The 144,179-nt window shown below is 35.3% G+C and overlaps 2 protein-coding genes across 2 annotated transcripts in view; both read right to left on the minus strand.

Moving 5' to 3' along the window:
• Positions 1 to 19,965: 19,965 nt before the first annotated feature.
• LOC138707538 (vitellogenin-1) lies at positions 19,966 to 86,423 on the minus strand. Its single transcript, XM_069837080.1, has 20 exons — positions 86,299 to 86,423; positions 82,408 to 82,431; positions 80,473 to 80,618; positions 77,093 to 77,224; positions 74,586 to 74,753; positions 66,497 to 66,727; positions 65,514 to 66,346; positions 65,222 to 65,390; positions 63,700 to 64,304; positions 62,132 to 62,348; positions 52,715 to 52,949; positions 48,931 to 49,180; positions 45,566 to 45,860; positions 43,626 to 43,857; positions 38,052 to 38,237; positions 35,833 to 35,999; positions 32,284 to 32,427; positions 28,709 to 29,177; positions 22,598 to 22,794; positions 19,966 to 21,060 (listed from the first exon to the last, which is right to left on the minus strand). The coding sequence occupies exons 1-20, from the start codon at positions 86,327 to 86,329 to the stop codon at positions 20,101 to 20,103; spliced, it is 5,691 nt and encodes a 1,896-aa protein (XP_069693181.1). The 5' UTR covers positions 86,330 to 86,423; the 3' UTR covers positions 19,966 to 20,100.
• Positions 86,424 to 115,669: 29,246 nt separating this feature from the next.
• The window catches only part of LOC138707536 (vitellogenin-1-like), a 62,241-nt gene continuing 33,731 nt past the window's right edge, over positions 115,670 to 144,179 (minus strand). The window contains exons 13-20 of the mRNA XM_069837079.1: positions 142,259 to 142,553; positions 138,477 to 138,708; positions 134,342 to 134,542; positions 130,330 to 130,499; positions 124,493 to 124,636; positions 122,567 to 123,035; positions 121,049 to 121,254; positions 115,670 to 116,717 (exon numbers count right to left, since the gene is read on the minus strand). Of these exons, the coding sequence (XP_069693180.1) occupies positions 115,767 to 116,717; positions 121,049 to 121,254; positions 122,567 to 123,035; positions 124,493 to 124,636; positions 130,330 to 130,499; positions 134,342 to 134,542; positions 138,477 to 138,708; positions 142,259 to 142,553 (2,668 nt within the window). The 3' untranslated portion in view covers positions 115,670 to 115,766. The remainder of the gene's footprint in view (positions 116,718 to 121,048; positions 121,255 to 122,566; positions 123,036 to 124,492; positions 124,637 to 130,329; positions 130,500 to 134,341; positions 134,543 to 138,476; positions 138,709 to 142,258; positions 142,554 to 144,179) is intronic.

Below are 144,179 nucleotides of genomic sequence, written 5' to 3' on the forward strand. Positions count from 1 at the left end.
TACGGGTATCCGCCAATGCATATTGCAGACCGTTGTTCAATCAAGAGAAAATGATGACTGCAGTGAATACACACACACAAACACACATACATAGAATGACCCGTAACTAATGTCATTAATTTCAGACAGTTATTCTTTGAGTTATTTGAAATAAAAAAGTTTAGGAATATGTATGATAAGAACTTTCTTTTGGTAAATTTTAACGTACCTTGTTAACATGTTTCGACCTATTTTGGGTCATCTTCAGAACTGGTCGTTGTTGGTCTTGGCGCCTCTTGTTTCCTGTGAGGGTGTGTTCGTAGTGTAGAGTCAAAGAGTGTATGTGTTTTGAAATTGAGTTATGTGTTGAGAATATCGTAGGGGTGTGTTTTCGTATGTCTGTATATTTCATATTGTTCTAGTGTATTGAATTTCTGGCTTTTTGGTTGGATGTGCAGTATTTCCATGTCTGTGTTGATGTCAGAAGCCAGAAACTCAACACACTAGAACAATATGAAATATACAGACACACGAAAACACACCCCAACGATATTCTGAACACATAACTCAATTTCAAAACACACACACTCTTTGACTCTGCACTACGAACACACCCTCACAGGAAACAAGAGGCGCCAAGACCAACAACGACCAGTTCTGAAGATGACCCAAAATAGGTCGAAACATGTTAACAAGGTACGTTAAAATTTAACACAAGAAAGTTCTTATCATACATATTCCGAAGTGATACAGTGTTAAAAGTTGTGTAATCAAGATGTATAAAAAAAGTTTAACACACAATTTTCCTCGTTTTTGCTTCCTTTCCGAGATAATTGTTTTATATGAAACATTTCATAGCGTGTTTTGGGAAAGTCATTGATTGAATTCCCAATATGCTCAATCAATTTAAGCGAGCAGGGTATTATAATAAATTGCTGAAAAAAATTTAGTTTTGTCCTTTAAACGTACAGAAATTTGATCCGAACAAATGTAACTTTTCATTCTGCAAAGTGGGGTTTTCGTACGCGGCAGATAATGGTACGCACCTAAATTTAAGGATATGGCAGTACTCTGAAAACAGTTCTTCACTAAATCCTCCATGTAGATGTTGAACATCCTTGACGTACTCCTCTCTCAATTTCACTTCCTTCTAATATTTCTTCTCCTATCCTGACTTTGACTCGTTTCATATAAAGATTACTGAACAGTCTTCTCTCTTTCCAATCCACTCCAATTTTCTTTAGGATCTCCATCAGTTTATTCCAATCCACTCTGTCAAAAGCCTTTTCTAAGTCCACACATATTACATACACATCTTTATTCTTCTCGCCGATTGTCCGTAGCAGTCCAATTGCATATCTAGTACCTTTTCGCTTCCAGAAGCCAAACTGCTCTTCTTCCAACTGTTCTTCTATCTTAGAATATACGAGTAAACGTCGATTCAGTATTCGCAAGAGAATCTTCGCCAAGTACGATATTAGGCTGGTAGTCCTGAACTCCTTACATTTCTTGGCATTATTTTTCTTCGGTACTGGTGTCAACACTGTCTCCATAAAATCTTCAGGCCTTTCGCCTTTCTCATATATTTCGTTGCATAATGGTAGAATTTGCTTCTAGTCTTCACCCAAACATTTCACTAATTCAATGGGGATTCTATCAAATCATGTTGCTTTCCCATTCTTCATTTGATTAAGAGCTAGTTCAACTTCTTCGCTTAAAATAGAAAATCCTTTTTCGTATTTTGATACGGCCACTGGTTACATACAAACTCTGCTCGATGATCACAAGTCATAATACGTCACCGTGTTTGGCGGGTTATCGCAAACTCTGTGAAAGGCGTAACTGGAAGCCGTTCCAGTGTAGTTAAGATAGATAGATGGATTTATTGAGTAATATTATACATACAGATTTTATATTATCATAATTTTCTCTAAAATCCAATGCACGGGTCTTCTGACCGTACGTGCTTTGTACCTAAAACAAGTCCTACTTTGTAGGTTTCACCCCCCTCACCTATGATTATATCCAACTACTCTCTAAAAGAACACACATATTAAAATGAAAATGGCACAACAAAACACATTATATAATATATCCTAACCTAGGACAGACATAAAAGTGTACAGTTGGGTAGATACTATTATCCCTTCCTCAGTTCGTGTCAGAAACTTCAACAGCTGAAGTTCTAATCTTTCTCGCCCTCAAGAGGAACAAGCCAATCTTTTGTTCGTATTCTCTATTCCCCATGAGGTTGCATGGCCTGGTCATCTCGCGCAGATCACGTGAGCGGCAGCACATGGAAATCTTACGAAGTGGACGAATGTTTGTCCAGAGAGCATGCCAGGTCATGCTTCAACCACCGTGGAACGGCTCCTGCAAATCTGAGAACAGCTGTCCTAAAGGAATGGCTTTCTAAACATGATGAAATAACTGAATGCTTCGCGAAGCTTTTAAAAGGTATTGGAAAATGTGTGTCAACTTGACGACACAGATTTCTCATGACATTGTATCGACACAGAGGTCAGGTAGGACTAATATTTAATTTACTTTTGGTACCAAGCACAATTTATTATATTATTGGGGGCGCCTTAATTGAAAACCTCCCAAGGAAAAAGGATATAATACCAAATTAATGAAATACGTGACTTTGGAGGAAAAGGTAATTTTGAAGTATTAATTTATAACAATGAATGATTGCATCCAATAGCTGAATAAACTTGTATTTATCCTTGATTAACCAAATGGCTCTACTAGTAAATATAGGCAGGAGAACGCGAATTCGATTATGCGCACTGTTCAAAACATACAGAGGTGAGCCTGCCTGGAGAGAAATAAAAAATAGGTTGCAGCCGCCAAATTACTCTTCAAGGAACGACCACTCATATAAATTGAGGGAAAGAAGACAGAGGACGGACACTGGAAAGTTTTCTTTTCTCAATCGTACTATCAGGGACTGGAATGCTTTACCTGCAGACTTACTAAAGACTTTACCAACAACCAAAAATGTATTTAAAATAGGCTTAAGGACTTTACTAATAGGCGGTAATTATACACAGTATTTAAAGGGTGTAAATGATATTTTGTCATTGAAGTGTTGTATCAGTGAAGAATTATGTTGTGTCAGTGAAGTGTGTTGTGTAAGTGAAACGTGTTCCTGTCAGTGAAGCTTTATAATTTATAGTGGCAGTGCAAAGTAATTGAACAGTGAAATGTTTTTGATGTGTTAGTGAAATCATGATAGAATCAGTTAAATATGTCGTAGTTCCAGTTCAGTGAGTGAGTTGACAGCGAAATGAGTGTAATGTTGAAAGGTACTTGTGCAGATATGAACATATCATACTCGTGGGTTTTAGTTCGAACTTAGGTTTAAGATACAAATTAGATTTATTTTAAATGTTATTTTAAGTGATCGTGCTTCATTTAATTTAGGATATTCCCTGTTATTATTATTATTATTATTATTATTATTATTATTATTATTATTAAAAATTATTGTTAGTATTAATTATTAGCATTATTATTAATTGTATTTTTAATTAATAAGTTTATTATTGTCATTATTGAGTGTAATTAGTTACCACTGCCACCGGGTATATACCCATTGCAGTGTGAATAAATACATACATACATAGGCGTAACGAAATATGCAGGTGAAATTAATTTATTTTCTTCTGTAACGTATTATAGATTTGTTGGTTACACTCTTATTCCAGGGAGGTCTTCAATTGGCAATGGACATTCTGCGACATGCTGTCTCATGTAGTATCAATGTTGCACTCTAAGGCCTACTGCATCGGACAGTCTGTCTCACACAGGACAGTTTTGTCTCGGACTGTCGCGATGCAGAATGCTGCAGCCTCAACAATACGTGTAATCACCGCCGCATAGAATGGTCCGAGACAAAACCGAACTGCCCGATGCAGTACGCTGGCGGCCTAACTATTGTGCACACCATGGCCTGTAACTTCCTAATTGTGTCAGTCAAAAACTGATAACTTGATACAAAATACTGCTTATAAGTAATAATTTGCTCTTCTGTTCTATAAATGTGCACCCTGGGTTAGGGGTCCCTTGCGGCAGCTGATCTGTATGATTTCATTGAAGATAACCCTCGGCATGCTTCAAGGTCAACTTACTGCAAAGCATAACATTTAAACATCCGGTTAACATTAAATCACAGACCAATGGACATTATGGACATGGAAGAAATCTGATGAGCTGTCATAGCGTTTTAATTGATAAGTTTCATTGCAGTACTCGCTATATTAATTGAGATATATACAGTACTTCAGTATTGAGCCCTAAACGAACCAGATCCTACTGGGTAAACTGTTATAACAATTCGTTATCACCTTTTATTTTGATATGTTTGAGTTTATTTATACTGAATTATATACAATATAAAGAATCAGAAACATTCGTATGAGCAAAGCTCTGTTTGGGGAAATGTAAATTCATCCGAAACTGGGAAACACATCGAATCTCGAAGGTGTGACATTTTAATCGAACATGTAAACTCGTCCGCATAGGGTTTTCTTGTTTACATTGGTAAAATGTAAACTCGTCTGCCATGCGTTTATTTATTAGCGTTTGCCACACAACTAACGCATGTGAATCTCGTCATGCAAATTTCAACAAGAATTTTAATATTGCTCAACTAAACATTTACGATTTTAGGTTTTAAAAGAATTTCAGACAGAAACGTGCATCAAGCTGCAAAGTGTAAATACACAGAGAATAATAAAATTAAACGAGCTACCAAGAATAAGCAACTGCGTATATGCAAAGTTCTAGAAAATTTTAAAGCAGGGAAGTTTTCCATGGTATATTTAATTAAAATTACTTCATATCATTTTAATCCTGGCCTGGGTGGCGCAGATAGTTAAGAAACCTGGTCTCTGTGCTCGAGGTTTTTTTAATATTCGTTCATGGTAGATTTTATTAAAAGTAGGTCTACTTCTTTTCATGAGAAACATTTTTAACCATGGCACTTGTCTGTCCTAAGCCTGGATAAAATGGGAAGGAAAATGTTCTCTTTAGCATTCGGTATGCGGACGAGTTTACACTTCCATGATACCGATATTTAGTAGGAATGCGGACGAGTCTACATGTCAGATTATAGGTAATTATTTCCATCAGGCGAATTTACAGTTTCCCAAAATAATGATGATGATAGCCCACCGGCTGAAACTAGTCAACAAGTTAGCCTAGTTAATTAACACGTGAGAGCATATATACACCTTATATTCCGAAGAAAAAAAAAGTTAATATACAGAAATGTAAAAAACAAGAACATAAAATACTTAATACAATCTCTTAACCCGTTCAGAAACTTCCTCCCGACAAAATTAAAACAGACTTTACTGCAAACCCTCGCATTACCAATATTTCACTATTGCGAAGAAATACTTACAACTGAACTTTGGAACAAGCTGCGTTTGCACAATGTGTGTGTCAGACTCATCAACAGATTCGACCATATTACACCCTCGTTCAAATGTTCATCCTGGCTGCGACTCAATAACCGTAGGACTCTTCATTCCCTGTCTCTTCTGTTCCGAGTTCTCCACACTTTTACTCCAAATTATCTACGTTCCTGTTTAACTATTTATCCTCCAATCACAATCTAAACACCAGATCACAGGAGAGCCAAATCCTAGCAATTCCTCCCCACAGAACATCCCACTTTTCATCCTCTTCTACTGTCTTAGTCCTCCGTGAATGGAATTCTCTACCGTAAAAGATTAGGGGCTGCCAGACAATAACTATTTTCAAGAACAGGCTGAGCGATTTCTTATGGACGCAGTAAAATTGAAGTTATAATTCTGTAGTGCTCGGGAAAAGTGGCACAAGTCAAAAATGTTAATTTTACAGGGGAAGGAAAGAAACCGTCTTCACACTGGTTTATGTCGTTTTGATTTTCTTCTGTATGAATTATTGTAATGGAAGAAATACTTATGCCTCTTTTCCCAAGCGAGCAGATGTTCCGTAAGCTGTGAATAAATTATTAAATAATGTTTGTGGAAACTGATTTATGCCACTTTTCCCAAGCACTGCTGAATTATAGGGGAGAGTCAGGTAGTATCGGACATCGGGTAATATCGGACAGTGCGTTTCTTTCATCTACAACCATATGGTAATACCTGAATGACATGGTTACGTTTCTCTATGCGACATCACAGAAACGAAACCATGTCAATCAGGTACTATAATCGTGTGGTAGATGAAAGAAACTCACTGTCCGATATTACCCGACGTCTGATACTACCCGACTCTCCCCTAATCATGATTGAGTTTGATAATTTCATATTTCGGTTTTATTATTATTATTATTATTATTATTATTATTATTATTATTATTATTATTATTATTATTATTATTGTTGTTATTACTCTCACCATTATTTTCATTATTAATATTATTATAATTATTATTACACAATTATTTTACTGGTGTGTTGGGAAGATAAAAGGAAATGTTATTGTATTATATTAATTATGTATTGTATTATATTATGTAATTTTCTATTATACTGGTTGAGTGGAAGAGAAGACCGAATTGCCTTAACTCTGCCATTTAAAGTAAAACATTATTATTATTATTATTATTATTATTATTATTATTATTATTATTACTAGTACTACTATTATATTTTATAGAATTAATTTAAATATTATTTATAAGCAAATTTTTATAATCGATTTATATAATTTTGGTCGTAGACTTAATACTGTTTTAAACTTGTATTTGTAAAATATTTTCCTCTCTTAATGGTGAATTAACGTTCCGCCTATTATTGTAAACAAATGAATGGCATATTATCTATAATTTTTTATGGTAATACTTCAATAATGTATATTTATTTAATTCTTCAATCTAATAGATTTTAAATTCAGAAAAGAATAGGCTTAGGAGTGTAATCAATAGGTTTTTAAGCAGACTTTTATTATTCACTTATTGTCACCGGCGTAGCTCAGTCGGTAGGGGCGCTTGCCTTCCGATCCAGAACTGAACTCGGGCGTGGATTCGATTCCCGCTTGGGCTGAGTATCTGGTTGGATTTTTTCCGAGGTTTTCCCCAACCGTAAGGCGAATCCCAAGTAGTCCATGGCGAATCCTCTGCCTCATCTTGCCAAATACCATCTCGCTATCACCAATAACCTAGTATTTGATATAACGTCATTAAGTAGCTAACTGAAAAAATGTCCACTTATGTAAAATATATAGAAAATCTAAAGACATTTTGAACTTCTACAGCAAGCACTAATGCCTTATTGGATGTTGGACTGAAAAAGAGCTCAATAAATTCTACGTAAAACACTGCTGGATAAAATACGACGAAGAATGACGAATTGATAAATTGTTTTACGTAATCTTCTGCATAGATAAGAAATATGATAATACCATTTCAATGTCCATCAATAACGAATCCCAGATATTTCACAACTGCGGCTACTTTCAAAGGGAAACATTCACAGTTAAAAACAGAAGAAATGCAATATTATGTTTGGCTAAACTTAAATTACGATGATCCAAATACTTTTTATCAATAGGTGTTAAGGAGTAAGGGATTAATGAAGATTATATTATATTTAAAGATAGAAAGTTAAAATCAGGCATTCTCTAATTATATTATATTTAAGTCTATTGCTAGTATGTATCCTTAGGAATAACCACAAAATATCACCAGAGTACCATCTGCACTTTAATAAATGGAGCCTTCACCATGTATGAAATTTAGATTTAACAAATCGTTAATGTGTATTAAAAAGAGGGAAAAATATTTTATGCTCGAGCATGCCGAAATGTAGTAATTATACACCTGGTAGCAGTCCTTTAATGCATGTCATTAAAGTACACCTACTCATTAAAGTACAGGTGTTCAGCCAATGACAAGTCAGCTTTGTACCGTTATAAAACCGCAAGTATCGATTATTCTCGGATATGCAATCGAAAGAGAATTAGCGAAAAGTCACGGAGGCTGGAAATCCAATACTGTCGCAGAAGGTTATGTTCTGTTACTATAATAATTAGCGTTAATTGTAAATAATATTCAAATAAATTCAATTTGTCATCTCGTTTTTCAATGTCGAATTCAATAATCAAGGTTATATCAAGTTTAACGGGATTACATCAAGGTCAATGACATTATTGTTCCTCGGAAAAAATCAATACTTTCGCGTCTGCGCACATCTCACAATTCACGACCTAGAACAAGGTCACTTCCGATCTTGTCAGATACAAATAAAATGTATACATCTGAATAATTTCAAGTTAAAAATATGGTCGAGCATAAAAAGTAGTATGAAACTTGCCTATAATGGTAATTAAGACGCTCGTATGAATATTATGAAACTCGCTTGCGCTCGTTTAATAAATATCCATACTTGCGTCTTAATTACTATCATTATAGGCTCGTTGCATAATGTACTATTATATAACTTCTATGGATATAATTTAATATAAAGTTATCAGTGATGATTACTCTGTCAGTAATATTTCATTTAGATTAAAAAGAATGCTTTACTTTTACTAGTACCGCATGTGGGGTCTCATTTTAAACACGTATTCACGTCAAAAATATTCTAGGAAAATTTGTTTAGTAGATTACTTACTTATGGCTTTTAAGGAACCCGAAGGTTCATAGTCGCCCTCACATAAGCCCTCCATCGGTCCCTGTACTGAGCAAGATTAATCCAGTCTCTACCATCATATCCCACATCCCTCAAATCCATTTTACTATTATCTTCTCATCTATGTCTCGGCCTCCCAAAGGTCTTTTTCCATCCGGCCTCCCAACTAACACTCTATATGTATTTCTGGATTCGCCCATACGTGCTACATGCCTTTCCCATATCAAAAGTCTGGATTTAATGTTCCTCATTATGTCAGGTGAAGAATACAATGCGTGGAGTTCAGCGTTGTGTAACTTTCTCCATTTTCCTGTAACTTCATCCCTCTTAGCTCAAAATATTCTCCTAAGCACCTTATTCTCAAACACCCTTAACTTCTGTTGCTCTCTTAAAGTGAGAGTTCAAATTTCACAACCATAAAGTACAACCGGTAACATAACTGTTTTATAAATTCTAACTTTAAACTTTTTTGAGAGCAGATTGGATGACAAAAGCTTCTCAGCGGAATAATGACAGCATTTGGCATATTTATTCTACGTTTAATTTCCTCCCAATTGTAATTTGTTTTTGTTACTGTTATTCCAAGGTATTTGAATTTTCTTACTTCTCTATAGGATACTTTTAGAAAATTTATATTAATTAAATATTAAGTATAAATATTTAAGAAAACATAATTAGGAATAATATTTTAGGAAAATGTCCATTAGGGAGTAAAATTTAGGTAAAATGGCCGAAAAACACGTTTATTAATCAAATATTGCGTATAGAGGAGCCCATCTGTCTTCCTGTCGCAGTACTTTGCGGACTGTAACTCGAATCATTACACTCTAATAAAATTATTTTAACCTGCAGTACAGTGTCCCAGCTCATTTAACGTTACCCAGAGTGCACCGGAGTACACGAAGAGGTTTGCACCCAAAAGATATTAAGCGCTTTCTTAATGTTGTGTCATGGTGACTAAATATTGAAATTTCTTGGGCCTAGTGTTAAATTTCTTGAGGTGGAACGTCATTAAGTTTACGAAGTGAAACCCTCAAGCTTCTCATCCTTGAACATCTTAATGCTTGTCTCAATGAAAGCAACCCTATTTGCACAACATGCCGGGCTTTCTATGCCATTTTCTTAGAGTTATTTATACAGTAGATATCATTATGTCTTCTTCTTCTTCTTCTTCTTCATCAGGCTCTACAACTCTCAGGTGAAAGGTTTGGCCTTCTCAACGACTTTCTTCCATTCCTTACGGCTTCCAACTATCTTTGCCCAGTTTTACACCTTCATCAATTTCAAATCATTCAGGACATCATCCTCCCATCTATTTTTTGGTCTACCCTGCTTTCTGTTAACTATTGGTTTCCATTTGTATATTTGTTTGACCAGTCTATTTTTCTCCATTCTATTTATATGACCAAACCATCCTAATCTTAGCGATTTTATATGATTTATTATGTTCCTATTCTTTATCAGCTCATTCAGTTCACTGTTATATTTCATTCTCCATGTACCATCATTCATTTTAGTTGGACCAAAAATTTTTCTTAGTATTGCTCTTTCAAAAATTAGTAGTCTGTGTTTTATGGAGTTTTTAAGGACCCATGTTTCGCTGGCATAATTTACTACAGGTCTTATTGTAGTACATTATAGCTTAAATTTAGACTTTTTAGATATCAATCTACTTCTAAATAACTGCAGGTTAGCATGGTATACTTTGTTTCCCATTAAAATTCTTTCTCTTATTTCTTTCTCAGTGGTGTTGTTATTAACAGTTGATCCAAGATATTTGAAATTTGGAACTTGTTGGATCATTATATATTTTATTTTAAAATCTCCTAAAGTTTCTCTTTTTCTGCTACATTTTAAGAGTTTTGTTTTCTTCTCATTAATTATCAATCCAAATTTCATTGGCTGTTCTTTTAAACTGTTAAATGTTTCTATCAAAGCCGGTTTTGTTCTTGCAGTTATTATTATGTCATCGGCATAAGCTATACATTGCCTTAATTTTGTTGTAATGTTTCCCCTCATCTCCAGTTTCTTCAATATAAAGACTACTAGTGGCTTGTGCAGCAAATACTGCCGCAAACTAAGTTCGTTAGACGTTCAAATAAACATTTTTCAGATTTATTTTCAATGAAGAATACTTGTCTTTTTGATAGTTATTTGCTTCCATAATAATGAAACATACTCCCTCTGAGTGGATTTTTTAGGCCAAATACTTTTTCTTGAACCTATCCAACTTCAGTTTTTGAGTTTCAACGCGAAAACGCAAGTATCAATGTCAGGACGATAGCAGTAGCTATTTCAGGTCATTGTAGGCAAAAGTTAAAAAAATGTCAGGTTTGCTAAGCTTTCGAACAATAGCATTTTAATAGCTGCTGCATGCAGAACTTGAAATGTAGAGCGTAAAATCATTTTATCTTACTAAGAGATCTTGCTGAAATGATCTGGAGACTACAAAATTTTCTAGGCCTCTTATTTTATCAGTAAGTAATACCTTATGATCTTTCCTTAGGAACTGCATTTTTTGCGCTCTCTCGAGTCAATACTGAAGACAATGACACATATCAATATCTACACTACACCGTCATTAAGTATATGGAATGACCCAACCCCACTGGGTTAATAAGTATAAAAATATTTTATTTTTAATAACAATATTATTATCTTACTTAAGTTTTGTAGTTATATATAGCAGCCACTCAGTAAATTATAGAACTGAAGATCTAAATTAAAATATTCTCTACATTTACTTACATAACCACAAAACGTTTCACTTTCATGTCATCAATATAGCATCAGTATTATGTACAATTAATGAAAAATAGATGCATCATGATATTAACTATAATAATATTTAATTTCTAATGGTAATAATGTCATCAAACGACCTCAAGTTTCGTAGATTTGAATATCCAATACACAACTGTACTCAGAAAATTATGCACTGCAGAATCAGTTTTTAATAACAAATAGAATTGAGCTTTAAATATGTCGGTAATCCTGCAGGTCATGGCCTTCGTGTAATAGCCTATTGTTTATTGTAGTGTGTGTTTTGTTCTGAAATTCAATCAAGTCGGCCGTGATTGAATAAAATTAGTTCTCAAAACTGACAACAGATGGATTTTGGAAAATAGGAAAATTATGTAGGAAAATTGACATTTCACTGAAAACTACTACTTTTCCGAAAAACTTTGGATGCCAGGCATGAAAATGAGGGGTCACTCATTAAAATCCGTTCAGCTGTTTTCCCGTAATTTCCATTACCAGCTCAAATTATATATATATATATATATATATATATATATATATATATATATATATATATATATATATATATAGTTAACCAAACTAAATAATGTGGCTGAAAGTGGATCACCTTGTTTAACACCGTTTCGTATACTGGACTTTTCACTTATCTTATTGGTCACCTTTACTTTTACCACAGTGTGTCTTAATCTTAGGGCTATTAATCGTATCATTTTATTAGGTACTTCATAAAATTTTAAACACTCAATAATTCTATTTCTACATATTGCATCAAAAGCATTACTAAAGTCAATGAAGAATATCATTATGTCAGTCTCTAATATTCTTTAAATGTTAAAGGCTCTGTGACCAAGAAATTATTCCTTCCCAATGTACAAGACAGACTATGTTGCAGTCAGTTCTCAACCGATCTCTTTTTCACTCAATTTATGACCGGCCATGGAAAATTCGGTTCCTACTTTGAAAGATTTAGGATCAAAAGTGTAGAAGAATCTCTGTGCATATGCGAAGAGAATCAGACTGTTGAACATTTCATTTTTCACTGTCCAGTGTTCGAAAGGAAAAGACACTTTTTAAGATATCATATCTCGGACTGCAATTTAAATTACTGCACACCCCTTTACCATTTTCTTAGGAAAAAATGTTGTTACAAATAATTCACAGAGTTTATACACCATATACACTCAAGACTGTAGCTATTAATTGTATGTAAATTAATGATGACATAAAATCCTAATGCACTATCTAAAACAAGGTGTCTCTCTTTGGGACATAACAATAGTAATAACAACATTAACTATGTTTGTATTATAGATTTTACTATTGTTCAGTATTTAATGACAGGTATATAGTTTGTAACCATAAGTAATTTTGTTTTTATTTTTTTACTATCGCAAACCAACTATATAATAGGTGTTTTATTTGTAACTAAGCCAATTCTGTGCATTATCTCATTACTATTGCTTAAAATTATGTATAAAATCACAAATTAATGTAATAATCTTGCAATTTCTCTACACCTTTGATTATAATTTCTAATTTTATTTCATTTTGTTTTAACTGAAAGTAATTATTGCATAACGTATTTAGTATTGTTTACTGTCTCTTAATTAGTGTATTTATATTGTAGGGGAGAGTCGGGTAGTATCGGACATCGGGTAGTATCGGACAGTGAGTTTTTTTCACCTACCACCATATGGTAGTACCTGAATGACATGGTTACGTTTCTCTATGCGACATCATAGAAACGTAACCATGTCAATCAGGTACTATCATCGTGTGGTAGATGAAAGAAACTCACTGTCCGATATTACCCGATGTCCGATACTACCCGACTCTCCCCTAACTATGGCTCAGACCTACTATTAATTCTTTAAAATTGTGTATTATCACTACATAATGTATTTCACATGTAACAAACTACAACCCTAATATACCAGAGGTAAAATAGGGTTTCAATATTTGGATAACAATAATAATAATAATAATAATAATAATAATAATAATAATAATAATAATAATAATAATAATAATAATATTCTTTAAGACAGAGGTAAAATAGGGTTTCAATATTTGGATAACAATAATAATAATAATAATAATAATAATAATAATAATAATATTCTTTAAGAATATCTAATCGAGTAAAAATGCTTGGATGCGTAAAATAGAACGATAGGTTGAATCGTGAATAAGAGCGTTCGTATTGTCGTTGCTAGAGCTTGTCATTTCGGTCCCAATTTATGAAGGGCATGTTGATTTACATTAGGTGAAATTTTGTATTAGGTCAGGTAGTGTACATATTTCTCTGTAGATTATCATCCTGCAACTTGTAACATAGCCGATACGAGGTCTTCTACAAAGCAGACCTGTACATTTTTATTCAGTATTGATAAACAAAATAGGCCTATATATGTAAACAAGTGACCCATTTTCAAATCACTATGATATTGGTTGCAAAAGGGAAAATGTAATTACGTTCTTATCTTTATTATTAATTGGGTCATTCTCTGAGTTCGCAGCAGTCGAGAAGATCAGAAATGGAAAATTATAAATTCCTCAGGGTACTTGGAACACTTCAGTTTAACCCTTTGAAGCGCAGTGGTTACAGTACATAACCACCTTTTAAATTTGAGTTTCCCGCCTACTTACAGTGTGATTTTTATTTCAAAACTATTTCGCTGCGTTCACTGATCCCTAGTAATTGTAGAAGAATTTACACGTCAAAAAAATGACTTTCATACTCCATCGGCAAGTCTATCGTGCTATCAAAAAGGAGTGCGTTATATGGCAGTAAAAATTTTTAATAGCCTCCCTATCGATATAAAAAATGAAACTCAAAACATAAAATTATTTAGGGCCAAATTAAAGAAGTACCTAATTTCTCACGCCTTCTATTCTGTAGGTGAATTCATGACATTCAATAACACTTCATGAAATTGATACTAAAACTATGTGTTGTACTAGTAGACTATATTGTAAATCTCGTCTGTATATACGTATTTCATCTAGACTGTGACTATAAATTAAGATTTTATAATAGTATTAAGTTTTTTGACTTGTTTCATATTCTAGCTGTAAGCATGTATGAATACCATGGAATGTTAATAAATACAATACAATACAATACAATACAATTTTCCCTATATTTGTGTTGCTCCACTAAGATGGCCGATGTTGTTGTGTATAGTTGGGGTGTTGAAGACTTTCTACGTGTTTTTATTTCAATTGTATGCTAAAATGTCACAGTTACGTAAGTTTCTATTTAGTATTAGAACATATTTCAGTAACAAGATTGTAATTTCTTCGACACATGTGTCGTCGATATAGAAATAATGGTCCACACCTGTGGAGTAACGGTCAGCGCGTCTGTCCGCGAAACCAGGTGGCCCGGGTTCGATTCCCGGTCGGGGCAAGTTACCTGGTTGAGGTTTTTTCCGGGGTTTTACCTCAACCCAATATGAGCAAATGCTGGGTAACTTTCGGTGCTGGACCCCGGACTCATTTCACCGGCGTTATCACCTTCATTTCATTCAGACGCTAAATAACCAAAGATGTTGATAAAGCGTCGTAAAATAACCTACAAAAAATAGAAATAATGTGGTGGTTTCAAAACGTAACCACTACGCAAACAGGGCAGTTATGCTTACCATATCCAACAAAATGTGTCAGGTTATTCATCATGGCTATAAGGAAGAGATGGTTGGTGACAATTACAAAGTGTTTTTGACAACTTTTTCACAAGTTTGAATCTGATGATCTCTTAGGGAGCAAAATATCTATGCATGTGGTACAGTTAGACATGGGCGTTTTGGTTTACCACACGACGAAAGAAGAGACCGCGGCATGAAACGTAGTGAGAGTGATAGCCGTACGTCATATGCTGGAGTGTCCTGGCTCAAGTGGAAAGATAGAAGGTCCATTCTTTTCCTTACTAATTACCACGCAACACATGTGAAGTGGCATTTTGCCTTAATGAAACCAGAAATTGTTTCCTTTTGTATCATTCGCAATACGTCCGAAGACATTGTGTTCTGCAGTATTGCATAGTGGTTTTACCATGAAACCACCCATTTTATGTGTAAAAAATGGAAGTTTTTAAAACTTTTAAAATTTGAGGCACTTCTCTTAGACAAATAAAACTTTAATTTCATTGCAAACACAATTTTTTATTTCCCTCCTAAATGCGTGCATCAAAGGGTTAAGTGAACTGGTTTATTGCACACACTTCTTATACTTATCAAAGCAGTTAATTGAAATGTTAATGTGATTGGTGTTACCCAGTCCTTTTGGTTCCTATTTTATGGTAACAAAAAGACAATAACTCAGGGAACAGATGATTATGTTTAGATTTTTTGTAATTTAAGAATACCTGTATCAAATTGAGGTTATGTTATATAAACAAAGGAACAAGTCGCACATTTACTAACAAATAATTGACATTTCAGTATTATTATTACTGTCAAAATATTAAGTAGCTCAAGGGACACATAATTAACATAACCTACCTTTATATACACAACACTTGAAGCACAATTACACACTGTAAAGAAATTATTCTTCTTTCCACCTATAAGTTACTATATGGGAGGAATATGCTGATAACAGCACACTCTATAGTAGAATCCGGAAACAAATTGCAAATATATAAATTACCATAGATATAATTAGGTAACACCAAGGGCATCAATATTCCATTACTTATTTGAAAATTACTTTCTAAGATAAGTTTCATAGAGTGAGCCCAGCGAATAGGGATTATAAAGAATGGACACTGAGCGAATTTTCCTGTGTTTTGTTTCTCTGTGCGCCAGCGGCTAGTTTCACTTTCAAGCGCTAGAGGTAGTGTAATCGAGCATACGCTAAGATAATAATTGAGAATAGAATTACGGCACAGGATCCAAACATCGCCTACCTTATTGCATAATCCAGTAACGCTTTGCTTCAAATAAATTCAAGTTAACAGCTTTTCCTTATTTCTCAGTGACAAACTAGTTGTAATAATAATATTTTATATTTCAGATATCATAAATTATATTATAAAATAATATAATACATTATATAATTAAGTAACGAATTCGTTTAATATTTGTATATAATATAATATAATATAGGTATATGGTTTTACTTCTCGTAAGAGTTTTCTTTTTCCATTTTCAGCGCTATCAAATCATTATATATTTTAATTGTTGTTGGGGTCAACGTCTCAACTCTCATTATAAAGGAACTCTAGAGTCTAGACATTACAGTTAATGAAGGATTTATTATTTTATGGATCCAATTTATTTTATTTGAGTACATAATGTACCTAGATGTATTAATTGCATGTGTCATATTTCCGCTGTGTCGACTGCTAGTTGGTGTGATGTCAGCGCCAACTCTAGGGAGAAAGCAGAATCTGACGCTCTAGCTGGCTTGAAGGTCATTGAAATCGGTCCGGATACATCAAAGGTACCGACGCGAAGTGTCCATTCTTTATATTCCCTATTCGCTGGCGAGCCTATAAAGTTCCTAGGTTTGGTACTAATTTAGTAGGAGTTTTCAAACAAGAGTATCTTAATCTTCCCACTATCTGTGAAGTAATAAAGCAATATTATTTCAATTGTGTGGTTGTGGAGAATTCTTATTCACAAGTGTGTGAACTAGCTTATGAAAATAATAAATACAGGGACATCATTTTATTTTTACTTCAATTTTTATTGTACCTCAGTTTTTGAATGTACTTCACTCCCACCCCTTCTAATAATGAAGTTCAACCTTCCTCCACACAGGTCCAAGACCGCATATACAATCATAGTAACCTTACGGTTGTAGTAAACAGTACATTCCAAAAATTTGTTCGCGTTTTCCAGTAACGAAAGAGTTTTCAATATTGAATCATTTTCGCACAAATACTGCCATCCATTTGCTTACGTCGCATCCCGGTTTCCCCCACCTGCTTCTATTCGCTTCTCTGTAAAGGCTAGTGGCTGGACTGTCTTAGCTCTTTTATGAGAACAATAATTTCTGTTTGGATTTGGATGTTTACGCAATATTACACCCATACAACTGTTTAAAAGAACTTATATAAAAGGGCCTCGTTAAGTAATTAACTGTCACGTGACTTCCTCCCTTTCTACGACCCAGCGACATAACCACTTGGACGGACAGTAGATAACATGTCTGAGTAATTTTATCTTTTCGGATAGGGCAGAAGTGAAGATTGAATTTACAGTTCATAAGGTACTCTTTAATAGAGTAGGTAGAGAATTATTTCAACATGAGTTATAGGTACGAAGGACGAAACTGGTATAGACAATAGTCTATAGTGCGATAATATGCACATTAGAACTGAAGCCTGTATCGAAATGAACGGCCACCATTTTAAAAAAATGTGTTTAAATATATATATATATATATATATTTTATGGTTATTTTTCAATTTAACTTCATTCTCTATATTGTACGCTAATGTGCTATAGACAGTATAATATACACTGCATAATGAATACGTCCGCATGGATAGCTCAGTTCGTGAGTAAAAACACTCATTGTTAATACTATACTATATTTTGAGTAAACAAAAACCTAATGAAAATTATCAAACTCAAAGGCGTGATATTTCCTAGTTTACGTAAATGGATGAACTACTTTTCTTCTCTCCTATACCTAGTAAATTGATTTGTTTGTATATTACGCCAGTATCATCGAACTCCAGTCTTGGAAAGGGGGTAGCAAACGGTGTTTCCGATTCTCTAACGTTGTTCCAAAGGTATAGCCAGGTTAATATTAGAAATGTTAGTAAAAATAAAATGATGTCCCTGTATATGTAATATTTTGAAACACAATTAAAATACTGTTCCGATTGTTCTGTGTTCTACTGATTACTGTATTTTAAAATTTAATCTATATAGTAAATATATCTTCTGATTGAGTTTCTGGCTGATATGTACATCTATTATCGGACAGTGCATCTCACTTGACATGTGTCAGAGGAATAACAATTATTTGTATGCATCTGCTGTCTGACTAGTGTAATATGTAGCTAGACGGCGATGAATGCAATCCAGGGGGAAAGAAACTGGCCATCCTACACCATTACAGTATCTTCTGAGCTAGTTACCTTATAAGTGGTATATTCTTGATATAATTTGTGAGGTTCAGACCTGTCTTCGGACAGTTGATTTAACAACATAGTAAACATGAAACATAGTAGTGATATTTGCCGTGGACAGGAATTGCTGCGAAATTCGTGAATGACTAATGTGAGCTGTTCGCCATCTTGTACCTTCTCCTAGATTAGACATCGTCAACTCACGATTTTATGTGCCGGTGCCTACATTGAAGAGTTCAGTGCCTAGAGTCACTCTACGGACGAGATTACTCCTTTCATTTCAGTGATGCAACGCAATGCAAATTGATTATATGTATATGTCACAAGGTTCTGAATCTAGTAAGGATGTTTAATCTTCGTTGCATTATTGACACAACTAAAGGAAAAGTCAGAAGTACGATTTCAAGATGTAGCTAAATTGGAAAAGAGTTTGAAGTATTCGCAACACTATTATCTGTGGATTATCAGGACGTTAAAAATAAACTAGTCAGAACAGATTGATTTGCAAAATGACATTGGATTAAGAGATCAGTTTCAAAGCAGACTTAATAAATTGCACTACATTAATTACATACTTAACCGGTTAACTACATAGATTGACTGTATCCCATCTCTCACACTTTCGAAGTTAAATATCTAAGAATATCATTCTTCCATGCTGCTGAGATCACTGAAATCTAATGGTCTAGACTGTTTCCTGAACTGTTGAGGGATGCCAATTGAGATATTAAATTTGGCAGCATATGAATTTAAGCGTTCGCAGTTGAACTTATAGGTATCGTACAAGCTCGAACTTCTCGTGGGGCGCATGCTATACCGCTCTTAACCCTCTGCAATAGGCTTGAGAGCATGCTGGGAACGGGAGCATACGTCATCTGCGCAAGACAGCCACGCCCGCTGGTTTTTGGGCACTGAGTTTTGCTTGTTGGATGCCTATAAACATATAATATCACCGAAAATGTTCCATGTGGATTATTCATAACTATTATCTGTGCATTTCGAACTGGCGTCTGAAGGTCAAGTAATGGACTGCATTTGGCACATGTGCTTACTCCAATTCTGGACCATTCTCAACTAAAGTCAGCTGGGACAGCTGGAATTATCAATGCTTCAGTTCAGTGACTCGTACGTGGTTTGCACTTTTGAACTTTGTATGTGACCTTGATCAGCTAGTTCGAAATGAACAGATAATAGTTCGAAACCATTCATTATTTTCATTGTTCATAAGTGAAAGTTTTTTTATTTAATTAAGAATGGATATATAGTTTACAACCCAGGAGAAATTTTCAATTTCTGGCGTCGCGTGAGTGGAAATTAAAGGGGATAAAACACATTTATTTTGAGAGGTTGGGATTTTAAGATCCGAGAAGTATAAAGTAAAACGGGATGTGGACTTTGGAGATATTCTTTATTTTAGAACGGAATTAGTTTTTATTTTTCAATTCACCGTCTTGAATAAGTAACTTCATTATACTCACTTTAATAAAAGTAATAAGACTGTTTTAAATTGCACTTAATTTATTACATATAAATAAGCCTTTAACACAACTACATGGGTCTGCTCTAAATAGAGAGATGGAAAACAATCCATCCCAAATTCGATTATTTTAAATAAACAACGAAGAACTACAACGTTCAATGACGAACGCACTTAGCTGGGATATCAACCTCCAGCTGTTTGTGCTCTCTTTTCTTGCTGAAGTCAGGGTTCACTCCTTTCTTCACCATTTTCAACCAGTGGCTGGCAGTTGGTCCCTTGGTCAGACAGTGGAACTTAATTTTCTTCTTCAACGTGTCGGCGGGTTTGAAGCGTGGGGCACACTCTGGCAGGGGTCGCATACTGAAGCAAATTTCTGTAACCTCTTCGACAACCATGGTGCGATGTAAAGTGGAGGTTTGAGGAGGGCTTGTCTTTCTTGAAGATTTCTCAGGAGCGCCTTCCGCAGATTCGGAGCTGGAACTGGAGCTGGAGCTGGAACTGGATGTGGAATTATTATGCAAATCAGAATTAGAAGCAGATTCAGATGACGAAGATGATGAGGAAGAAGACGACTCCGATGACGAAGAAGAGGAAGATGACGTATCATTTACCGGGTGCGGCAATTCGAATCCTCTGGACGCAGGGTTCCTCGGCATGTGCTTGCCGATGATATCGGTAGAAGTAAAGTTCCTGCTGACACATGGTTGTGCACGGTAATTCAACATCCAGGCATTATCTTCTCTGTCTCCACCAAGTCTGTACGAGTTGATAAAAGCTTTTGGATCGTTTAATATGCAGTTACTAGGTGTTGTGAAATCTGTAGTGGGCTCTCCATCAAATGTTCCACAGAGTCCTCTGACTTCGTCGCGGTAACCGTTGCTGGCCTGAAGCAGAACTCTCTTGCCATCATGGATCATGAGAAGTTTATGTTGAGGGGCCACCATGTATACAGCTCTACTTGGTAGTCTGTGTGCTTGAAGTACCAAATTTCCTTCTGCCATGATGTCCGTTGTTCTTGATTCCTCAATAATTATTATTCTGCCATTCACTTCCACATTAACCTCTGATGTAGGTTTGAAGGCCACAATAGTATTGTCCAGATTCATTAATATTTCCTGTGAAAAGTAAATTATTGAAAATTTAATGTTACAATACACATTTACTCACTTTAATATAAATTTAAAAAAAATTACTACTTCCCTCTCTGATGTATAAATTGTTCCATCAATTTAGTAGAAAGGCAATGTTCACCTACTTTAATAAAACACGCGGAACAATTCCCCTGCAATCGGCAAGCATCATCTTTTAGTACTGCAGTGGTATTAAATCTATGCTACGCGTACCTCCACGGGTGTTGTCTGAAGGGGTACGCATCCCACCGATTATTTACGTAAAATTGCTGACATTTATTTTATTATATTTGTTGATAATTATTGTATTACATTACAGTTTCTATTGCAATATCAACGCTTGTTCTTCCTTGCTTGAATACTATTTTACATAAATCATTACTATTATTATTCTATGAATAATTACTTTATAATAATAATAATAATAATAATAATAATAATAATAATAATAATAAAAATAATTTATTTATAGTACAACATCAATCATAGTCTTTTGTTAATTCTTATATAATTTCAATGCAGTTTGGAGGTACAAATATATTTTGGGGGACGTTAGCACAAAAAATTGAATACCACTGAGGCAGAATATGGAAGTCAAGGAATATTACGGACAGTAAAATAATCGATCATACGGGAATGGGTATTTAAGAGTTCTTAATTCAGTGTAAAAGCGAATATGATACAATGTTAATACAAATTAATTTTATTTTTTGGAAAAAAATATATATAAGAAAATAAATAAATAAATGAATAAATAAATAAATAAATAAATAAATAAATAAATAAATAAATAAATAAATAATTAAATAAATACATAAGTAAATAAATAAATACATAAGTAAATAAGTAAATAAATAGATAAATAAATGAGTAGAGAAAAAAAATATTAGGTCTACCTTACTGTCTCCAGCAATAACCTTAACATTTGTGCCGTTTTCAAGGCGTTAAATACCATTTGAAGAGTCCACTGCAAGAATGATGGACGTCACTTTCTTGTCGAAAATGAACCAAGACTGTCAATGCATAGCTTAAGACATATATAGAATCTGCATAGAGAGTTATATGGCATTAACACTGATAGTCATTGTCCAGTAATGATCGGAAAATCACAGGTAAGCTTTGAGCGATAAGCATTTCGAACTTTCAATTGCTTCTCCTGCAAAATGTATTCCAAATGACATCCATCATTCTTGCAGTGGACTCTTCATTTACTTTGCCATAAATACTCGGACTTGAAAGTGTTCGTGATATGATGCCTTACCGGTATGCGGGGGCTTGCATTCTCGTCACAACAGTTTTCAGCTTTCTTTACACTCAAAATCATTCTACTAAATCGACGGAGAAGTGTATTTTGTTGTCACTGCTTTTTTAACGAGATTATTTTCATTTTAACTTTCCTTTTATTAATGCAATACAAAACATGCTAAGTCATTGTTGAGTTCTTTGCTTTGAAGTATTGCAGGGGTAATTGTTGAAAACAAATCATATACGTATACTGTATAAGCATATTAAAAGAACATACCTTACGGCGATTGGATGTTTCACGTGCCAGTATTGCTACTGGAGGTCTGATAATGTCTGGAACGTCATCCAAGTTTTCGTCATCCTGCGATCTTTTGGGTTGATACTGTAACATCATATGCCACGCACTCGAAAGAGTGAGCGGGTACGTAGTGTTGTCAAACGTAGCGGCTTGACTGACATCAAGAACGCAAGTTGCTGTAAACAGATACATGAAATGAAGGTTAAGCACTTCAATAATGAGTATGAAAATATATACATGAATATGGAGATTTTAATCAATTTTGTGCTTATTTTCCTGTGTAAAAGTACACACATGGATGCACGGAAGTAGAGATCTGTGTTTTCATGTTGTCAGTACTGGGAAGCAGCGGCGTTGCATGAAGTTTTGAGCAGGGGAAGCTAACTCAAGTTGTCTTTCATGCAATATGAGAAAACGTATTACAAAAATACAGTCTTAAAATAAATAGTAGTCAATTTCAATTCAGCAGTCGAAGATTGGTTGGAACATCGTAAGTAACACCAATAAGGCATGACCTCAAATGGTACGTAGTAAAATTCACGGTTTACACATATCTCTTAACAAATAGACACGTATACGTATAACATTAGCTCACTCCCTGTCATACTTAGAGAAATCACAATATTAATACCATGACGTAAGTACGCGTCTGTCTTTTGGTTGTGTCCTTCATTGTCAGCAAGGGAGTCGGTCATTTGTTTTTTAAATCACACTTTAGTTCGTAAGTCAGTCTTGATAATACAATTGTCCTAAAAAAATTCAAGTAAATTAGTGTCAGGAACTGTTATTTCGCTCATTATTTATTATATCAGCCACAATGCACAAAACACTTCAACTGAACACAACTGACGAAAAGGGATAACTCGGAAACTACTTATTTTAAATGTTAAAGCTAGCTTCTTGCGAGCCTTGCGACTAGGGTAGTTTAGTTAGAAAGGGATGGAAAATCTGCGGGGTGGATTACACAGAAGAAACCAGTCTGCTTGGAAGCTGGTGTGTGCAGGCTTCTTGTTTACTGCTACATCACAAATCATCCTGAGCTGCCGTATCACAATATTTAAAGCTTAAATATATATTCTATTAAAATTAATAAATAATTTTCTCCATAAACTGCAGGTTTATTATGAAATTATTATTAACTGGGGAAGCTAAGCTTTTCAGCTTACATTGACGTTACGCCACTGCTGGGAAGAGATGGTGTACTTGGAAACACCAAAGTTATTCTAATTGGGATAATCTTATTATTATGGAAATGTATATTTCATTTTGGTTTCATATACGAAATTATAAAACTTGAATAACAAATTCGAATATAATAGTGCAGTAACCATCAACTCGATGCCCTGTGACGTCATCTCAGTTTGGCTTGCCGCTCGCTGCACTCTTGTTTCGCTTCAGTGGGCAAAAAGATTGTCGGAGGTTTGCAGTGGCAGATCCTTTTTATGATAATTCTTTCTCATATTGATCAAATTAGACTTAAAATAATATGAATGTTTAACACTGATATTTTGGTGTATGAAACCAATTGATTGAAAGATTAAGGAAGAAATGAATAAATCTGAATACTGCATTTTAGAATTCTACTTTTCCCTTTCATTTTGTTATGTTATAAAATATAATGTAACTTAACTTTAGTTAATGTACTTATACACGTGTGCCTCATTGCAAAATATGTAACAGAAAAAGTTACATAACATGAAAGCTGAAAGCTCGTCCCTCTACTGATACTATTGAACTCTGTACATATACATAACACCAGAAGAAATGTCCAAACTCTTCTGGCAGAACCCAAATGCTTCACTACAGCTGGATTAAGACACAGTAGGAATTATGGACCAAGACTACACAATTCAGTATTGAAAAATAATCCAGACCTACGCAGTCTACACATTCTTAAGTTTAAAAATAAAGTGAAAATATCTGTATGATATTTGATAAATTTTATTATTATTTTAAGTGTTACTAGCATTATATGTTACTAATATTTATTGCATTTATCTGATACATGTAACCTATAAGATAAAACATTGTAATAAATATATATAGAACATGCATATCTCCAATAAATGTTTTCTTAGCATCGCCACAGATACTCTTGACTGTACTTGTCACTATCTCTGTCACTAGAGAGTTATTGAAATTTATATTTTCCCCGCCATTCATAAAATATTTTGATATGATACCTCTTGCACAAAAGGGGAGATCTATGACTGAAACTTGATTAATATATTTCAATATTATTTGTATTTATCCTAGTAATAATAAACAGTTTGACTCGTAGACATTTTGTTTTTCAGCATTAACTCCCCATGATTGTATGAGAAGATTCGAACAGAACGGCAGTTACGTAGACCTTCGGCTCCCCCCTACTACCAATAATACATAATACAATGTCAATACGGCGGCTGCTGTCGTCTGCAACACAACGAACTTTTCTGTTGATTTTCGAGTTCATTTCTTTTTCTGGTTATTATAATGCTTATTTAAGTTGTGTTAACTCCCGCTAAGTGGTTTTATATTTTATTTTATCCGTCTTACTATTTATTTTATTATTGTAAATGTTTTTGTTTTATTACTGTTATTATTATTATTATTATTATTATTATTATTATTATTATTATTATTATTATTATTATTTCTAACATCAACATTATTATTGATCTCTGTAAAATTTATGTAGACTACTGAACTGTACCCGAGCACGAGCATATCCTCATTTCGGGTATAGTAGGTTATTTTACGACGCTTTATCAACAGCTTTGGTTATTTAGCGTCTGAATGAGATGAAGGTGATAATGCCGGTGAAATGAGTCCGGGGTCCAACACCAAAAGTTACCCAGCATTTGCTCATATTGGGTTGAGGGAAAACCCCGGAAAAAACCTCAACCAGGTAACTTGTCCCGACCGGGAATCGAACCCGGGCCACCTGGTTTCGCGGCTAGACGTGCCAACCGTTACTCCACAGGCGTGGACTTTCGGGTATATATTCATATGTATCATTTCAAATGTAAATTGTGAATAAATTTGAATTTGAATTAGAATTTTGTTACAGTGAATTGTACTCCGTGTTTCATTAAATTATATTTACGTAGTACTTAAAATAAAACAGACTCGAAATAATTAACCATTAGTGAAAATATTTAATGATCTCCTGTAATGCTATTTTTACGGGATTTTTTGCCTCTTTCTTGCGTACTACTTGCCCAATATTATACACAATGACCTGTGCAGTTAATGAACTGGGGAAACTTAGAGACAAATTGAATGCCTCACATTCATGCATTTGACCTGGAAAGAGTTTCGCAGCTCTTATAATGAAACACTCTTTGTCACTATATGGACGCAATTTGTTTGCAATCTGTAGCGAAAGTCTGAAGCTCAAGCGCATGCTGATTCACTGACAGAATTCTCGCTGCACGCATAGACAATGCTTGCCCTGACGTCCATTCCGTTTCGTAATGACGGACGCTGTAATAGTGTAATGGTATTAGTGATAAAGTTACTATTAACGAAGTTGTGAAATTTATTTCGCTCCGACGTCCTTCCATCCCCTAATTTACTGAAAAGTCTAATGTAAATGTTCACAGACAAAATGCCTAATTTACAGTAACGTCTAATGTAAATTAAGTCAAGTAAAATGTCTGAAAAATTGTTGCAATTATTACAATTTGTTATACAAGGTATATTTGAATACTAGCCGTACCCGTGCGCTCCGCTGCACCTGTTAGAAATAAATATAACGTAATTACATAATTAAAATAGGACATTTGATCCAGGGAACATTCGTGTTTCATAGAAGGATAAATCGTTTAATATGTTACTTAATTTAAATTGTATTTAAATAATTAAAATGCGATCATTTTGGTCCAGAGAGCACTCAGAAGTTACGGTAATAACATTATAGCATTATGTCCATCTAGAGAAACAACATTTCCAATGGTGAAATAATAATTAATTATACAAATCGGTTAATTTAGCTTTCTATATTACTTCATACAAATACAGAACCATTCTCTGTAGGCTATGTTTCATAGCTTCCGATTGTTGTTGTCCAAGGCACCTTACAGACGTAGTCATTTGTTTTCATTTCATTATACTGCCTTAGATGGCATTGCATTTTAATTTTAAAACTCATTTATCTCATTAAATATCAGTCCTATCAAAATTTTGCAAAGAGTAAAACTTATCGAAAATCATTTTTAAAGAAACTTTTGTTATGTAACATATTTCACAAAAATCAATAATAAGCGAGATATTTCGATTTATTTAATTCAGGCCCCCTCATAACCTCCATTTTAAATAACGTATTTTGAATGTCATATAGCCTAAAATCTAAGTTACATCGAATTTAATTTATATTACAATTTTCATATTAATCGGTTCAGCCGTTATCGCGTGAAAAGGTAACAAACATCCAGACAGACAGACAGACACAAAAATTTCAAAAAAGCGATTTTCGGTTTCAGAGTGGTTAATTATATATGTTAGGACCAATTATTTTTGGAAAATCGAAAATTACCACAAAAATTTCGGCTACAGGTTTATTATTATTATTAGTAGAGATAAGTGATACCGTTGAGCTAGTCGCCAACTACACTGAAAAAGTAAGTAATTGTAAGAGGAACACCTAGAAGAGGAAGGCGCAAGACTGTACCATCAAAATTCTAACCAAATGTTTGGAATGTTTTTGATTTAGTACATAATAGACATCAGCGCACAATAAACAGACTTGAGGGCTGGCATAGCAAATTCCAAAAGATGATTGTTACCCATCATGCGTCCATCTGAAAGTTTATCGAACACTTAAAAAAAAGATCAGCAAAACAACGAAGTAGCCTCCTCAGTACACAATTTTTGGCTGGCCATTTAAGAGTTAAGCATCGGTAAAGAAATCTTATCAAATTAACAAACAACAGGTAGAAAGGAGGGTTGCCATTTACCAGGCGTACAAAGGTAGAGGTGAAATTCGAACATATTTAAGAAATCTGAGTTACACGCTTTTATTGCAACAAGAACCCGTCCCTGAAGATGAAAATGTAAATTAGTGATTATATCTACATTTCATGTCAAAGCAGTGAAATAAACAAAAAATTTTGTCGGTATTTTGATATTTTTGTTATTAGACCTAATATCTTTATGCATAAGGCAGTGGATATTATATTGGTAGACTTTTCTGGTAGACCATGCTGTAAAGTAGACTTTATTTTCGTAGCCATATTTGTAGGCCTTCTGCAATTAGACAAAAAAAAAGCGGACCTCATGTCTTTGGACCAATTTTCTGTGGACCTACTGTCTGTGTTCCAACACAAAATATGATAAATGGTCGATGGGAAGTTTTGGTAGTTATATTTTATGAAAGCACCTGATTACACTCCATTTATATTATTTCTCTCATTGAAAATATTGTTTTCTGGAATTACGAGGTCTTGGAATAACGGAGAAGAAATGCGTGCATTAAATATCAGCTAACAATACTTATAAATTGTCGGTCTTACTAATAAACCGAGTATAGTTTTTATACGAGACAGAAAACGTTACTAATAAACCATGAATGTATAAACAATCTGTAACTATACAATGGGAATTGCTTTGCAGTAGCTATATATACGAAACTCCTTGTTTAAGCGTTGTATATAGAGAAAAAATGGCCGCTCCTCTAACAACTGTTCGTATCGACTGTCATTTTATGATGATGGATGCCTTGTAACCACAGAAAAACACACCAAAGAGCACAGAATAAGTAGAATATTATTGCTATAGCTTGTACTCTTTGACCAAAATATAGTGTGGTAATCGATCAGAGCCAGTTGTACTATCGATTCTTAACACGGCACACTAGAGCGCAATAGAGAATCTCAGATATTCTATTACCTTTCGTAATGACGAAAATATGACGTAGCTGTGTAACAGTTATACTGTTATATACGACGTATGTAGTGATTATTAGTAAGGAATTTACACACGACTTATAAACGAGCTACTCATTGTATAAGTATAAGAGAGTTAACCGTCTGTATACAGAGTTTTTATTAGTAAGACCGTGTATGTATAGGTGATATATTTAGAAAAAAATGTGTCAAGCTCACTTACGCTCGTAGTAAAGTGGTAAGGCCTCCCTAGCAAGACGGTCCAGTGCGGTATCTTGCGGGCTGGTTTCAACCAAAGATCTTGTCCACCGATTCAGACGAATGTTCGTCCATGTGGTGCTCATAAGCGGTGTATCTACGGACGCATTTAGAGCAGTGCCATAATTATTCACATCCACGTTAATGTTCAATCTTCCTGGGTTTTGTTCCTGCGCAATATTCTCCGTGACGTATGGTTGTGTAAAATAACGAATCCAGGTGTACGCTTTGTAAGTATTGTTGATCATGTCATCGGAAAGGTTTTCAAACTTCGCTTGTAATCGAATGCGATCCAGTCTGTTAGCCATTTCTGTGGCGTTGCGGCAAGATGGCAGAAGGTTATTATTGCCATTTGCCATTTCTCTCATGCACGCAAGAGCTGCAGGAGTTGACCTAATGGCGTTTCTTCGTTCTTCGCTCTGTTGCAGTTCGCCCTGGAATGTAAAGAGCAATTGATTTAAAGTTTACCGGACTACCAAGGGTGATTTCTGCAAGTCAAAGATTCAGTGCAAGATTATTTTCGAGGTGTTAACGTGTAATAGTAATAGATATTGGACAATACAGAACACCACACAGTAACGAATAAACAACAAGAGATTCACGCCATCGATCAAAGCACTCATACTGAGTTGCGTATGCATTTATACAAGCAGAAAAATATTATTTCGTAAATTTATATGAATATTTCTGCATAAAATGACTACTATGCAAGTGAAGATGACGCCCACTTCTTTATTATTTGACAATGCTTCCCGCAAAAATGAAATTACTTTTTTGTCTCCAATGATATTCTCGTTTAGAGTTAATTTTCTTGAAATATCGCTCATTAGATAGTAGGCCTATAAACTAATTTAATTACAACACATCATTCTGCATTACGCACACAAGATATCATTTAAGGTAGTAGTACACCTTTCACTAGTATAATTTTATTACAGTTAAACATTTTTTCCCAGAATCTATACGTCCACTGGAAAGAAAATTCGGCATATTTAATATAAACTTTCTGTATATCAATCTTTCATGTTTTTGAAAATCTAATAGTAATTTCTTTTAATGAAAATTTATGGAGTGCTTTGCCCAGGCGGAAAGCTTTTACATGGTAATTCAGAAAGTACTTAAAGTATTTTAGTGAAACTTTGCTGGCATCTTTAATCCTTCCATGTGAACAACATACTCAACATACTAAAACACTTTTAATGTATAATGCATAGTGTATTTTTAAAATAATATTGATTTCGTACTCAATTTTAGAAATGACTAATATTATTTAAAAAAATAATTATGCGTTCTACATTAAAGATTTTAGAGTATGTTGTTCATCTGGGATAGCTATACACGCATGCAAAGTTTCATTATATACCTTAAATTTTATTATTTTTGAGTTGTCAGGTAAAAGCTGTTTGGTTGAAAAGAATACTCCATAAAATATTATACAAAAACTATATATGAATATATACATATAGGTTGGAAGTGAAATAACCCTGCAGATTGAAAGGGACGATATGCTACACTGAAATGAAGAGCAAACCTATATTTCGTTTTGTGATTAAATTCACGGTTAATTAGAAAATTAAGTTTGAAGTTTCAGCAGTGCGGTAACATCGCCGCTAACACACTCTACTCGTGATACAGATGTAAGAGGTCAACGAACCCTGTGTGTATCGGCTGGTGAGCTACTCTCTGCCGCGACGTTGTAACTTGTTCGCACGTCCAGTGGCTTCAAATTAGAAGTTTCTAAATTTAAATTTACACGAAAACCGTCCAGGCTATTGAAATACGCCAGAGGGATAAATTATTCTTTATTAGATTTCCTATCGATATGGACAAAAATCGCGATCCTACTCGCAATTGTTACCGAATAAGAGGTTGTTACACATTTGGAAAAAAAAAATAGAAACTTTCCACCATTATGACATAGTTTTCTGTTACATACAACATGAGCTATTCTTTCTGAAAATCTGCAAACCTATTTCATTTCCACTATATTATATAAATTAGGTTTTTAAAAACGTTGAACGTGCTTAGTGATTTACAGAGAATGTATATTGAACATATAAATTTTTATTTCCAACAGACCCATAATTTCTGAGAAAAAATGTAGAATTGGAATTAAATTACACTAGGGAAAGGTGTGCTTACCTCTTAAACACACAGTAATACATATATCGCTTCATTTATTAGTTATACGGTATAAGTAAACTTTGTTAATATCGTACGAATTCCCGTGAAATAGTTTTCGATTATTGTAACCATTTTAATAATTTTCTATTTACAAACTTCTGTATTTATAAATGGCGTTAAAAAAAAGAGCTCGGTTATGGAATTATAGATATAACATTTTGTGGAATAACCTGCAGTGTTGTAAAATCCGGACGTTAAAAATTAAGTCTTAAAACTAATCGCTTCTCTTCATATAGTATTTTAAAATGAGTATGTAACGGTGTTACGACAACTGCTGCTCTATCGAGTGCTGATGGAGTAGTCCAAGGATTCGCTATGGGATTACGTGACATTCGTATTACAGTTTGGTGAAGTCTAGGAAAGAACCAACCAGGCAGTCCGCCTAAGCGGGATTGGAGCTCCGTATAGGAGACGGGTTCGCTACCCCTCTACAACGTCGGTCGCCTCTACATTCAAATTGGCTCGCACACAACAACGTAAGAATAGAACTGGTGACTTCTAATCTTTTGGAAGAGCGACCAGGAATTGTTCTTTCCTACTGGTTGCATATCCCATATTCTTTTTTAATGATCTTGTGTCCTTCAAAATTAAGAAAACTCTGTAGACAATAAATAATTTTCCTGTACAAATAATTTTCTCTCTTAGTTGCCTACAAATTAAACGATTTCATTCGTCATTTTATGTAATAATAAACCTATCTGCTACGAACTGAACAAATAATTAATTAATTCCAAGGCACAACAGCCCATTAAGAGTCAGAACCGATTAGCTGGCCGCTGGCCTCACGTCCACATGCTTCCACAGAGGTGAACGATCATCCAACCAGAACGTCGGTATCGTGTGGTTAGCAAGATGATTCCCACAGACTTATGACTGACTGTCTTAACCGGATTACACTACCTATTGCAGCTCCCCAAATTCATAACGGTGCTGGATGGGCACCGGTCCCATACAATGGCCGAAATTCATGAGAAAATTTATTTCCCCATGAGAACTCGAACCAATGTGCATTTCGTAATGTAAGTCCTAGGCAAAATAACTAAACAATACTACCATGCTTAATTTATTTAAAACAAGTAACCGTTAATTTTTTCACTTAAATGATTATATTTCAAGAACATGTTTACAACGTAAATTAGTTCATAAATAATGAACATGAATAAAGTCCAATGAATAGTTTACAAGAAATCTCTATAGGCCTATACAGAAAAACAGGTAGACTGAATGTTCTGGATTACATTTGAGTGTAAAAAATAATGAAAATATGTATTTATATCAAAATATCGAAATCTATTTTACAGTATTAAAATACTCCACATTAGAAAGTGAAAGGGTATTAGCATAGAAAAAACCTACCTTAATACGAAGGTTTCCGGAAGGCTTATCATTTGTGAATATCGAAAGACCAGCATCCAGATTAGAGTCTGGGTTAAATTCCAATGCTTGGTTGAAATTAATGATTGGCGGTGCAGGCATGGATAAAGCGGCGAACAAATCGTACTGGAAGAAAGACAAATGCAAGTTATATATTTAAACTATGACATAATATTAAGATTGAAGATTTGTATCATATGGTGTACTCTATTATATTTGAATTTGATGTACAACATTCTGGGCTACATAGCATTATTGAGTTTCCCTCAACTAAAACCAGTCTGTAGATTCAAGAATGCAAAACTTCAATTCGACACAGGAAAGGCACTAGCTAATATAGAGGGAATTTTAATAGTACATTATGCAACGAGCTATAATGGTAGTAATTAAGACGCGAGTAAGTTTGTTTATGAAACGAGCGCAAGCGAGTTTCATAATTTTCATACGAGAGTCTTAATTACCATTATAGGCAAGTTTCATACGACTTTTTATGCTCGACCATATTTCTAACTTGAAATTATTCATAAGTATTCATGTTACGGTTATGTAAGTGAGGAGCGGAACTGACCTGAATTGTGAGATGTGCGCAGACGCGAAAGTATTGATCTTTTCCTAGGCACGAATGTCACTGACCTTGATATAATCTAGAGAATAACATGAACATTAGGCTTGATATAACCTGGAAATTGATTTAGAATTGAAAAACGAGACGACAAATTGAATTTATTTGAATATTAGTTACTATTAATGCTAATTATTATAGTAGCAGAACATAACCTTCTGCGACAGTATTGGATTTCTAGCCTCCGTGACTTTTCGCTAATTGTCTTTCGATTGCATATCCGAGAATATTCGATACTTGTGGTTTTATAATGGTACAATGGTGATTTCTCATTGGCTGAATAACTGAATAATAATGAATAGTTGTACTTTAATGAGGTGCATTAAAGGGCTACTACCAGGTGTATAATTACTACATTTCGGCATGGTCGAGCATAAAATATGTTAACAGGAGAACACTACTTTCTTGCGACATCTTGCCATTCCTAGTATAAAATGCTCCAATACTTGAAACGGTACGTCTTTGTCCTGGAGAAGAGTGATTTGTAATGTACAACATTCAAAGTTAAGCTGTAGGTGTAGTTATCTATACTACGTGTCTGAAATCTGTAGAGTATAGGACACGAAACAAGTCCTCTGCGTAAGGTGTGAGTGGATGATGCCAGTCCAATGACCGCTCTGGAGGGAAGGGAGCGAACGACTGCAGAGAGGGGATCATTTCTATCTGAACTTAACTGTAGTTAAGATGCCACACTATCTATCACTTTCTGTCATGTGCATCTTACCCCTTAGCGGCCGCGAGCCGATGCTACCCGCAACACATTGCCACACTGTAAGCTCCGCCCATTCGCTTCTCTACAGATTCCAGACTCGAAGTAAAAGTGATCGAAATTCTCGAGGGATCTTCTGCTCTGGATGAGGTTGACACTAAATCTTGCAGCAGTATATGAACTTACACGCAACAGAAAAAAATATATCCTAGTTACCTCTCAGACTGCCGATATGGGCACTTACAATTCAAAATGTTATCAACTATCGAAAATTAGATGTTGCCAAAAGTAAATCAGAGCACCAATCATAAAAGATCGAAGTGTTTTTACCTATGAATCTCAAGTTATTTTGCTATATTAGAAACTAAATATATCCTCCCCTTCACAAATAGCCTACTTAATTTTAACTAAGTAGGTATAAGTGATGGTCTAGAAGTATGTTCATCGGATATTGAAGGATGATCATAAAGAATTCTAAATTGAAACACAAATTAAACACAGTAAGTCCGTTGGTGACATATTAATTTTAAGTTGAGCTCATTAGATGAAGGCTCATACACAGGGTCTTTAAATTCTGAAAGTGGAGAAATATCCGAGAATAAGATTATGTTTGACAGTGGTGGAGAATAAATAATTTCCTAGAATATTTAAATCACTATATATTACAGAAAAAAATAATATAGTTTGTATTTGTTCGCCAAATGGAAGGTCTGCATTACAGAAAATAACATTCACGTTCTTCATTTTCACCAACTTTCACCTCTAACGCTTAATAATCTTGTGTTAAGGAGGCGAGATAGTGCTCCCATCAGTCATTGACATTTGTGGCCCTGAAATTAATTTGAGATAGTGGCATTTTGAACTCAATAGTCCACTTTTGTCATGGAATAAAGAATGCTTCCACTCTATCACCATTAGGGTTGTCAGATTTTTTCAGGAAAAAATTAAGATTTTCACGAAAGTAAGGAAAATGTATTCGCATTTCTCAGGAATTTAGTATATATAATAGATTTATCGTTTATAGTTTAAAGTGTAAGGTCACTACCATATGGGAAAAAATTCTGCCATATCCTAGTTTCTGCCTACATTATTTGTATAGTGTCAGATTACTACGACTATTACACTCTTACTACGTCATACTACTTTTGACCAATAAAACGGTACGAAAGGACGTATTTCAACCAATCATGGCTGCTTATCGCACAATTTTATCGCGTCCCTAGCATTTGTTTAATTTTATCGCGTCCCTAGCATTTGTTTCTTTGTTTGCCAACATTTGAAACTGCGCTGGTCTGGACGTCAAAAATATATATAAAATTACAAACCACTCCAGTCGATGCACAGCAGTTTCAAATATGACTCGCATTGGCATTCAAGAACAAGAATTAATAAAAATCACTGATCATACCTATGCATCTTCTGAAATCCGATTTACAAATAAATGAAGAGCACCATTCGGAAATCCTGAATAAGTTGAATACACCATGTAGGCCTAAATCAACGAGTTCCACTTCTATTATGCACACGTCCAATATAACATCAATTGAACCACCAACCACATTCAAATTTGAAAATTGTACATTCAATAATTATTCCTTTTAAAATTATTCATTCGGAAATTCTGAATAAGTTGAATACACCATGTAGGCCTAAATCAACGAGTTCCACTTCTATTACGCACACGTCCAATATAACATCAATTGAACCACCAACCACATTCAAATTTGAAAATTGTACATTCAATAATTATTCCTTTTAAAATTATTCATGTTTATTTTTTATGTCATCGTCGTTAATTAAAACTTTTCTAACACTTGTGTATATTAGTTAGGTTATGTTATAGCTTCTGCTATATGATATTATGGATAGTCACGTATCAGAGATTGTTTAATATTAAGATTTATTGAATAGTAATCATTACAGTGTCTGTATAAAGACACTACTGCCATCTAGCATGCATCTAGCGTAATATTTGTAATGTTGAGATGGTACAGTAATACATTTGAAGACAGTTGTATTTTCGTAAGTCAATTAATATTTTATTGTATTGGAGTACTTCGTTACTTCTAATCTTTATATACTTTCTTCTAATCGTGTAATGGTCAATTAAATCCCACTCGAGTTTTGATTTTCTCTAGATAAATCAAAACGTCTAGTGAGATTACTGTTGATAAAGTTCCTTGCAACTTTCCTTAGTTACCTCCGTTTTTCTTGGCATAACATCAGCTGGATGGGCTGGTTGTGAGATATAGGAAACCAAAGCACGGGCGCTACCGTTGACGTTGGAAAGACCCAGTGCGGCAGTTAAGTAGAATGTTGCATCGCTTGAACCAGTGAAAGCTACCCGAACTGCAAGTCCATGCACACCTGAGACAAATTTCCAACAATAGAGTTTTTCTTGGTTAGCAAAAGGAATAAGGAAAAAGGGGAAATGTGACCTAGGGCTTCAAACCACAACTCCAAGTAGATGAAGAGAGGTGCAATGATTTCCGAATCGATGAATCTGCGATTAAAAATGAACGCAATGCTTAATTTTTCACAAAACAAAAGACAAATAAATCTAGGTTCCTTTCCGCTTTTCAAAAATAATTAGTTGGAATACAAAATTTTTATCATGACTTTGTGACAATCTACTTATCCATCTATCGAAGCTATAACGCATTACGAGTAGGGGAAAACTCGGCTAATTCCGCAGTACGGATAATTCCGCAGTAGTGGATATATGATTTTACTGCGTCTTTACAACTGCGTGAACGTAAGTTTTGAGAGGCTGTCAACAGGAGGCATGTCCTCTGCAGTACTATAGAAAAAATGAAGGATATTGGTCGACACCTCTGTCGGCAATACAGTGAAAGATCGAAAGTTGGCTGTTTTTCGTGTTTTGCTACACAGCTGTGAAGAAAGTGAGCATTGTTACATATAAATTGTTACTTTTATGTTACTTTCATAATGTATTTCATAATTGTTTACGACTGCGGAATTAGCCAAGTCCTATTGCGGATTTATCCGCACTGTTGCGGAATTACTCGAGTTGTACTTTTTCAACTGTAATGTATGTACAACTAAATGTATTTGCATTTTAATAGGTCTCTTTATCTCATTTGGTAATGAAAGGTTTCGTCCATGTCTACATACCTTGATAATATTTTTCAATAAACATTTTGATAAAAATATGATAGATTTACTTCTTAATATTGCGGAATTAGCCGAGTCTCCCCTACTGTTAAGGACAACACATTTTGTGCGAGATCGTGCGTATTTGCTTGTTTTCCGCACAAAACCAATCCACGGTAAGTCTAAAATTCCACATTCAGCATTCCCAACCTAACACACATAACAATTTCCCTCTTCTTACCGCTTAAGTGACATATTGATTTTATTGCTTTAGGCTTCTAACATATTATTTTTTGAGACGTTCAATATAGTAATAATTATAAATTGGAAACTTACCACTGAAATTTCGCCTAAATTGCACTTTTAATTATAGTTTTTAAATATTTGGAAAAATTAAGTAAACTCTACAACTCCACTAAAGTTACTGGATTCGTGATGCAAGTAACATTAAGGAAGCCGTGAAAAAATCAACAAGATTCCAGATGCCGATGTTATTATTGCAATATGTTATATAAATAATATTGTTAAAATATTAAAATGAAAAATAAATCATTACATAACCTTACCGTTTGTTTTAAGTTCGCATTTATGGACTGGGGGAAAAAAGACATACGTATATCACGGCTTGCTGGAGTATAGTATACACAGAAAACATTTTAAAGCAACAATGTTGAAGATAGATATTTTTGTTTTACAAATTTGCCGTCATTGAACAGAAACCAAGATGGAGATTTCATTGCAACTAATTAGAAATTCCTCTTTCAGGTATGTGATAAACGATCTTCGCACAAAATAATGTACGATACACGAGCGGTATGTTTTCTTTCAATTCTCGGAAATTAAAAAAGCTCAACTACGTTTCGCTTTTTCAAACTTTTCCTCGAACATGAAAACTTCAACATACCGCTTTTGTAACGCATATTACTATTAGCGTAACTTCTTCGGAAAATAAAACTGAAAGACGGCTCTCATATATCAACAGCACTCAAAATGAACAACTTTTGTCCACATTTAGGCACAGTGCAATGGATCCATGTGGTTGGCCTAACAATGTGGTCAGACGTCCCGGGACAATCCAATCTTTAGATATTCTGTGCCGGTATCTCTATAGTTTTTCTCAGAAATTGTTTCGTAATAGCTCTCCTAAGCAATCACTCTCGTTGAGTTTACCTGGGAATTAATCTTGGTCCACGATTTCGCTAAGCGACGGTCGTAGAGTTGTTCAAAATTTTCAGTCGGAATTTAATGATATTACGCGACATTAAATCCTCGGGTAAAAAATTAGTGTTAGTATCGAATACTTACGGTTACCGCTGGCCCTGTTGAGGAATTCTTCTAGTTTATCAGCGCGATCTACAATGGCAGGATTGGCGCTGCTATCGTACTCCTGGGCCTCGGGCCTTGGCCGATGATGACGTTTAGCACTGCGCTCAACCCTGCTGCTTCTCCACTCAGTCCAAGTACCGGGGTCAACGTCGTTCGTTTTGGACGCTATCAACCAAAATAATATTATAAATTCCAATGAACACTACAAGACAACTGACGCCTCGTATATTACCATGGACGTACACATAGTAGACGTCGGATCTCGGGTCTTCACAATGACGTCTGTACTTAAAATTACCTCGCATTCGTTTTGTATAAGAAAGTCCTCAATCGAGAGAATACAATGAAAATATAAGGTGATTCACGAGGAGTTATCGCCAGGTAAATTCCTTAGAAAGAATCCAGTATAGGGCAGCTAAATTTGTTAAAGGTAAAAGAGAAGATGGAAACGATACGATAAAAGAACTTAAATGGGGAACTTTGGAAAGCACACGTGGGAAAACTAGAATAACATCATTGTATAGAGCACATCTAGGTCAGAAAGCATGGGTAGACATAACGGCTCGGTTAGAAAAGCCAACGTACTATGGTAGGAACGATCATGATTTGAAAATCAAATGAAGGAAACAGAAAACGGATGTAGGTAAATTCTCATTTTTTAATATGAACTATAAATGATTGGAATGACCTACCTGCAGCGGTCTTTGAGGGCTGTCCTTCCTTAAGAGAAAGAATCAAGTATAGAGCAGCTAAATTTGTTAAAGGTAAAAGAGAATATGGAAACGATACGATAAAAGAACTTAAATGGGAAACTTTGGAAAGCAGACGTAGGAAAACTAGAATAATATCATTGTATAGAGCACATCTAGGTCAGAAAGCATGGGTAGACACAACGGCTCGGTTAGAAAAGCCAACGTACTATGGTAGGAACGATCATGATTTTAAAATCAAATGTAGGAAACAGAAAACGGATGTAGGTAAATTCTCATTTTAAATAGAACTATAAATGATTGGAATGACCTACCTGCAGCGGTCTTTGAGGGCTGTCCTTCCTTAAGGAGATTCCAGAATAACTTAAAAAATGGTGTATGAAGTGCAAATTAAAATTAAGGTGACATTTAACATTTCATTTTTTAAGGTGACATGTATTTTATTTAGCCTGACGAGTTACTCCCTTGGTTTGAATTGTAAATTATTTAAAAATAGCGTGTAAGAGGGCCTTAGACTAGAAATGTTTAGCTTAAATGTAGTTCTGTTTATAAGTATGCATAAGGGTGTAATTATTTGTATTATTTGAACTGTTTTATCAGTGAAGCGAGGTGAGTCAGTGAAGTTATGGTTTTACAGTGCAGTGAATAGTTCCGATCAGTGATAATTTATAGCGTCAATGAAATGTGTTCTATAGTGTGAGTGAAATGCGTCCTAAGGTGTCAGTGAAATGCATCATAGTGCCACTACAGTGAGTGAAATGAGAGTGAAGTGAAAGACTATTGAAACTTATGTAGGGCCTATACATATGTAAAATTAGGTTATTTTATGTTACATTATTAATTGTAATTATTGTGTTAAATTGTATTGTGTATTGTATAATTTTATTGTGTATTGTATAACAGTCTTACTAATAAACCGTGTGTAGTTTTTATACGAGACTTATGCAGAGTTGAGATAGAAAACGTTAACTAATAAACCGTGAATAAGCTATGGACGTATAAACAGGCTGTAACTATACAATGGGAATTGCTTTGCAGTAGTTATATATACGAAAACCCTTGTTTAAGCGTTGTATATAGGGAAAAAATGGCAGTCCCTCTAATAGCTGTTCGTATCGACTGTCATTTTATGATGATGTTTACCTTGTAACCACAGAAGAACAAACCAAACATCATAGAATTATTAGAATAATATTGCTGTAGCTTATACTCTTTGACCAATTTGTAGTGTGGTAATCGATTAGAGCCAGTTGTACTATCGATATTTAACACGCCACACTAGAGCGCTCTACCGGATGCAGTAGAGAACCCCAGATATTCTATTACCTTTCGTAACGAAGTAATGACGAAACTATGACGTAGCTGTGTAACAGTTATACTGTTATACACGATATATGTAGTGATTATTAGTAAGGAATTTACACACGACTTATAAACGAGCTACTCATTGTATAAGTATAAGACAGTTAAACGTCTGTATATAGAGTTTTTATTAGTAAGACCGTAAGTGTATTGTGTATTGTAATTTTATTGTGTATTGTTTATATTGTGTATACCACTGCCACCGGTTGCTTGCCCACTTGCAGTGTAAATAAATACATACACTTACGGAGCTTATTTCTGAAGATATAATTAGCAAAAACTATCATATAAACGTGTATCCAATTCTCAATATTTTCAGAGTTACACTAATTTGAAGTTGTTAAAAAAAACTTTTTTCTTTAGCTTTAAAAGTAAAAGAACGTTACAAATATAGAATGAACTATTCAGAAGTATACTTTATTTAATTGGCTAGTATTCTGACGCTACGAATGTGTTGTTAATTTCTTAGTTGATTTGTACAGATTTTTTTCCCCACCAATTGTTAAATAAAAATTACATTATTCTTACGCACTTTTCACGGCAATTGTTACAGATCACACGACTTCCAGCAACTTGATTCTTTACAGTTCAATTCTGCTTCCTAATGTACAGCCTTAAAGAGTTTACAAGAATGACATCTTCGGGATTAAGCTCCGTAAATGGCGGTAATTCCTCATGAATCACCCTGTATTTTTCTTTCCATTCTGTCGGAAGAATCCATATACTCGTAACAAAATATCCCGCTAGACTCGCAACTGTACTGAAATGAATGAAAGTTCGCTATACAAGTTAACAGTACAATACATTCACTGTCTCTTCTATTTAGAATCATGCATACTTCTACTCCGAATTATCTGCTATTGGGCTTTCAATTTCATACAACTCTTCGAAACCGCATCAAGCACTTCTTTCTATTCTCTAACACAAAGTCTTTAATAATAATAATAATAATAATAATAATAATAATAATAATAATAATAATAATAATAATAATAATAATTTATTTTAGATGGCAGAGTCAAGGCCGTAAGGCCTTCTCTTCCACTCAACCAGCAAAAAGTGTATATACATATGCATGAACTTACAAAGAATTCAACAATTTGATTAAGTGAGAGTTGCATGTATACAAGAGTTATATACGAATTAAACAACAAAATACTATGAACTATTAATTAAACACTGAAGTAAACTGTGTAGCAGAATTAAGCTAAAATACATAGAATGTTAATATATTTCAAATAATATTAGATAACAGGAAGAGATTATGAGACAATTTTGAAAATACAGCACTATCAGGATGATGTCTAAAGAATGAAGTAACAATGTAGTCAGTGATAGTTTAAATCAGTAAGATTGGAGTGAAATGCTAAGAAGATTATCTTTTAAGCTGTTTTTAAAGGTGTTTATTGTCTTGCAGCCCCTAATACTTTGTGGCAAGGAATTCCATTGACGCGAGGTGGATACTGTAAAAGATGATGAATAACAAGATGTTCTATGAACAGGTATACTTAGCGTGTCACAGATAAATGATCTGGTATTTACGACGTGGTTAGAGTATAGATAGGAGAAACGAGACGAAAGGTAATTTGGTGTTGAGGTGTGCAGAATTCGATAGAGTAAAGACAAAGAGTGTAAAGTTCTGCGTTCTTTAAGTCGGAGCCACGAAAGACTTGCGGAGGACGGTGATATGTGATCATATCGTCGGATGTTGCACACGTATCTGACGCACATATTCTGAGCTCGCTGTAACTTGACTGACAATTCAGAACTTAGGTCACTTAACAAAACGTCACAATAATCGAAGTGCGGCGTTACTAGGGTAAGTTTTAGTTGCTGGGGCAAGAAGTTTCTCAAGCGACTCATCCTCCTACACTGTAGAAATACCTCGCCTCTGGAATTCGTTACCTAATGACGTCAGGAACTGCCGGACTTTATCAAAATTCAAAATTAAATTATAAAATTTTGTCTTACTTAATTATTTGTAGGTATTGCTGGAAGTGTCAATTTGTGTTTTTTTACTCTAAATTAAAAGTGCATGTATGTTGTATATGTTCGTTAATTAATTAGGATATAATTAATTATGATGCTTAATCACTCATTTAAAGTTTGTGTGACCGGAACCTGTGTGTATTTTTGTGTGGCTTTCCTTTGTTTATAGTGTGATTTTTATTTTTGTATATTGTTGTTTTTGTAATTCTGGTGTTGTAGAAGAGAAGGCCTGATGGCCTTAACTTCACCAGAATAAATAAATACAGTACGTAAATAAATAAATAAATAAATTAATAAATAAATTAATTAATTAATAAAATGCATTACTTGCTTGAGCCATGTTAATTTCAATAGAATGTTCTAAATTCTAACTGCACCAGAATAAATAATGCACATATAAATAATAGACAGTATTTTGAAATATTTTTGGACTGTTATTAGCGATATTGTGTCAACAACTAGGCTATGTAATGTTGAAGGATTGGGCGTGAGATCATATTTATCAAAATTACGCCGAGAATTGATAATGTGATTACCTGATATTCGCCTTCAGATTAGGGAAAACGTTGGACAGAACTCAAATAAGTAATCAGCCCAAGCGGGAATCGAACCCTCGCCCGAGTCCAGCCCCGGGTTAGCAGCCAATCAAGCCTACCGCCTGAACTACGCCGGTAGCTTTTGAAATGTTACATTATGGCAAATTCACTTGACCAAAGAAATCATTTCAAACCTGAATAAATAGGATAGATCTGGCCGATCTTATACATATTAGACATAACCAGTAGCGGCTGGTGGTCAAAATAATGAATGTGCTACAATTTCTATATTGGCCTACTGTACACACTTATATGTATTTATCTTAATTTGAGACTCGCCTAGTGACGAAATATGAAATCCATACGACGTTCCTTCCTACTGCAGAACCTGTCAATTACCCTGGTGTTAAACCCTTCAACTTGGATATCATAGTCTTTTCTATTGACAGTGTTACTTCACAGAATGGATCCTGTGAATTGTTGGAGGCTATGTATCGTAACAATTGAACAGCTCTATCTATATTCCGGAAGGCAGGTGTTCCGTATAGAACTCAAAGTTGTGTCTTTAACACTCTTTTGTTCAGTACAGTATAGCTGGGAAATTGTCGAATGGCAGATCAAATACTATGGTATTGCAAATACATTATTTGAGCAAAAATTATCATTGTGCTGTAGCACTGTAGCACATATGGACGGGCCGCCCCTGGACATAACTCAGTGTACAGAAGCGAAGTGCTACGACAGTCTCTTGTTACTTAAGTATCACACTAATGTAGTAATTCAAGTTGGCTGAAGTCGAAGTATATTTCGTCTGATACGTGAACTACATGCAACGAGAAATTAATTACATATTTAATCCTTCTTTTAAAGATGGAGTCGACAAAGAACAAGAAATTGTGAGAACGGAACTTGTGTACACAGTTATAGTATGTTGCAACATTTGGTATGTATCTTACCGTATTTTCCTTCAATTCTTACAGCATTGGCAGTACTTTGATGTTCGTCGATGGACAGAGTAACGTTGTGGTTATTGATAGTCCGTCGAGCCCAAATAAAAGCGAGAGCAGATGTGAAGTCGCGGCCCTGAAGCTCCTGGCGAAGCAACTCCATATCCAAAAATTCGTCTTCAGTTTCTATTTCTAAATTAAGGGCAATTCCAGTCTGAAGTTTGCCAAACGTGTCTCTCATCTAAATAAAAATTCAAAGTAAGTCTTGTTATTAAAACTAATCTAGTGATAGATATTCGCAACAATTTTCTTGCAAATCTAATTTACTGTACGTAAAATTATAAATATTGTATTAGCCCTAATCTGTGGCACTTCAGAACTTCAAAGGCAACTCTGAGTCGGAAAACTGATGAAAACAGATAAAATATAATGTACAAAATCTCTAAAATCTAGTCACTGAAATTGTAAATCATGCTATTATAGCTCACAGAATTGAGGTTATGTTATACTGCTACAATAAACAATGCTCTGTTCAGTATATAAGCATAGTCTACTATATACAGTCACGAAGCTTGAGTTTTGAGGGTGCTAGAAACAATAGACTGTGACTTTTCTATTTTGCATTGCCTGTAATGAGGCGATATTAGCGATCCTAGTGGTGAGCAACTACCTAATGTTTGCATATTTACTACGTATTGAGCTTCGCGACTGTATATACTAGACTGTGATATAAGTAAAAGATAAAGATTATCCATGAAACATTATATCAAAGCACAATTGTTGTTGAAACGCAGATCTATTTATCTTATCGACCACACTCCTTGAACTGACTAAACCGGAAGAAAAGTGCTGTCACAGCTGAGACGTTCTGGACCTTAAAGCTGTCAACGATATATTTAAAGTAGAAATTTTACGGACAATTTCGATATTAATTTAGCAAAACACTAAGGGTCGTATTCATAGACATTTTAGCGCGGGCTTCCGGTGGATTTATTTATTTTATTTTATTGGGTTATTTTACGACGCTGTATCAACATCTAGGTTATTTAGCGTCTGAATGAAATGAAGGTGAATATGCCGGTGAAATGAGTCCGGGGTCCAGCACCGAAAGTTACACAGATTTTGCTCGTATTGGGTTGAAAAAACCTCAATCAGGTAACTTGCCCCGACCGGGATTCGAACCCGGGCCACCTGGTTTCGCGGCCAGACGCGCTGACCGTTAGTCCACAGGTGTGGACTTCCGGTGGATGATCAGCGTTTTTCGTATTCATAAACCAGTGTTAGCGATAGGATATGATTTGAATTCTGTACTAGTAACCAGTTGATTGCCGGGGCTAGCTTAGTACGCTCGTAGCGCGTGCTGCGAAATGTCTATGAATAGCACCCTAACTAATTTCAGAAGCATAAAGCGACATTTATCTCTAGTGGTCTAACAAGATATGACTTGCTATACAGTATCCGAGAATATGTTGTCAACTTATCACCATTACACGACATTTTGCAAAATGGTAAATCTATGAGAAATTTTTCCTTGACCCTCAGTGTAATAATGCTGTATTCGTTACCCCTCTAAACTTTAGTTTCCTCTCGTTCGTAGGTCTACGTCAGTAGTGTCAGAGTTGTAAGCTCCAAAACCAGTTGTGGAGCTAGATCGGATCTTGAACTTGCTTATGTCTGTGGAAACACAGGAGCACGCAGCGAGTCTAGTGGAGCGCTCCGCTCCGTTTAGTCTCTGTTTGACAACGCGGGTCCACGTCTCCTACTTGATTTGAAGGTTTTAAAACTTGACACTAACGCAGATGGCGATGAATGTTACACTCTGCGTTCAAGGGCCAAATATTTAAAGGCTTAGCCAGATGCTCTATTAACATTAACATCACGGCCGCTATGAAGGTGAAATTTCCTCGTCTTTATGTCGAAATAAAATGTATTAAATCAAATTTACTCACCATCCGTGCTGGGCGGACGTGAATTTGCTTCGCTTCCTCATCTTGTATAGCCGGTTTAATGATGGTGATCTTGTGATTGGTAGTATATGTGTTTGTGCTCAATTGTGCTAATCTTGGATTAGAGTCTTCCCCAATCAGCTTCATATTTAGAGCAATATTTTGTGCCTCCAGATCGAAATCAACGTCTAATTTTATAGGTATATTAATCAATATATTTCTTTCCAGAGCAGCCATGTGTTCCATCGAGTTGAATGGAGTCACGATTGCGATTTTGCTCATTTCTTTAACGGAGTACCTAAAAAAAATAAACATTCAATATTGTCATGAAGTGAACTATACTCATGTAAAACAATAACAATCAAGCAACTACATAAAAAGGTAAAGGTATCCCCGTCACATGCCATGAAGGCACTTGGAGGGCATGGAGGTAGAGCTCCATGCTTTCCATGACCTCGGCACTAGAATGAGGTGGTGTGGTCGGCACCACGCTCTGACCGCCTTTTACCCCCGGGAAAGACCCGGTACTCAATTTTATAGGAGGCTGAATGAACCTCGGGGCCGTTCTGAAAGCTTGGCAACGAGAAAAAATCCCGTCACCACCCGGGATCGAACCGCGGACCTTCCAGTCCGTAGTCAGCTGCTCTACCAACTGAGCTACCCGGCCGCCCAAGCATCTACGTACTGTACAAATTTCACGGGAGGATCGTTCTGAAGATAGTATGGTCTTTGAGGGGTAAGACAAGAGAGGATAAGTAACTCAGCGCCTCTGAAGGAGTAGGCGGATGAGGTTATGTCATTGGCTGATGGGACAAACAAGACTCAGTCATTGGCCGGCTGGTTTCGTGTCGGAAGTTGGCTATAAGAGTGGGAGAAAAACTCACATTCCTTGCTCAGATCTCCTCCAGAAAAGCGAACAGTAGTTTCGAGCGCTTCTGCTACAGTATCTTATGGTCTTGTAAACTAATTAGATTTGTCGATTGCTGAATGTTACAGAAATGACAACTAAAACTATTTACTTTTTAGATGAAAGACCATCAGCTGCAATGGGTTTTATTATTGGTGAATATGCTCCTTTTAATTCGTATTAATTTTATTTAGTCTATATAATACAATTAAATCTCTGAAACAGGAACATTAACGACAGAATGTAAAAAAAAAAGTCCTTACGTACAGTTTAAAAGTTGTAGGCCTAGATATTTCAGTTTTTTTTTACAGCTTATTAAATCAGATTCACTTTCCAGATCACATGGTTGTTAAGCGTTCTGAATTTTGATCGGTTCCCTAAATTACAACGAGAATAGTTGTACAATCACTTTCTAGTTCTTTAAACACACTTCACATTGCATTTGGGACCGTTTACATGAGTATTCAGGACAAAGCTTCCCATCTTTCTTTGTCCACCTTAAGTCTCAAATGTTTCATTGGAGACAATCCCCGATTTTAATGATAAAATACAATGATTTTAGAGTCTGGGAGGTCATAATTGTACCCATGACAAGACTCGGGAGTAGGTTACAGCAGATAAAACCAAGTCCTAGAGGAATATATCTCTCAATTTGAGTTTAGACTTGCAGGAATATGACGTGTTGTAATATTCCCAGCTACTCGTAAATTCTGACAAACAAGACGACAAATAAATGTATTAGCGATATTCGGAAATTATTTAGTTGTTAATGTTTGCCTTTCGTCTTTTTCCAGGATCTAGAATTTGGTCATTTTGATCATTTTAAACTCACGAGCAGAGACTCAATGACAACTTGTTAGCATGAAGTTTTAGCATCACACAAACAAGTTATTGTCATCCATAACTTACTCCAATTGCGATTTTTCTAAAGTCTTCCAGTAAGAGTGTCCTACATTTAACATATAGCAGCTGACGTGTTTATGAAGCCAAAGCAGCCATATTTTCCTCATGGTTACATCTGTTGACATATAATAGTAGAATGTTACACCGTTCCAAAACGCGTAGAAATCGTTAAAATTTATTATCAAAATGGGTCATTCGTTCGCCAAGCATTCCGTGCATTACGTGAAGTGTCCTGTTTCAGCAAGATGCTGCCACTTGTTATACTGCTCACGAAACAGTCGACGTTTTGAGAGAGAAGATCATAGGGTTCATCATTTCGCGTGACGGTGATGTTAACTGGGCTCCCGAGATCATGCGACTTAACGTCGCTGGATTCTTCTTATGGGATTATGTTAAATCACGCGCGTTATTCGTGAAATTGAGCCTGGTTTACGTTTATCTGTAATTGAAAATTGGAAGACCCGTGTACGGGCATCCCAACGAAGACGCGGTGGCCATTTAACCGACTTCCTTTTCCATAAGTAATGACATTAAGTGTGCTTCAAAATAATAATAATAATAATAATAATAATAATAATAATAATAATAATAATAAATAAATCTCTTTCACTTATACAATTTGTTTCATTTTAAATGTTTGACACTCTTATGGCCAGTTTGTCCAAGTAATGTTTAATTTTGCTTAACGAATGTTAAATTAACAGTCTGTTTATTTTTAGCGCTTTGTTAATGCACTTTCCATTTGTTCAACATAATTTTGTTTAAGATAACCAACACTTAACTATAACGTCTGTTAGCACTATTTTAACTACTCAACAGCAGTTGGTAATGATTCTACACATGTAAGACAATTTTTGATTGGCTAAAATTAATCTTTAAATTATATATTATAGAGTGAGTCATGAAACTTGCATAAAATGATAACCTGTTATAGTAGGCCACGCTCCATAAACAAACATTGGAGAAATGAAAGTTGTAGGTGACGTGCTGAATAATAATTACAAAGTAAGGTTATATTTCCTCATTGCTATTATGGATACGAAATACGAAAGAAATAAAATAACACTCATGTATTTAAACAGTCCAAAGTATTATTTAAATGTTATATTACCAGTCATATGCTAAACATTCCCTACAGAGAGACGCAAAATATTAATTTCGCAACTTCTGTCCGAACAGCTGTGGAGACATCGGCCATATTTAACTAACTGTTAAACGAGTTAACTGCCCGAAATCCTACATTTAAAATTAACAAACTGTTAACAATCTGTTAAATCAAACTGGTGTTGAAAATATACAATTTTATTAATTAACAAACTGTTTAGGGCTTAACAGTCGTTAAATTTTCTAACAATACTTGGAAAAACCGGCCATTATTTTAAGATTCTTTATTAAAGTTTCAAATAACTTCAATCTTACTTTGTACACCTCGTGTAGCCACTGCGAATACTGTCTAGATTATTTCAGCTGTAGTGTTCTCAGCAATGGGTTACAAATATTTTAACTAAATAATATTTTTATGTGTTCGAACATGGGTATGAATGAAGCCCACACTTACGTGAGGCTAGTTTCAATTCTGGCGCCTAGTTTCCATGGCAAAACTTCTATGGAGGAGGATTCACTGGAAGTGTTGTTTAGAAGCAGACGAAGAGTGCTGTTTGCTCTCAGCACGGTCGGCACATCTATCGTGAAGAGGGATGGGAGACCCAATGCATTGGGAAAAGCAATGGCCAGCGACTTCTGATTGTATACCTTCATATCATCAAGCATGTGCATATCAGCCAAAGGAAGAGCAGCAGCATTGTAGTCTGAAATTTGAAACACCATATTTGTCAGTTTTGAAAGTACTTCACCATTACAAACGTAAGTCTCTCTCGCTCTAACAATTTAACAAGTACAGTTATATTATCAGAAACGCATATTTATGAGTCTTAAATTTTATTACAGTTTGAATTATTGCCGCTGCACTAACCATTCATTCATAGTGCCTTCCTAGTATGCAGACAACTCCCCATTACCCGGGAGTGGGTTATCCTTAATCCAGCAACCAAAAATAGTCGCCATCAGCTTCCATATGTACAGGACTTATTGTGCCTAAGGCCCGATTGTATAAACCATTTAATCTTACATCAGAGGTTAAATTGATCCTTGTTTCAGCTGAACTTGGAATTTTGTGTTGTATAAAGTCTAATCTGAGATTAATTTGTCTCAAACTAAAGTCAACTTTGACTGAAGAAATTTCTTCGATTAAGTTAGATGATCCAAGTTCAGTTATTTCTTTTCTGTTCGAAATATACGAGTGACAGATTGTGCAAATAAAATATCCATTATTATTAATATTAATAGATATGTTAGGTACATTTATATATATTTCTTTCAATTTCTTGCCTTAATACACAAACATTCTTATATTTTATAAGGCTCTATCGTGTTCAGCAGTATCAAATAACATAACCTATAATTATATTATGTTTGTAACAACCATTAATTATTAATAGATATGATAGGTACATTCATAAATGTTCAATTAACTGTATTACTAAACGAAAATTGTCGTTTTATAAAGCTTTATTATGTTTAGCAGTATCAAACACCATAACATGATAACAACTTAGAGAACAATCAACCTTCTTCTTATTGTCCGCCATTATTTACATTGCACACAAAAAAACCAGTGTCTCCAACAGAGTGTACGGAAAGTCGCCAAAAAGTAGTTTTAAAGTCGCTAGATTTCTCATTATCAACAAAGAAAGATTAAATTTTATCACTGTGAGGTGCTAAAAAGGTCACTAAATCCGTATTTAAGCAATATAAAAGTTAAAAGAAATTGTTGTTGAAAAAGAGTTAAAGTCGCTAGATTGGCAACACTGAACAAACCTGTATAACATGGTCCGCGCATCACGTATTTCACCTGTTTATGCGATGTTGCCAAATCCTTTTCACGTGAAATTATATTGCATTTGAACCAAGGTAATTTGATCGAAGAAAAGTTTTATACAATAGAAGAAGTGTCTGAACTCGGTTCACTTTTCGATCTTCGATCAAAGTTGATCTTTAGTCAGGGAGTTTTATACAATTGGGCCTTAAAGACATAAATACCCTAACTCAGCTTCCATATACAACCCGTTACATGAGCGAGGTTACTCGTCTCTACCCGCACTGCGAAAGGACAGAGTTCCTTTCAATGTGCAGACTTACACCTTCCGCCATTTCTTTCTCCATCCAGCACTCAGCTTTCAGAGCGCATCCCCCTTCCCAACTTAAGTAGTTACGTCCATTTTCAGCTTTTCCCCTTCAAAAATTTCTAGTGCTCTTTCAGCGGAGCAGCGTAATCCGGAGTGAGACAAGTGGCCAATAGGCTTGGATCTCACATACTCAGTTCTCTCAGTCCCGAACTCTATTTGCAAGGAAGGACGCGTTTTGCGTACCTTTTAAATTTCTCCTCCCACTCCCCGTCTCTTTCAATTCTGTAGTGCTCGGGAAAAGTGACACAAGTCAATTTCTACAAACCTTTTTTGATAATTTATTGACAACTTACGGAATATTTGTTCGCTTGGAAAAAAATACATAGGTATTCCTCCCATTACAATAATTCATACAGAAAAAAAGCAAATCGACATAAACCAGTGTAAGTTGTCAATAAATTATTAAAAAAGGTTTGTGAAAACTGACTTATGTCACTTTTCTCAAGCACTGCAGAATTCAATTCACGTTTTTTAATATCACGAAGAGCAGGACAACAGTTATTTCAGTTTACCGTGCTTTTACGCCTTTCTGTGATATAAATGTGCGTGCATGTCGTAGTAAAAGCAATTAAAATGTCAAAATATCCCTGCAATGTGCTTATTTGAATAATTTTAACTCGTAAAATAGATAATTGAGGACCGTTTTTGCAAAACTTGCTAACTGAAAGAAACAAAAACAAAATTTTACAGGAGACACAAAAAACTGAATGGAAACAAGTAGGTTATAGGTGCAACGATCACACTTTGACACACTACAATGAAGAGAGACAATTCAATCTTACTAAGATGCCTTTAACATCGTGTAGAGGTCTGTCTTATGTTAACGAATCCACCAAAATCTCAATTTTGCAAATTTTGCAGTTAGCAAGTTTTGCAAAAACGGTCCTCAATTGTAATATTTTTATTAATTAATCGTGATATTCTTCAAATCCCTTTGGTGGCATTGCTATGGGCAATAGAATGTTGAATGTATTATCTTCTCTTCCTTTAAGAAGATGTGACATAGAAAATATTCAATCAATACTTGATCTTCCATTAACAAATCAGAGAGCAATGAAATCTTTCGAAATTACAAGCAAGCGACTCCTAATTGTTTTACCTACTTTCTCTCTTATGATGAGGAAAAATCATAAATATATGTGAAGTCTTAGAAAAAGTTTTGTCGCACAGATAATTTGTAAGTCCCAGAAAGAAGGCAGTGCGCATGATCAGACATACAACGAAACAAAACTAATTTTATTATCTCAACTAGTCCTTCTCTTGTGCACCAGATTAGTTTTCCGGTCTAACAATTTTGAAAGGATTCGTTTACAGATATGTTCCAATCATCATAGCGAGAAAAAAAATATGTATATATATGTATATATGTATGTGTGTATATATTCTGCCGTTTAGATTCCAAAATAAAAATTTTCTTTCAGCAGCTTGTAGCCCTATTGGCTGACACACTCACATACATCAAAGTGAAATGTGTCCTATGTACTGTTAATAATACCAAAATAGTACATTATGCAACGAGCCTATAATGATAGTAATTAAGACGCGAGTATGTTTGTTTATGAAACGAGGCAAGTTTCATACGACTTTTTATGCTCGACCATATTTCTAACTTGAAATTATTCAGAAGTATTCATTTTATTCGTATCTAACTGAAGAGTGGAAGTGACCTTGTGCATAGCTCGTGAATTGTGAGATGTGCGCAGACGCGAAAGTATTGATTTTTTCCGAGGAACAATAATGTCATTGACCTTGTTATAATCTACAGAATAACATGAACTAATTTTGATATAACCTGGAAATTGATTTAGAATTGAAAAACGAGGTGACAAATTGAATTTATTTGAATATTATTTACAACTAACGCTAATTATTATAGTAACAGAACATAACCTTCTGCGACAGTATTGGATTTCCAGCCTCCATGACGTTTCCCTCGTCTTTCGATTGCATATCCGAGAATAATAGAAAACCTGAACTTTAGTGAATAGGTGTACTTTAATGACATGCATTAAAGGACTGCTACCAGGTGTGTAATTACTACATTTCGGCATGGTCGAGCATAAATTATATTATTTTAAATTACTAAATGTTACTTACTTCTGAAGAGTTGTTTAATGTCATTTTTGTCATATGAAAAGAATCTATCGTTTCCGAACCATCTCAGCATCATATTTCCTTCAAGTGGAGGTGCTGTATCAATAATAATTGGGGGAATATTGAATTCCCTGCGATCAGCAACGGGTTCTCTCCTCAGCAACGGGTCCTCACGTTGCTTTAATGGGTTTCTCAAAGCTTTCAATAATTGTTTTACACTGGAGACCATTTCTGAAAACTGGAAGAACAAACAAAGGATTAAATATAAAATTAAAAATATGGAGATGTTTTAAAAACTTTTGAGCTTAGACTTATGAAAGAGTATACCCTGCAAAATTTTAATACACTCATAGGTATCGAACCGATGTATTTTAAGAGCATCTCAATCCTTTGAAGCATTAGACTCATTCAGGTAGAAAGAAACAGCAATTTGATCTTACCTGAAATAGATTTAACATACTGAATGCTAGATTATCATGTCTCAGACATCGACGGTAATAGGGATATCCTGAACTAGCACCAACAGATAGCGCACGTGTACTTTGAGGGATGCGCTTTGCGTGTGCATTTGTTTTTCGGTATATAAACATTGAGGATATACGTAGTGTATTAATATATTAAATACTTTTAAAAACAACTAAAAATGGCAAATTTTTGTTACGTTCCTATATAAAAACACCAGGGAAAGCTTTTTGTCTTCATTCAAGTCCCGAAATATTCTGAATATATGCTTTAAATCTTTAAAAATATAAGTAAATAAATTGCTCCTCGAAAGTGCTAGCTATTAAATAAAAGTAACTACTTCAAGTAAGGAATTGTTGACTACAGTTTCATTTTGTAAGAGGAAAAAGAAAAATTAATAAAAACATATGCAACCTCGACAACAAGCTATGTTAGCTTAGATTAGTTATGCAGTAGTTATAGGAGTCTCTGAAGTTTACGCCTGCAGTAAACTCTCGATAAACTGGGATGTTTATTATCTAGGACGATCCGTAGTGGAACCCATTTCGTGAATAATGTATTTAATGTACTGTACCCTAATTATTAAAACCATATTTGAACTTCAAATTTTCAAACTCATCCTACATAGTATTCAAAACTGCATGACCTTAACCTACAAAACGCACGACTAATCGTGATACTGCTGCGATCATATTTTATCATTCTATTAAAAATTGCATTTCATCTTTCTGCAACTACAGAAAAAAATACAAGGAATTCAATCTCGACAGTCACTTCCCTATAAAAAGAAATACATTGGTGGCTGCATATCTCATTTTTAGCGTACGGTTCTTAAATACTAATGATTAAAGAGGGCAATATTCACCTTCGACATAGTTCCTATTTTTTTATTCGTGCACCTCGTTCTCAAAGTTCTCGTTTAGGTTCATGAACATTCAATTTACTCGTATCTATATTCTGCATATTGCAGATTTCCCCACCCATCTCGGGGAATCGCTCAATATTATACCGGTACAGGTTTACATTAGTATTTATTGTAAATTAAATTAAATTACGAGGTAAGAAAGTATTGAATTATATTAAATAATACTAGGTTATACAAAATAATTGTAAATATAATTTTGACACACACAGAAAACCAACAAGCGGGAAAATGTAATCAACTGTAGTATATGACATAACATAGCCCTACAACATGTTGCGCCGCATGGAACGCTCCTGCCATCTAGAGGTAAAACTTCGCATAAGATATCCCTATAGTAACAACTCCTAAGGTAACGTTCTTAGTCGAAAGTTAGTCATGGGAAGAGTGATGACTAGGGCTCGGTCACGGGTCTCCCAGACTTCGGATTGAAGTTAGTTACATGCAGTGCATATTCAAGACGCCAAGGGGGCAGGACAAGTAGTACAGTCGGGTCAATAAAAGAGTTGCATTATTCGGTATTACTGACTCGTGTGCTTAGTTCCTTTCCATTACGATACACGGCTAAAATATAATAATAATAATAATAATAATAATAATAATAATAATAATAATAATAATAACAATAATAATTTATTTATTTAATCTAGCAGAGCTAAGGCCAGTAGGCTTTCTCTTCCGCCCAGTCAGACTAATTCTAATTGAATACAGTTGGTTACACCCGTTAGCAGCTATGAGAGCACTATAGTGCACTGCGTTTTCCGCGGGTAAGAGAGGCTAGCCCCAGCGTGCTCTGTGCTGACGACCCCTGATCTAGACCATAAAACAACATGAAAATAAATAATGAAAGTTGGATAAGTAATGTTAGTATGACAATAATAAACATTGGTAAGAAATAATAATAATAATAATAACAATAACAATAATAATAATAATGAGATAATTTAAATATTTATTCTGTGATATATGTAACCATTAAACATTGAGAAACCTGAAAGAGCTATTATTGTTAACAAGAATTGTTAGAAAAATATTTTGTTACTGTATTCTTAAACTGGTTTGATGTCTGACAATCGCTGACATCACTCGGTAGGGAATTCCAAAGTCGAGGAACAGCCACAGTGAAAGAAGATGAATATGAGGATGTTCGGTGGGAGGGAATGGATAATATTGAGGAGTGTTGTGATCGTGTGTCTAGGTTATGATGGGTGGATAAATTTTGAAATCGAGACGCAAGATAGACAGGAGTGGAGAAATGTAATATGTGAAAGAGAAGGGAAAGACAGTGGATTTTCCTACGATCTTTTAGACGGAGCCAGGACAACATTTCGAGGGATGGTGTTACGTGATCAGCCCGCCGAATATTGCAGACAAAACGGACGCACATATTATGAACACGTTGTAGTCTCTGCGCCTACTAGTAAGGACAATTAGCTGTCTTCCTTAACCAAATAACTTAGCACACCAGTTTTACATTTTTTAAAATACTTTTCGCATAAATTAATCGGTTGACTGCAATTCCTACTTGCAAAGCGAACTTCCGAAAAAATGGATTGTAAAACTTTCTACGCTCAGTACATTTGTACAATTATTCGTGAAGGAGTATTTTTCTATAAAACAGATAAAATTTGTATTTTATCAAGTAGACCATGTGAACAAAGGATGAGTAAACGATTTTCAGTTTACAAACACTGTTAACAATAACACAGAATGGCATAATTAATTCCAATAGGAATAAATAAGTTATGCCCACAACTTCCGGATGACACTCAGTCAAACTGAATTTTTTTTTTTTTTGCGACTTGCGTTTAATAATAGTACATACCAATTAACAAATAGAAAATAAGTATGTCAAAGAGTTTGTTGAAAAATATACGCACAGAAAAGTTCACCAAGAGTCAATCCTAAAGAAATACTGGGTGTTCATTTCAAAGTGTGTCATGACGTCACTGTTGTTGGGTCACCGATTTGAAGCGAGTTTCAGCTTATATGTTAGAGAAGTTGCCTATTATTTAAGGCGGTCTTCAATCTGAACTTGAGAAAGTGTACGGTATAACTTGAACGTCGTAGCAACAGATGGCGGTCTGTACGGTCTGTGTGCTACCATAACCTCTTTCGAACTGTGTTTTGCGCCGGCAAGTCGTACGCAGGATATTTGTTATCATCGGTTGCGTACGGTAACATTTCACAAGACAAATCAAATGCTCCGTGTCTATGTTGACCGTCGAAGTTAATGTCAACAAATACGTAAGTAATCGTCTTAACCCTCTCCCCATATCCCGACAGTACGTATTTCCAAACGGTTCACATTCCTGCCACTACCGGCGTTACCGTACGTATCGGTACGTACTCTTCAGAATGAACGCCGTACTTGCTAGGTAACTTCTCTGCCTCATAGGTTATACACCTCTGCGGAATTGTAGGAAGATTGAATTCTCTAGGCTCATCGGCTAGCCACATGACGGCATATAACGAGCCATGACACACTTTGAACTGAACACCCAGTATTACTTCCTAATAATATACGGAATACGACAAAGAAAAGCTGTGTAAGACGAAAAAAAATACGAGTTTCGCTGGATTAAACCACAAATGCTAGTGGCCGTTACGTGCAAATGTTATAGTGGAAATGTGTGTCTGATTTTATTGTTGTTAGTAATACATTGTTGTTAACTTTTAATGTGCTGAACTAAAGCGAACCTCATAAATAAAAGATGCAATAACTAAAATTAATGACGATCTGGACTCAATCTGCACATGGACACGGGAATTCCGACTTAAACCAAATCCAGTAAAATCACAGTCAATCATTGTGGGCCATTCACGTTTGTTAAGCACTATTACCATACCAAATTTGTCCCCGATTAAAATATACGGCACCGAAATTCGGTTCAGTGAATCAGTAAATAATCTAGGTATTTATATGGATAAAAGTTTAAATTGTAACATTCAAGTTGCAGAAATCTGCAAAAAAGTATTCTCATTAATCCATTCGTTTAGGCGATTGAAGAATTTTCTACCCTTTTCCATCAAAAAAAAATGTTAGTGCAAACACTCGTGATGCCCCACTTCGATTACTGTGATATTCTGCTTACTGACCTAACCTTTACTTCGGCGCAGAGACTACAACGTGTTCATAATATGTGCGTCCGTTTCGTCTGCAATATTCGCCGGGCTGATCACGTAACACCATCCCTCGAAATGTTGTCCTGGCTCCGTCTAAAAGATCGTAGGAAAATCCACTGGCTTTCTCTTCTCTTTCACATATTGCATTTCTCCACTCCTGTCTATCTTGCGTCTCGTTTTCAAAATTTATCCACCCATCATAACCTAGACACACGATCACAACACTCCTCAATTTTATCCATTCCCTCCCACCGAACATCCTCATATTCATCTTCTTTCACTGTGGCTGTTCCTCGGCTTTGGAATTCCCTACCGAGTAATATCAGGGACTGTCAGACATCAAACCAATTTAAGAATAGATTAACGAAATATTTTTCTAACAATTCTTGTTAACAATAATAGCTGTTTCAGGTTTCTCAATGTTTCATTGTTATATATTTCACAGATAAATATCTAAATTATCTCACTATTATTATTATTGTTATTGTTATTATTATTATTATTATCACTATTTCTTACCAATGTTTATTATTGTCACACTAACATTACTTATCCAACTTTCATTATTTACTTTCATGTTGTTTTATGATCTAGATATTAATATAATAATAATAATAATAATAATAATAATAATAATAATAATAATAATAATGTAAGCAATTGTATTCAATTAGAATTAGACTCTGGCTGGGCGGAAGAGAAGGCCTACTGGCCTTAGCTCTGCCAGATTAAATAAATAAATTGTTAATAATTATTAAAAATTATAAGCATTAAAAGCATTCCTGAATACGCTATGAATTATTATATGGCCAAATAATATCACACGGAAGAACACACATCGAATTTTAACAATGCTGCGTTTCGATATAATTACAATGTATATTTCGTAATTCAGTACAAGAATTTAAAAGGAAGTCTGAATGTATAAAATATAACGTACTTCTTCCATTTGTAATTTCTATATTTTATGTTTTCTTTTACAAGTATACACAAACGTGTAGAACACTGCAATTTATCTATACTATATAAATATACGAAACTAACATTTTTGTAAAAAAAAAAAAAAAAAAAGAATTTTTCTGCCGTAATATGTTCTTATATTTGTAAATTTAAATATTATATTTTTTACCCGACTACACTTACGAACAGTGTGTTTGTAGCAAGAGTATAGGTTCTACTTCTCCACCCACTCCTCCTTACTATAGAACAGAAAGTCAGTGTTCAGTTAACTTAGTGAAGCAGTTTACTCGTGTCCGAGATTTAATTTTAATAATGTGAAAAATATTGTGCGCATTATTTAATATACTAGTTAAAAATAACTTCAAGATGAACTGTAACAAAATATAAAACCTAAACAACAAACGTGAGGGAAATGTTCCCACTTTTGGACAATGAAAATCTGTGAATTTACGGAGACAGAATGCCCATGCTTTCGTAATCTTGGCAATAAAAAGATATAGTAGTCAGAATAAAGTTGTTGCCGTTTTACTGTACTTTCAGGACAGCACTCAAATAAATCTCACAAGTGGCTTAGTGATATTCACAGCCGATCAGTAATGTAAGTCAATATGAAGCAAGAGGAGAGACCCTTTCTTTCTGTACAACATCTAACCCAGGTATGCTCATTCTTTGACTCCCGATTACGTTCTGTAATCACAACCTTCGAATGTAGAGCGTGCTGTTCCTCGTTCGAAGCTCGACGGATGACTGCGGAAGGCAGTTCAAGTACTTAGTAAACGCACGAACAGTGCGGGACAATGGTAGTCAAAACCTTTCTTAAGCAAAAGATCATTCCGTACAGTGTGGGAGGAAGACTGTTTTTGTTGTGCGTTATGTGAAAATGTAAAGTGTTCAATTTGTTGTAAGGTACTGTCAGGAATACTACTGAGCAACATAAAACGACATTATAGGCTCTGCCATCCAGAATATCCCGAAGTGACAGGGAAGTTGTTTTCTGTAATATGTATTCATATACCAACGTTATTATTACTATTATTATTACTATTATTATTATTACTATTACTATTATTATTATTATTATTACTATTATTATTATTATTATTATTATTATTATTGCTACTACTACTACTACTACTGTGGTGATTTTATTCCAACAGAAATACATGTTATGATGAAATAATTTTTCAGAAGCACTACAGTTTCAAGAACTGAAAGCACTTCATGAAAGGCTAAACATTGAAGAGAGTCGAACAATTCAGAGTCTATGTTTAGGAGCAAGTTCTGTAATTTGTTGGAAATTAGCTAAGGCACTAAAATCCTTCACGGATGGTGAACTTGTGAAGAGATGTATGGTGCCTGAACAAAATATGGTTAATTTTATCTCTGTACTGGAACGACTCAAATGTGAATTCACAAAACACAGATTTAGTGATTTTAGACGTATGGAGAGTGATATTAATCTTTTTGTTAATCCTTTCATAGTAAATTTAGTACAATCAGTGATAGTACAGTTCCAGGACGAGTTAATTGATTTACAATGTGACGTAGAATTCTGGACTAAATGCAGAGAATAATAATAATAATAATAATAATAATAATAATAATAATAATAATAATAATAATGATTTATTTAACCTGGCAGAGTTAAGGCCATACGGCCTTCTCTAACACTCAACCAGGAGTAAAGACTGCGTTACAAAAACACTACAAATTTACAAATTACACTACAATTTTACACACAAAACTGAATAAGATAATAATAATAATAAAAAATAAACAACAAATAAGAAGAAATCAGACATAATATATGTAACATACAGAAAGAAAGAAAAAAACATTATAATATGTGAACAGCAGGTCAAAATAAATGAGGCATACAAAAAAAAACAATTATTCATAATAATACTAATAATAATAATAATAATAATAATAATAAATAAGAATAGTAATAATGATGATGATAATAATAATAATAATACTAATAGTAGTAATAAAATAGTGCAGTACAAAGTATACAGTGAATACAATATTTCTAAGTACACACAAATAAGGAAAATTAAGATTATATATAGCTCAACTTATCACATTAGAGATATAACATTATCGGAAAATATGAAAACAAAAATATAAAATAAGTTGAATATCATTAGAACATAAAAAAATGTGAATACGTGGAAACATGCAATACAACACTTGTCATAATAGTAAGTAAGTTTGGCAACTCGTCATAAGATAATTTTCTAACTTGGATTTGAAAGAATTCAATGTTCGGCAGCCCTTGACTTCAGGCGGCAGAGAGTTCCAGTGACGAGAGGTAGCAACAGTGAAAGATGAGGAATACAGAGATGATGTGTGAAGTGGAATTTCTAGCGTGTTATCGCGTTGTGATCGAGTATTAATATTATGATAGCGAGAGAGAGTATGAAAACGAGCGAATAAATAATAGGGGGATGAAGTGTGCATAATTCGATATAAGAGAGAAAGTGAGTGCAGATTTCTCCTCTCATGTAACCTAAGCCATGATAACTTCTTGAAAGAAGGTGAGATATGATCATAGTATCGAACATTACAAATGAAGCGGACGCACGCGTTATGAACACGCTGTAGTTTCTGAGCGGAATCAATCCTGAGATCACCGAACAAAACGTCGCAATAATCGAAGTGAGGTAGAATGAGTGTCTGTACAAGCGTCTGTTTTAATTTAGATGGATAATGACTTGGCAAGCACAGAAGTATTTAAAAAATGAACAAAACGAAATATCGCAAGATGAACTTATTCGCTGCCATTATGTTAGCTACCTTCGCCTCGAACAATTATGTTCTAGAAGGAAGGTTGCTAAATTTAAATCCCGATTAACAGATGAGCATCTTTTCAATCAGGTGCGCAGTGCAGTAAATTCGTTGGAAATAGATTTCCGATTACTTGCAGAAAAAAATGCACATGTTGAATAGACTGCAATATGAAAATAACATTACCTGTGATATAATAATATCATAACTAGGCTATATTAAATATAATAAACAATGTAATAACTAAATATTACAGTCTACACTCTTTCCTTTTGCAATTTCAGTTTATTATGCGTAGTGTGAGAGTGATGGCACGGGCGGTGCTGCAATGTAGTTGCGGAGCCCAGTCCGTACACTGTGCGTGTAATGCAGTGCAGCATCATCCGTGTAATCGGCGCTTTTACAATTTTGAGCATACCTGATCTAACACATAACACGTCAGCAGTCAGATTTCGATGCTACAGGGATTCCTCTCTACTGGGTGTTCAGTTCAAAATGTGTCTTGGCTCGCTGTATGCCGTCATGTGGCTAGCTGATGAGCCTAGAGAATTCAATCTTCCTACACTTCCGCAGCTCAGGTGTATAATCTACGAGGCAGAGAAGTTGGCTAGCAAGTACGGCGTTCATTCTGAAGAGTACGTGCCGATACGTACGGTAACGCCGGTAGTGGCAGGAATGTGAACTGTTTGGAAATAACGTACTGTCGGGATATGGGGAGAGGGTTAAGACGATTACTTATGTATTTGTTGACATTAACTTCGACGGTCAACATGGACACGGAGCATTTGATTTGTGTTGTGGAATGTTACCGTACGCAACCGATGATAACAAATACCCTGTGTACGGCTTGCCGGCGCAAAACACAGTTCGAAAGAGGTTATGGTAGCACACAGACCGTACAGACCGCCATCTGTTGCTACGACGTTCAAGTTATACCGTACACGTTCTCAAGTTCAGATTGAGGAACGCCTTAAATAATAGGCAACTTCTCTAACATATAAGCTGAAACTCGCTTCAAATCGGTGACCCAACAACAGTGACGTCATGACACACTTTGAAATGAACACCCAGTATAAGCTAACATAAAATTAATTAAGTCTTAACCAAAACATACATAGAATAATTTAGTTCTGAAAACTTGTTTTATATTCAATACTTACATTAATATCTGAGTGTGCCTGTCCTCCAGCATAGCGGTTGAACTTCCTTAATATGGTATTGGGAATAATGCTGTCGCTGCTTCCAACATGGGCCATGTTATCTTTGTAGCCAAGATCCATATTCTGTATCATATTACTTGACAGGATGTCGTTAGAGTATGCGATGTCCATTGACATTGGATTCAGAATGTTCACAGCGCTCCTAGCAGCCCTCGCCCTGAAATTTGTAATGTTTGACATGAGTTTCATAGGTGTGAACATTCAGAGCCATGACTTAAGTTAAGGTACGGCCACACGTCGCTACTTTTGCAGCGCTGCAGTACAAAAAACTGCGCAACTCTCGTACTGCGACGTGTGAATAACGGTGCAACCCGAAAAGTAGCGGCTGCCGAACCTGCTGCCCACTACTTTTTCATGCTGCGCGCAGCTTAAACGTAGCGACGTGTGAACAGGGTTCTCAGGGTTGCAGCCGCAGCATTTTTGATATCGGTTTTGTTGAAACTTTTGCTGCGGTTGCGACCAGTGTTACCACCCAAATGTGCCAATGATACTTTTGTTGTTTGGATATGTTTTAATGTTAGATGTGATGAAAATAAATTATTTGTAACAGTTACTAAATGCACAACACAGTCTGAGTATATTTTCTGACGATATAATTCATTTTTTTTTTTAATTTTCCGTAGCGTACTTTCAAACAGAAGGGTTGCCAACATTGATTACGTGAATATGCTGTTGGTTCTCATTTAAGTATATAGCCGTTTTTAAAAGGTTTATAGTAAAAATAATGCCAATTTCCGTATACTAGTTAGGACAGAAAAGCAAATAATAGATAAGTAAGCTTTCGCATGAGTTCTTTAACGAACATAACCACAAAATGTATATTGAGAAGTCAACACGGAGATGGAAACCTGCAACAAGACTGCGGCTGGAAAAGTACGCCACAGTCTACTATATGAATGGGTTATTTATGAAAGGGCTAAGACATTATTTTGCGAAAATGAGTTTGTAATGTAATAACTGCTCTTTGGGTGTAGATACATCGATTTAGATATGAAGAGGACTAAATTTCACACTCTAAATGCTTTGTAGAATTTATGACAGAATTTTTATTTCAGCCTTAATTTCAAAATTTCGGCTCATAAGCAGTTTTTCTTTATTTGCTAACAATTTAGTATTCAAGACTTAGGCCCTTTCATAAATAACCTATTCATATACAGTCACGAAGCTTGAGTTTTGAGGGTGCTAGAAACAATAGACTGTGACGGTACTATTTTGCATTAGCTGTAATGAGGCGATATTAGCGATCCTAGTGGTGAGCAACTATCTAATGTTTACATATTTTTTACGTATTGAGCTTCGCGGCTGTATATACTAGACTGTGGTAGCGCCTTGTGTGTGAACAGACTTGCAACCTCCAGTTGCAACTTTTGCAGCACTCGGGTTGCGCAGCACGAAAAGTAGCGTGCAGCGCGCTACTTTTAGCTTACGTGTGCAGCTGCAGTACAAAAGTTGCGCAGCAAAAGTAGCGACGTGTGACCGAAACTTTATGTACACTTTCTGTTACTTACAAATTTAGGTTTCCAGGCTCCTTGAGGTTGGCAGCACTGCGGATAGCAGACTGAACTGCAGAAACCACTTGCTTCACTGGATCGATGTTGCTAAATTCAGCCATTCTTTGAAGCATGGCGGCGGGAGGTTGTGTCCTCATCAGCAGAATTACCGATGCGCATCTCAGTTCGTGATTTTCTCCAATATTTATGTACACGTTGTACAGAACTTGCCTAGCAAGCTCCGGGTTTATTTCAGCCAAGATGTCCAAGGATGTTACCATCAAAAGCCTCTCGAACTCCGTTGCATTCTTCTTTCTCTCCAGATATGGTTCTAGGTAATTGAGAATGCGTTTGTTGCCGGTATTACCAAGTGCACGAATTATTACTTGAATTTTCGGTCTGTTTCCATCTGCCATTGCAGCGTGGAGTTGTTTTCCCAAATAATCAATAAAATCGTTGGTGGCATTATAGTTCCTTGGGACCATCCGGCCGAAGGCGTGGACAGGATAGTTATTATGTGAAAATTCCGCATCATGTACTTGTCGATGGAGAGTGGCGAGTGCAAGTAGTCCGGTGCTGTTTACAATGGGCTGATTTCTTACTCTCTTATCCATAACCAGTTTCTAGAAAGGAAAATATTGTGTATTTTAATAAAGGGAAACACGTATCGCCATTTAAAATTTTGAGGTCCACATTACATGGATGTAAAATAATGTTGACATCAAATACATCATATCACATACAGTATCATATCATAGTACACAATCATTACTATTAATAGTACCAGAAAACAGCGGCCGGTCTGCCGGCCGGCCGCGACCTGCGTGGTTTTCGGCGCTCGTAACCGTTTCTCCCTCGCATATGGCTTTCAGAGCGCTTTGAAGTCGTGTTATGAAACTCTCAATTCTTCAAGTGTACAACGTTATTGTATAATGTTTAGTGATTATTGTGTATTTAGGTAATGCCTAGCAACAAATTCTCATTGGGTGAACGTGTATATATGTACAATACGTACATAAAAGGCAGAAGGTCGTGTGCGGAAACAAGACGAAAATTTTTAATAAAGTTTCCAAACAGATCTGTGCCTTCTGTCAAAACAATAAATTGGACAACTCACTAAGAGATTTCAAGAAACAGGCTCAGTGAAAAATCGAAAATCAAGCTGAAAATGTAGTGTTCTTACAGAAGAAATATTAGACGAGATTGGTGAAAGATTAGAACATGCCTCTCAAAATTTCTAAAGCGTTTAGGACAGGAAACTAATATCTCAATCGTCTGCAAGAAATGCGACAAAACTATTAAAACTGGAGGCCATTTTCAGCAACGACTGTGAGCGTGGTAAGTCCAAATTATTGAACATTTATTGTTATTGCTGTTATATATTGGAAAAGCGTCGGAGAAATGGTTACGCGCTCGGCGGAAACCACGCAGGACGCGGCCGGCCGCTGTTTTCTGAGACCATTGATAATAGTGCCTCTGTATATAACATATCGTATCATTTCTCATATATCATATCGTATCTATATTTGTTTCTACTTACGTTAAAAGCCTCGAAGTACTCAGGTGTTGGCATGATAACTGCTCGGGGCAGGGTTGCAAGAAGTTCCGCACCTTCCTCAAATGATAACTTTTTACTAATAATCCAATTGGATAATTCTTCAAGGGCAGGGTGAGTTCCAGATTCAGAAACCATATCACGGTATGCTATCCTGCATAGAAGCATATCAATAAAACATTATACTCATTTTCCTTCAGATACAAATTTTAATCAGTTTCCTGAGATTCAAAATTCATTGAAATGTTTAAGAATATTATTCTTAAAAATGTCTTACCATCCTAGGTCATGTTTACTTTCAGAGTGGATCAGAGATGTCGCCTTCTGTAATTGTTTTGCAGTCATAGTACGAACGATATCTCTCATCATCATGAGTTTGGCGTGTGTGTTTCTTTCTGGGATATAAGAGGGTTTCTTCATGTCGGATTTAATTTCTTCAGCAAGACTTTTAACAATTTCAGCAGGGTCATCGCTACTCAAAAGAAACGCAGCATTTCCACGATTCCCAACAAAGAAGGGGAGGAGAGGAATATTTGGTGGTTGACCTCTGAGTGGCCTTGGTTGGTAATCTTCTTCACTGCTGCTGCTACTGCTGCTGCTGTCATCATTCCTGATAGAGCGCCGAGTTCTTGAACGCCTCTGACGTTCTCTTGAAGCAAAACTTATTTCATCATTTGTAACATCGTCATCAGAATGTCTATTAGCCTTTATTCTCTGCTGCTTTATTTGGGCTTTTTTGTTTTCTTCACTTATTCTGCTGTGACTATCTCTACTCCATGAATTTTCATCGCTGCTGCTGCTGCTACTGCTGCTACTGCTGTCACTTTCCAAGGTGAAGTCACTATCTTGTCTATCGCGTTGAAGAGGCTCAATATCATGGGCGTTGTTATAAGAATATAAAAGGTCCCCAGTGTCTTGCAAATTCCCTGGTAAAGGGATGGGGCGCGCTTCTTCAATATCTTTTATGGTGACATTGACGCGACTGACGATAAGTCCTTTCTGGCTGTTGTACATTTCAGGGCTCATGACAACTTGATTTGTCGTTACGGACGATTGAACGGTGAATTTATTCAATGTGCCTGAGATGACCACACGACTCACTGATGAACGCTGCAAAATTAAATCATTTGGGGATATAGTACAGTTATCTAATTTTAGAAATTATACTCAATAGAATGTTGAAAATAATTATTTATTCTGAGTGACTAGATCTTAAAAAAAAAAAAAAAAAAAAAAAAAACTTGGCGATACAGTACTCACCGCCAAGAAGTCGCCCATTTGGTTCTGTCCCGGTTCGAGGTCTGGAATTCCTGCGAGACCGTAATGTACAGCAGGACGTCTCTTGCAGTTTGAGAAGTTTTGAGTTTTTTCTATATCAATAACGTTGTCATTCACGTTGCTTAAAGGAGCCAGTTCTGGATGTTGTAGGAGTGATAATGCTGGAAGTGGGGACACGTCGTATTCCACCTCACATTCACCAGTAATTGTAGTCTGAAATTGAAGTATTTCTGCTATTAAGTCTCAGATTTTTTGTACCTTTACGTAGAATACTACTCGGTGTTCAGTTCAAAGTGTGTCATGGCTCGCTGTATGCCGTCATGTGGCTAGCCGATGAGCCTAGAGAATTCAATCTTCCTACACTTCCGCAGAGTTGTATAACCTATGAGGCATAGAAGTTGCCTAGCAAGTACGGCGTTCATTCTGAAGAGTACGTACCGACACGTACGGTAACGCCGGTAGTGGCAGGAATGTTAACTGTTTGGAAATACGTACTGTCGGGATATGGGGAGAGGGTTAAGACGATTACTTATTTGTTGACATTAACTTCGACGGTCAACATGGACACGGAGCATTTGATTTGTGTTGTGGAATGTTACTGTACGCAACCGATGATAACAAATACCCTGCGTACGACTTGCCGGCGCAAAACACAGTTCGAAAGAGGTTATGGTAGCACACAGACCGTACAGACCGCCATCTGTTGCTACGACGTTCAAGTTATACCGTACACGTTCTCAAGTTCAGATTGAAGAACGCCTTAAATAATAGGCAACTTCTCTAACATATAAGCTGAAACTCGCTTCAAATCGGTGACCCAACAACAGTGACGTCATGACACATTTTGAAATGAACACCCAGTAGTTAAGTGTAGACAGAGTGGAAGAGAATTAGTCTTTTAGATTTTCAGAGCGAATAGCTCATGTTGTATGTAGAAAAACTATAATATATTTTTGCAAAGTTAACAGTTTTTTTTTTTCAGAAAAATATTTTCTCTCAAATGTTTAACAACCTCTTATTCGGTAACTACTGCGAGTAGGATCGTGATTTTTGTCCATATCGACAGGACAACTAATAAAGAATAAGTAATTCCTCTAGCATATTTCGATAGTGTGGACGGTTTTTGTGTAAATTTAATTTTAAAAACCTCTAAATTCAAGCCACTGAGCAGTGCTAGTTGGTTGCAATACAGCGCCAGAGAACAGCTCATCCAGAGACACCACCGAGTTCGTTCACCTCTTACATCTGTATCACGAGAAGAATGTGTTAGCGGTTATGTTGCCGGACTGCTGAAACTTCAAACTTAATTTTCTAATTAACGTGCATTTAATCACAAAACCTAATATAGGTTTTCTATTCATTTCTGAGTAACCTATCGTTCCTTCCAATCTGCAATATTATTTCACTTCCACCCTGTATAAATATTTATTTACTGTATGTCATAGCAAACTCTCGAATATTCATGTGCGGTTTATCTGTATTGCGTTTTATCTGTGCACTATTGAAGTTTAATCTACTTCATTTTTGTCACAAAATTTTTAATATATTATGTCAATCGATACTGGAATTCGCGTGTGCGAGTTTCAAAGCGAACTTGGTATATAAATAATCTGTCAGTCACAAGCCATCTCTCCCCGCTTTTTCCCATAAGCAAATCTCATTTTAACATGTTTATAAGGCTTTTAGAGGGATTAGTATCCTCAACACATGTTATAAGATATTTAGTAGGATTTTAAATGAAAAATTAAAAAGAAAACATGCTGAAACTTTCCTTCTGGAGTGTCAAAAAGGCTTTAAAAAAGGAAGATCATGTGTAGATCCATTATTTAGTATGAAACTATTGTTAGAAAAAAGAAGAGAATTTAATTTAGAAACCCATATAGCTTTTATTGATTTTGTGAAAGCTTTTGATAAAGTCCGAAGAGACCTTTTATTCGACATATTACAAGAAAAAAATATTCCAAATTTGCTATTGCAAAATATAATAGAAATCTACACAGACAGCAAAATAAGTGTCAAAATAAATAACTGTATATCCGAAAGAAAATTAGTTAATAATGGAGTTCGACAAGGTTGTCCACTATCACCAACTTTATTTAATATTTATATAAATGAAATTATTTTAAAATGGAACCAAATCTACACATCAGGAATCAAAATAACCAGTGCTCTAACATTAAATACCTTACTCTATGCCGATGATCAAGTCATAATTTCCAATTCAGAGGATAATTTACAAAGAGGATTGTATACATTAAATAAAATATTAAAAGATTTTGGGATGGAAATTTCAGCACAAAAATATAAAGTAATGGCATTTTTAGGACAAGACCCAGTGAGAAGTAAGATAATACACACTAACCATTGCCTCGAACAAGTGCAAAATTTCAATTATCTGGGTTGTGAAATATCTTATCAAAATGAAAAAGATGTGAACAAGAAAATTACCAAATTTACACAAATTCTAGGAATAATAAACAATGCATTAAAAGCTAAATTAGTACAAAAATCTACAAGAATAAAAATATATAATACATTAGCATTACCCACCCTTTTATACGGAAGCGAGATTTGGTCATTAAAGAAAAAAGACATGAACAGAATCAAAGCAACGGAAATGAAATTTTTGAGGACAGCAGGATATACTCTTTTAGACCGAAAAAGGAATGAAGAAATTTTAGAACAATTAGAAGTAGAGTCAGTAGAAGAAAAAATCAGCAGATACAAATTCAATTGGCTAGATCATGTAAGAAGAATGGAAAATTCAAGAATCCCAAAAATTATGATGCAGTATAAACCTAGAGGACATCGTCGACCAGGAAGACCTTTAAGAAGACTGCTAGATGGGGCCGAAACAGGTCTACAGAGGCCTAATTCGTGAAGGATGATGATGATGATAAGGCTTTTATTGATATTGATATTGATATTGATATATATTTCTCAAAAATCTTCGGTCCTGCTGGCCCTTCACATTTCTGTATTCGGGCCAGCATTCCCTTACTTGCACTATTTACAATTATAAACAAGACGTGTATTGACCCTTGAAGCCTGTTCTTGCCATGTCTTTGATGTCCCTTCATTTTCACTTGACTATCCTTTTACTTTATCCACTATTATTCTACTTCCCTTCTCTTATTCTCAGTTCCCTTAAAAATAATTCTTCCCTCCATAACTAATTTAATACTTTAAATAGCAATGCACATAACTTATTTAATATAAAAGACCTAACCCTTGTTGACTATTTCACTACAAACTTCAACTAATATTATATTCACTGTCTAAACACTTCTCACACCACACATTAGCGCTCGTATCCTAGCAACATTGCTTTCACTTTATTTATAACACAATTTAACACTGAAACAAAAGAACAACAGTTCACCTCCATTTAACCATTACCTAGATAAACTACTATTATTTCAACCCACTGATGCACCATTTCCTCAGATTATACACAGGTTTTTCTCCACTGTTGCCCCCTCTTTTCTCACTCCTGGCACGCTTTACACACTCATTACTTCCTCTTCTTTTCCCCGCACCTATTTTGCTTCCTCGTTCACCAGTCTCTTCTTTAATCGGCACCTACACCTCACCTCGTATTCAAAATCTTCATCTATACTAATGTTCGAGTCTTTCAATGCTTTCTTACAATATAAGGCTTTTATGCATTTTGCATAGTTGACGATCAGACGAACGATTATTGATAGGTTGAGAACTTGTAACAATCTGCGTTATCCTTATCGTTCTCTCCGGGTAACATGTACAATAATGAGAATAAGTACCAATTTCATCTAGTGCAACAATATCAGAGTAATAAAATTAAACCCAACTTTCCACATAACCTAGAACACATTTAAAAGTAGACTGTTGAAAGCGATAACTGGATTGTTAAATGCGCTATATCTAAAATTTTCAAATACAGTACTGTATACCTAATATACAGAGTAAATGATGAGTTACCGTCACTTACGAAGCATATTCCCGAAGACATTATGAGGAAAAAAGAACGTCATAAACAGACTTCGAGACTTTGGACCCGATACAATAAGTTTACTGTGCATGCACTATAGGTTGTTGACTCGCTTCAGGTAGATAGAGATGTGTTGAGGTAACAACGTTGCTATTTAGAGTAGAGTACGGCAGTATAGGGGAACACACACATATGTACATTCTGAAAGTAAATATACATTACACAATGATAATGTCAAAAGAATGTGAAAAGCATTTATCCTCCTGTCTTTTATAAGCATTTGTGTTTAATTATACACACTGTTATTTGTGGAAATAAGCATGTAGCAATATTAATTTTTCCATTTATCCTATTGGTCGTCTTTAGGAAGTGCAGTTACAGTACCGAAATGCAATGTACTACAAGATACATTCTCATTGTCTCAAACGTAAATCTTTTTCGGTTATCTGCCAAAGTTTGTACTGTAGAAAGCTGCGCTCTACGTCGCATGACGTGATAGGAGCAAAACGAAAAAACCTAACATCATTTCAGTCTCTAAGAGATAGTCCTTTATTCTCGGGTGACTCTATGTCCACTAATTTGCTGTTTATGTTACACAATGTTCCAAAATTGATTTCCACTTCTGTTTTACACGTTCTGTAACCGGTGTACTTGATGTCTCATTAATTCTCTGCATCATTTTCTAAATTAATTTGAGGGTTTCCGGCATCTCTTGCTCTGATTTTTCTAACCGTGTAATAGTTTCAGACACAGTTTGTATGAAAGCCAAATTATTCGTCAGAACCTTCAAATCCAGAGCGTTTTCCTTTGCGTATTTGTTGGCATTCATTCTACAGTACCCCTACCCACTGTACGCTTTACCACTATACTCAGTACGCCGTTATGAGGATTTCCCACTGAACTGCTCTATTGGGTCCGAAGTCTCGAAGCCTGGTCATAAACATTTGATCTATTCTCAATATTTTCAGAGTTACATTAATTTGCAGTTCTTAAAAAGTACCTTTTTTATTACAACTATACAGAGTGATTCACGAGGATTTACCGCCACTTATGGAACTAATTTTCCAAGACATTCTGAGCATAAAAGTAATATAAACATGCGTCTTAATCTCAGTATTTTCAGAGTTACATTAATTTGAAATTGTTTATAAAATACCATTAGTCTTTAGTTTTAAGGGTAAAAGAATATTACAGATGAGGAATGAACTATTCAGGAGTATCATTTCTGTAATTATCTAGTATTCTGAAGATAAAAATATGTTCTGAATTCCATAGTTGCTTGGTACAGATTTTTTTTCGATTTGTAAGTACAAAATTACATTTTTCTTACGCATTTATCACGACAATTGTTACAAATTACACCACCCCTGTAAATTCTTTAAGACTGTACAGTAGGATGCACAATTAAACTGTAAAGAATTAACTTCCTAAAGTAGTATGATTTTTTAACAATTTTTGCGATAAGTGCGTAAGAATGATGTAATTCTTAGTTAAAAATGGAAAAATGAAATGTGTACAAAGCAGTTTTATTAACAACTCATTTTTGGCTTCAGAACACTAACCAATTGAAGAAATTTCTCTATTTGTGTTTGTTTATTCTCTATTTGTAATATTCTTTTACCCTTAAACCAAATAAAAAGATATTTTACTAACAATTTCCAATTAGTGTAACTCTGATAATATTGAGGTTAGGACAAATGTGTATATGACAATTTTTGCTCAGAATGTCTTCGAAAATTAGATCCGTAAGTGACGGTAAATACTCGTGAATCACCCTGTAGAATGAACTGTTCAGAAGTATAATTTCTTTAATTGGCTAGTGCTCTGAAGCTAAAAAGTATATTGTTAATTCCATAGTTGCTGGGTACAGACTTTTTTTTAAATTTTTAATCACAAAATTACATTTTTATTACGCACTTATCAACACAATTGTTACTATTCACGTCATTCTTGTAAACTCTTTAAGATTGTATTGTATTGTATTGTATTGTATTGTATTGTATTGTATTGTATTGTATTGTATTGTATTTATTAACATTCCATGGTATTCATACATTGCTTACAGCCAGAATATGGAAAAAGTAAAAAAATTAATACTATTATAAAATCTTAATTTATAGTCAAAATCTAGATGAAATATATACAGACGAGATTTACAATATAGTCTACTAGTACAACACGAAGTTTTAGTATCAATTTCCTGAAGTGTTATTGAATGTCAAGAATTCACCTACAGAATAGAAGGCGTGAGAAATTAGGTTCTTCTCTAATTTGGCCCTAAATAATTTTATGTTTTGAGTTTCATTTTTTATATCGATAGGGAGGCTATTAAAATTTTTACTGCCATATAACGCACTCCTTTTTGATAGCATGATAGACTTGCCGATGGAGTATGAAAGTCATTTTTTGACGTGTATCTATGCTATGAACTGTTGAATTAGTTACAAAGTTTTCACAATTACATACGAGGAAGATTATTAATGAAAAGATATACTGACAAGCCATGGGCATTATTTGTAGTTTTTTTTAATAGTCCTACACGATTCCCTAGATTTGGCACCTACTATTATTCTAATTACTTTTATTTTTGTAATAGAAATATATTGTTACTATCTGTGGAATTTCCCCAGAATATTATTCCAAAACTCATTACCGAGTGGAAGTATGCAAATTATATTTTTTTAAGGTATTGATATTTACTATCTTTTGCAAAACAAGCTGAATTTAGTTTGGGGGTAATTTATTTAATACGATTTCTCCAATTTAACACATTATCGATTTTTAAGCCAAGAAATTTGGTTGTTGTTTCTAATAGGGATCTATTGTAATTATTACGCTAGAAATTTGCGAGGTAGTACATCAAGATACAAAAATTGAACTCTAAAGAATCAAGTTGCTAGTAGTGTGATCTGTAACAATTGTAATTTTTACTTTAAAATTGGAAAAAATATTCTATACAAAGATACTAAGGAATTAACAACACATTTTTAACTTCACAATATTAGCCAATTAAAGAAGTATACTTGTGAATAGCTAATTCTCTATTTTGTAACATTCTTTTACCCTTAAAACTAAAGAAAAAAAGGTATTTGTTTTAACAATCAAATTAGTGTAACTCTGAAAATATTAAAATATTGAAAATAGGACGCTTGTATGTATGACATTTTTGCTCAGAATGTCTTCGAAAATAAGCTCCGTAAGTGTAGGTAACTCCTCGTGAATCACCCTGTGTAAAAAGATCCATCCTATAGTGAAAACAAAAATCGTGTTATCAGTTTTTTAAGTTATTCGTGCGCATTTGTCTGGTGTTTAGCCCTGGTAATATAGAGTTTCCTGTTTTATAAAAATGCTGCATGTCAAATATATGAGAATTAATGTCTTTTTTTTTAGTATTTATTTATTTAACCTGCTAGAGATAAGGCCGTCAGGCCTTCTCTGCCCTTCTACCAGGAGATTCCAACTATACCCATAATATGAAGAATAAAATTACAATTAGTATTACATTTACAATTACAATTACAATGAAAATCAAAGTACGAAAAGATTACCTGACTGATTAAAGCTAGATAATTTATCACAGAAAAACAAAGAATATTTTATATTTACTGAATTACAAATTAAACCTAGAATAACAAAATTCTATAGTGATGAAATTACTGGATATTGAAATATTTTGTGATAGATTAAGGAAACTATTTACAAGAAATCAATTACTGACCAAGTGCCTAGTAAGTTTGCGTTTGAATTCAATTTTATTTCGACAGTCCCTGATGCGAGCAGGTAGCGAATTCCAGAGTCTTGGCAGGGCTATTGTGAAAGAGGATGAGTATGATGAGGTGCGATGGGATGGTATTATTAGTATTGTTTCATGACGAGAGCGTGTGTTCAGATTATGGTGGGAAGAAAGGTAAGTGAAGCGAGACGACAGGTACGAAGGAATAGAAGAGTTCAAGATTTCTAAGAGAACGAGAAGTGAATGTAAATTTCTTTTCCTTGTCTTTCATAGTACCTGACATGTTCACGTTTTACATTTTGTAAGAAAATATTTCTAATAAACCTAATGTTTTAGTATAGGAAAATATTATTTCTTTCATTACTTACTTCCCTGATGCTGTACACGGCACTGTCGGCAGAAGCGTTCGGAAGAATGTCATAACGATGTCTGACGAGATTATCCGCTTGTGTATTCACCTGGAGAGTGCTGAGGATACCTTTAAGGATGTTAACCGCCCAGTTTGGTGTATTATCTTTCACCTTGACATTAACTATCTGTTTAAAGTAATACATAATCTCATTAGAAATCAACTTAAGGTAGACTATACAGTACATTAACTCAATTTTGAATCTTGCGTACACTACTTTTAACACTTGAATATAAGTAATTGATTAATTAGCGGACTTACTCGTGTTAATTATATAAGTTTGTGCGGCTTACAGCTGTTTCGGTGCTTCATCACACCATCCTCAGAGCCTACTAGATCTCGGCGTCATCTCGAACTTCTCTGCCTGTTATGTGGGTACGTTTGATTGTTGACACACTATTTGACTCCACTTTTCAACACCTTTCAACAATCAAACGCACCCACATAACAGGCAGAGAAGTTCGAGATGACGCCGAGATCTAGTAGGCTTTGATGATGATGTGATGAAGCACAGAAACAGCTGTAAGCCGCACAAACTTACATAATTAACACGAATAAGTCCGCTAGTTAATCAATTACATACATTAATTCTTACGATAAAAATCCACATTTTTTTCCTTAATGTCTTTCAAACTTTGGTGACGTGATTCTTAGGAGTAAACTAAGCAATTTTAAAAATGAATGACAAAATTCCTTTCTTTTTATTTGAATAACTCAGAAACCATTCATCTAATCATAATGAAGCTTGTACGCAAGAAAAATTGCAGAAGAGGACTAAAGTGCACAAAATATGAAATTTCTATCTCCAGAATTGTTGAAAATAGAAATTTCACATATCACTTCACTTATTGATGCTTATGTTTTTTTTTTTTCAGACGAAATTCGACCCTCACAAGTATTAACATTGTAACTCACTTTCTTCCATTTTTCAGGAGAAGCAAATAAAGTATTAAATGATCGTTTAAATCAGTGTATATAGATAGTAACAATAATATTTTACATACGAGTGGGAAGGTTTAGAGCTACAATGATAGTACTGGAAGAAAAAGAAACAATTTAAGACTATATTAACTAGCATAACTCAAAACCATAAAAAATTGAGTTACAAAGTTAGTATTTGGGAGGGTCGAATTCATCGAAGGGAAGACCAAACTGAGTTATTATTGTAAGCCAATATGACACAAAGTAGCTAAAAGGCTCCATCGTCACGAGAAAATTGGCATTAGGAGCAGAAGAAGTGTCAGTACCCTACGTGCATGTCGCATTTACCAATAATAAAATACTCATCATATTCTCATCTATCAGAGTCTAAGTGAACTGCAGTGTCACTCTGCTGAAATTACTTCAATGATTTATATAATTAATATCTTCATTTCAAAGTGGTTATCACATAGCACACCTTGTGTGAAAATAACGAAATAATGTAAAAAAAATGGTCCAAGTCGACCTGAGTATATTTGATCATCATCAGAAATCCACCGTTTCTCGTCGAGAATTGTATTTGTTCTCCAAACTTAGAAAGGTTAAGAAAATAATTCCGCAAACTTCACGCCCAAATATAAGCAGAAGTAACACCACAGTCTAGTATATAGTCATGAAGCTCAATACGTAGGAAATATGCATCCACTGCCAGTTGAACTTTAGTTGCTAGCCACCAGGATCGCTACTATCGCCTCATCACAGACAATTCGAAATAGTACCGGCTAAGTCTATTGTTTCTAGTACTCTCACAAGCAAACGTTCTGATGGGGGCAGATAAAGTTTTTTTTTTCTTCCATCATGTTAATAATGTCAAAAGAAGTGCTTTTACAAATTTTGGCCACTCGACCGCAATTACGAGGGCCGTAAAAAATAAGTTCGCCAGAAGCTGCTAACAGAAAAAAAAACACAGTTTCATTAGACAAATTTATTGGAACAAACACATGCTTTCCATTGGAATTGAGACATTACTCATATCATGGGATCGACAGAGAGAGGTGCAGACGCAGTCAAACTCTGGTTCCGATCCCAGATGGCCGACTTCTACGACACAAAAATGGATCCTATGGTATGACAAATGTCTCAATTCCAGTGGGGGATATGCTGACAAATAGCGCAACAATTGCTGTATCTGTTTCAATAAATATTTCTATGCAATTGTGCTTTTTTTCTATAAACAGTCCCAGGGAAAATCACTTTCTGGACGGCCTCGTAATTGCGGTCGAGTGGCCAAAATTTGTATAAGCACTTCTTTTGACATTATTAACATGGTGGAAGAAAAAAAAATAACTTTTTTATCTGGCACCATCAGAACGTTTGCTTGTCAGTTGCTAACCGCTTGGAGCATTGTATCGCGAGAAATGCAAAAAATCACCCCAAGCTTCATGACTATGTACTAGACTGTGGTAACACAATTAGAAACTCGTATAAATTCGAAAATGAGAAATTTATTAAGAGTAGTTTAAATTAACGTGATTGTTAACTTACATGTCCATTTTGTAGGATAATTGCGAAGGCATCTTTTAGTGCTGAGAGTTGCTGCCAATCGTGGATTTGAATTTCCTGATCCCAGCCACTTGGCAGTTCCTTGTTGATTTGTGAATGCTCAACTTCGACTAGCTGCAGCAGAAATAATAATTATTATTTATTATAAGAATATGTTCCAAAGACCCTAAAAGCAAGTTACATAATTATACAATTTAACGTCCAGAAAATCCAGCACTGAAATAAATGAATTCCAGACAATCTCAATTTCTATTTCAAACAAGCCCTACTCTGAAAACGTTCTTACACGGGAATACAAAATATTAGGTATATCTGAAGAGTGTGTAATCGTACGTAAGACAAAAAAAAAACAGTTTCACCTATAAATTTCAAATTTCGTTGATACAATGTGTTAGCTCTGTGAGTATATGACACAAATTTTGAAAATATTGCTTAAAAATGTAGAAGTTTAAAATTTCAGCCCTAGCCCTGTTTAAGGGGGGACACTATACTGAAATTTCCAAATTCCATATTTTTACGGGTTCACAATAATGAAATCAATAACTACCATACTTATGAAGCTAGATTAACCAAGTTTTGATCAGCGGTATATCTGATTAATAATGACAAATGTACAAAATTTCATCCATCTATACAGTGGAACCTCTATTATCCGTGGTAATGAAAGGGGTGGAGTGAACGGTTAATCGAAAAAATCGAATAATCCGTACCATAAAAAGTTTTCATAAACTAAGTACATTTTCGTAATTTCCTTCACGGTCTTTTCTTTTAATACGCTAGGTAGTGGATCAGAAGTTCACTAATTTGTCTGTTTTTTTTACAATTCATGTTTGATTTTCCGATAAGTCAGTTATTAAATCATTATTTATTGTACACCGTGTTCCGCTTATAAGTATAACAAAATAAATAGCTATAACTTCTGAATTAATACAAGTATATAGTTGAAACCAACTGCTACAAAGAATGAAAACTGGGAATTTTTGTTACCTTATGTTCCATAAACCTCAACATGGCTTCCATTGGTGGCACGGGAAATATCCAACCGGTATTCAACCTCGACCCAAGTGTTATGAAGCATCTGTGGTGTAACATTGTTGACAGCAGCATAAATTCTTTCTTGTAAGTCTGCCAAATCACGTACTGGCGTCCTGTAGACCTGGTCCTTAACAAACCCCCACAGGAAAAAATCAGGTGGTGTTAGATCTGGTGATCTGGCAGGCCATGTGATGTACGGTGATCCTCTTCCGATCCATCTTGCAGGGAATTGTTCGTCTAAGAATGTGCGAACCATGTTGGCAAAGTGTGGTGGAGCCCCATCTTGCTGGAAAATTGCTCCATCTGGGAGTTGTGGCACAGCATACAGTTGCAACATATCCAGGTACGTGTTTGCAGTGACTGTCTTTTCAGCAAAGAAATAGGGACCAATGATTCTGTCACGCATGATCCCACACCAAACATTCCATTTAGGGGAATCCCGTTGGTGTTCAATTACGACACTTGGATTTTCCGACCCCCAGATGCGACAATTGTGTCGGTTTACTTTTCCACTGACGTGGAAGGTTGCCTCATCTGAGAAACAGACTCGAGTTAGAAATGTGTCGTCATCGTCCACTTTATCCAACATTGTTTCTGCAAAGCGTTTTCGTTCCAGTTTATTATTCGGCGTAATCATCTGATGAAGTTGCAGCTTGTACGCTCGCAAACGCAACTGTATGCACTGTTGTTGGTGGGATGTTCAACTGCACACTAGCCTGTCGAATGGATTTCCGCGGGCTTCTCTGAAATGCCTCGCGAATGCGTTCGACATTTTCGTCAGACACTTTACGCTTGGAATGTTTACCTGCATTAGACAACAAACTTCCTGTTTCTCTGAGCTGCCTATCCCATTTCATTATTGAGACGTACGTCGGTACAGCTTCCCTCGGTCTAAGATTGTACTGACGGCGAAACAAGCGCTGTACACGAATTATGGATCTATGTTCTGCTAATGACAGCACACAAAAGGCTTTCTGCTGTGGCGTCCACATGCTGACTGACTAAAGATACGATACGAATTCTCTTATTTAATGATCTGCGCATGCGTGAGTCTTCTAAAAATAAGTAACAACAATGGATTAAAACTTCCCAATTTCCTCTTTACAATGGTACCAATCTTAACCCATTTGCATGCATTGTTATGAAATTATAACTATTTCTTTTATTATACTTATAAGCGGAACACGGTGTATTTAAGTGTGGTTTTCAACGACGGATTTTTAATGGTCAAGGAAACTCCTTGTGACAACTGTCTGTGGAAAGATAGGAATAGCAGAGGTCTCATGTTGTAGATTTACAAATCTTATACAGTTTATATTTTGTTTTTCATTAGCCTAAATCGCGCCCAGTTGTAATTCCTATCTTGTATTGTGATGTGAGATGAACCACATTTTCTCTTTTCCTAAACCACTCAATTACTTTCACTTTTTTCCGTAGTACAACACGTTTTATTTTGATACTTGTAGAAGACATTTTACACAGAAATTAAACAGTACGGCCACTCGAAGAGGAGACCGTAATGCGTAAGGCTAAAGATTTGTAAAAAAAAACAATATTTAGAAAAAATTCGTACTAATATAATGTACAATACTTGATATTTTTTTCTGCGAGAGAGAAAGACAGTCGGATAATACACCAATCGGTTAATATGGTGACGGATAATCGGGGTTTTACTGTAATTTGTGGTTCGTATTTTATTAATATTTTATTAAAATATTGAATCGCTTTATATTGCGCCACAACGTACATTATTCTTAACTGATATTCACTTATACACATGGGATCAAAACTTACTATAGGGTTTTGCTGTAAAATTAATCAGTGAATTACTTGAATTTTTTTATTATGAAGTAATAAAAAATAAAAATATTAATAATCATCAAAAGTCCCTAGTAATTTACGGATTCACTGTACAAAAAAAACCAATACTAATGTTTGTTCCAATGTATATAAATAATCATGTAAGTGAATATCAGTTAAAATAATGTAAATTGTGTCGAGTTTTTATATAAAGCGATACAATGTTTTATTAAGATATTCATAAATGCAAACCACTTATCATAGATGGATATACATATTTTATTATTAACTAGATACACCAATGATAAAAGTTATTTGAATTTAGCTTACAAACATGGAAGTGAATTCAGTATAGAGTCCCTTTAAAATAAGACCTGCAAGTAAGAACCGAAACTTCAGACACACAAAACCTGAAGGTAAGTTTTACAATCCATAAATTAATTTTCACAATCCAATGGAAGTGGAAAGTTGAAATAAAATGTAAATTTAATAGATACGTATTTCAGTCGGTTCATGCTTAAACTTACCTGTGCATGCAGTTCCTCGCGAGTTTTAGGTTGAATGATCAACCTTGCCCGCATTAGAATTCCTGCATACTGGTTTGAGATCTGGTGAAGAGCGGTGAAAGCTCGACTTTCTACTTTGTACACATATTGACGGTTGGGATCCCATTCTGCAACAAGATTCGAATGAAGTACTTTTACCAATTTCTAGCACAATAATTAATAATAGATCCCTATTAGAAACAACAACAACCAAATTTCTTGGCGTAAAAATCGATAATGTGTTAAATTGGAAAAATCATATTAAAGAAATTACCCCCAAACTAAATTCAGCTTGTTTTGCTATTAGATCTATGCAAAATATAGTAAATACCAATACCTTAAAAACAATATACTTTGCATACTTCCACTCGGTAATGAGTTTTGGAATAATATTCTGGGGAAATTACACAGATAGTAACAATATATTTCTATTACAAAAAAGAGTAATTAGAATAATAGTAGGTGCCAAATCTAGGGAATCGTGTAGGGCTATTTTCAAAAAACTACAAATAATGCCCATGGCTTGTCAGTATATCTTTTCATTATTAATTTTCCTCGTATGTAATCGTGAAAACCTTGTAACTAATTCAACAGTTCATAGCATAAATACACGTCAAAAAATGACTTTCATACTCCATCGGCAAGTCTATCGTGCTATCAAAAAGGAGTGCGTTATATGGCAGTAAAAATTTTTAATAGCCTCCCTATCGATATAAAAAATGAAACTCAAAACATAAAATTATTTAGGGCCAAATTAAAGAAGTACCTCATTTCTCACGCCTTCTATTCTGTAGGTGAATTCATGACATTCAATAACACTTCATGAAATTGATACTAAAACTTTGTGTTGTACTAGTAGACTATATTGTAAATCTCGTCTATATATATTTCATCTAGACTGTGACTATAAATTAAGATGTTATAATAGTATTAAGCTTTTTGACTTGTTCCATATTCTAGCTGTAAGCATGTATGAATACCATGGAATGTTAATAAATACAATACAATACAACCGAACTGTGTGTAGTCCTATGTGCGGAGAGGGTGCATTAATGTCCATCCCCATGTAGATCATAGGGTCCTTAACATAGACTGCCCCTGCGTTCGCGGAATCACAACAATTTAATGGGATTGTAACAGTGCGGTTAGTCACTAAGAGAGGAGTTTGTCTTTACTTAATGGGAAAGACTTACAGGAATGACCAAATTATCATTTTTTTATTTTTTACCTAAAAATACTTCACTTGAGCGAAATTTCAAGGTCGTCAGGAAGAAAGTAATCGCTTTTTCGCCATTTTTAAATAGCCGCTGCGCTCCAGTCCTTTCACTCTGTGCTCAAACTTCTCCGTTGAATATCCGGAGTTTATTTATTTTCCATTTTTCAACATTTAATATGTCACATCTCGAACAATTGTAGAGATAATTGAATAACATTTTCAGGGCATATTCTCACATTACATATGAATAATTCTGTGAGAGGAAATTGTCAAATTGCAATTTAAAGAGTCAGTTAAAAGTTCTGTTCACACAAATACAAAATAAAAATATAAATTTAAATTTCTAAAAAGATTACACAAATTTGATCAGCAGTCTTTTAGTTTTCATTTAAAACATGATTTGTGAGTCTGTGATACTTTCGAGAGCAGATATATCATTTTCTTTATAATACTGCATCTTTTACATTTTTTATGTCTGTGACTGTGTGAAAAATGTATTTAAAAGGCTTCATACATTGATATGAAATTATGTTAGGGAAATAGAGGCTCTACTTGGAATAACACGAAAAAACAGATTTCCTGTAGGTTCTTCACCTTAAGGGAACTCGTTTGTTAACTTTTCTAATTTTTGGGGGTTGTTAACCATTACAACTCAGTTGATTACTTTAACTACAATACTACTTCTAAGTCTAACATCTTACCTTGAAGAGAGGTCACTCCCGCGACTGTAAAACAAAAGAAAGAACTACTTAAGTATATTTAATCCACAGAAAACATTTATATAATGAATACGCAAAATATATATTTGTTATATCTTTGATCATTCCATCTGTTGGGTCTTAATATTGAATTCAATTCATCAAGACGATAAAGTATGAACTAGAGACCAATAGTGGAACAGATCAATGTGGAATCAAGGCTCTTGCTGAGCCACCGATTTACTTCAGTATTTATCCATTTCTTTGTCTATAATACGAAAAACTCAATTACAATAGGCAGTGCAAAGTCATAAGTCGTGATGTATGCCACAAAATATGAAGCAAAAAAAAAAAGGAGAGAAATTCAAATATAAATATAAGATGTAAAATGTAAAAGTGAAAATTTAATAGTAAAGAAAAATAGCAATACTATTTTAAATCAACTATATTCAGTACTTTAAAAAGAAAAGATTGTATTTAATATAACAAATTCAAGCCAACGGGACAGCTTAGCTTAGGCGGCAGCGCGTTTGCCTACTGATCCGGAATTGTGCTTGATTCGCACTCATGATCCAGTATTTGGTACAGCGTCTTTAAATAACCAAGTAAAATATATAGAAAATGCTGAAGTCTTGAGCCGGTATTTCAAATAAATGAATTTAGAACTTTATTAACAATGGGGAATTTTTTATGTGATGAGGATTTGGTTTTCGTAGTGCAATAATTGGCGATTTCTCAAGTTTCATGTTCGAGCGTTAAGTTGGATTTGCGACATTATTTCGCTATTATCCAGTAGACTGTTGAATACTTTATACAATAAAAGTTGCTGAGTAAGTAATCTACGATATACAATAGAGATTAAATTAAATTCAGTAGACTGATGTATGAAATTTTTATATAAGGCCGAATAATTATATTCTTTAAAGTAAAGGTATTTTGAATTTATTTGAATTTATTTTTTTTTTTCAAATTTATTACTATTAGATTTACAACTGGGATAACAAATTACCGAGGCATATTCCATTTAGAGCGTACATTACAATTAGAATTAAGTGTCGAAGTCGAAATATTTTGTAATTTGTTTTAGTTTCTAATAACAAATACCAGATTTTTTAAGAATTATTTCTTATATTAAATCTTAATATATCTTAACGCGGTCAATATATTGCAGGTGAATTTTCCCTGGAACTATATGATTCAGTAATAAGTTTTTTTTCTGCTTGGCATAACATTACAACTCTACTTAACTTCCTAAGAAAAACATGCTTAAATTTTCACCTTCCTTAAAAATTTCAGTGCCTTTGGTTGAGTTTCAACACAAAAATCTCAGCTGGAACGGCAAGCATTAACAATACGAACGACTAGATGACTAGAGAGCACTTTCAGGAATTCAGAAACTTTAAAGCAACGAGGAAGCGTAAAATCTACTGAACATTAAAATACAATACAGCAGCCCACCTTTTTTTCTCTCTATCTGAAGTTTTGGACGTAAACGTTTGAATTTTCTAAGACAAATTGACGAAACTCTGATGAACATAATGTGAAAATTATAATATTATAGTGACCATAAAACAATTTTAATAAAATATTTTCGGCAAAGTCTTGTGAAATAGAAAAAACTGTAAGCACTAAGATGAAGTGCTAATTTTTGTCAAATTAATCGCAGGATTTGAATGAATTTTCAAACAACTCACAAACATCACTTGATTTGTACACTAAAATCAGTTTCCTATGTTATTCTGAGACAGAGGTATGATTTTATTATTTGGGAAATTAATGTTATTTACTTTTTTGAAAGTGCAAAAGAATATATCTCCTTACCAGACTAACAAAGGAAAATTATCCTAATTACCAAATTAAATATTGTCTATTGACTGTAAAAATTTCATTCAAATTTTTCCACTAGTTTATGAGAAAAATTGACACAATCTCAGTGTGTTCAGTTTTTATTTTTCACAAGAATTTTAAAAATATACTTATTTACTTATTACTTTTAGAGAACCCGGAGGTTCATTGCCGCCCTAACTTTAGCTCGCCACCGGTCTCATCCTCAGCAAGATTAATTCAGTCTCTACCATCACATCCCACCTCCCTCAAATCCATTTTAATATTATCTTCCCATCCACGTTTCGGCCTCCCCAAAAGTCTTTTTCACTCCAGCCTCCAAACTAACGCTCTATAATTACATTTCTGGATTCGCCCATACGTGCTACATGCCATGAACTTCTCAAAAATCTGGATTTAATGTTCCTAATTATGTCGAGTGAAGAATAAATTACGTACAGTTCTGCGTTCTGTAACTTTCTCCATTCTCTTGTAACTTCATACCTCTTTGCCCTCAAATATTTTCCTAAGCACCTTATTCTCAAACACTCTTAACCTGTGTTCTTCTCTCAAGAAGAAACCATACAGAAGAACTGGTAATATAACTGGCTTATAATTTCTAACTGGAGAACAAAAATTTCTCAACCGAACAATAACAGGCATTTCCTATATTTATTCTGCGTTTAATTTCCTCCCGAGTGTCATTTATATTCGTTACTGTTTGCTCCAAATTATTTGAATTTTTCCGCCTCTTCAAAGAATAAGTTTCCAATTTTCATATTTACATTTCTTACAATGTTCTGGTTACGAGACAATCATATATACTTTGTCTTTTCGGGATTTACTTCCAAACGTATCTCTTTACATGCTTCAAGTAAAATTCCCGTGTTTTCCCTAATAGTTCGTGGATTTTCCCCTAACATATTCACGTCATCCGCATAGAAAAGTAGCTAATGTAACCCGTTTTATTTTAAATCCTCTCTGTTATTCTGGATTTTCCTAATGACATATTCTAAGGCAAACTTAATAAAGGTGATAGTGTATCTCCTTGCTTTAGCCCGCCGTGAATTAGAAAATCATCCGACAGAATCTGGCCTATACGGTCTCTGTTGTACGTTTCACTGAGAGACATATTATTCGAACTTGTTTTTGGGAACACCACATTCAATGAGAATGTTTTATAAAACTTCTCTCTTAAGCAAGTTATATTGTTCTTGAAATTATTACATGTTCATTAGAATATTAAAACTGAGAGGTTATGTTCATCAGTGTTTCCTTAATCTTCCTTTAAAATGTCAAATGATTAGCTTTAAAAGTTTATGAGATACAGAACAGGAAGTAGGCTGCTGTATGTTATTTTTATTTTATTTTATTTTATAGTAGATTTACATTTGCCAGTTACCTTAAATCTTAATGGCAAAACTATGCATTTTGTTTTAAACCCTCCATGTTATTCTGGATTTTCCTAATGACGTATTCTAGGGCAAACTTAAAAAGTAAAGGTGATAGTGTATCTCCTTGCTTTAGCCCGCAGTGAATTAGAAAAGCATCCGACAGAATCTGGCCTATACGGACTCTGTTGTACGTTTCACTGAGACACATATTATTCGAACTAGTTTCTTGGGAATGCCACATTCAATAAGAATATTTTACAAAATTTATCTCTCAAGGAATCATATTGTTATCGAAATTATTACATGTTCATTATAATATTAATAATGAGAGGTTATGTTCATCAGTGTTTCCTTAATCTTTCTTAAAAATATCAAATGATTAGCTTGAAAAGTTGATGAGATACAGAGCAGGAAGTAGGCTGCTGTATTTTATTTTATATTTTATTTTATTTTATAGTACATTACATTTGCCAGTTACCTTAAATCTTAATGGCAAAATTATGTATTCAATCTAAAATAACGTTTAATAAAAGTATATGCAGCTACATTTCATTTATTGTGTTAATTAGTAAGCGAATAAGCACGATATTTGAAAATTATATCACGAATTGCCAAGAGTATGAAACGAACTAAATTCAGAATTGTCGGAAAGTATGCAGTTAACTGGGGCACTCACCTAGCAGGCAGCACAGAAAACCCTTCCACATGACGCCGCCGTGGATGAAGCTGCTGTGGCAGTGTCAAGGGCAGGGGAAGGTTTTTATAGAGTCTTGCACGAGCCCTTGGTGCAGCAGGATCACGAGGTCGCACGCGGAGCCTTTATCAAGAGAAATAGCTGTGTTCTGCAAGTTTGGACGTCTCCGCTGATGCAAATAAACGGGGTAGCAACAACATGAGCTTGCAAACACTTTTATTTTGAGTCACAATCTTCGTATAATACTGCACAGGGCACAGTTCAAAGTATGTTGCAGAAAGCTAATTTTAACAAAGAAATAGTTCTTTTCTCTATTCTGATCGTATACTTAGGAAACAAAACACAAATATTTGTTATTTATGTAGATATTAATTTTTTGGTCGTACAGAATTATCTGTGATGGTTACCATTTGTAGGACCAAAAAATTAATCTCTACATAAAAGGCAAAGAGAAAATCTAGACAGACACAAACAAAATACGCCCAAAATTACATTAAACAGTAGAAATTAAGAACAACGCATAATAAACTTCTTAGACATCACGATAACAAGAGCACACAAACGCACTTACGTTCAAAATTCATACAGTAATCACTAGCTACCTGAAGACTGAAGTTAAAGTCACATTGAGTATATAGTACGCCGAACACAGGTAATGCAACGGATAAGGATATAAACAAACAGGTCGTCGCTGCGTGTTCGTGGAGTACAGTCAACTCCCGACATACACATGCTTGAACAGTGATGTTCATTTTTGTCAAGATTTTTGCAATGAATATTAATTTGCATTCGTAAATTACGGAACTTGAAATGATTTTATATTGCAAGAAATTCTTTCAATGGCACAAGACATTATTGGTGCATGATATAGTACAAGATATTCCTATTGTCTGCTATTTTTTCGTGTTTCATTAGGATATTGCATGTCGCTCATTACTGAAAACCCACTAATTTTCTGTGTACTTCTCTAGAAATTCTCTAAATTGTAGATTATTTAATTTATTAATTGGGATGTTGGCACTGAACATCATGGTAGGCTACACAAATCCATGCTAAAAGTCGAGTTATTATCTTCATAATTTTCAGATTGTGATGGTACTGGTTCTTTTTGATCACGTTCAACACAATTTGTGTGCATTTTGGTATTGCAGTGTCTTTCAGTGCAGTGTATTTGTCACGTTCGTTTATTTTACACAATTTATATTTAATGTTATCTATATTGACAGTGAAAATATTAGTTCAAATATCCTCAACTATGCCCTGCAATATTACACGCTTCAGCGTCTTACCTAAGGAACTTTACCTCTGCAATGAACCTTTAATCAGCCACAAAGATGTAGTTATTTAAGTAATACGGCTAGTAAGAGCAGTGATCGATAAGACTACTCACTATGACTGTATCCCGATTTTGATTTTCTAGAGAAAGAGGGCAGAGGATGCGTAACTATTTTGTATACGAACGTACCTGTACCTGCGCTGTGAGTCACATATACTTCGAATCAGGCAACTTCATTCCAGTTTATAGGTAGCTGAAATACGGAGCTTAGTAATCACTCTACAGTGTTTAGGGGGATACTGTGTTGAAATTTATATCTCAGAAACCTATGCATATTTTCATTTCATTTTTTACCACAAACAACTCTCATAGTCTTACTTACGTGTTGAAATTTTTAGAGTGGTTGATTGAGAAATGTGTCGTTAAAATATTTTCATATAAATTAAGGTCGATATAAAATCTTGGGAATCATTTTCGAAGTGTATCTGAAATTGTGATAGGGTTACCATCCATCCGGCAAAAGGAAGACATGTCCTTTTTTTTTAATAATTTTATCCTGGCCGGCAGGCATTTTAAAAATAATTGAAATGTCCGGAATTTCGCATTTCAACTAGAATTAAATACGAATGTTGAATAATGTGCGATATTATACATAGAATATCTAAACAAATGGTGAAAATCTATGAAAGAATTTAACTGCTTTCAATAGTTGAAGCTGGAGCACATAAAAAACATAAAATATGATTACTTATTGATATGCAATGAATTCTTACACTTTAAAAATGTCACTATTCATGATTCTAAGCTATTTTATCAATTTTGTTCTGCAACGTACAAAGATATGCCAATCAAGTTAATTTGGACAAAGATTTAAGTTTAGATAAACAATGGTGCAAATTCTTCAATTCCAATAGCTCTGCGACCACTAAAACTTTTTTTCAGAACTCTTACAATATATGTCAAGTCTATTTATTTATCCCAAGTCACAATGGAAGTGTTGAGAAAGTATTTTCTCTAATATCTGCTCAATGGACAAAAGAACGAAATCGCATGCTAACGGAGACAGTCAGAGGTATCATCATGGTGAAATATAATTTTAACTACATGTCCATAGTTACTTGGTAGGCCTACAATATAGAAGTTTGTCTCTTCAGACTCTTGTGCACAAAGTGGGCTCCACCGATAAATAGGGTACAGATGTAATACTGATCCAGCAACTAATGAGAAAACTAAGATGAGCCATTGTTTTTACCTTTACTTAATTTTGTTCACACTAATTTTTAAAAAGTTCTCCTTTATTCAGCAATGTCCTCGTATTTTAGATTCCGTGTCCTCCTATAGAATTTCTCCTCATGGTAACCCTAAATTGTGATGACATGTTTTATGCTAAAAAAATAGAGACAACATGAGTCTATGTACTCCTTGATTATTGTTGGTTAACATCATTTTCTTAGAAAGAAACAAACATTTTTCTTTAATTATAGTACAAATATTAGAACTGAAAATTACACAGCAAGTTTGGTAGCTATTTCGAAAGGTTCAAGATAGAAACAGAAGGTGGAAATATTTGTGCATGTGATGACTCCCTGCAAACAGTCCAACATTTGTTATTTGAGTGTCAAAAATTTGAACTGCAACGTCTTGAACTAGTTTGTCGATTAGACAGGTGCGATACCAAATACTCCCCACCAATACAAGTGTTCCGAAATAAATGCTGTTATCAAGATTTTATGAGATATGTAAATTACGTTCACAAAAGTTATAATCTGAACACATGATAAAATTTGTATATATCCACTGAATTATTATTATTATTTTTTCAATAATATTTTTCCCTTATATATTTTGCTATAAATATTTAAATTAATAGTTGATAGAAATAAATTAGGATAATAATCTAAAACAGATTCCGATAAATGTGTTGCATAAAATTTAGAAACTGCTTGTAACAGCACTGTTTAACGGAAAATTGTGTAACGTCTTCAGAGATATCAACCCACAGAAATTTAAACTACATTCTTGTGAATATTAGGATTAGTTATTTGCTTAGGTTATAATATAGTGTACATTTCATGAAACTTGTTAATTGAAATATAAGATTGTGTTTTGGTATTTAATTTCATCTCATTGCATTTCATTCATTCATGTGTATAAATTATAAAACTTTGTAGAGATTTGCTGAATTTATAGATTTGTAAAATTGTATTAATTCCATAATTGAAACGTAAGATTAATTCCATAGGAGAATTCATTAATCAAAATCATATTATTATTATTATTATTATTATTATTATTATTATTGTTATTATTATGTATTTATAACCCTAACATACCTATCTCAGATAAAATGGTTTCTCTGTAAAATTGGTGTATAATAAATAAAAACTAAAATAATGATATCTCCGATCTGCTGTTAGACCAAACAAAATGAATACCAGAGTTGATGCATAAAATAATATTGAACTTGTGTACCAAATTTTATGCGTCTAGTCCAAGGCAATAAAGAATCAAATGAGTCTCAGTATTGAAAAATGAGAAAAATTAAAAGGCTGGGGGTGTGGCCCTTGAGCAGTGCACACATTTAAAAATGCCTGTAATAACAGGTGTTGTAGTTGCGCCAGGTCACCAAACTTACCATAAAAAAGCACGAAGAATATTTAAATGTAAAAAAAAAAATACATTTAATAAATATGGCCATAATTCACCACAGTACCCACGTAACACATATAAACATCTGTAATCACTCCACAGAACACAAACATGCAGTATCCACAGTAAACAGAATAAACGTTCTTATGAATCAACAAGACTATAACGAAAAAAATACACACTATTAAATACAAAGCAGAGGAGAATGGATACAACCCCAACATAATAAGAAAGACTAAACACGAACAAAGAAACACAACACAAACAAAGGAACACAATAAGTACCGGTATATCACACTAACGTACGAAAGTGATATGTACAATATTGACTCGACATTCAAGAAATTAAAATACAGGGACATCATTTTATTTTTACTTCAATTTTTATTGTACCTGAGTTTTTGAATGTACTTCACTCCCACCCCTTCTACTAATGAAGTTCAATCGTCCTCCACACAGATCCAAGACCGCATATACAGTCATAGTAGTCTTACGCTCATAGTAAACAGTACGTTCCAAAAATATGTTCGCGTTTTCCAGTGACGAAAGAGCTTTCAATATTGAATCATTTTCGCACAGGTACTGTCGTCCATTTCCCCACGTTGTATCCCGGTTTCCCCCACCAGCTTTTATTCGCCAGCTAGTGGCTGGGCTGTCTTAGCTCTTTTCTGAGAACATTAATTTCTGTTAGGAATTGGACGTCTACGTAATATTATACCCATACAATTGTTTAAAATAACCGCTATACTGGAGAATTCCCACGGTATCATTGAACCGTGCCGTTACGTTTAGCGCCAAATTTTACTAAATACACAATCTCGCCAACATAAGAACACGATGTTGGTGTGTGGCGTCATTAGAGAGAGAAATTTGTTTATTTTCTTTCTGTGCCCCCTTCGTTCTGAACATTACTGAGAGATAGCACCACTGTTAGCTACAAGGTATATTTGCGCAAATATATTGCAAGTAGATTACGTGACTTAAGCACAGGAACGCCATTTCGTAATTTCATTTAAGAAACTAGCCAAACGAATTATCTTTGCATCAAAAACGGATGCTCCCTGGACCAAATTATCGTATTTTATAATTGTTTGAAACTTATTACATGACTTAGATGAGAGTTTCGAGACAAAACAGTTTTGCTATCTTTGTTTTTTTTTTATTAAATGTTAAGCACCACTGTTAGGTACAAGGTGTATTTGCGCAAATATTGCGGGTAAATTATGACGAGTGGCTTAGATGAGAGGCTCGCGACAGAAACAGTTTTGCTGTAGCGCATGCGCGGACCTCTCATGCAGTGGAAGCGTGATCCTTGAAATTATTTTCGCGTGTACATTGAAGATTAAATGATTGAGATCCCTTCTTGTTCCGGTTACAGACCTTGGATATACGAAGGTTAGGTTTGGTTAGTTTAGGTTTTTATTAGCCAAGTCCGCGCATGCGCAGACAGGCAATATCCTGTCGCGAGCCGCATGTGATAAGTGATATGAGGTCGAGGAATGGGAGAAGGTTAGGTTAGGTTGGGTTAGGTTAAGTTTGGTTGGGTTGGGTAAGGTTAGGTTAGGATAGGTTAGGTTGGGTTAGGATAGGATAGGTTAGGTTGGGTTAGGTTAGGTTGGGTTAGGATAGGTTAGGTTAGGATAGGATAGGATAGGATAGGTTAGGATAGGATAGGTTGGGTTAGATTAGGATAGGTTAGGTTAGGATAGGTTAGGTTAGGATAGGTTAGGTTGGGTTAGGTTAGTTTAGAATAAATTAGGTTGGGTTAGGATAGGTTAGGTTAGGATAGGTTAGGTTAGGATAGGTTAGGTTAGGATAGGTTAGGTTAGATTAGCTTTGGTTAAAAAATAATAGGCCTATAATGAAAGCGGTGAATAATTTCATGGTCCTTAAATTTTTTTTTCGTAAAAGGCTAAGTATTTTTCTATAGGCCAGAAATAAAACAGCAACGCCGTCATAATTACGTACTTTACGCTTTGGCGAACATTAACCGGAAATTTACTTTCCGTCATTTTAATTGTATTCCGTGAAACACACCTTTATCCTGTTAATTTCCTTGTGATAACCTAGTTTATTATCTTATTACATCTTCATTTTCTTTTAATGCATTCAAAAAACCGCCGTTGTACTACATAAAACCTTGAACTTGACTAATGGAGTGAATTATTTAAGAATATAGTCGCGAATTTGACTACCACCATTTCGATTATATTTTGTTTGATACGGCTCGGTACGGCCCGGTGACTAGTGGCCAGCGAGTAGAGTCGACTATCGATATTGGTCTGCCGTGCGTATTATCCAGTTGTTCCAAAATAACTTAAATAAAAGGGCCTCGTTAAGTAATTAACTGTCACGTGATTTCCTCCCTTTCTACGACCCTACGACATAACCATTTGGACGGACAGTAGATAGCATGTTTGAGTAATTTTATCTTTTCGGATCGGGCAGAAGTGAAGATTGAATTTACAGTACGTAAGGTACTTTTTTATAGAGTAGGTACAGAATTATTTCAACATGAGTTACTAGTACGAAAAACGAAACTGGTAATTGGGATTAGGTACAATAGTCTATAGCGCCATAATATGCACATTAGAACTGAAGCGTGTATCGAAATGAACGGCCACCATTTTAAAAAATGTGTTTAAATATCCATATTATGATTATTTTTCAATTTAACTTCTTTCTCTAAATTGTACGCTCATGTGCTGTAGACAGTATAATTAATATACACTGTATAATGAATACCTCCACATGGACAGCTCAGTTCGTGAGTAAAAACACTAATTGTTAATACTGTGCTGTATTTTGATTAAACAAAAACCTGATGAAAATGATCAAACTCAAAAGCGCAATATTTCCTACTTTACGTAAATGGATGAAATACTTTTCTCCCCTCCTATACCTAGTAAAGTGATTTGTTTGTATATTACGTCAGTATCATCGAACTCCAGTCGTGGAAGGAGGTAGCAACGGCGTTGATCCAGAGGTATAGGCAAGTTAATATTAAAAATATTAGTAAAAATAAAATGATGTCCCTGTACAACATTGCACACAGAACAAAAGAACACTACAAAGAGCACCTCAAAACACAGACAAGAGACACAAATACAACCTAACAGATACAAGAACATGCAATAGTTGTAATGTCTTCTGCATTTCATAAACTGGACGATATTTTCAAACAAGATACAAGGAACATACCGCGGGCATAACTAAATTACATAACTCAGTCTAAGCAGAACACATTACAAACTCCTACCACAACTACAGCAACATAGAAACTGACATGAAAATCCTACACATTCAACCAAAAAACAATAAATTCTTACAAGTACAAACCATTGTGAATATAACCATCGTCTTGTTAAGAAAAACAATTTGTTTCTATTATAACATACACAGCATTTCGCAGAAAATTCTGAGAATATTCGTAATTTCTTACGAATATGTATATAAACAATTGAAGAGCCCACTGCAAGAATGATGGATGTCATTTGGAATACATTTTGCAGGAGAAGCAATTGAAAGTTTGAAATGCTTAGCGCTCAAAGCTTAACTGTGATTTTCCGATCATTACTGGACAATGACTATCAGTGTTAATGCCATATAACTCTGTATGCACATTCTATATGTCTTAAGCTATGCATCGACAGTCTTGGTTCATTTTCGACAAGAAAGTGACATCCATCATTCTTGCAATGGACTATTCAATTGTTCTTTCTCTGACACATATCGTCGAGTGAGATGTACTGCCTGATAATAGATGTACGTTTCAGCCAGAGTCTCAATCAGAGGATTCTATTATATTAATATTATTTAATTTTATTAGTTACTTTAATGTATTTCAATTAATACTTCAGTAGAAATAAGGATAGTTGATACTGAATAACTGTTACAATAATAATTAGTTGAGGGGGGGGAAACCTCAGAAAAACTAATTTGGCCCAAACAGAATTTTGAACCTGAGCCTGCTCGTTTCACATTGGAAACATCACTACTCTTACTGTACTATTTTGAATTTTAATTTAATTTGAATGAGGGAGCACTGCGACTTTTCACGATCTATTGCTCTAACCCTCAACCTAGACGCAAACTCAAACCCACACCGGTTACTACACTACGGTTTTTCTCTTAACGTGTATTACATAAATTTAAGTCACACAAAAAGTGTGCACTCAATGTTGGGTCTCTGGCGTTTTGTCAACCATCTTGAGGTATGTGGATATAAAAGGGAATAATTGCACCGGGGTCTAATAAATTTCCTGGCTAGCTCAGTCGGTGGAGCGTTGGTGAGCTCAGCCAAAAGTCCCGGGTTTCGGTGCCCGGTCTGAAATCATTTTATCTTGAAATTATTCAAGTCAGCTTTACAGAGAGCTATAACTGAAAGCCAGATTTGTAGCTTCATTTTTATTTCTTTCGTCACTAATAGGAGAGCTGCCGGTAAGTTGCTCTAAGCCAGTGATCACCAAAAGCTGTGTCGCGACACATGCCCCTGTCTTCACTCAAGCGTAACCATGACATATCCCCACCCTCTGTTTACAGCCATCACTTCGATATAAGTAAAGACATTTATCAGCAGCGGACGTACGCATGTAATGTTACAAGCGTGTAGGACAATATGTTTCGATGTCTTTTCGAAAAACAGATAGTAAGTAAAAACTTAATTTTAAGGAGCATGGGAGGAAAAGTATTTATTTTGTGCAGATGGCAAAAATATGAGATACTTAATTTGTTGTAAAATTTTAAATCAAGTATAAAAGAACAATGTACGTTGTCATTATTTTTCTTGTTATGAAGACTGCCACGCCCTTACCTGTAACTTGAATAATAAACGAACAATAAAAAGTAACGGCTTCTATTGTCTTAATCGGGGTAAAATACTTCGACGTTTTTTTCGACGTATGTAGTGTAATTTGTATATTTCATTAATAAATAAACAATAAAAAGTATTGGCTTCTATGTTTTAATCGGTGTAAAATGCTTCCACGTTTTTTTCTACGTATGAGTGAAATTTAAATATTTCATTAATAAATAAACAATAAAAATATCGGCTTCTATGTCTTAATCGGAGTAAAATACTTCAACTTTTTTTTAAGTATGTAGTGTAATTTACAACTTCGTGACCAGCCTGGTACGTTTTTCTAATTTCAAATTACTGCTAATGTAAAGTACACGCTCTTTCTATGTTAAATAAGGAAATAAATGTATGTTATTTTATTAATAATACAAAAATAATTAATAGGAGAATAAAAATTTAACATGGAAAAAAGTGTGTATAGTTAATAAGTAGAAGAATATTATATTGTTTTCGTTTTTTGGTCACAGTCCGTCTCTGCACTGTTATTCACTGCATTACCTGAGGAGGTACCCACTCCACCCCTCTCCCTGCGATAGTGGTGTGCGGGTTGCATTTCTATTACGTCACAATTTCGTGGTGTTTGGCAACCACTGCTTAGAGTCTAAGCAGCAAGATCTTTCTTTGTTTACATGTAACTTTAAGTGAAGTTACAAACTGCTGAATGTATGAATGAATGAAAGAGTGAATGAAGAAACAGATAAAGGAACGTGGATAACTGCACGTGTACAAACTTGCGTGCTAATGTTTTGCATATAAAGATGTAAAGTATTAAAAATTAGAGTAAATATTGTGTGGATTTGTGATAATTTCATGGTTTACGTAATTTCAATTTGATTTGATTTTTCTGACCTTGTATGAGTCACTTACATGATGTGGGAACGTGTGAGCAGATTCGCATGCGTCTTTTAACCACTCATCTTACGAGAAGTTCAAAGTTTATAGTTGATTTAAGAAACAAGAACGCAGTAATCATTTTCTTTTCACATCAGTGACACAAAATGAAGGGCGCTTTATCGTATCCATAATATGCCGCAAATACAATACTGACAATTTTAATAAAAAAAAAAATCATACCTTTGCTGTTATTCCAAAATCTCGTAACTACAAAAGAAAAGTTCTCGGTAATAATGTAAAAATATTAATGGAACGTAAACAGCTGCTTTCACAAAATATAACTACCAGAACATAGCACTGACCATTTACAAGATTTTGTGTTAGAATAGGCCTACCTGTTAATACAAAACCAGGTATAGCTAATGTTTAGATATACTAGTTTTTGGTGCTTTATTCTGTTGTCATTCCTCTGTACATGGTTTTGCATTTTGTTATTTTTTTGGAAAATGAATTGTTTATTTTTCTATAAGCTTTTATAAACCATCGTGGATCAGAATTTTGTAAACATGAAGCCCATTACCCCGTTTTCAGCGGTCACTGGATTTACGAGGTTTTGGAATAAAGCGACTATATTCGTTTATGGAATTTATTAATTAGTCCACACCTTTGGAGTAACGGTCAGCGCGCCTGGCCGCGAAACCAGGAGGCCCGGGTTCGAATCCCGGTCGGGACAAGTTACCTCGTTGAGGTTTTTCCGGGGTTTTCCCTCAACCCAATACGAGCAAATGCTGGGTAACTTTCGGTGCTGGACCCCGGACTCATTTCACCGGCATTATCGCCGTCATTTCATTCAGACGCTAAATAACCTAGATGTTGATACAGCGTTGTAAAATAACCCAATAAAAATTTATTAATTAACACAGTACGCTGTGAAAATGGCGCTGAGGGCAACACAGTCCAATGTTTTGTTTTAAAGTTGGAAGTAGGGTGATAACTACAGCCCTGCGTTTGCTTACCTAAAGCCTCCAAGCAACCCGCAAGAGTGTAGTTATGTATGGAATATAGCTTGACGTCATTCAACGTTACTTAGTTCTGGTCTGCTGTTCAGTGAACATACAAAAACAAAACAAAGCTATGTGGTTGGAAATGAGCGCACCAATAGAAGAATTAGGCAGCGAGAACTTCATTAGGAAAGAAGATAATGTATTTTATCAGAAAGAAAGAGAAAATTTTAATTTAAAACACTTAAAATGTTTACAGTCATCGATTGTAATGTGTAAAGACTCGTAAAACACGCATTCATAATTTGTTTTAAGTTTGTGCCGAAATTTATATTTTTTTTAATGTGTTAATTCCAAACTTTAGTTAGATCTAAAGTATCTAGATGCGTTTTACTTATTGTAAAAATCAGGTGTAAACAAATTCCGAGCGCCAGATAGCCATGACTACTAAAAATTTTATGAGGCGCTTGAATTGTTTATAGAGTTCAAAATTTCTTAAGACTTTGATTTCTTTTATGTCACTAAATAATAATACATAATATTAAGAAAATCGGTTGTAGAAAGAAATTCGAATGTACTTTTCAAATTACATTTGTTACATTTGTTGAGCATCTTAAGATGTTGTCCTACGTATCTTCATTGCGTCTCTGAGAGCGTGTGTTTGTAATGCAAAGATATTTAATATTGTTTAATATATTTCAGTAATTGTATCTTTATCTTTATCTTAGCTCAAAGTTTTCTTCAGTACATGTCTGGACGAAATGTGGTGGCTCCTGAAAGTAAAGGGGCTGGATTCCGACTTTTTTTTAGTTTCATCTATCTCTAGTAAAAATAAATCTTCTATTGCATACCTGCACAAACAGCGCTTAACAAGCGCGCGCGCTCCTTCGGAGCGGGAGAGCTGTGTTTACCGCTCGCCGAAACGGAGAGGAAGATACGTCAGAATGACATAGACTTGCTATAGGTAGAGGAGAGGGAAACGACCACGCAGTTATCTAGTGGAATGCAGTGTGTAGGCCTATTCTCAGTAACTGTTTCACGTTGCTTACCTACTGCTACAGTACAGTATGAAGGAATCTAATAGACGGAACATAACATTTAACATTTAACGATTTACAGCTCGAACTTATTGATCTTCAATGTGACCTAAGGGCTAAAGATCGTTTGAATAATACTACTAGCTTGGTTGAGTTTTACAAGACTAAACATCAGCAATAATATCCACGACTACATAGGCTGGCTGTGAAAATGATTGCTATGTTTGTCTCAGCATTTATATTTGTGAGCAACTGTTTTCTATAATCAACTTTAATAAAGGCAGACATCGAACATCTGTAACTGATGTTTCATTACGATCAGTAGGCTACTGTTCCTTTCAGCTGCCAACAGCATAAAACCTCGTTTTGATGTACTGATAAATAAAAATATAACAAAATGATATTGTACATTTAAGTAGCTATAGAATTTCTATTATTTCTGTAAAATAAATATTTCTTTATTAATTAATAATGGTCCAAGATAATTTTTCAAACACTGAACGGGAATTCATTTCATAAACACTCGTAATAGTACTCCCTTTCGTGTATATTTTGTACGAGATTACCTCTTCTTCCAGTCCACCCTCATACGGAGCGCAGCTAATATCTGCATTCCGCTCATGAGCTGTGAGCCGGCTCGGAGAGCGCAAACCTTGTGCAGGCCTGGTCTATTGCATATATCAGCTGTCTTTAAATATTATATATGTACTTCGTTACTGTTACTAAATTCAAATGGTATTCCTGTTGTTCACCGACTTACACACACAAGTACACGAATAAACAGATGCAGACACACAGTACCGGTTCATGAGGGAAGTCTTCCTGGTTCACTGAAGCGTGACCAGTCGACTTGCAACAAGCTCTCCATACGAATCTAGTATGATCTATGTACACCTAACTTTTATTCAAAGTAACCAAACGCAGGACTCTAGTAACAACCACCTTCATCAATGACGATTGAAATTGAATATGCTGGGTAACTTTCGGTGCTGGACCCCGGACTCACTTCACCGGCATTATCACCTTCATCTCATTCAGACGCTAAATAACCTAAGCTGTTGAGAAAGCGTCGTAAAATAACCTACTAAAAAAAAAAGAAACTGAATAATACTTTAAAATCGATTTAACAGATTGTTAAAGGAAGGAACGTTTCATCAATGTCTGTTAAAATGAGTAAATGTTATGGGAACATTCTGAAGTAAAAAGTCGATTTTGTGCATATTTTCTTTTCCAGATTTGGTATCTTTTACATTACCTCTGTCGACGTACGGAAGGATTTCACTTAATTCGGATTGTTAAATGCATTAAAAATAATTTTATGCCTGCTTCCCTCATGTGTAGATGTATTAGGCCATTGAAACTCAAATTTCCACATCTGTTTTGAAAGTAGTTTGATCCATAATTGCTACAGAAAAATATCACCCAAATTTTCTCCTCAAACATCTACAGTTTACTCGTCTTATGTATCCCAGTCATTCCCAGTATCAGTTTTCTAGAAAAGCAAATATCGGATTTATGATTTTTTATTTAAACTTAGAGTGAATTTTGAAATGTCAAAAAATTTTTAGTAGGTTATTTTACGACGCTTTATCAACATCTTAGGTTATTTAGCGTCTGAATGAAATGAAAGTGATAATGCCGGTGAAATGAGTCCAGGGTCCAACAGCTAAAGTTACCCAGCAAAAATGTCAAAATTCAAAATTAAATATCAGTAATGGAACTTTGCATAAGAAACAACTGTAACTGCTGGATTAGTTTACCCGACTTTACTTCACAACGTATCCAAAGCACATACATTTCAGTTAATATTATCTTCGAAAATTGGGGCTAGAATAAAGTCCCAAAATTGTGGGGAGGGGGAATCTTCGAAGCTTTTCTTCATACAAACTTGAAACTTAGTACTCTTTTCTTCTGAATGTACTCTAAACATACCCTGAAAATTTCGTTAACCCAATCACCTCGTTTGACACGCGTTGGTCCCGCGAGATTTATCACACCAAAATATCTTATTAAGACGCTTAAAATGTAATTACTTATTTTTAGCATTGCCTCTGATACATTCTGTACCAAAAACTTTGCGTAGTTATTCTTTATCATTTTTGCAGCAGACTGCAAATTCACCCGCAAATTAGACATCAAATCCGAATGCAGGAATTTAAATAATTTTAAAGATGAGTCCATTGGCTTAAAACTGACTCAACAGAAAAAGAGGTTTCCCAACATGATTGTCCCCCCTTAAATTTCTTGTTAATGCAACATATAATTTTTTTCTCTTAAAGATTTAACACATTAAAAGCCACCGGCGTTGCTATTTGTCAGAAGCGTTCGCCATCTGATCCGGAGCTGCCCTCGAGAGTATTTTCGATGCCTGCTTGGGCTGATTACCTGAATGTTTTCCCGAGGTTTTCCTAATTGTAAGGCGAATGTGAGGCAATGTCTGGAGAATCCTCGGCCGCATCAATAAATACCATCTCGCTATCAACAATTCCGTCGACACTAAGTAACCTATTAATTGAAACAGGGTCGTTAAATAATCAACTAAAACATGATTAATTTTTAAAATCACGGGAAGATGTATTTTACAAGTACAAGTGCTGCTTCAGAAATGGTTAAATTGTGAAGAGTGCAAAAGAATATTCGCAATAAGAAATTGTGTTAGTTTACCCGAAAATAAATTTACTGATTCATAAAAGAAAACATATCTCTGCATAGCTGCTGGAATAAGAATAAATCGAAGCGAGGATAGAATATCTCACGAACAAAAACTTCTAAATAGAGCCTATATCAAGGTTTTTGGAATAATATGTCTGAGTATTCATATTAAGCTTCATCGATGTGTGTTTTAGGATTTTATTTGCTTGATTTTTAAGATAATTTGAATTTTATACAAGCCTTTCGTTATCTCGTGAAACCAAATGCATGCGTGCACCGTAGCTTGTAGTAAGAACTTTATAGTGGAGGTAAGTGAGCTAGCTAGCTGCAAGTAGAAGCGGTGCGATGGAGGGAAGCTTCTCACAAGGGAACTTTCAACACTAGAAGGTTGGACAGGACCTTCAAATTTTGTACATTGAAAGATCGCATTCATAACAAATTTTCTGCGAAAAAAAAATTCGAAATCTACTTATAAAACAGTTAAATAGTACTGTATTTGAAATATTAGTAGTAGTTTGTTGGTTTGGAAGTCCTAATGCTGCCGCTCGGAAGAAGACACGATACCAAATTTCAATAAATCCGTATAAAACATAAACAGCGCATTAACAGAATGAAAATATACTATAACTACGAAAATGTGGTAGGAAAATAGAGCAGGTCAACAATCAAATCACTCAACTTTCGAACGCAAAACTAAACTAATATCAATCCTGGAAAGACACAAGCAATCATATTAGGACACAAACGGCAAACCGACGCTGTAAAGCACCTCGACATTTCCCCCGTTAAAGTAAGTACAGTGCATATCCCTTTCAGTTCTTCGGTAAAAAATCTTGGCATTCACATGGATAATAATCTCAACTGGGACATGCAAATCACAGAAACCTGCAGAAAACTATATTCTATTATTCATGTGTTAAAAAGGATAAATGTTCATCTTCCCTCTTGCTTAAAAAAGTCCCTTGTGCAGACCCTTGTATTTCCCTATTTTGACTATGCTGACATTTTACTGACTGACCTCTCCAGCGACAACAAAATAAAACTTCAACGTGCTCATAATTTGTGTGTACGTTTTGTTAGCAATGTTCGTAAATATGATCATATTACCCCATCCCTGGAAGCAATAGGTTGGCTTAAACTAGATAAGAAAAGAAATTTACATTCACTTCTCTTTCTCTTCGCAATCTTGAACTCTTCTATTCCTTCGTACCTGTCGTCTCGCTTCACTTACCTTTCTTCCCACCACAATCTGAACACACGCTCTCGCCATGAAACAATACTAACAATACCATCCCATCGCACCTCCTCATACTCATCCTCTTTCACAATAGCCCTGCCAAGACTCTGGAATTCGTTACCTGCTAGCATCAGGGACTGTCGAAATAAAATTCAATTCAAACGCAAACTTACTAGGCACTTGGTCAGTAATTGAGACTCGTTCAGACATGGTTTCTTGTAAATAGTTCTTTTAATCTACCACAAAATATCTCAATATCCGGTAATTTCATCACTATAGAATTTTGTTATTGTAGGTTTAATTTGTAATTTAGTAAATACAAAAATATTCTTTGTTCTTAACTTCTATGATAAAATGTCTAGCTTTCATTAATCAGGTATTCTTGTCGTACTTTAATTTTGATTGTAATTGTAATTGTAAATTTAATATTAATTGTAATCTTATTGTTCATGTTATAGTTGTAATCCCCTGGTAGAGGGGCAGGGAAGGCCTGACGGCCTTATCTCTACCAGGTTAAATAAATAAATCTATATAATCTATACTAAATTCAATCAAATTCATATGAAAAATAAAACAGTATTACAAGAAGCGGCTAAAACTGCAAATAATGTAGCATTGTAGAATGCAGTAGAGCCCAATCACTAAACTTACAGACACGGTACAAAATTTAAATGAAATCTTCTAAATTCCGTAAATATTTCTAATGGAACATTAAAGAGATTTCAAATTTACTACCGGTATTTTCACCATATCACGTCGTGAATCAAAATAAATCAACACCACAATGGAAAACAGTTCCGCTATCATATAGTAACAGAGGTGACCTCTTCTTGCAACAAATTGAAATACTTCGAAGAACAGTAGATAACACGCGCCAAGTTCCGTAATGAATTTGCAGAGCAAGTCTCTGTCTGTGTTTCGCTTTTTCTTTAGACATCTCTCAATTCTTGTGTTCATATGATAAGCCTATCAGCTGAACTTCTACACGACGAAAAATGGTAAATAAAATGTATCATTGGCTAAGAAATGATATCTCGCATCTGTGAATTTGCAGGTGAATCAGAAAATTGTTTTAAAAATTAATTTTTGTCAAAATAAACGAACTTTTTATATATGTTTCTGCTTTGCAAGATCTTCTACTCGAGGATAAAATATTATTCAACTGTTCAATTTTCGGAATATGTATGATATGAACTTTCTTAAGTTAAATATTATTAACGTACCTTGTTAACATGTTTCACTAACACAAACAAACACATATAACCACACAGGCGTATACAAACTCAAATGTAACACCTGCAACAACTTCTACATAGGACAGACAGGCAGATCATTTCAAACACGTTACAAAGAACACATCACAGCCATTACAAAATTACACCTCCACATATGCAGAACACATTAAAAATGCCAACCACACCTAGAAAGACATCAAGACAGATATGGAAATACTGCACATCCAACCAAAAAGCCAGAAACTCAACACACTAGAACAATATGAAATATACAGACACACGAAAACACACCCCAACGATATTCTCAACATACAACTCAATTTCAAAACACATACACTCTTTGACTCTGCACTATGAACGCATCCTCACAGGAAAAAAGAGGCGCCAAGACTAACAACGACCAGTTCCGAATATGACCGAAAATAGGCCGAAACATGTTAACAAGGTACGTTAATAGTATTTAACACAAGAAAGTTCATATCATACATATTCCGAAGTGATACAGTGTTTTTTTTACTAGGTTATTTTACGACGCTTTATCAACAGCTTAGGTTATTTAGCGTCTGAATGAGATGAAGGTGACAATGACGGTGAAACGAGTCCGGGGTCCAGCACCGAATGTTACCCAGCATTTGCTCATGTTGGGTTGAGGGAAAACCACGGAAAAAACCCCAACCAGGTAACTTGCCCCGACCGGGAATCGAACCCGGGCCACCTGGTTTCGCGGCCAGACGTGCTAGCCGTTACTCCACAGGTGTGGACGATACAGTGTTAAAAGTTGTGTAATCAAGATGTGTATGTTAAATTTTGTAAACATAATGATAAAGTAGTTATTCTAAATAAACCATTTTAGTAGATACGATTTATACTTCTTAGCGATCGAGATATTAGTCGATTTACACATAAGAATAATAATAAAGACTATATAAAATGTCTTAAAATGGAGAGACACATACCTAAGAGTAGCCTTCGTAAATTGCAGAAAGCGACGTCTTACATTAAATTGAGCATGATATAGTCGCCATAGAAAACACAATTTGTAATTCTTCTGCAATGCAATGCTTCCGCTTTGTTTCAAAATTAGATACGTTTCTACAGTTATAAGTAGGCTACGAAAATCGCTCCTTTCTACAACATACACAAAACCATACTAACTTCGTACCTGGACTGAGTACTGCACCTACGACCTCCCCCGCACTAAAGGCTGGTGGAATGAGGTAACTTAGACGACGAGGCAGCGTCTGTGGAACGGAGGGGTGAGCACGCGGGGGGGGGATTAAACCACAGTTCTTTTGCGTTAGAATTGCAGGACAAGTTTGCGGAGTTTTTTTTTAAATTACATGAGCATGTGTGAAGCATAATGGGCGTCCAAACAATCTTATATTCGCCACATCCCAACATTTATACGACTGATAAATACAGGGACATCATTTTATTTTTACTAACATTTTTAATATTAACTTGCCTATATCTCTGGATCAACGCCGTTTCCTACCTCCTTCCACGACTGGAGTTCGATGATACTGGCGTAATATACAAACAAATCACTTTACTAGGTATAGGAGGGAAGAAAAGTAGTTCATCCATTTACGTAAACTAGGAAATATCGCGCTTTTGAATTTGAACATTTTCATTAGGTTTCTGTTTAATCAAAATACAGTATAGTATTAACAATGAGTGTTTTTACTCATAAACTGAGCTGTCCATGTCGACGTATTCATTATGCAGTGTGTATTGTACTGTCTACAGCACATTAGCGTTCAATATAGAGAATGAAGTTAAATTGAAAAATAATCATAATATGGATATTTAAACACATTTTTGAAAATGGTGGCCGTTCATTTCGATACAGGCTTCAGTTCTTTTGTGAATATTATTGCACTATAGACTATTGTACATAATCCCAATTACCAGTTTCGTTTTTCGTACTAGTAACTCATGTTGAAATAATTCTGTACCTACTCTATAAAAAAGTACCTTACGTACTGTAAATTCAATCTTTACTTTTGCCCGATCCGAAAAGATAAAATTACTCAGACATACTATCTATTGTCCTTCCAAGTGGTTATGTCGCAGGGTTGTAGAAAGAGAGGAAATCACGTGACAGTTAATTACTTAACGAAGCCCTTTTATTTAAGTTATTTTAAACAGTTGTATAATATTACCTAAACGTCCAATTCCTAACAGTTCAGAAAAGAACTACAACAGCCCAGCCACTATTCTTCATAAAGGAGCATGCAGAAGCAGGTGGGGGAAATCGGGATGCGACGTAGGGAAACGGACGACAGTACCTGTGGGAAAATATGATTCAATATTGTAAGCTGTTTCGTCACTGGAAAACGCGAACATTTTTCTGGAACGTACTATACTCGCTAACTCAGTACTGATTACTATATGCGGTCTTGGTCCTGTGAGGAGGCAGTTGGAACTTCATTAGTAGAAGGGGTGGGAGTGAAGTGCATTCAAAAATTCAGGTACAATACAAATTGAAGTAAAAATAAAATGATGTCCTTGTCGAAAGAATTAATTCAACCACTGACAAAATTACTTCTGTAAATAAGTATGAAAAATATGATACAGTAAATCCTGGGTTGTAGGTAACGGAAGGAGAATGATTAAGAGGGGTGGGTAGTGATTAGGGGGTCAAAAATAATATTTTTTATTTTGTATTTAAGAAAAAGTACAAAACAAACACTTTACAAGTCAACACCTGTGGAGTAACGGTTAGCGCGTCTGGCCGTGAAACCAGGTGGCCCGGTTTCGATTCCCGGTCGGGGCAAGTTACCTGGTTGAGGTTTTTCCGGGGTTTTACCTCAACCCAATATGAGCAAATTCTGGGTAACTTTCGGTGCTGGACCCCGGACTCATTTCACAGGCATTATCACTTTCATCTCATTCAGACGCTAAATAACCTAAGATGTTGATAAAGCGTCGTAAAATAACCTACTAAAACACTTTAAAATAATATGTGGGGGTATCTATCGAGATAGGACCTTTAAATGGCCTCGTTAAATTTGGCGGCGCATGTAATTCGTACATACTTTTTACTTTTAAAAGTACTTTTCTGTAAGTTGATATTTTTCGAACTTAAGCGCATTTTTCTCTGAAACTACCGAATCTATTTACCGGTATATGAAATTTTTACAGTATTATCTGCAGCTTATGTTCTATAAAGTAGACCCAAGGAAAAAAATAGATATACGTTGAAAAAATAGCGAAAATTTTAATCAAATTTCAGTATTTTTTCTGTTTCACTGAATGTGAAACATTTAACTAAATTTTTCTTTAGAATTTGCAATATACATCCCTTGGAAACTTGAAAAATGCAAGGTACACGAGTGAAGACTGTAGTTAGAAATGTGCACCTGATGATTGAGGTCCATTTAATAAAGTGGGAAAATAGGCTATCACTTAGGGACTTCCTTTGCACTTGGATAAGAAACTAATTAGTTTTTTTTTATACCACTGAATTCAAAATGATTTATTATACAACAGTGGACATTTTTATTCCACTCTGAGCACTCAAAGTCTAGAAATATTGAACTAAATATTTGTACCGAAATTCTTTAATCGCATAAAACAAACGAAAAGAATAACAAACAGTTAAGCCCGTAGAAAAAAAAATATAAAAAATCCAAAGATATTTACAATTCTTAAATATAGTATCTGAAAAGAAATAATTTCTATTTCAAATCTAGCCTTTAATAATTCCAAATAATAAATATAATTCCATCTACAAAAATTCACATACTCTCCTTAAATTACAACTCAGATCTACGTATACCGAGTAAGATTTGCATATAAGATAATTTTCTGACTAGAAAATTAATCACTGTAACAGAACACAGAGAGCTGAAAGCACTTTATGATTATTTTAACTTGACCAAATGCGCTTGAATCAATAGAAAGTGACCACAATTTTAATGTTACTATAAATACACTACAAATTTTTACTGTGATTATTTTTATTCAACCATAAACTTTAATAGTACATTATGCAACGAGCCTATAATGATAGTAATTAAGAGGCGAGAATGGATGTTTATGAAACGAGCGCAAGCGAGTTTCATAATTTTCATACGAGCTTCTTAATTACCATTATAGGCGAGTTTCATACGACTTTTTATGCTCGACCATAATTCTAACTTGAAATTATTCAGATTTTATTTTATTTTATTATTTTATTTGTATCTGACAAGATCGGAAGTGACCTTCTTCTAGGTCGTGAATTGTGAGATGTGCGCAGACGCGAAAGTATTGATTTTTTCCGAGAACAATTATGTCATTGACCTTGTGTAATCCCGTTAAACTTGGTATAACCTTGATTATTGAATTCGACATTGAAAAACGAGATGGCAAATTGAATTTATTTGAATATTATTTACAATTAACGCTAATTATTATAGTAACAGAACATAACCTTCTGCGAAAGTATTGGATTTCCAGCCTCCGTGACTTTTCGCTAATTCTCTTTCGAGAATAATCGATACTTGCGGTTTTATAACGGTACAAAGCTGACTTGTTATTGGCTGAACACCTGTAAGCTGAGTTGTCATTGGCTGAAAACACCTGTACTTTAATGAGTAGGTGTACTTTAATGACATGCATTAAAGGATTGCTACCAGGTGTATAATTACTACATTTCGGCATGGTCGAGCATAAAATATGTTAATTCGTTAATTTTATAATAATAATAATAATAATAATTATTATTATTATTATTATTATTATTATTATTACTATTAATTAATTTATTTATTTATTTATTTATTGGTACTGGCAGAGTTAAGGCCATAGGGCCTTCTCTACCAGGTCACAAAGTATACAAGTGAAAATTTAACAAAAATTTAAAGAACAGAATACTAACATATTACAAAAATAATAACAACATAACAAAATCGACACTAAACGACATGAAAATAATACCATAATAGAACAAACGAAAGTAAAATACAGATAGAGAGATTGGAATATAATAAAAGCAACTCAGTTAGTACAAATGGTTAATAGGAAAAACATAAGGAAGAATAGAACAAATGGAATGTAATAAAATAATAATGAAAAAGAAGACAAAAAATACGAAAATTAAATAAAATCCACAATAAAGAGAGTATGACAATAAATTCATGGTGATCAGGGGGAAAAAACAGGGGGGAAAGGAAGGAAACGATATATATATATATATATATATATATATATATATATATATATCGTTTCCTTCCCCCCTGTTTTTTCCCCCTGATCACCATGAATTTATTGTCATATATAAATATATATATATATATATATATATATATATATATATATATATATATATATATATATATATATACATATATACAGGGTGTTTCAAAAATACGGGGCATAATTTCAAGTATGTATTTCCCACATTTAGACAATCAAAATAGTTCATTACAACATATGTCCGGAAATGCTTTATTTCCGAGTTATGGCCTTCACAACATTGAAATTCACCGGAACGTTTTTCTTTCCGCAGGTCGTTGCCGTCAAAGGAGACATTAAAAGGGCACTCTGACAGTTCATTCCGAGGCGAAGGTTACATTCAGTGTTGTGTAGGCGTTAGACTGTGCCACATGTATTCAAATCAAGAGCTGGCAGAGATACACTTCATGTACGGTAAGGCGGACGGCAATGCTGCGCTGGCTCGTCGTTTGTACCAGGAGAGGTACCCATAGCGACAATGTCCAGATCGGAAGACATTTGTACGTCTCCATTACCGTCTGTGCGAGTATGGAAAATTTAACTCTCCTGGTTTGGGAAGGGGACGACCAAGATCTACAACTCCAGAAGTACAGGAGGAGATTCTGGAGGCTGTGAACATGACTCCTTCTATCAGCACACGAAGGGTAGCGTTGCAAGTCAATGTTCCTCATACGACTGTCTGGAGACTGTTGAAAGAGTATCAATTGTATCCTTATCATTTGCAACGTGTACAGGCCCTGTCACCAGCAGATTACCCTGCACGAGTTAGGTTCTGTCAGTGGTTCTTGCAGCAGTGTGGTGTAAATCCGAATTTTCCTGCCTTAGTATTATTTACAGATGAAGCACAGTTCACACGAGATGGCATAACAAATTTCCACAATCAGCATGTATGGGCGTATGAAAACCCACGTGCAACTGTTCCATCTCATCACCAGGTTCGGTTCTCCCTCAACATGTGGGCCGGTGTCATTGGTGATCGATTAGTTGGACCCCATGTACTTGTAAACAGACTTACGTGGCAGGCGTACACAAACTTCCTGGAAAACACCATACCTCATGTTTTAGAAGACACTCCACTGATCAATCGTCAACACATTCACTTCTTGCATGATGGCGCTCCTGCACACTTCAGTCATACGGCTCGCCGGTACTTGGATCGAAGGTTTCCTGATCGATGGATATGATCGATCTGGTTGGCGCTGGCCTTCTATGCCCAAGGTTGCGGGTTCGTTCCCGGGCCAGGTCGATGGCATTTAAGTGTGCTTAAATGCGACAGGCTCATGTCTGTAGAGTTACTGGCATGTAAAAGAACTCCTGCGGGACAAAATTCCGGCACATCCGGCGACGCTGATATAACCTCTGCAGTTGTGAGCGTCGTTAAATAAAACAATTTTTTTCGATGGATAGGCAGAGGTGGCCTAATTGCTTGGCCTCCACGCTCACCTGATCTGAACCCTCTCGATTTCTACTTGTGGGGCCATTTAAAATCATTGGTTTATTCGTCTCCGGTGCCTGATTTGGAATCCCTTCGGAATCGAATTGTGGCATGTTCTGAGGACATACGCAATACTCCTGGAGTTTGGAATCGTGTTCGCTGGTCAATGAGACATCGATGTGAGGTCTGTATTCAAGCAGGAGGTGGACATTTTGAACATCTTCTGTAATGACAACGACCTGCGGAAAGAAAAACGTTCCGGTGAATTTCAATGTTGTGAAGGCCATAACTCGAAAATGAAGCATTTCCAGACACATGTTGTAATGAACTATTTTGATTGTCTACATGTGGGAAATACATACCTGAAATTATGCCCCGTATTTTTGAAACAGCCTGTATGTATATATATATATATATATATATATATATATATATATATATATATATATATATATATGTTACAAAACTATTGCAGAGAAATGGGTTTATAATTGAAAGGAATCTGAATTGAAAAAGTGAAATTTTAGTTTATTTTTGAAACTAGATAATGTCCGACAGTCTCTGGCATGTGGTAGAGAGTTCCATAGATGAGCTGCAGAGACGGTGGAAGATGAAGAGTAGAAAGATGTTCTGTGTTTAGGAATGGAGAGTTTGGTATGGTATTGTGAGAGAATATCTATTTTGTGATATGGGGACAAATGTTGAAAACGAGAAGCTAAGTAACTAGGTTTAGAATTCTGAAGAATATTGAAGAGTAACGTGTGAGAGTGAATAGTTCTTCGCTCTTATGTTTATTATAAATCCTTGCAATTTCAGTTTTTTTTGGGGGGGGGCGGGGGAGGAGATTTGCTTCAACTTAGGTTATAATTCTAACCTTGTCTTCTAGCGAGTGTATCTTCCTTTTACCGTTACACATGATTGCTAAACAGATATTGACTAACCTTGCGACATCGTGGAAATGTTCAATACAGAATTTAGAGATAAACGATTTGATGACTTCAAACAAATTGGAGCATTACGATGCTGACATAGGAATGTATTGGGATCCGGTCCCCTGGGACTTATCAGGCTATTCCTGTATGAATGGGACCTGGCTCTATCAGGGACTGATGGAGGGTGGCCCATCTGTCAGCGTAGGTTTCACGATGCAGATTCTAGAAAGGGTTGAGGCTCCAGGCCCCTGCGACTTATCTGGCTACTCAGTTGCGAATGGTGTCTGGCCCTATTAGGGGCTAATGCAGGATGGCTCACGTGTCAGCGTCGGACTTACGAATACCACCCGGTCCACCTCTTGGACTTCACAATCATCGCATATATGAGCCGTTCAGAGCAAAACTGGCGTAAGTCAAAATTGGGTATTGAGGTTTAAAGTAAAAATTCTGTAATGTCCTTCTTGCTATCCACTGACTACTAATAGTTTAAATAAATTGAATAATAATCGCTACTTTGCCCTGCATTTTACAGAATGTTTACTTTAACCCTCATTACCCATTTCTGACTTACACCACTTCTGCTCTGAACGGCTCATATATTGGGCACACAATGTACCAAATGTAAGCAGAGACCCGGGTTCAATCCTCGTGAAGTCAACCCAATGCTTTGTTGTAATGTCCTTATTGGCTTATGCGACTATAACGCGAGCGAGCCCAATTCAATCCCCGACTTTGGCGAACATGTCAATCGTGGTGGACGAAGTAAAGCTCCCAATAGGCAAAGGTAAATACAGGGACATCATTTTATTTTTACTTCAATTTTTATTGTACCCGAGTTTTTGAATGTACTTCCCTCCCACCCTTTCTTATCCGTCCTCACACAGGACAAAGACCGCATATGCAGTCAGAGACTTTCGGTTATAGTAGGCCTAAACAGTACTGAGTGAGTGAGTACAGTTCGTTCCAGAAATATGGTCGCATTTTCCAGTGAAGAAAGAGCATTCATTATTGAATCATGGGTATTTTCGCACAGGTACTATTACGTCGTTTGGTTACGTCGTATCCCGGTTTCTCTCACCCATTTCTACTGGCCTCTCTATAAAGGCTAGTGGCTACGTAATATTACACAACAATATTTAAAATAATTTAAATAAAAGGGCCTCATTAAGCAACTGTCACGTGATTTTCCCCCTTTCTATGACCCTGCGACATAACCACTTGGACGGACAGTAGACAGAGTATCTGAGTAAATTTATATGTGCGGGTCGGGCAGAATGAAGATTGAATTTACAGTACGTAAATTATGCCTTCCCATGTCGCCTGATTTGAGTGCTTTACATTATTTCTTTTGGGGTTATTGTAAAATAGTTATGTTTGCTAAACATCCTACAACAGAAGAATTAAAGGATTACATTCAAGAAACAATGCATTCAATTTCCGAAAATATGCTTAAAAACGTCTTCGATAATATGCACAAAAGAACTGAAGCCTGTATCGAAAAGAACAGTCACCATTTTCAACAATTTGCTTAAATATCAGATTTTGATTATTTTTCAATTTAAATGCACTCTTCATATTGTATATTAATGTGCTGTACACAGTATACTATACATAGCGTAATGAATACGTCCTCCTGGATATTTCAGTTAGTGAATTCGTATTGTTAATACTGTACTATATTTAGAGTAAATAGAAACCGAACGAAAATTATAAAAATCAAAATCGTAATATTTATTAGTTTACGTAAATAGATGTACTACTTTTTTCCCTCCTATACCTAGTAAAGTGGAAAGGGTAACAAACAGTGTTTTCGATCCTCAACCGTTAATTCAAAGGTATAGCCAGGTTAATATTAGAAATATTAGTAAAAATAAAATGATGTCCCGGTATATCCCCATGAAAGCGCACGGAGGTAGAGTTTCATGCTTTCGTGATCACGGCATTAGAATGAGGTCGTGTGGTCGGTATTCTTCTCCGAGTACTTTTTATTCCAGGGAAGGAAGCAGCACTGAATTTGACAAAATGCTGAGTGGACCCGGGTGCCAATGTGAAAGTTTTGGCAACCGGGATTGAACCCCGTACCTCCCAATGCGTAGGCAGCTGCTCTACCAACTGAGCTACCCGGTCTCCTCTTTCGTGTAATGCACTAAGAATATACAGAGTGGTAGTGATAAAACCTCCCACATTTTAACAGCTTATTCCTTGGGTAGAGTAACAAAAAGTTCTCGTAATACCACAGTCTAGTATATACAGTCACGAAACTCAATACGTAGTAAATATGAATCCATAGATAGTTGCTAACCACTAGGATCGCTAGTATCGCCTCATTACAGATAATGCGAAATAGTATCGGCACACTCTGGATTCTAGAATATGCAATTCGGAAAGTTCAGGATAACACAAAGGGTTTGGAATTGAACGGGTTACATCAGCTTCTTGTCTATGCAGATGATGTGAATATGTTAGGAGAAAATCCACAAACGATTAGGGAAAACACGGGAATTTTACTGGAAGCAGGTAAACAGATAGGTTTGGAAGTAAATCCCGAAAAGACAAAGTAGGCCTATATGATTATGTCTCGTGACCAGAATATTGTACGAAATGGAACTATAAAAATTGGAGATTTATCCTTCGAAGAGGTGGAAAAATTCAAATATTTTGGAGCAACAGTAACAAATATAAATGACACTCGGGAGGAAATTAAACACAGAATAAATATGGGAAATGCCTGTTATTATTCGGTTGAGAAGCTTTTGTCATCTAGTCTTCTGTCAAAAAATCTGAAAGTTAGAATTTATAAAACAGTTATATTACCGGTTGTTCTTTACGGTTGTGAAACTTGGACTCTCACTTTGAGAGAGGAACAGAGATTAAGGGGTGTTTGAGAATAAGGTTCTTAGGAAAATATTTGGGGCTAAGAGGGATGAAGTTACAGGAGAATGGAGAAAGTTACACAACGCAGAGCTGCACGCATTGTATACTTCACCTGACATAATTAGGAAGATAAAATCCAGACGTTTGAGATGGGCAGGACATGTAGCACGTATGGGCGAATCCAGAAATGCATATAGAGTGTTAGTTGGGAGGCCGGAGGGAAAAATACCTTTGGGGAGGCCGAGACGTAGATGGGAAGAGGATATTAAAATGGATTTGAGGGAGGTGGGATATGATGGTAGAGACTGGATTAATCTTGCTCAGGATAGGGACCAATGGCCGGCTTATGTGAGGGCGGCAATGAACCTCCGGGTTCCTTAAAAGCCAGTAAGTAAGTATAGTCTATTGTTCCTAGCACCCTCACAACTCAAGCTTCGTGACTGTATATACTAGACTGTGGTAATACCTCATTAGTCCCAAATGAATAATTTTCACACCCATAAAAAATCATCTACATATTAACAATGTTTTACTCGATAAGTGCTACCCCTACAATTCTGATTTTTATTCTTCTCCTTAGAGAAACTGATAAGGTATGATTTATCCCCTTTGCTGTTTTTGAATAAAATTAACTGTTTTCTTGCAAATAAAAAAAATATTAACACGTATCATTATTTTCTGCCATTAGGAAGTGTGGTAAGATGACATTCCACACTAATCACGTAGCTTGCGCATCATACAATGTAAGAAGAGTTTAGCAAAGAACTCTAACAGGGCGTAAACGGTTTTCGGAACCATATTCATGTAACATATCTTCATCCACTACATGCGAGAAATGTTCCCCCAAAGTTTTGACATAACTTTTTGATACACTCTTTATAGGAGGTGCTGGCGACCGCAAGAACGTAGAAGTTCGACACCTCCTAAGATTCTATCGTCAATGTGGAATGTGCTCAAATTTTACTATTAATACCATCACAGGCCAAACAACACGGTTGAAGAATCTAATTCAACAGCTGAGAAGACTGTTTCTACATTTCAAGAAACATAAATTTAGATAAAAATAATATGATTTGAAACTTACTGATACATGCTGAAGCAAGGCACGTTAGTGTTAGACACTCTACAAAACGATATACGAAACTAATCAATGCTTTCGGGGTGAAAGGAAGAAATACCAGAAATACGTCATTGTCAGACAGGAATTCAATGTAATATCCTACTTGTTTAGATAAGCATTATAGTGGAAACAAAAAAAAAATGTAGAGGACAGGGTAAATTCTATATTAATATCCCTTAACATTTATTAAATATTTTGTTTTCAGTTCTATATTAAATATTATTCATATTTAATTATTATTTATTTTTTATCTATTTCTTTACTTATTTACTTAATCAAATGTTCAAGACATATTGAACATTTCCTATACATATATACAAATTTAAATAAATGTATTTATGTAGACATATTATATGAATGTACTTACGGCATCGGGAATAAAATGATTGGACATAAAATTCAAATGGACTTTTGTACACCCTATTGGATATTTACTTCCAGCAAAGGTTGCTTTCGAACTCACATTTTTTAAAATAATGCGATAGTGTATATAGATATTTCCTAATAATAATAATAATACTTGAAAAATATCTACCCTAAAGATATTCACACAAAAGGATACAAAATTATGCACGTAAATGTGATGAAATAAGCCAAATATTTATTTGAACTTACTTTTGTGAGTTATTAGCTACAAAAACAAAGAAATCGTGTAACACATAATGCGAAACAAGTATTATGTACGTAAGTAGAAAAAATGATTAGGCCTATATATTTGATAACGTTAGTCTATGTTTTGTGAATCTATATGGGCAACACATTTATATTTGTACAATTTATAAACAATAAAATACACAGAAATCGTATTTCATGCAATATGAAAGAAGTTAGAGTACATAAGCAGAACAAATTAAATAAAAATATACTTTGGTTTATTTTTTTTCCGTGGCAAATAGCAGATTTGTAGTCCAACAATGTAAAACCAATAAACGAATACAAATAATACCTACGTCTAACAATAGGAAAATATATTAGTGTAGTTAAGAGTAGTGAAATAAATCGAGCGTGTATTTGTAATATGAAGATACATAAATATATTAATAAAGTATTTTAAAGAATGAATTAAATAATAAGTAGACATATTTCGTTAACTAGTACACTTAGTTGCGATTTCAACTTCAAGATGTTTGTGCTCCCTTTTCCTGCTGAAGTCAGGGTTGACGCCTTTCTTCACCATATTCGACCAGTGGTTAGCAGTTCCTCCTTTCGCCATGCAATGGAATCTGATCTTCTTCTTCAACCTGTCGACGGGTGTGAAATGTGGGGAACATTCTGGCAGAGGTCGCATGCTGAAGCAAATTTCTGTAGCCTCTTCGACAACCATGGTGCGATGTATAATGGAGGTGTTGGGAAGATTCGTTTTTCTTGATGGCTCCTCAAGGACGCCTTTCGCAGATTCGGAGCTCGAACTGGAGATGGAAATATGGTCCAAACCACAATTAGAAGCAGATTCTGAAGATGGAGCTGAAGAAGACGATGATTCCGATGACGAGGAGCAAGATGATGAATCATTTACGGGATGAAGTAAATCGAATCCTCTGGATGCAGGATTCCTTGGCATGTGCTTGCCGACGATATCAATTGGAACCCGTCTCAAATCAACGCATATTTGTCTGTTATGATCAAACATCCATCTATCTGATTCTATGGATGCATTTGGAAGAACGTAAGACTTCACAAATGCAAGCGAGTCCTTCACTATACAGTTTTGAGGTATTGTGAAATCTGTGGTGAGATCTCCGTCAAATGTTCCGCAGAGACCTCGTACTTCGTCACGGTACAGGTTACTGGCCTGAAGCATCACTCTTTCACCATCATGTATGAGAATCAATTGGTCCTGAGGAAAATAAACATACAGTGCTCCTTCTGGCAGCTCGTATAAACGAGCTACAAACACTTCGCTCAAAATTACATCCGTAGCATTTGTCTTTGAGATAGTCAAGGGTTTCTCATTGGCTTCCACAACTAAGAAATTTTGTTGCTTGCTTATTTTAAGCTGCAGCTGGTATGAACTTCTAACCAGTCTCACTTTCACATCCTGTTGAAAAAAAAAAGTACAATTATTAAAATGATATAATCTTGAGCTTCAACCAGTTAGTCACATAGAGGACATAAGTACTAGTTCTAAGACATTCAATTTTACTTCATTTGTCACAATTTCACTGGCATTATATTTAAATTAATGTCCTTCACAGTTTAACGCAGTGGTGTCACGAAATGAAGTTAATGGAATACCGCGTGCTCTTCCATAAAAGATTGCGTAACTACTCGCCGTACAGGCAAGGATGTAGAAAGTGTTTTTTTAGTTGGTTATTTAACGACTCTGTATCAACTACTAGGTTATTTAGCGTCGATGAGATTGGTGGTATTTGGCGAGATGGTATTTGGCGAGATGAGACCGAGGATTCGCCATAGATTACCTGGCATTCACCTTACGGTTGGGGAAAACCTCGGAAAAACCCAACCAGATAATCAGCCCAAGCGGGGATCGAATCCGCACCCAAGCGCAACTTCAGGCCGGCAGGCAAGCGCCTTAACCGACTGAGCCACGCTGGTGGCCTGTAGAAAGTGTTAAGTGATTGTAGTTGTTGGGGAAATCACAATCTTACAAATGAGACAATTTATGTTACGAGTGTCTGATATACGTCACGCACAATGATAATCATCAGCAGTAAATAAAATGTAATTGATGTTAATTCCTTAGTTGCTTTATACAGATTTTTTTTTTCTATTTTCAACTAAAAGTTACATTATTCTTACACACTTATCACCAAAGCTCGGAACTTGGGGACTTGTGTCTTTGCACGTGACTAAGCGACCGGACTTCAATGTCAACATACTCCCGCTTCCAGCACAGAGGTACTGTAAGGTCTGCTACAAAAGTGGTTTCTGGCTCCGACAACGTATTGATAATATTATGGTAGGTTGAAACACGTAATTTCATAGCATATATATAATAAAAATAAATATGAAAAATATATCAAATTTACACGTAATTTCATAGCATATATATAATAAAAACATGAAAAATATATTAAATTTACTGTTCTGCTGTGTACATTTTGTTACAGTGTATGACTACCTACATTCGAAGATTTTTCGGTATTAGACTTAAAATACTGAATTTTTTCACTGTTACTGTTTTCTGTTCGATTTTCAGCAGTTGCCAGCTGATCTCGTATCTGAGAAAGATAAGTACTGTATATCCTAACTTTTTCTCGAAAATAGTTTTCAATTAGTGTGTCACTACTTGGGCAGATCCCTCTACGTCTCGATCCATGGCTATGAACAGATTTTTCTCCAATTTGAGGGACTGCAATGCCTTTCAATGAATTCCGTTTCCAGCCTCTAGTTTGTGTGTGGCACAACTTACAAAATATAAACTCTCCATTGGAAAAAAAAAAAAAAATAATGTATCTCCTCCGAATTTTCCACGAAATTGTGTATCTTAAATTTAAAACAAAATCTATTTTCAAACTTCTATAATACCCATTCGAAATAACATGTATTTTCTATTTCCTCAAACAGACCGTTTACCTTTAATTCTCTGAATGTCATTGGGTTCGACATAACAGTTTCTTCGTCCGTCTTCCTGTCATTAGTTGTGGCCACTTTCTTAGTACACACGACTGTCCCTGAGCACTTGCAGCGTGAGCTTTGTGTACGTTGTACCTGTAACCTTACTCACGCACACGACACAAGTCCTCAAGTTCCGAGCTTTGCTTATCACAACAATTGTTACAGCTGACACGACTTCTAGCAACTTTATTCTTTACAGTTAAATTGTGCATTCTAATGTACAATCTTAAACAGTTTACAAGAATGACGTGATTTGTGGCAATTGTTGCGATACATGCGTAAGAAAAATGTAATTTTGTAGTTAAAAATTGAAAGAAAAAAAGTCTGTACGAAGAAACTATGAAACTGAGAACGCACTTTTAGCTTCAGAATACTAGCCAAGTGAAGAAATTATACTTCAGAATAGTTCATTCTTTAATTGTAGTATTCTTTTCTCCCTTAAAACTAAAGAAAAAAGGTATTTTTAACAACTTCAAATTAGTGTAACTCTGAAAATATTGAGAATAGGACCCATGTTTATGTGAGTCAGCCTGTCCTTTGAAGTTCTATAGTGAAGTGAAAACTTTAGTGTTTTTAAAGGGGGCATCATTCATTGACTCATGCTCTTCTAAAACTATACTACAGATATCTCAGTCAACACTTTTTTCATTTTGTCTTTGATAATAGCAGAAAGGGTTGTATTAAAGCATCCACACCGATCGACGGGCCGAACAGTCACACTTTTCTTATGAGCCTCCAGCGTGGATCAGTAATTGCGCTACAAAAATTACCTTATCCATCAGGAAGGGTTTCAATCAAGTCCAAAAAAATAAAAGATTTGAAAAAAAAACCGAAGCATTATGTGCCTGTAGAACAACTAGAGTTCTGTGAAGAGATTTTGAAATAGCCTGTATGCAATGATAAACAAGAAGATGAGTCAACGGAGTGTAAATAATACATCTTGATTACACTTTATATCACTTAGAAATATAGTTATTATAACCACTTTCATGTGTTTCTAGGTAATTTACAACTTAATTTTTATTTTAAAACATGAAAGTGGTTATTATAGTAATATTCTTAAGTGGTAAACATAATAATTATTTTTGTAGATTGCTACATCAGTGTTTCAATTTTGTAACTGTATAATTAATAATAATAATAATAATAATAATAATAATAATAATAATAATAATCCGTGTCGCTACAGCCCACGAAGAGCCAAGACCGACCAGCCGGTTGCTGGCCTCACGGCTATATGCCGAAGAAGAGGTGGACGATCATCCAACCAGAATAGAGGTATCGTGTGGTTAGCACGATGAGCCCCCAACCGTTATAGCTGGTTTTCTTAACCGGATTTCGCTACCTATCGTAGCTCCCCAAGTGCATCACGATGCTGGGTGGACACCGGTCCCATACACTGGCCGAAATTTCATGAGAAAATTTCTTCCTCCATGAGGACTCGAACCAGCGCGCATTCCGTAACGCGAGTCCCAGGCAGGATGCCTTAGACCACGACGCCACGGCGCGGGACATAATAATAATAATAATAATAATAATAATAATAATAATAATAATAATAATAATCCGTGTCGCTACAGCCCACGAAGAGCCAAGACCGACCAGCCGGTTGCTGGCCTCACGGCTATATGCCGAAGAAGAGGTGGACGATCATCCAACCAGAATGGAGGTATCGTGTGGTTAGCACGATGAGCCCCCAACCGTTATAGCTGGTTTTCTTAACCGGATTTCGCTACCTATCGTAGCTCCCCAAGTGCATCACGATGCTGGGTGGACACCGGTCCCATACACTGGCCGAAATTTCATGAGAAAATTTCTTCCTCCATGAGGACTCGAACCAGCGCGCATTCCGTAACGCGAGTCCCAGGCAGGATGCCTTAGACCACGACGCCACGGCGCGGGACATAATTTATAAATTGTGCACTTAGTATAATAATAATAATAATAATAATAATAATAATAATAATAATAATAATAATGCGAAATATTATTACTGAAACCTTTCAGTTAAGCTGAATACATTAAAAATGTAAAGATAATTAGCCTAGTTAGGACTGTCATTTATAAAGTAAATATACAATTATTTAGGTATTTAAATATAATTACTGTTCAACATATGTAGAGAAAATCAATTCAGTAAACTACTCTCAAAAACTCAAATTGTTATATATTCCTTATGAATACTACATTTAAAAACGAATGTAATTTACTATGCCTGTTGAATTAGGTAATTGTGCATTTTAATTTTGAAAGACGATACCGTCCGACAGGTTCTAATATCGGCAGGAAGAAGATTCCTGATTCGAAAGGTGTAGATTGTGAATGACTGAGAATAACGGGATATTCTGTGCTTAGGTGTTAAGAATGATAGTTTCTTGTTGAGATCGGGTGCCAAACCTATGAAGAGATGAGAGATTCTGAAACCGACATGACAGTTCAGATGAACAAGAAATGTGCTTGAGTTGATGGAGCAGATATTAGGAAAACAAATGAATGAAAAAATATAAGCAAATATGTCTGGTTTTAATAACGGTTGTTCAATTTCTTTTAAACATTTAACTACTAATTAGAATAATCAGAAATTAGAACATTACAATCTCTTGCCTGAAAATCAAAATTCAACCACAGAACTTGGCAACTTCAATATAATTGACCACATTTTATTATTTTGCATTTTAAAACGTTTTTCTTAATATCCCAATAAAATGTGTGTGTTGACTGATGCCCTTTAAACATATTTAATTCAATTTTACTGCATAAAGTACACAAATATAATAATGTCTAACGAACCCTTTTGTCTGCGGCTGGTTGGCGTACTAACACTTCCAGGATCCTCCTTCCATTTTGTCTTAATTTACGCCAGTCTTGTGCGTTATCTACGTCAGCCGGAATCTTGGGTACACGCACCATCATTACGTACCATTGCGGATCCAGTTTAAGTGGATACGTATTATTGTCGAATGTATTTGCGAAGCTGTGATCAAGGATACACGTAGCTGCGAAGAAACACATAATCACGTTTTAATTTATGCAACAGTTATGATTTACGGCTTGTAACACAAACCAATGGTAAGACAAGGTTGGTCAAAAGTCGCTTTCCTCAATATTCGTTCGTAAGTTTGATACTTGTACACATACACAGATGTCATAAAATGAATAAACGAATAGCTGGTGTCATAGGTGGTGGGTTGACAATCATGTTCGTGTGTCAACTGTTTTTCCATTGTCATGTCTTGAAAACAGCCCTCGTTTTTCCGTTTTTGATATGGCAACAGGATGGAGCACCACCTCATTTTGGTGTAGGAGTGAGGGACTTCTTGAACATTCCATGAATGGATTGGCCGTCATGGCACAACAAAATGGCCACCCACATCATGCGACCTTACAAAATGTGATTTTTTGCTGAGGGGTATCCTGTGGTACTGATAATATTTTTATTTTATTTTATTAGGTTATTTTACGACGCTTTATCAGCATCTTAGTTCATTTAGCGTCTGAATGAGATGAAGGTGATAATGCCCGTGAAATGAGTTGAAAGTTATCCAGCATTTGCTCATATTGGGTTGAGGGAAAACTCCGGAAAAGCCTCCACCAAGTAACTTGCCTCCACCGGGAATCGAACCCGGGCCACCTGGTTTCGCGGCTAGACGCGCTAACCGTTACTCCACAGGTTTGGACCCGATAATATTAAAAAAATATATACTCAGTGAAGGGAATTTTCGTTTCCCAATTGCGAGTTAATACAGGAAATCATAATTTGGGAAAAATCCAGAAGAGAAAAATTCTTCGGCTCCACTCTCTTAGATTCGACGAGTTTCTAAATTCGACCCTCCCAAATACTAACTTTGTAACTCAATTTTTTATGGTTTTGAGTTATGCTAGTTAATATGGTTTTAAATTGTTTCTTTTTCTTCCAGTACTATCATTGTAGCTCTAAACTTTCCCAATCGTATGTAAAATCTTATTGTCACTATCTGCATACACAGATTTACACGATCATTTTAGAACTTCATTTGCTTCTCCTGAAAAATGGAAGCAAGTGAGTTACAATGTTAATACTTGTGAGGATCGAATTGTTTCTACCGTCCTGAAAACACAAACTATCTCCGAATAACGCACTTACTCCGTTCAAAATCTGTCGTAAATTGACTTTTTCTGAATTGGAAATTGCTTCATATGGAGTTCAGGAGTCTATACTTTAAGTTTTTTTTTTCAAGTCTTCAACTTTAATGACCTTTGAATGGTAAGCAAAATCAAACGAAGGAAGATAAATGGGACCTTGTCATACATCTACATATGTATACTTACGTTGATAATACAGTGGGAACGCCACTTTACCAAGACGGTCCACAAGGTTTTGTCCTGGATTCAGTTGTAGCAAGGCTCTCGTCCATTTGTTGAGCCGCACGTCCTTAAGGCTTATATCCAACAGGGGTGTTTCGATGAACATGCTGAGTGCGTTCCCAGAGGTTTTGAGGCTTACATCGACTTCCAGGACTCCGTGGCGTTGTCTCGTCTTGAGGATGTTTTCCTTGACGTATGGAGCAGCACATCGACGAAACATGGCATATGCGTTGTAAGTAGCGTTGATCCAGACGTCTGGAACGTTACTGTAAGTCATTTTGAAGTGATACTTGTCTAGTCTGTTTGCCATTTCGGTGGCCCTACGACAAGCTGGCAGGAGATTGTTTTTCGTCTTCATTTGTCCCCAGCATAATTTGGTTATGGGATTGAGAGTTATATCTCTCCGTATCTCATCAGATTGTTTGAAATCACCCTGCAATGGGAAATCCACATCATATGTTTAATATTCAATCTTATTTCTTTACACAGACTGCAAAGTTCATTTGACCACAGAAGGTAATCGACAATATTATGGTGTCAGCATAGACACGCTTGAAACTGAACTAAGACAATCAAGGCAACTCGTATAATTTCTGCAAAATTTTCCCCAAACTCATCGGGTTAGGTTAGCAAGACAACTTACGATGTTGCCAAATGTGAATTTGACTTCATACTTCTTTCCATTCTCGAAGCTATAAACCAGAAAGACGTGTTATCAGTAGGGACAGGATTTGTAGATTTTTATCAATTTTTTCCTTGCTTCTGAACTCCTAATTTCTTCAATGCTTTTTCGAATCATGATCGTAGGAGTCGTGTATGTGAATTCTTTTGAACTTAAAAAAACCTAAATTGCACCTTAGTACCTAAAAAACCTAAATTATTGTTGATAAGCGTTATCCTATATTTACTGAGTTATATATTTATTTTTTTATTTTGAGAGAAATGTCAATACATTTTGAAAGATAGAAAGAAAGAGAGGACAGAACACACTCGACATTAAGTAGGCTGCCTCAATCCCTAAGGCAAAATCTGTACTTAGCAATGACAACATCTATGGCTCCCTTGCTTTTCTCAAGGCACATTTCAGTGATCTTCCAAAACATATTAAGTACTTGGAATCTTCGCCGAGGATTCGCCATATATTAACCTGACATTCGCCTTACGGTTGGGGAAAACCTCGGAAAAAATCCCACTAGGTAATCGGCCCAAGCGGGAATCTAACCCACACCCGAGTGCAACTCCGGGTCGCCTCAGCTAACTGAGCTAAGCCGGATACAGTAGTTGAATAAAAATGAAATATCACATTTTTTTTAGAAATACTAAGGAGAGAAGCTGGATTTTTAAATGGTGGAAAACAAAGAAATTATTAAATATTTTTTCCTAGGTGTTTCAGAATGGAGCGTATTATACTGTAGCGAGTTTGAAAAAAAAGGAAGAAAAATCCGAAAAGTAGTTTCGAATAGTTCGCAAGAAGAGATTAGTCGAGTATTTCAGAACTATAGGAATGGAAAATTCACGCTATTTTGCTACCTTTCTTTGTAATCTACAGTTCATATTGGCAGATAATATAGGCCTAGTGCATACATTTTATTCTTCCACACTCGCTGAGGTAGACCGGAAGCAGCAGTGCAAAGCGCAGCTGTCCACATGCGAGCGTGGATAGATAAAATGTATACACTGTTTTTTTGCGTTTAATCCTTCCTTCGCAATATCTTCCCAAGAATAACTTTTCAAGACAGGTGTCGGGCTGATAATTTATGAGAAGAAAATGACGATAAATAAAACTATGATATTTTAAATTATTCACAAATTTTTTCTCATCAATATCGTCAATACTTAAACTTCGGTGCCTTTTTTGAGGTAAAGTTTGCTAAGGTACCAGGCACTTACCTCGATAGTGATAAGACCCCACTTGCCGTAGTCGTCGCCAACCTCTAGTTTAACTTCCAGAGTTGAATTCGGTTCAAAATTCAAAGCTTCGTAGAAGTTAACAACTGGAACTTGGGGCATGGATAAGTGCGCATAGAGAACAGCCTGGAAAAATTCATATGTGGATCCATAAATCGTCTCACCGTGCTATGCCCGAATATTCAGGCGTTTGCATCTATTCCACTGTTTTCCGTGGCTACTTTCTACATGAAACACTCACCTTAGTATTTAGCGGATATTTTCCCTTGAGAAGTAGATAGGGTGCAGCAGTTTCCCATCGCTTTCTGCATCAATGAGAGGAATGGGTGTGGGATATGAAGAACGGTTGAATGTTGGCAGGGTGAAAGGTATATCACGCGACATAATTTCTCAAAAGTTTCTTTCATAAAGACATACAATATAAATGTCTGAATTAAATTTTATAAATGTAATTCCTTATGAAAGTTTGGGATACCTTATCCTTGTAGTGCTAAGTTATACCATGTTTTCTCAGCTTCTGTGAAACAACGTTATCTTACCAGGTGTACCTGTCTCACCGTTCTGGATTTTAAAACGAGGTTTTCCTCTTACATAGTATATTGAAAAGAGAAAAATACAAAACATACAATTATTCTCTTTTAGTTTGCATTATTAAATAAAAATATACATCCCATTATTTTGCAGAGTCCGTATAGGGCACTTTCTAGCTGATGCTTTTTCCAATTCACTGCGGGCTAAAGCAAGGAGATACACTATCACCTTTGCTTTTTAACTTCGCTCTAGAATATGTCATTAGGAAAGTTCAGGATAACAGGCAGGGTTTGGAATTGAACGGGTTACATCAGCTTCTTGTTTATGCGGATGACGTGAATATGTTAGGAGAAAATCCAGAAACGATTAGGGAAAACACGGGAATTCTACATGAAGCAAGTAAAGAGACAGGTTTGGAAGTAAATCCCGAAAAGACAAAGTATATGATTATGTCTCGTGACCAGAATATTGTACGAAACGGAACTATATAAACTGGAGATTTATCTTTCGAAGAGCTGGAAAAATTCAAATATCTTGCAACAAGAGTAACAAATGTAAATGACACTCGGGGGGAAATTAAAAGCAGAATAAATATGGGAAATGAGTGTTATTATTCGGTTGAGAAGCTTTTGTCATCTAGTCTGTTATCAAAAAATCTGAAAGTTAGAATTTATAAAACAGTTATATTACCGGTTGTTCTGTATGGTTGTCAAACTTGGACTCTCACTTTGAGAGAGGAACAGAGATTAAGGGGTGTTTGAGAATAAGGTTCTTAGGAAAATATTTGGGGCTAAGCGGGATGAAGTTACAGGAGAATGGAGAAAGTTACACAACGCAGAACTGCACGCATTGCATTCTTCATCTGACATAATTAGGAACATTAAATCCAGACGTTTCAGATGGGCAGGGCATATAGCACGTATGGGCGAATCCAGAAATGCATATAGAGTGATAGTTGGGAGCCCGGAGGGAATAAGACCTTTGGGGATGTCGAGACGTAGATGAGAGGATAACTTTAAAATGGATTTGAGGGAGGTAGGATATGATGGTAGGGACTGGATTAATCTTGCTCGGGATAGGGACCGATGGCGTGCTTATGTGAGGGCGGAGATGAACCTCCGGTTTCCTTAAAAGCCATAAGTAAGTATCCCATTATTTGAATAAAATTAAAAACTCCCATTTAAAAAAAAACTGATAGAATATCTGATAAAAATTATTTATATTCTACAGTAAGTGATAAGAAAATAGGTTATGAAGTGAGAAAAATTTTAAGGGAAGTTCTTACTTATCGCATGCAAAATAATGGTAAAAATTCCGTACCTTTTTTTAATTGGTTATTTAACGACGCTGCATCAGAAACGGGATTACTTAGCGTCGATGGGATTGGTGATAGCGAGATGATATTTGGCGAGATGAGGTGGAGGATTCGCCATAGATTACATCAAATTCATCTTATGGTTGGGAAAAACCTCGGAGAAACCCAACCATGTAATCAGCCCAAGCGGGGATCGAACACGCGCTCGAGCGCAACTCCGGATCGGCAGGCAAGCGCCTTAGCCGACTGAGCTACGCCGGTGGCCTAGCCTATTTTTTCAGTATGTTATTTTACGACGGTTTATCAACATTTCAGGTTATTTAGCGTCTGAATGATATGAAGGTGATAATGCCGAAAGTTACCCAGCATTTGCTCATATTGGGTTGAGGGAAAAGCCCGGAATAACCTCAACCAGGTAACTTGCCCCGACCGGGAATCGAACTCAGGCCACCTGGTTTCGCGGCAGGACGCGCTAACCGTCTAGCCTATCTTCAAGCAGTCATAAATATGATACTATTTATCAGAGCTCTTTCATTTTTAGTGATCTGAGTATACACATTAAGCTTTAAAATGAAGAAGAATGATTACTCTAGAGTAAATCTTTCCCCTTAAAATTATTTTTAATTTAAACGTACTTTTTTTAAATAAATTCACTAAATGCCTGTGATTAGGTGCACTCTATTCACTTATTATAGGACAAATTGAATTGAAATTTTAGCCACTTACTGCTAATAGATACTAAAACACACTGTACCAAAATTATTAATATATCTGCAATATTGTGAGCATAAGGCTTATACCAATCATCACGTAAAAAAGAATTTGACGGTGATGGTATAATTTGAAATTATTTTCTTATTTGATAAACAATTTTTTGTATGCAGAAATATCAATGCTGAAAAAACTTAAATTGGAGATTAGAATTTGAAAAAAAAAATGGGTACCAAAATTAAAAAAAAAAGAGAGACACATTAATTCACTAAAATGGATATACAGGGACATCATTTTATTTTTACTTCAATTTTTATTGTACCTGCGTTTCTAAATGTACTTGACTCCCACCCCTTTTACTAATGTCCTTGCTAACATCAGTTACACAAACTTACGACCGCTGTTGCTGGAAGTGAAGTAAACAGTACAGAGTACAGTGTGTTTCAGAAATATGTTGCGTTTTCTATAGAAGAAAGAGCTTATATTATTGAAGTTTATTTTCACACAGGTATGGTGTGTAGCATAACTGAATTTATCTGTGTGGACTGAGCACAAGTGAAGATTAGAGTTACCGAAAGTACGGTACCCTATAATATGGTACGGTACTTAACAGCATTATTTAAACAAGAGTTTTGTTTTACTGTTATATTAGTATGAAAGACGATGATGGAAACTGGAATTACAATATAACCGAATGTGAACAACAGTTTTTTTTTCCTCACAATTTCCTGATTATATCATTACGCAATATTTTCGTAGAAATGTCATTAATCTGGTAGATAAATTTAGAGCAACAGAGTGTACAGAAAGGAAGAAAAGTGTAAGATGGCCAAAAAAGGTGACAGAAGATGCTGTAGAAGATGCTAGAGAGAGGATGCAGTGAGGTCCTAATAAGTCGGTCAAGAAGTTAGCTGTAGAAATTGGGGTTTCTTACGGAAGTGCTCACAAAATTCTCAGGAATAAATTAGGTTAGTAATATGCTGAATAAAGTAGACATTACATAATGCATATAATCGCCTGAAGAATTGAGTCTGTGAAAAAGATTGTTACTATTCTACTGTTTTTTTTATAAAATACTGTAAAGTAATGACCAAACTGAAAATCGTAACATTATATTTCCCTGTAACATAAATGGATACACTACTTTTCTCTTATCCTATAGCTAGTAAAATGATTTGTTTACATATTGCACTAGCAACTCCAAACTGCTGTAATGGAAGTGGGGTAACCGTGTTTCCGAGTATAGCCAGGTTAATGTTAAAAATGTTAGTAAAAATAAAGTGATGTCCCTGTATATCTCAGCCAATTTTTAAACATAAATTCAAAATGTCTACGACAATTTACTTCTAAAAGCACGTTCTTTAAAATGCTTGGGGCATACTATTGATATAAGCATTCAAAATTTTAGGACAAAACAATTAAATTTAAGAATAAGTTTTGGATGTACTTTTACAGAAATATGAAGGCATATTTTCCAAATTCAACAAAATAACAAATCTGCATTGGAGAGAGAAGATTCCTAACAACATAAAAAATGTGTGCATCAAATATCATAATTGTAGTATTATTAGTTCTATGGTCCGTCCCAGGAATCCGTGGAGTAGAAATACGAAACAAAGCCTCTGCGAAAGTGGTATGTGGGAGGGATATGGCCAATGACTGCTCTGGGGAAGGTATTGCTTCAACGAAGCTAGCAATCGCTTGCAGGAGGGGATAATTTCTATCTCAACTCTACCCTACCTTCTACCACGAGCATCTTACACCTTAGCGGACTCGAGCTGATGCTGCCCGCAATACACTTGACACAGATAGAATCAGCCCCCATATGCGTGATGTTACTCCACAGATCCCTGGGACGGACAATAGAGATTCAAACATTTTCCGTGTGAAATAAAGCAACGAATTAAAGTTATGGGAAATTGCAATCAAACTTCAGTGCAATTTATAACCCTGTGAAATAGAACTATAAAAATTGCGTCGCAGTTGACAAGGACATTGAATTTGACGTAGATAATGTGTTTCTCACATGTCAAAGAGTATTTTATAGGATTTTATTTTCTCTGGTTTTTTCACCATGTTTAACGATCCTCTACCTTTAATTTTCAGTAACTGCTTAAAGTGTATTTTATACAGGGACATCATTTTGTTTTTACTAACATTTCTAATATTAACCTGGCTATACCTTTGGATCAACGATTAAGAACCGGAAACACCGTGTGCTACCCCCTTCCACGACTGGAGTTCGATGATACTGGCGTAAAATACAAAAAAAATCACTTTACTAGGTATAGGAGGGAAGAAAAGTAATTCAACCATTTACGTAAACTAGGAAATATTGCGATTTTGAGTTTGATAATTTTCATTAGGTTTTTGTTTAATCAAAATACAGTACAGTATTAAAATTAGTGTTTTTACTCACGAACTGAGCTGTCCATGCGGACGTATTCATTATGCAGTGTATATTATACTGTCACAGCATATTAGCGTACACTATAGAGAATGAAGTTAAATTGAAAAATAATCATAATATGGATATTTAAACACATTTTTGAAAATGGTGGCCGTTCATTTCGATACAGGCTTCAGTTCTAATGTGCATAATATCACACTATAGACTATTGTACGTAATTCCAATTACCAGGTTCGTACTTCGTATCAGTAACTCATGTTGAAATAATTCTGTATCTACTCCATAAAAGAGACCTTACGTACTGTAAATTCAATCTTCACTTCTGCCCGATCCGAAAAAATGAAATTACTCACACATCCTATCTACTGTCCGTCCAAGTGGTAACGTCGCAACGTCGCAGCGTCACAGAAAGGGAGGTAATCACGTGACAGTTAATTACTTAACGAGGCCCTTTTATTTAAGTTATTTAAACAATTGTATGGGTATAATATTACGTAGACGTCCAATTCCTAACAGAAATTAATGTTCTCAGAAAAGAACTTAGACAGCCCAGCCACTAGCATTTAGAGAGAGGCGAATAGAAGCAGGTGGGGGAAACCGGGGCAAATGGAAAATGATGCAATATTCCAAGCTCTTTCGCCACTGGAAAACGCGAACATATTTTTGGAACGTACTGTTTACTATGACCGTAAGGCTACTATGACTGTATATGCGGTCTTGGATCTGTGTGGAGGACGGTTGAACTTCTTTAGTAGAAGGGGAGGGAGTGAAGTACATTCAAAAACTCAGGTACAATAAAAATTGAAGTAAAAATAAAATGATGTCCCTGTAGAAAACTAATTCCTACTTTACCATATATTCCTTGTCTTTGTAATACTTCACGTCTGGCCTCAAATTGACGAACATCGTGACGATAGCGCTACTATTCACTTCAGACAATCCTACACCTCCTGCAAAAGTGAACTCTGCCGTGGGATGGCCCACGAACTCCACTGCAATGTCTACTATTTTCGTGTAAAGACCTGTGAAAAGAAGTACCACATTTCGCTACAGTTCGCAGTAGCATTTTCAACCTTCGAAACATTACGAAGAAATACTTATTTTGTTACATTTTCCATTTTAAAAAACAATAGCAAAAATTGAATATCCACGGAATAACGTTCAAGGGGACACTATGGTGAATAATGGAGAAAAATAAAGAAAATTCACTTTTTTGTTTTTATGTTCGTAATTATATTTGAACATTCTAATTTCATAATATGGTTTCATTTTCTATTTCAGAGTCTTTCAAACTGTGTCACGTGACTTACATATTGTAAGAGAGAAAAAAGAATTTGCAAAAATTAAAAAATACTTCCTGTAGCTATAGAAACGAACTGCTTTCTTTTCTTTACTCGAGTATTTAACGACGATGTATCAACTACGAGGTTATTTAGCGTCGACGTAATTGGTGATAACGAATGATATTTGGCGAGATGATACCAAGGTTTCGCCATAGGTTATCTGATGTTTGTCTTACTGTTGGGAAAAACTTAGAAAAAACCCAACCAGGTAATCAACCTGAGCGGGAATCATACCCACGACCGAGCGCAACTCCATTCTAATCCAAAACGTTCACCGTTCTAAGGTACCATCCCATATAATCAAATGTGGCCAAGCATGCGTTGCGTGAGTTGAGAGAAATGTTTTTTTAATGCTGTTTTCTCGACTTTAAAATTTTAAGCAGTTTCTTGAATAAAAATTATGACTTCTCACAGAGGTCAATTGAATGCTGATAAAGACAATTTAATTAGCATTTGTATGAAATGCTAATATGAAGTTCCTTTGGGCCATATTACAATTAGACTTAATATGCTGTAAAAATTTAGACTATGCTTAAAAAACTAAGTAATTTTTAATTTCGTGATTATTTTTAAGCATATGAACAAATATGAACTAATATTTTTGAAAACTTTGTCGCAAGGAGCCTTTTAAAAATATATTTTAAAAATATAATTTCAAAACTATTAGCCTTAATGGCATCAAATTCTGTACTCATTATAGTACTAAATTCATACATTTTGGATGGAAAGTGTAGAAGTTTTGAATATCACAGATTTAAATTAATAAAGGATGCATATTTCCCACATTCGTCACGTCTTTGCAACTCACATTGATTTAACTTAAGACAAATATTTACTTCGGAATATGTATGATAAGAATTTGTGCTAAATTCTAACGTATACCTTGTTATTAGAACAAATAACACTCTACAAAAACATCTCAACACACAAACAACACAAACAAACAAACACAACCACACTGGCGTATACAAACTCAAATGAAACACCTGCAAAAACTTTCACATACGACAGACAGGCAGATCATTCCAAACACGTTACAAAGAACACATCACAGCTATAACAAAATTACAAAACACCTCCACATATTCAGAACACATCACAAATGCTAACCACACCCACAGAGACATCGACAAAGGCATAGTAATACTACACAACCAAAAAGCCAGGAACTAAATACACTAGAAAAATATAAAATATACAGACATACGAAAATACACCCCAACGAAATTCTCAACACACAACTCAATTTCAAAACACACACACTCTTTGACTCCACACTATACCACACGAACGCACCCTCACAGGAAACTGAAGAGGCGCCAAGACCAACAACGACCAGTTCTGAGGATGACCCATAAATAGGTCGAAACATGTAAACAAGGTACGTTAGAATTTAAACGAGAAAGTCTTATCATACATATTACGAAGTGATACAGTGTTAAAAGTTGTGTAATCAAGATGTACAAAGATTTAATTCCATTCGCGCATATAATTAAATTTTGCAAATCACGAGCTTTTGCTTTGGTCGTAAAATATAGTCTACCGTCTACCCTGCCTAAAGGCTTTCCCGACTCATGGTTTCAGAAGTTGACAGCCCTGGTTCGGAGCCCTAAGTCAGCATCAATGTCTCGAGAAGCAGATAACGGCCAACTCTTGCATGAAAACCAGGTTCTTTGGGCGTGCTGCCAGCCGAACGACCAAAATGTCAACTTATCGCGTGTGAAATGACAGATCGAATCGCAGGAAGACCAAGAAGAATTTATAGCAGACAAAGACGAGTCTGGAACTTGTTTGCTCGGTATATTTCCGCCCTTCCGTTACAATTCCAACAAAAACTTGTTAACAGTTACGAGGGCTGTATCAATTTTCTTGGGCTCTGCAAAATAAAAGTCTCTTATGTATCATCTTATGCCCTAGTGCGGATAATTATTCCAATGATATTTTCTTTAATGGTTAAAAATAACCCATGTTCTCACGAAATGGATTGGAGTTCGAACCATGTGGACGTAAATTTCTGAGAGAGGAAGAAAGAGAATAAGTTAACATGTTGAAAAAAAAATGTGCAAGAACTGATGAAATGAAAACGCGCTAGAGAATAGAATGTATTTGAGGATAAATTACTTTTAGGATATCACAACTGATGTAAGTGCAGAAATTTATCGCATGTACTGTATGAAAACATTAAACAAGAGTCGATAAACACGAGTAATTAAGAGCAAGAGCAATTTTCAAACCGCTTAAGCTCTTTCTAAAACTAAGCTTTACAAAAAATAAGAACACGATTTCTGCCATAAATGCCTGGAGTTTAATTCGCAATACTTGTCTGTAACCTGTTATTTTAATTCTACTGCTTATATGGAAGTGCAAAAATGAACGAACGAACGAACCAATCAATCAATCAATATATTAATCTATCAATGTAGGGTTCATCGAATGAATCAATGAATCAATAAATAAATAAATAACTAAATAAGTAAGTAAATAAATAAGTACCTAAATAAATAAACAAGTAAATAAATGAACAAGTAAATAAACAAATAGGGAAATTAGTACATATATATATGTAGAAGTAAACAAATAAACAATAAGTGAATAATAAACAAGTAGGTAAAAAACAAGTAAGTAAATATACGAACAAGTAAATAAATAAATATGTAAATAAATAAATGAATAAACAACTAAATAAGTAATACATAGGTGCATAGTAAATAAACAATAAAACATAAATAAATAATAAATAAACACACAAGCAGACAAATAAATAAATCAACTAATTATCAAATAAAAAAACAAAGAAACCGATAAATAAACAAACAAGCAAATAAAAAACGAACAAATAAATAAGGCAACCGAGGTAATATTATTATTACTTAAAGCGTCTCTCCTGAAAATTATTTATCGTAAAATGTATTTCTTCTCTTCAGACGGGAATTTCACTCACTCAGTGAATGTTAACAATACCATGAGATTTATAAAAACAAAATGGTTTGAGTTGTGGCCTCTGTAATTAGTCTTCACACCTCGAGATTTTTGGAAAATTTGATAGACAGGAAAAATGTGGTACACAAGAATCCATACAATACGATGCTTAGCGGTCATCAAAGAGAAAAATAACTAAATTCTGAGGAGCACTTATAGAAATGTAGTCTTAAGCAATCATTTTTAAATATCAGGTCTCCACAATTTAGAGATAAAAATCCCTAAGGTTTTTACGGCCACAATGTTTTAAAAATGATGCTGTACTTCGACATCATCCTTCTATTTATAAAACAATTCTAGCAGTGGATTATTCAGCAAATCAAAAGAGTATTTCGCAGGATTTCTTTCTGACAAAACCGCGAAGACTGACCATTAACGACTGAAAAAGAAAATTTCTAACATTTCTGAAACTTATAATATTAGTTTCTTACGTAAATAACCCTTAAGCTTTATTGATCCTTATCAAAATCTTATCCTGAAAATTTTTTGATTAAAAGTAGGCCCTACCTGAATTTTAATTAATCCCATATATGAATACATACCGCTTGCTTGATGAACTTTGGCCAGAAATTCTAGTCTTTTCTTTCGGCTGCCAGATGATCTGCTTGCATATGAATAGGCAATGCTGTCTTTGTCCTCATCCGGAGCCTGGTTTCTGAAATGATGACTACGTTCCTTTTTCAAATATTCTTCGCTTCCGCTGTTCTCACGAGGTTTTTCATCTGGGGGTAAACTTTGAAAATCTGGAAATCAATATTGCAATCTGTGCTGAAATAAATTGGGAGAGTGTTTCTCAAAAAGCTGAGGATTTCTACATTAAAACAAAAAGGCTATTCCTCCCTTGTCACCGTCGTTCAAAGTTTCAGTTAGTTTCTATTCGAAGGGAAACAACTGTTAGCATCATTCTGTGGCTAAATAATATTGCCTTCAAAATGCATTGGAAGTTATTCTCTTCTGCTGGGAAACCAACATTCATACTCTCATTCCGCTGTATTTCGCAGTAAGATTAATTTTATGTCGAGACTCCAGATTATGAGTACCATAATATTCACTGTATAATAAATGTATTAATATGTGATTTGAATGTCTGTAACAGTACATTGTGGAAGAAACACACGAATTACAACAAATATTTCAGAAGCGTTACTTTCATCACTCTTTGTATTACTTGACCGAGGCGAGTGGAGCCGCTGGCATAATGTGAACTATAGCGATGACACTATACCACAGATGGGCATCGTGCCTCACTTGAGAATTAGTGTCTCACTGACCTTCACAGAGCTTATCGCTCTGAGTGACATCATCTTCACAGTCCCCGTTCCTCCCTCACGTAGCTCCTAGGCGTGGGCAGGTTCTATATCAGTTTCATAAGCAATATCAGTGGTGGCATTATGGCATTATCAAAGCAGTGTGTACGCGTTAGAAAACGATTATTTCATGAGAAATGGGAGGAATAGTTTTTTTTGCTGTTTAGAAGGGGAGAACATACGATGTATGTTATGCTCGAAAATCCTATTAGGCATTAATAAATTTAATATACAACGACATTACTCCTTATGTCATAAAGAACATGCTGAATTAGAAGGTAAGACAAATTAAATGTTATTTTTCGTACTATTCCGAAGAAAATTTATGGTCTTAACATTTGCATTGTATACTAAATACGACATTATACCTTAAACACGCTGCATTAAAAGGTACGAGGAATTAAATGTTGTTTGTACGTATTATTTCCAAAAGAAATTTATAAAAAAAATATCAAATGTGCGTAGAAAACGAAATATGATTTTCTGAAATTATTTTAGGTCGAGAACGTGCAAATCTATTAAGTAATCTTGAGAAACGCCAGAATATTCAAGAAAATAAACGTAGACAACGTGATGGAATATTATTAGCTAGTTACGCAATTTCTCGCCTGTGATTTAAATCAATTCAATGACGGAGAAACAGTAAAGAAGTTTATGATTAAACCTGCCGAATTAATTTGCCAAATTTAATAAAAGTTTTCGAGTCTCTCACGTTAACCAAGCGCTTTCCTAATAATTCGCCACTGACCGCCTTAGCGATTACGATAAGGTGACGCAGGTCACAGCAGTTTATATTTCCCATCCTACTCTGCAGTCTCCTCTCCTAGTAAACAAACTATTTCAAATCGAGTGCCTCACGTGACCGAAAATTGTGCCCATGTATGCACTATACGAACGCAGGAGCAGTACAAGTGGCACTGCGGGCTGCAGGACTCCACTGGCTTCGGTCGAGTAATTTCATTAGGAAGTAGAAAAAAGCAGAAATTATGATTCATCTATAGCAATCTACTATTAAATAGTTAATAATATACCCTTAAGATGTCCCACCACAGTGGTGGTAACAAGAATGAAAGTATGATGCATTATAGTCAAATATATTGTTTAGAATTGTAAACCGAATCATCATTCAGATTCGCACAACATTAGAGAGGATAACACTAACCTGTCATTGCTGTAGGCCTAAAGTGTGTACTGAAATCATAAGGAAATATTGAAATCTCTCCAAATCACTACTTTGGGCAGAATCACTGACACTTCCCAATTATCCTTTATTCCCTCACAAACAAATTCACCCGAAACAGTTTTTCTCTATAGATTTTAATTTTTTCTCCTTTGAAAATTATTCTCAAACAAACTTTTCGCAATAATTTTTCCCCCCAACATCTCTTTATGCCGCAGTCTTTGTTTCTTGTAAAACATATACAGAATGAACCTTAAGTAATATGATTAATTTCCATGCATTATTCTTTGAGATATTTCTATCAATAAATTTTAATAGAATTTTGCTCCTTTTTGCTTTCTTTCGAGATAAAAATTCTTTTATATGAAACATCTCATAGCGTGTTTTAGGAAAGCCACTGATTTCATTCCGAATATGCTTAGACAATTTAAGAGATGATAATAAATGATTGAGATAATTTTTGTTTTGTCCCTTAAATGTGCAGAAATTTTATCCGAACAAATGTAACATTTTAAAATTGCTCTTCTGATCGAAAAGTATTACATATCTCGTTGGACACCTCAGTGACATACAACTTCACAAACTTTAACGCAAACTCTAAATAATTTTTCATAAATCTTTACATTTTAGAATAAAATTCGAAATAATGTTTCCTTCATTATTATTTCAGTGATATCCAGTTGTAGAGAGAGAAATATGACGGGAAAGACTATTGTCGGATAAGATGGTATAAGGAAATCATGTGCTGGGATAAGAGTCACTGGAAAGGATATCATCTGGGATAACTTTTGACTGGTAAAAAATGTATTGAGAAAATTGGTTTGGAAAAAATACAGTGCATTTATTTTGCTAGGTACAAAACGCGAGATAAACATAGAAAGGACACACTTTTGCAATTTGAAATTGTAAAAAATACAGAGTGGACCGCTCGAATGTACCTAATTTCAATTGTATGTGACTGGTGAACGGTTGAAGATAGAACCTAATGGTAACGTTTATATGAGAGGAAAACTCAACAAGTTTCGAATCCTGTCGATAGATGGTGCGCAGACACGGTTTCATTTCGTAGATTGTATCTATTGTCAAAATGGCGACACCGCAGATGAAAGCGCAAACTGTGTTGTGGCATGCGAAGTTTAAATAAATTGTTAGAGTTCAAAGGGAGTATCGGCGAGTGTTTAACCATGATGCTCCAACTGCTAAAAGCATTAAGAAGTGGCACGATACATTTTTAGCTACAGGATCTGTGTTGAAGAAGCAGGGTGGTGGTCGTAGAACATCCGACGAAATGGTTGCAAATGTTCAAGCCGCGTATGAGCGAAGCCCGCGGAAGTCATTAAGAAGAGCTTCGCGGGAACTTCAAGTACCAAAATCAACATTGCAACGAAATTTCCACAAACGTCTCAATCTGTACTCATACAAAGTGCAGTTAATGCAACGTCTGGAGCCGGATGACAAACCCAAACGAGTGGAATTCGCCAATGCCATGCTAGACCGTTCCGGCGCTGATCCTGATTTAACACCGCTCGATTTCTTTCTCTGGGGCTACATCAAAGATAAAGTGTACACCACCTCAGTCAGAGACCTTCGTCATCTTCGGGAGCGCATCATAGAGGCTATTGAGAGCATTTCAGAAGACATGCTCCAACGTGCTTGGCAATCTTTCATCACCTCGATATCGTCACAGTGACAGCTGGAGCTCACGTAGAGATATGGTGATGTGCATATCGAAACTTGTTGAGTTTTCCTATCATATAAACGTTACTGTAGGGTTCTATCTTCAACCGTTTACCAGTCACATACAACTGAAATTAGGTACAATCGAGCGGTCCACTCTGTACTTATCTTTCAAAAAATGAAGTTGGAAGTATTACCCATTCGCTGCGAGCCAGACGTTGTAGCGTCTAAATAAATTCACACGTTGCAGCTCTGCTTTCGAAATGTGTAAGTCTTACAATCATGTCGCAAACAGTAGAGACAAATAGAGAACTTAAACCGCATTGCACACGTCTCTCAAAACTGACTCGGGAGTCATGCTGCCTTGTCCCTCCCTGCCTACTCGGCTTGTTACGTAACTGCCGCCTCCGTATTTCGTACAGTGCGAGCCCAAGTAAAATAAATGCACTGTAAAGAGGGAAAACTGACCGGGAACACTTCATGCCTCCTTCCCCTGAAGGCAACTTCCCTTACCTAAAACAGCGTTGATATTGACGAGGCGAGCAGTGCTACGACGAACATCATGGCTAAGAGTGATGTTGTTGTACTGGATAGCCCTGCTGGCCCAGAAGAACTGGATGCGTGACAGGAAATCATATGGTCTCAAATTTTGAAATAGCCACTGCTTGTCCAGGAATTCCTGTTCAGATTTTCCCTCAAGCACGAAGACTACGCCAGTAGTATTTACGCCGAACATCTTGTTGATCTATGCAAGAAAATTAATTAAGTATTGCATTTTGTATAAATCTGTCGTAGAGTCAAGAACATTGCTGACTGCCAATCTCTTCAAAGTGACATTGACGCTATCGCAAAATCATTTTCAGAAAATGACTTGAAAATTAATTCTTCCGAAACGAATGTTATAATACTTACAAATAATACGCCTTCTCTTACATTGAAATACAATTTAAATCAAAATCAAATCAACAGAACAATAGTGTCAAAGTATTCGGCGCATTTTTAACAGTTAACTCATTTTAATATGCATGCAGATGTCATGCATAGTCGCATGATTATAAAGTTGGGTGTAATATGATGAATAGCTTATTCTTTCTTTATGCAATTTCATTGCTTTATTTCGAATATGCATATGTGGTCTGCAATTCTGCTACAACTGACTCGGTTAAATTGTTACAGAGTAATCAACGTAAATTCATATCATAATGCTCATATACACTTCTGCACAATAACTCCAAGATTATTTACAAGAAAAAGTGTGATTTCTTCAAGTATCAGAATTTATTTTCCTGACGTCAATCAAGATTTCACAATAGCCCTGCCAAGACTCTGGAATTCGCTACCTGCTAGCATCAGGGACTGGAGAAATAAAATTGAATTCAAACGCAAACTTACTAGGCACTTGGTCAGTGCCTTGTAAATAGTTTCCTTAATCTATCACAAAATATTTCAATATCCAGTAATTTCATCACTATACAATTTTGTTATTCTAGGTTTAATTTGTAATTCAGTAAATATAAAATCGGAATATGTATGATAAGAACTTTCTTGTGTTAAATTTTAACGTATCTTGTGTACATTAAATTTTAACACAAGAAACTCTTATCATACATATTCCGAAGTGATACAGTGTTAAAAGTTGTGTAATCAAGATGTAAAATATAAAATATTCTTTGTTTTTCTATGATAAATTATCTAGCTTTCATTAGTCAGGCAATCTTTTCGTATTTTGATTTTTATTGTAATCGTAATTGTAAATGTAATACTAATTGTAATTTTATTCTTCATATTATAGTTGGAATCTCCTGGTAGAGGGGCACAGAAGGCCTGACGGCCTTATCTCTACCAGATTAAATAAAGAAATACTAATACTAAGATTTATTCAGAATCCTTAAAGGTTGGTTGTCCGAAGACAGATATGAACCTCGCAAGTGATACCAACAAGGCACCACTTATGAGACAATTAGGTCAGGAAGATAATGGCCAGTTTCTTTCCCTCTTCATTGCATATATCGCCAATTATCTACATATTACACTAATCAGACTTGAGATGCATATAAACAATTGTTCTTCCTCTAACACATATTGTCAAGTGAGATGTACTGCCTGATAACAGATGCAGATATCAGCCCGAACCTCAATCAGAGGCGAAAAATAACAATCTGTGAATATTGCACGAACAGAGTTCGCTTACATATACTTAAAAGAAGTATGGTAAGTCATAATATTTATTTATTGTATAACAAAGTTTCTAAATCTATTTTCAAGGTCTCCAGGTGGATTAAAACTGCCAACTTGTACACCAATAAATATGATAATTTTATTTATTAATTTAGAATTTTAATAATACAAAATAGTGTTATTGTACTATTAAAGGCCTAACTATCCTTATATTAATCCATTATTGCATTCTCGCTATCGATTGGCATATTATTATTAATTATACAGGGACATCATTTTATTTTTACTAACATTTTTAATGTTAACTTGCCTATACCTCTGGATCAACGCCGTTTGCTACCCTCTTCCACGACTGGAGTTCGATAATACTGGCGTAATATACAAACAAATCACTTTACTAGGTATAGGAGGGAAGAAAAGTAGTTCATCCTTTTACGTAAACTAGGAAATATCGCAATTTTGAGTTTGATAATTTTCATTAGGTTTTTGTTTAATTAAAATACAGTACAGTATTAACAATGGGTGTTTTTAACCACGAACTGAGCTGTCCATGTGGATGTATTCATTATTCAGTGTATATTATACTGTCTACAGCACATTAGCGTACAATATAGAGAATGAAGTTAAATTGAAAAATAATCATAATATGGATATTTAAACACATTTTTTTTAAATGGTGGCCGTACATTTCGATACAGGCTTCAGTTTTAATGTGCATATTATCGCACTATAGACTATTGTACCTAATCCCAATTACCAGTTTCGTTCCTCGTACTAGTAACTCATGTTGAAATAATTCTGTACCTACTCTATAAAAGAGTACTTTACGTACTGTAAATTCAATCTTCACTTCTGCCCGATCCGAAAAGATAAAATTACTCAGACATACTATCTACTGTCCGTCCAAGTGGTTATGTCGTAGGGTCGTAGAAATGGAAAAAATCACGTCACAGTTAAATTACTTAACCAGGCCCTCTTATTTAAGTTATTTTAAACAGTTGTATAATATTACGTAGACGTCCAATTCCTAACAGAAATTAATGTTCTCAGAAAAGAGCTAAGACAGCTCAGCCAATAGCTGGCGAATAAAAGCTGGTGGGGGAAACCGGGATACGACGCAGGCAAATGGACGACAGTACCTGTGAGAAAATGATTCAATATTGAAAGCTCTTTCGTCACTGGAAAACGCGAACATATTTTTGGAACGTACTGTTTACTATGACCGTAAGGCTACTATGACTGTATATGCGGTCTTGGATCTGTGTGGAGGACGGTTGAACTTCATTAGTAGAGTCGACCTGGTTGGTGAGTTGGTATAGCGCTGGCCTTCTATGCCCAAGTTTGCGGGTTCGATCCCGGGCCTGGTCGATGGCATTTAAGTGTGCTTAAATGCGATAGGCTCATGTCAGTAGATTTACTGGCATGTAAAAGAACTCCTGTAGGACAAAATTCCGGCACATCCGGCGACGCTGATATAACCTCTGCAGTTGCGAGCGTCGTTAAATAAAACATAACATTTTTCATTAGTAGAGAAGGGGTGGGAGTGAAGTACATTCAAAAACTCAGGTACAATAAAAATTGAAGTAAAAATAAAATGATGTCCCTGTACATATATGTAGATATCGCTTTTAATATCCTAGGATGAGTCAAACCTGAGGGACTGATAATCTTCCATCTTTCTTCACTACATTCTGGGAAGCAGACCGACAGCTATCGCGGATAACATTCTTGCCGTTTCACGGCACTAAAACCAGGCAAGTGAACTTTTGCGTTACCTAGTGAATGATTTATTTAAGGAACTTAAAATAACCTTACCTCAAGTTCAGAGGAGTTGTTAAAAATACACGCTACGGAATATGCAGAAATGTGCATATAAAACAATCGCTGAGAATACTAAAATCTCACAACCGTAGCAATTGATACTGCGTAGTTAATTGATTGAAATGTATAACCTTCATCTGACAGTTCATTCAAATTTAAGTCCATTTCTTAAATATTATTTTATTTCTAGACATAGACATCAGAAATATAATTATGTGCCATCGCACAGAAATGGAAATGTTACATTCCTGTAAGAAAGTTGATATTTTTTAGTTTTCTGAATACAATATACTCACCCTCTTGGGAGGAAGCACATGGATGACCTTTGTTTCGCTGTCCTCCAATAGCGGTTGCATATTGAGTATGTTGTGTTTAGTGGTGTATGGGATGGTGTTCCACTGTAACAACTTCTCTTTGCGAACGTCATCTCTGGGTTTCAGAAGCATATTAATTTTTTTCTTGTCAATATTCACATCTACCACAGTGTTCAAAGGAATGTTGATCAGCAAGCTTCTTTCCACAGCAGCGACGTACTGCTTTGTGTTGAATGGACTGAAGAATCCAATATGACTCATCTTTCTCATGGAGTACCTACCAAATTATATTTAAATCATTATCCATAAGATTTTGCAGAGTTCCATTTTAGTTTTAATGGCATTTTCTAAGAGCGTCAATTATCGGAACTAAGCACAATCAAGGATTATTCAGTTAGTCATGTTTAATCGGAACACATGATAGGAGAGCTATTTGACAAGTTCATTGGCCAATTCATTCGTTTCAATTATGAAGGAATATTTTTCTTATTGCAGATTTGTATGGAGCTCAATATTGAGATGAAATTATTATAAGTGAACAGCTGTCAGGACTTCAATAAAATTGTTATGTGATGAAGGTGTTGAAGTATGGGTTCAGTATTTAGACATTGACATGTACAGTGCGTTCGTAACTCGGTCGGACCGTTCCGCGATGGCCTTGGACTGGGTGAAGATTGGCGCGCCTGCCGCCAGAGTAACGCTGTAGCTATCGCTGGCGTGCCAGTCAGTCGAGTTGGATCTGTCGTGGGGGGAAAGACGCCTGTGCGAGTGTTGTGAGTAAAATTGTGTTGACTCGTGGTGATGAAGTGTCTATTAATAATGGTTGAGTACACTTTAGAACAACGTATTTTCCTCTATGATGCGTATGTGAAATACTCTTATGCAAGAAGATGTCGAAGAGAATTTGAACATCTGTTTGGAGGTGTTCGAATTCCTAGCAGGTCAACTATTCATGATCTTGTCAATAAAGTTAGACGTACATTTGAGACATACCTCATCGACGGACAGAAGACACGAAAGCATTGCAAAAAGTTCATATAGTTACATATTTGTTCCGTGTGTTCTTGTTGCCGAGTTAAGCCCACGGAATCCTACGCGCTATTCTCAACCTTTTTACTACTAGCTGGCCTGCACGTTTTCCAGACCTAAATTCATTAAATTTTTCTTGTGTGTCCACTGACAAATAATTGTTTATTCACAACCAATTCCCGACATTAAAACACTCCGCCATTGCATCAAAAACTTCCAAAAACTTATCCGAAAAATACCTGGACTATTTTAAGAAGTATCTACCACACGAAGACTGCAGATTGTCATTTAGCCTGAAGATGACCATTTTCAGCAAGGAGCTCCACTTTACTGACGTACAAACATAATTATAACTTGGAACCAAGATGAAATGGAATAAATGTTCCTATGAACTTCTTGCATTGTCTGTGTATTTCTTGTCCAGCTATGAAGTTGGTCCAACATGTTATGAGAAACCCTGTACAGTATGGCAAAAAAAACCTGCAAGAAAACTAAAAAACTAGGTCTGAACTTTGAAGTAAACATATAAAAATATCATTCATGTAGTTATAAATTTTTCAAGTGAATACCTTGAAGGGGGTGGTGGTACTATGAAAACAACAGCTGTAGATATTTTAGTCACTATAACCCAAAGCGGTACTCATAAAACTAACATCAAAGCGATAACTATATAGAAAGTAATATGTGGAAAATTATATTTTATTTTCTGGAACAGGATAGCAGCTGAATCAAATCAAGATTAAAGTTTCCAGTGAAAAGAATGCAGACACGCGGAGCATAGTGCCTGTCGCTAAAGAGGTTCAAATAGCGAGATCCTCCCATAATGTGGGATAAATGTAAATTTGGTGATTGTAATGAATTTGATTGAGCCATC

The sequence above is a fragment of the Periplaneta americana genome, chromosome 10 (assembly GCF_040183065.1).
Source record: "Periplaneta americana isolate PAMFEO1 chromosome 10, P.americana_PAMFEO1_priV1, whole genome shotgun sequence".
NCBI lineage: Eukaryota > Metazoa > Arthropoda > Insecta > Blattodea > Blattidae > Periplaneta > Periplaneta americana.

Bases quoted from the DNA above. Each gene is read 5' to 3' on its own strand.
- LOC138707538 (XM_069837080.1), bottom strand. From the start codon at position 86,329: ATGTGGAAGGGTTTTCTGTGCTGCCTGCTAG. The intron at 80,619-82,407 runs GTAAGATGTTAG...ATCTTGTTGCAG, and splicing joins GGGAGTGACCTCTCTTCAAG to AATGGGATCCCAACCGTCAA. The intron at 52,950-62,131 runs GTAAGTATTGAA...TTGTTCTTCCAG, and splicing joins AGGCACACTCAGATATTAAT to TTTTCAGAAATGGTCTCCAG.